General features: G+C 37.8%; 2 protein-coding genes across 4 annotated transcripts; one reads left to right on the top strand and one right to left on the bottom strand.

The window, feature by feature from the left end:
* Positions 1 to 31,321: 31,321 nt before the first annotated feature.
* Positions 31,322 to 97,772, top strand: Lin9 (lin-9 DREAM MuvB core complex component). 2 transcript variants are annotated; one of them, XM_027954739.2, is made up of 15 exons: positions 31,322 to 31,400; positions 37,072 to 37,104; positions 39,555 to 39,649; positions 41,887 to 41,991; positions 50,405 to 50,538; positions 51,880 to 52,005; positions 57,489 to 57,646; positions 67,778 to 67,911; positions 70,693 to 70,812; positions 71,093 to 71,194; positions 73,862 to 73,942; positions 91,614 to 91,739; positions 95,486 to 95,665; positions 95,818 to 95,915; positions 96,380 to 97,772. In XM_027954739.2, exons 1-15 carry the CDS (start codon positions 31,322 to 31,324, stop codon positions 96,483 to 96,485), a joined length of 1,677 nt encoding a protein of 558 aa, XP_027810540.1. In that variant the 3' UTR covers positions 96,486 to 97,772. The 2 variants fall into 2 exon arrangements, with proteins under 2 accessions (XP_027810540.1, XP_071475824.1); XM_071619723.1 differs by lacking the exon at positions 31,322 to 31,400 and adding an exon at positions 36,525 to 36,537.
* A 5,101-nt stretch (positions 97,773 to 102,873) lies between these two features.
* Mixl1 (Mix paired-like homeobox) lies at positions 102,874 to 104,986 on the bottom strand. 2 transcript variants are annotated; one of them, XM_027954728.2, is made up of 2 exons: positions 104,573 to 104,986; positions 102,874 to 103,179 (listed from the first exon to the last, which is right to left on the bottom strand). In XM_027954728.2, the coding sequence occupies exons 1-2, from the start codon at positions 104,984 to 104,986 to the stop codon at positions 102,874 to 102,876; spliced, it is 720 nt and encodes a 239-aa protein (XP_027810529.2). The 2 variants fall into 2 exon arrangements, with proteins under 2 accessions (XP_027810529.2, XP_027810528.2); XM_027954727.2 differs by having other exon boundaries at positions 104,549 to 104,986.
* Between the last annotated feature and the right edge of the window lie 23,920 nt (positions 104,987 to 128,906).

Raw genomic sequence — 128,906 nt, forward strand, 5'->3', positions numbered from 1 at the left:
CAATTGGGAGGTGGTGAAACTTTTAGGGGGTGAAGCCTAGTGGGAGGAAGTTAGGTCATTGGGGTATGCCCTTGAAGGGGATTATGGGACCCTGGCCCCTTTCTCTCTGACTTCTGCCTCTCTCTCTCTCTCTCTCTCTCTCTCTCTCTCTCTCTCTCTCTCTCTCTCTCTCTCTCTCTCTCTCTCTCTATGTTTCTTGGTCTCCATGAAGTGAACAGACCTCCACCACACACTTCTACCATGATGTACTGTGCCACCACCGACCCAAAGCAATAGGGCTAAGCTACTGTGGACTGAAATCTCTGAAACTATGACTCCAAATAAACCCTTTCTCCTTTTAAATTGATATTTTCTTAGGTATTTTATCACAGAAATAGACAGCTGGCTAACACACCCACTCTTTGGATCAGGGTGTCTCTGCTGACAGGTGGGGATGGATAAATTTTTTGGGGGGGTACCATGGATTGAACTCAGAGGCACTCAACTACTGAGCCACATCCCGAGCCCTATTTTGTATTTTATTTAGAGACAGGGTCTCACTGAATTGCTTAGTGCCTCGCTGTTGCTGAGGCTGGCTTTGAACTTGTGATCCTCCTGTCAACATCCGAGTTGCTGAGATTACAGGCATGTGCCACCATGCTGAGCCAATGGATAACTTTTTGCTGTGAGGAGTTGTCCTATTCATCAGGAGGTTGAACACCCTGATCTCTGCTCATTGGATGCCAATAGTACACCCCTCTACTTGGTGATAATCAAATCTGTCTCTGGATACAGCTGAACATCTCCTGAAGGAGCAAAATCACCCCCATCTGAGGGCCACTGCAATAGTTGTCTACAGCTGTGGGCAACATCTTAACTTCAACCTTGTGAGCCAGAATCATCCACCTAAATGGTTTTGGAAATCCTGACTCTCAAGAAAATAATATAATAAGACACTAAATTGTCAGGGTGATTTATTATGCAGCAATAAATTACCAATTCAATGAGTGTGTGAATTTTTAAGAGGAAGAATCCTACCTTCCTCCAGATTTTCAGGGGCATCTGGTCCTAAAAAGTTTAAGAATCCCATATCTAGGGATTCCAGCTAAGCTAAAAAATCTTTTGCACAGCATCTTTGAGTGTTAGTCAAACCAACACTATTGGAATATTTCCAATAATCCTACTTCATGTGGTCACTCAGTTTGTTGTGAAATAGAAAAATTTGATTTGTACTGAGCCAAAATCTGCTACTTGAACACCTATCTGTGTGGCAAATAACCTGGTGATTTTTACAAATTCCCTACCCAGCTCCCCAATCTCTATCAAAACCTAGCTTTTTACAGGCTGGAGATGTAGCTTATAGGTACAGGTAGATTGCTTGCCTGGCATGCATGAAACCCTGCACTGTAAGCAAAAAAAAAAAAATTCTAGCTTTTCTTTGCCCTGCTTTTTTATTTTAAACAGCCCTGTTAATTCCCTGTTAATTGAGTGAAATAATTCTCACCACTCTGAAAGTATCAGCTAGCAAAATGTAGTTCATGTTCTGCCCAGCACTTCTGGAATTAGAAGCATTAAATAAATCTGTTCTATGAGTGGTCTGCCCAGCACTTTTGGAACTAGGAGCATTAAACAAATATGGTCTATGAGTGGTCCTGGCTTTGTTCAAGGCTTTAGTCACAAGCAGTGCTTAGGTCATTGGGGGAACATCCTCAGAAGAGATTGTGGGATGTGGTTTGAGCTTTAATAGTGTGCTCTGACTTAAGTTCCTGCCATGATGTGCCACCTCGCCAGAGGTCCAAAGTATTGGTGCTGCCCAATCTTGGACTCATACCTCCAGAAATGTGAGCCAAATAATCTTCATTTTACTTCATAAATGTCTTGTGTCATATATTTTGTTATAGTGACAGAAAGCTGACTAATCACGTGGGCTGAAGAAATATTTAGGATTTCCTTCAATTTATTTAGAACTCCCACCAATTGTTACTCACCTGGACTTTTTCCCTAGAGGCACTTTCCATCTCTGTTAACATCCAGAAGATTTTTCCTTTGCTTCTTTGAAACAGATTCATCCCTATTCCTTCTAAAGACAGCTACTGATGGTCAATACTACTTTCCAGAAACAAAATACACACAAAAAACAAGATCATAAAGACATGGAGTTCACCTTTGCAAAATTCAACCAAGGAGGGTACTAGGATACTGACTGACTGAGAGCTTATGCAGTAGGAAGAGCTTATGTATGCTCTCTGGTTCAGGGTTATCAGCACAACCTGCTCTCATTAGCTAACCATACTCTCAGAACAGGGGAAGGAAAGTCATTGAAGTACTGTGAAAGGCTGGGGATGTAGTTCAGTGGGAGAGCACTCCCTAGCATGCACAAGGCCCTGGGTTCCATCCCCAGTACCACAAAATAGATAAAGTACTGCAAATAACTGTATTTTTTTCAAGAAAAACATTTTGAAACAACCTCATATATTACTACAATTCAGATTGCCTTATATAAGGGTATGCATTCATTCATTCTTCTTATTAGATAACAGAATAACAAAAGTATTTATTTCCTGAAAAACCATAAAAAGTAATATAATGATAAAATTTTCAGATGATTTCTACTGTCTGTGGTTATCCACAGGATGGGTATATATATAAATTCTAATTAGTTATACATGACAGTAGAATGCATTTTGATACATCATACATAAATGGAATATAACTTCTCATTCTTCTGGTTGCAGGATGGGTCTTCAACTAACAAAAGCAGTTGGTATGTTTATCTCTGTGTCCTTCTTTCAGACTGAGGTCCTAATAGGCAGGGCCTATGTCTTTGTATTCTTCCACCCTCTGTGTACAGTTTGTATACTACACAAGGATGCTAGCCACAGGGGTAAATATGGGCTGAAGTCTAGTCTGCTCTTTCTTATCAAGGCTTAGCCCTTGGGGTTGTGCCTGCCCTGAGGAGATATACTTTATCTATGTTATCTGATCTATAACTTTTCCTCTTTCCTTAACAGCAACAGTGCCCTTTGCTTTCTCATCTTAGCATTGTGGGAATCCCCCCCCCCAAAATGCTTCTATCAAAAGAGAAATGAAAAACAAAATGAATGGACACATTGTGTGTTTGTTTTTTTGGATGTTGTTGTTTTGTTTTTTTGGTAATGGGCATTTGACCCCTGAGCCACATCCCCAGCCCTATTTTGTATTTTATTTAGAAACAGAGTCTCACTGAGTTGCTTAGCACCTCACTTTGGTAATGCTGGCTTTGAACTCATGATCCTCCTGCCTCAGCCTCCCGAGCCGCTGGGATTATAGTTGTGCACCACTGTGCCTGGCCAATGCAATGCTTTTGATGAAGCTGAATAGGAAAGGCAGATTCTACTGTTTTCCAGGCCAACAATCATTCCTCTCCTTCTTGATCCTCCACACATTTTTTTTTCCTGATTTCTATTCCCACCCATCACAACTTAAAATCCTAAGGAGTTTAAGCTAATGGTTCTCAATCTTGGTTGCACATTAGAATCACCTGGGGAGATTATTTTAATTCCTATGCATAGTGTGTTGGTCAGTTTTCTGTTACTGTGGCAAAATGCCTGAGATAGTTTACTTATAAAAAGGAAAGGTTTACTTTGGCTCATGGTTTCAGAGGTTTTAGTCCATTATTTCTTGACCTTTTTGCTTACGGGCAAGGCAGAACATTATGGCAGGAATGCATGGTGAAATGGAGCTGCCCACCTTGTGGCAGCAGAGAAGTGAAGAGAGAGAGAGAAGGAGACAGGGTCCCAGTATCCCCTTCAAGGGCATCCCCCAAATGAAAACTTACTTCCTCCTATGGGCCCCACCTCTTCAAGCTTCCACTACCTCCCAATAGCACCACAGGCTGGTGACCAATCCTTCAACACATGAACCCTGGGGAAACACTAATCCAAACCTTAGCATCCAGAGCACCATGCACCCAATTAAAGTGGATGGTGAGGGGTAAACATTCAGGCATCAATGGTTTTCAGTGATTCCTCATACACCTGGCATCTGGTTGATAACCTGACATCATATCAGGTTAGTCATGGTGACCCCATTCCCCTTGCTAGTGCTTCCTGAGGATGAGGAAAGCACACAGCCCAGTGAAACTTGAGCAGAAGATTGCTGAAGGCTTTTGGAAAAGAGGTCCTCACTGATGGTCAGATAAGGGCATTCTGATGTTTGGATACCTAGACATACTGTAACCATCAGTCCGTGTGAGAGGTATTCTCCAAGGACAAGATGATGTGTGGGAAGGCAGGGTGAAAAGAGAGAAGGGGTTGACGATAACCTCCCCAAACTGCACATCACCAGCCTAAATCTGTCATGCCTGGGATTATCATTACCTGATACAAGATCATTCTTTATTGTTTTAAGTCATTCAACTGAGGGTTGTTATTTACAACAAAAGATACAACTGAGCCAGATTCAGTGGTGCACACCTGTAATCCCAGCAACTCAGGAGGCTGAGGAAGGAGGATTACAAGTTTGAGGTCAGTGAATTAAAGAAGCCCTAAGCAAGTTAGCAAGTCCCTGTCTCAAAATAAAAAATTAAAAGGGCTGGGTATGGGCTGGGTTGGTGGCTCAGTGGCAGAGCGCTTGCCTAGCATGTTTGAGACACTGGGTTTGATTTTCAGCACCACGTATCAATAAATAAAATAAAGGTCCATTGACAACTAAAAAAATATTTTTAAAAAAGGGGCTGGGGATGTGATTCAGTGGTTAAGTGCCCCTCAATTCAATCCCCAGTACTAAAAACAAAACAAAACAAAAATTTCCAAAATATAACTGATAAATAAATGAGTGTGTTGGGAGAGGGAAGAGACAGAGAGAGAGACGGAGAGGGAGATTTTCCCCCCAAAGAACAGCAACACGTAAGGAGCAAATGAAACAGACCATGAAGGGAAGAAAGGAGAAGAATAAAAAGCTGAGCACTAAACAGAAAATTCCATATAGACAATTTGAGTGAAAATTATGCTTTCGAAGAGGAATTAGAATGATACAGAAAGAAATTAGCCAAGTAACTTTGAGAACTTAAACATATTGACAATCAATAGTGATGTATTATGGTTTGTTTGCTCAATACAGAGGTCTAGGGGAAGGATTAAAATAAAGAACCAAGGCTGGGCATGGTGGCACATGCCTGTAATCCCAGCAGCTAGGGAGGCTGAGACAGGAGGATAGTGAGTTCAAAGCCAGCCTCAGCAAAAGCAAGGTGCTAAGCAACTCAGTGAGACCCTGTCTCTAAATAAAATACAAAATAGGGCTGGGGATGTGGCTTAGTGGTTGAGTGCCCCTGGGTTCAATTTGTGGTACCCCCTACCCAAAATTAAAGAACCAAGGTACCAGGGGAAACGAATTCTAGGACCAAGGGTGGGAGTCAATGAATGCACTAGTAGTTATTAAGTCCCTACTCTGTGTTTGCTCATTCAGGTGACACAATAAATCCAAGAATATTTAGAGCCAAAGTATAAGACTTGCTTTCCAAAGAAAACAAAAACAAAAAATTAAACAACTGGAGAGTGCTTTATGCTGCATGTAAGATGCATATCTTACATGGGCACAGTCATGCACACCTGTGATCCCAGCGGCTCCAGAGGCTGAGGCAGGAGGATCACAAGTTCAAAGCCAGCTTCAGCAATGTAGAGAGGCCCTAAGCAACTTAGCGAGACCCTGTCTCAAAATAAAAAATAAAAAGGGCTGGGAATGTGACTCAGTGGTTAAGTGTCCCTGGGCTCAATTCTTGGTTTTAAAAAAAAATGCATACAACAAGTGTTTGTTTGAATCAACTAGGGACAGAGGATTTATTTGACCATAGAAGGTATAGATTTAATGACATTATCGTAGGTAAATTCTCAAATGTTGTTCCCTGCAAGTTGCTACAGGTCAAATAATTCTTATTGTTGTGATTAAAAGGCAAGTCCAGGGCTGGGGTTGTGGCTCAACAGTACAGCACTCACCTAGCATGTGCAAGGCCCTGGGTTCAATCCTCAGCACCACATAAAAATAAATAAATAAAATAAATATATTGTGTCCAACTAAAAAATAAATATTAAAAAAGCAAGTCTATTATGGATGCAGTTAGAATTTGACATGTGACTAATTGTTTTTAATGTTGAAAAATGCAAAGTGTTTCATTCTAACAAAAATATATGGAAAAATCTTGAGAGTGACTAATAGAATCTTTGTGTGACTCATTTCAACATCAGTAATTTTTACATTTTTCAATTAATACATGGCAAAGCACAGAAGCTTAATGGAAAGAAAGACTTTGTAAAAACGTAGTGCCTGTGGTGTAGAGAATTTGGAGTTCTCAAAATTCCTCTGAGCATAGGAGAATACACTGCCATTGCTGCTCACCAGTTGTGTGACTCCAGAAAGTTCCTTAAACTGTTGGTACATTAGTAAGATAGGAATAATAACAGAACTTGTTTCAAAAGTTGTGAGGATTGATGGAGAAAAGTGCAAGTGTTAACTACTGACTAATACTAGTGGTAGGAATCTATAAATATTTACTACTATTATTATTTTAGTGACTAGCTTTAAAAAAAAATACCATAGGTTGGGTGGCTTACAATGGGCATTTATTTCTCCCACTTTTGAAAGCTGGGAAGCCCAAGATCAAGCCACCAGCAGATTCAGGAATCTAGTGAAGGCCCATTTCCTGGTTCATAGATGATACCTTCTCACCATTTTCACATGGTAGAAGGGGCAAAGCAGCTTTCTGGGGCCTCTTCTATAAGGGCACTAACTTCACTCAAGAGAGCTCTATCCCCATGACTTAATCACCTCCCTAAATACCATCATATTAGGGCTTCTGATTTCAACATATGAATTTTGAAGAGATGTAAACATTTATACCATAGCTATTATTATTATTATTATTATTATTATTATTATTATTATAAAAATGCAAAATAGCAATTACCACAGGAATGCAAAATAATCTAAGGCATAAAATCAAGTAGACAAGGAAGAAGAGGAAAATATAACTACCAATTGCCAACAAATAACAACCAAATAACCAAAGATAGCTACAATTAATATTATGTATATTTCTTTTCAGTCTTCTTTCTATATCAGATGTTTTGGCTATAAATTGACAGTGTACACATTTTTGCATTCCACTTTTCTGGAAGCAATTTCTTAAAATCTGCCAGTTTCAAACCAATCTACAGTTTGAGCTCTAAGTACAGTCTTCTTAGCTTTCTTTTTTCCAACACTTTTACTTTTGCGGAAATGCTCATGTTGTTTGTGACTCTGAAGTACTGGTCTGCTTCAGACATCCACACACTCTCTCCCCTGATCTGATTCTAGAGGAAAACAGAGACTAACCTGATTTTGCACTCACAGCTCCAAGCAGGTGCTTAGCTTTGTTCTGAATTAGATAATTTCTTTGTATTCATCTCTCTGTCACTATATATCTGTGTCTGTATGTTCCTATGTAAAATACTCAAGATAAACAACTTACAGGAGGAAGGGTTTATTTCAGCTCATAGTTTCAGAGGTTTGCTTTAGGCTTGGGGCAATGCAGTACATCATGGTGGGAGTACATATGGGGGAGATGTCACCTCATGGCAGCCAGGAAGCAAAGAAGAAGAGAATGAGACCAGCATCCTAATATCCCTTCCAGGGACCTGACTTCCTCCTACTAGGCTCCACCTCTTAAAGGTTCTATCACCTCCCAACAATGCTAACTAGGGGACCAAACCTTTAACATGTGGCCTTTGGGTGACACTTCCAAACCATAGTACTCTCTCCCCATTGTTGCTTATGCATACATGGCAAAGCAATCATGCTTAGATTAAGAGACTGACTTTCTGGGCTGGGGATGTGGCTCAAGTGGTAGCGTGCTCGCCTGGCATGCATGCGGCCCCGGTTCGATCCTCAGCACCACATACAAACAAAAATGTTGTGTCCGCCGAAAACTAAAAAATAAATATTAAAAAATTTCTCTCTCTCTCTCTCTCTCTCTCTCTCTCTCTCTCTTAAAAAAAAAAAAGACACTGACTTTAATACAATGTTGGCTCTTTTCCCCAAAGTTGGATGCTAAAAGGATATCCACTAGGAAGTACAAAGTTTGATTCAGCATCATAGGCCAGTGCTTACCAGTGATGTCATTTCATACCTCTTCCTGCCTCCTGCATGGACTCAATAAATCTTCATTCCCTCTGGAATAATTTCTTGGCTCCAGATACATTCCCACTCTACCCTGTACCCTTTGTATCTTGTGTTTATCATATTCACTTATTTGTCTCTTTCACTAGATGGAAAACTTCTAGTAGAAAAGGACTTTTGTATTCTCAGTGCTTTGTACATAGGAGATGCTTAATAAATGTTCCTTGAATGAAAATGGAGGTAGTCTTGGGAAAATTATTAAACTTAAAGGAGACCCTCATCATTATACGAAATACATGTATGAAGATGTGAATTTGGTGTCTACATACCTTATATAGAATCAGAGATATGATAAATTATGGTATAATGGTGTGTTAAGAATTGTAATGCAAAAATAAATAAATAAAATTTTTTAAAAAATTATTAAACTTTTCTGAGTTTCAATTCCTTCATCTATAAAATGCTGAAAATGCTGAGATAACAGATGTGAGTGAACTTAACATAAAATATACATTAACTTGTGAAATATAAGAACTTCTGTTATAGAATACCAGCATCACCTAAATTTAAAATTGCTATATTTTCCTTAGTCATATTTATTGATGGGGCAAAAGTATCAGGCAGTTATCTGAAAAAGCTGAGGCCATAAGAGGGGACCTATACACTGAATTGCATTTATAGTAGGTGTAAGTTAGACACTGTGTGAGATGCCTTAAATGTTTAACTTTTCTATTTTTGTTACAATTTAATAAAGTGGATTGAATTATAACTATCATTGAGCAAGTGGAAGCTAGGACATAGAGGTAAAGTGACTTGTCCACAGTAACTGTGGTAATCTGATATGTTGATGGCTCCAATTTCCAGGACAGAGACTTAAGAGGTCTGGTAATTTCTGCTTTTGCATTTTTGGAAGTCTGATCCACCACCTAAGAATCTGACTATCTTGTTGGAAAGGCTGAGGAGGAAAGGTTCTCAGCCTGAGAAGAAGGCGTATTCAGCTGTTGTTGGATGAAATATTCTATAGATATCTATTAAGTTCATTTGATTAATAACATTTTTTAGGTCCCAAGAGTCTCTACTGAGTTTATTCTGGATGATCTATCTATTGGTGAAAGAATTGTGTTGAAATTACCCAGGGTTGTTGCAGTGGAGTGTGTCTGAGGCTTTAATTTGAGAAGTGTGTCTTTTATGTAATTAGGTGCTCCAGAGTATAGGGCATAAATATTTACTATAGTTATATATTTTTGTTGAATTTTCCATTTACCCATATGAAAGGATCTTCTTTGTCTCTTCTGATAATTTTGGCTTGAATTCTGCTTTGTTGGGTATGAGAGTAGCTCTTTCTTCTTGTTTGGGGACTCCATAAGCATAGTATATAAATTTTCATTCTTTCATTTTTAACCTATGGCCGTCTTTGCCTAATAGGCAAAAATCTCTTGCAAAGAGCATATAGTTGGGTCTTGTTTTTTAATCCATTCTGCCAGCCTATGTCTTTTATGTGAGGAGTTGAGACCATTTATCAATGTTATCATAGAGACATGTTTATTAATTCCTACTATTTTGATTTATTTCTAATGTTTAATTTGATCCTGTTTCTAATTTATTTAGCTATTTTTCAAATGACAATTGTTCATTTGTGAGCTCTAGGGTTTTGTATTTTTTCTGTGGGAAGTATTTCTTTAAGTAAGTTCTGTAGTGCTGGTTTAGTAGTCTGATTATCTTTGAAAATTTTAATTTCTTATTTGATTTTGAAGGATAGCTTTGCCGGATATAGCAATCTTGGTTGAGTTTCTTTCAGGACATGGAACACATAATTCCAAGCCTACCTGGTTGTAGAGTTTGTGCTTAGAAATTAGAAATGATTCGATTACCTCTAAGTGTGACCTGACATTTTTCTCTTGAGGCTTTTAAAATTCTATCCTTATTCTGTATGTTAGGTATTTTAATTATGATGTGTTGTGAAGAGGTTCTTTTTTGATCTTGTCTATTTGGTGTTTTGAATGGGTCCTGTATTTGGATGTCCATCTCATTCTCAAAGTTTGGAGATTTTCTGTTATTATTTTTCTGAAGAGGTTATCTGTGCTATTAGCCTGCATCTCAGAACCCTCTTCAATTCCAGTGAGTCTTAAATTTGGTCTCTTAATGTTGTTCCAGAGTTCTTGTATATTCTGGTAATAGTTACTTATTTTCTTCTCTTTCGTACTATCTGAATTTTCAAGGCTGGCCACTTTTTCTTCCAGCTCTGAGATTTTATCTTCAGCATGGTCTACTTGATTACGGAGACTCTCAACTGAACATTTTATTTGATGTATTGTGGCTTTCATTTCCAAATTTCTGTTTGGTTCTTTTTCAATATCTCTATCTCTTTATTTAAATTCTTATTCATCTCTTGTACTGACTTCATTAATTCATTCAGTTGTTCTTCTGTGTTCTTTTGGAATTCACTGATCATTTTCATAATCAAACTTTAAAATTCCTTGTCTTTTTTTTTTTTTTTGGTACTAGGGATTTAAGTCAGAGGCACTTGGCCACTGAGCCACATCCCCAGGCCTATTTTGTATTTTATTTAGATACAGAGTCTCACTGAGTTGTTTAGCACCTCACTTTTGCTGAGGCTGGCTTTTGAACTCACGATCCTCCTATCTCAGCCTCCAGAGCCACTGGGATTACAGGCATGTGCCACCGTGCCCTGCTAAAATTCCTTATATTATATTTCATCCACTTCAGTATCTTTGGGGTCAGTTGCTGATGAATTATGAACTTTAGGAGGCATTGTTTTACTTTGTGTTTTTTTTTAATATTTCTTGTATTTGTGTTTTGGGTTTTATGGTTTTCTCTTCCACTCTTATGTGTGGGCCTTTTTAAGGTACAGTGTTCTCTTGCCAAAATGTCCTAGAGTGATCTAGATTGATACACCCTCCTAGGAGTGGTATTCAGAGGCTTTGTGTTAAGTCTCTCTGTTTTTACTGTAGGAGTTCACATCTGTGAGTGGGATTTGAGGATCCACCCCTCATCACTCCTACTTGGGGCCTGGTCACTAGTTTGGGTTTTTGTTTCTTTCATTCTTTGTATTAAAGCATAGCTGATGTTTGAATGTTGTTTGTATGTGGAGCAAGATGTACTGTCTTTTGATTAAGTTTAGTTCAGCAGCAGAATCTATACCCTGTGAATTTGTAGTGTCCCAGTAGGTTCTCAGCACCTCATAGAAAATGAAGAAACAAACAATAGCAACAACTCATGCAAACTATATACAGCATTAAAATAAATACCTGGTGCCCACTATGTTCTACAACACCAATTACCATAAAATAGGAATGTGAGGTCAGAAACTGTCAACAGCAAAAACAACAATAATCATGAACTAGATCTGGCATTAAAGCAAACAGCTTTAATTCAACTGTGTCATCCACAGCAGTAATAATTGAAACATGAATGGTGGTGGCAGGAATTATATAAACTAAATTGTTCTAAAATATGGTTAAAATATAGTTCATTAAGAGAAAAGAATATATTAGAGGAAGGTAATGAGAGTTTAGAATGTTCAGAATGTGAACAGAGAATGAAAAAGAGATGTAGCAAGTGATGGTTATAAAGAAGGAGGAGGTTGGGTTGGAGCTGTAGCTCAGTGGTAGAGCACTTTCCTGGCACGTGGGAGGTGCTGGGTTCAATCCTCAGGGCCATATAAAAATAAATAAATAAAATAAAGATATTGTGTCCATCTACAACTAAAAATATTTTTTTAAAAATCGGGCTGGGGTTATGGCTTAGCAGTAGAGCACTTGCCTAGCATGTGTGAGGCCCTGGGTTTGATTCCTCAGCACCACATAAAAATAGATAAATAAAATAAAGGTATTGTGTCCAACTATAACTAAAAAATAAAATATTTTTTTTAAAAAAAGGAGGAGGAGGGAAAAACTAAGTAAAGAGAGAAAGAGAACAACAGAATTTGGTTGTTAGCAGAAGAAAGAGAAATAGACAAAACAAAAAATAAACCCAAAACCTTAACCCTCCAACGACAAGGCAAGAAAAAATAACTATGTTTAAAAATGCTAAAAATGGGAAAAAATAACAAGTATGTATATGTCTATATATCCACAAACCAATCAGCACAGTAGGAACATTAAAGAGAGAGAAAGGGCTGGGGTTGTGGCTCAGAGGTAGAGCACTCACCTAGCATGTGCAAGGCCCTGGGTTCGATCCTCAGCACCACATAAAAACAAATAAAATAAAGATATTGTGTCCAACTACAAAAAAAAAAAAAAAAATGGGGGGGAAGAAAGAAATTCTTAGAGAATGACAGAAGAACTTTCTCCACTAAAGTGGTCAAAACAGTTGACAAGAATGAAGTCACTGGGGCTGGAGTTGTGGCTCAGTGACAGAGTGCCTGTCTCACACATGTGAGGCATTGGGTTTGATCCTCAACACTACATAAAAATAAATAAACAAAATAAATATATTGTGTCCATCTATAACTAAAAATTATTTTAAAAAATTAAGTCACTGCCTATGCCCAAGTGTCCTTCTTTCCATTTTTTCTTGGGCTATGGTGGGAGATGGAGGGAGAGAGAATATGTGTGCAAGGGCTAGGGATTGTTAACCCCTTCCTCCTTTTGTGTTGCTCACTGAGCTGCCAGTTGGAATGAAACTGGTTAAAGTAGTTCTCAGCTTCCCTTCTCACCAGTAAGATAGAATGGGAAGTACTGTTCACTGGAGTTTTGTTTGCATAGATCCAATTAATGCAACCCAGAGTAGGGTTGCTGCAGAGTCCTCTGAGGGAAGTAGATCTAATCAGGCCTTAAGGGCTTTGTTGGATGGTATCTGCTCTGGAGAGATTAGATCAACATACCTTTAGAGCCCTGCAATTGCCTTCCTCTTCCGGTAGTCTGGATTTCAAGAGCCTCCCAAAAATTCTACTCAAGAGGCAGGGGAGCCAACCCAACATACACTATGCTGCCACAAACACAGCCTTCCCAGGCTTAGTCCCTGAGTGTATTCACACCCTCCTGTTCAGCTTCCTGACCCTCTTCATCTGGTCATATGAGCTGCCACTCAAAGGGGAAGCAAGTTGCACTCCCCTTTGTTTTTCTGACTTGAATCACCTTCGGTATAATCTTCTTTATACCTGTTTCACTCATATTCTGCAAGCCACACCCAAATCCACTTGTTAGGTGCTTGCCAAAGCAATGTGGTGACTTTTACAATGATCTCATGGGCTTCTGAAGCAGCAAGCTATAGTGTGGTCTTCTCAAGATGGCTCCTGCCTCAGCTCTCTACTTTCTAGCTGAGAAATACAGAGTACTTCTCAAAAGTCAGTTCACTGTGCATCCTCTGGATTAGCTAAGTTCAGGCTGTATATCTGATTTACAGGTTGTTTCATACCAAATATGTCCACTGTGTTTCTCTCTCTATGTTATGCTTCCTCTCTATGGTGAACCAGCACTGCTACTATTAACATTGGAGTGTCCAGTTTGGACCCAGGTCCTTGGTGTCCCAAACAAAGAACTGAACGAGACACACAGACATAACAGCCAAAGTACAGACTTTATTTAAGGGGAAGGTGAAAGTTGTACTCTGTAAGATATAGCAGAGTGGGTGAGAGAGAGGTTCAAGGTCCTAGGTTCAAGGTCCTAATGTCTGGAAATTCTTTTCTTATATGCTGAGCCATTAGGCGTTCTCTTCCTATATGGACCTGATTGGAGATCTTATCTCATTTACTCCCATTGGTTACTTTATGATACCTGATTAGAATACTGTCCAATTTTTGTCCATTGGTTACTTTAGTATACTTAATTAGAATACTGTCCACATTACCCCCTTGATTATTTTAGAATACCACACCTGTGCCAGGAGTTGTCATGGGTGATAAGTCCTCAGTGATGGGAGTTGTCATGGTAATGGGACTTATTGTAAACAGGAACATAATGACTCGTCTTCCTGTCTTGTCCAATAGCATTTTTCTTGTCCCCTGCCTCCACCATCTTGACATCCCTGAACACTGCCAATGCCACAACTGATTTGTCTCCCAATGTACTCTTTCTTATTCTTTGTTCAATGTACCTGAATTTCTGAGTCTCTAAGACACTCTAACTGTCCAATCTTGAATTTTAGAGAAATCTCTCACTCACCTCATTAAAAAGCAGTACTCTTGCTGCTTGAATCCTGAGCCATGGAGCAACTGGAAATGCAGCCTTCTTCTAATCCACCATCTTCATATTCTTGTTTCCTTTGCTGTGATGAAGCCTTATAATTTGATGCCATCCCTTGATTAATTCTTGGTCTTATTTCCTGAACTTTAGGAGTCCTATTGAAGAAATCCTTGCTTTTGAAGTGCTGACCCTATGTTTTCTATTAGGAGTTGCAAAGTCTCTCGTCTAAATCCTAGGTCTTTTATCTATTTCTTTCTTTCTTTTTCTTTTTTGGGGATACTGGGGATTGAACTCAGGGGCACTTAGCCACTGAGCCACATCCCCATCCCTATTTTGTATTTTACTTAGAGACAGGGTCTCACTGAGTTGCTTAGCGTCTCACTTTACTGAGGCTGGCTTTGAACTCAGATCCTCTGCCTTAACCTCCTGAGCCACTGGGATTACAGGCATGTGCCACTGTGCTGAGCTTCTTTGATCTACTTCGAGTTGACTTTTATGCAGGGTAGGGAGAGGAACCTAGTTTCATTCTTCTACAAATGGATAACCAGTTTTCCCAGCACCCTTTGTTAAAAAGGCTCTTTTCTCTGATGTATGTTTTTTGGCACCTTTGTCAGAACCTGAATCTAACTATAGTGTTTAAGCTTGTTCCCCTTTCCTGTACTAAACACTCTCTAGCAGGAATTTTGTTGGTTTTGTACTGTGTCTAATTAAGCTAGAACTTCATTCCCTAGAATTCCTTTCCTTTATGTGGGAAATATTTGTCCACAGAGAAATTTGAATGAAATATGGAAGGTGGGAGGGAAACTGAATAGCTATTAGATTCAAATGAACACTAAAGGGTGCCAGGAACCCCTGAAGTTCACTCTCTCTGTCGCCCATGTACTGGCTCATATCCCTGGTGCGAGAGAGCCAATGGAGCATCAGCTCCCCGGCTCCTACCAAATCCCTTTCCTTGGTCTGACTCTCTCTCTCTCTCTCTCTCTCTCTCTCTGGTACCAGGAATTGAACTCAGGGGTACTCAACCACTGAGCCACATCCCCAGTCCTATTTTGTATTTTACTTAGAAACAGGGTCTCACTGAGTTGCTTAGAACCTGGCCATTGCTGAGGCTGGCTTTGAAATCACAATCCTCCTGTCTCAGCCCCTCAAGCTGCTGGGATTACAGGCCTATACTACCAAGCCCAGCCTTCCTTGGTCTCTTAATCCTAGGCCAGAAACAAGCTCCATGACAAAGGAGCTTTCTCTGCAGGTCAGAATTGAGTCTGAAGGCACTATGAGACAGACTGACATTGCAATTTGTCCTGACTCTACTCCACTCCACTTCTATCTCTTCTCATTTGCCAGCCATGCTGATCTTCATCAACTTCAGGCTCATGCTGGACCCAGAGGTAGCCAGTTTATGTAGACTCCTTCACCAGTTCCCCAATCACATTTTAATCCTAATAAAAAGCCTTATTCCACATCATCCATCATTCTTCTCTAGTTAAACTCTGACTGATACATAATTATAATGCTGTGGCACATGCCAGTAATCCAAGACAGGAGGCTGAAGCAGGAAGTCACAAGTTTGAGGCCAGCCCTAGCAATTTAATGAGACCGGGTCTCAAAATAATTTTTAAAAAGTTTGGGGATATAGCCAGTGGCAGAGTACCCCTGGGCTCAATCCCCAGTACAGGGAAAAAAAAAATATGTGCCTGTGGCAATGCTAACAATGTATGCAGCTAAAAAAGAAAAAAAATGCTAATTCTCTTATTCTTATGTATTTGTGTATGTAATAAGGTAGTTTTTTTTGTTTTATAGCAATGTTTTTATTTTAATGATGACAAGTTGAAAAGTGTTTATCATTTGATGATCAAATATATTGTAACGTAATTTTACTTATTTTTACTAGAAACATTGCCTAAAAGCCTCAGCTTCAAATGACAAAGGGACTCAGGTGGAAGATCATCATTGTTGCTAGATTGATGAACTGAGTGTTGATTGCTTACTTGCTAATTTGAAATGCAGGTGTGTCCACCTTTGGTACAATGAATAATGGATATGGTCAGTGTTTATTCATTGATGAATATAATCATCCAAAAGCAAATAGAAAAATATGGCAAATTTGGGGTAAGATAATCCCCCAAAATAAAATAATGTTTACTTGAAATGTCTTTTTTTTTTTTTACCTACTCACTAATCAAGTGTTTTTTTGTTATTTTTTTTTCAATATAAGTACTAAAGAGACAAAGGAAGGAAGACCAACATCAATGGGGCATGTTAGAAGATGAAATGTTTAAAATTTAATTGTTAACTTCTGTTTCCAGCAATGACAGAATAATTAGTATCATACATGCTCTCCTGCTGTTAGAAAACAGGGCAAAACATATAAAACAATTTTCATTGACATTGTACAACAAGCAATACAACAAGACTGTGATCCTTGAGAAGAGAAAGAAATGAAGTGAGCCCAAGAATCATCTAGGTTTTCTGCCTAGAGAAACTTCCTAGTCTGCTCTAATGCAAGAGGGAATATAGGCAGATTATGGTGGTTTCTCTAAGTTAAAGGACAAAGATTGGTTTAAGGAGGCTAAGGTAACTTTAATTTTCTTTCTTTCTTTTTTTTGTACTAGGGATTGAACCAAGGGGTGCCTTACCCCTGAGTTACATACCCAGTCCTTTTCATTTTTTTATTTTGAGATAAGATCCCACTAAATTGCATACAGTCTTGATAAATTGCTGATGCTGGCTTTGAACTTGCAGTCCTCCTGCCTCAGCCCCCCAAATTACTGGGATTACAGGCATGCACCACGGGGCCCAGCCAGGTTTAAAATTTGTAAAACAGAGTAACAGAGAGAAAGGAGCCCAGAGAAATAAGCCAAGAAAGAAAGACTCGAGGTCTTCTTGAGTCTTGTACTATAGAAATTAACTGTGTATATATAAAACATGAAATTCTACAAAGCCGGACTATAATATAACCAGGTAGTCAAGTTTTGAACAATGCCCAGAGCCCACACAGTGTTGGAAGATGTTTGAGTTCCAAATAATCCTCAGGTTCAGTAGAGATCCCACAAAGGCCACATCTGCAACCTGGGAAGGAGTAAAGCTAAAATATCCCTATAATAGTGGTTCTCAGCCAGGGATAATTTTAATCCCCAGGGAATACTTCACAATGTCTGGAGACACTTTTTATTAGCACAGCTGGGAAGGGACTACTGGTATCCAAAAGGTAGAAGCCAGAGGTGTTGCTAACCATCCTATAATGCACAGACAGCATGTACTTGGTCTGACTGTCCAACTCAACCACAGGCCCCTCTGCTGTAGCTGGAACAGAACAAAACGGCTGTAGTTCAACAATGCCTGGAAAAGCTATCAACAATTTCAATGAGCAACTCGTTATATTTCTGGCAGCAATGTGTATTCATATTAATAAAAATGAAAATAAAATTGGACTTGGGCCCCAAATGATAATAAAATTGGAACTGAATGAAAACATTGAGAAAGGGCTTTGAATCAAACCTAAAGTATTACTTTATTCAAAACAAAAAATAAGCTATTAGGCTAGGGTTGTAGCTAGCATGTGTGAGGCACTGGGTTTGAACCTCAGTGCTGCATAAAAATAAATAAATAAAATACAGGTATTTGTCCATCTACAGCTAAAAATATTTTTAATAAGCTATTATTTATAGTAGACAGCATACATTAAAATTATCTTTTCAGTTTGCTTACCAGGATTTGTTGTAGTTATCCACTAGGTCATCCAGGGGAACTTGAAGAAAATGACTCAACTGGAGTAAGAAGGCAACAAAGAGGGATTTAAAAGTTGATTTAGGAATACCCATGTGTTATAAAGGCTTGGCCACCAGCCTGTGGCATCATTTAAAGGTGGTGGAACCTTTAGGATTGGGGTCAAATATAAGGAAGTTAGGTCACAGAGGGTATGCCTTTAAAGAAATATTGAAATACTAGTCTTTTCCTCTTTCCCTTTTTGCCCCTTTACCACCATAAGGTGAACCATTTTCTCTGTCACATGCTCCCACCATGATGTACTATGCTGCCACAGACCCAAAAGCTAGAGGGCCAAGCCACCATAGACTGAAACCATGAGCCAAAAGAAACCTGTTCTCTTTATAAGTTCTTTATCTCAAGTATTTATCACAGCAGTGGAAACACTGAATAGTACATCATGAAATAGGGTCCCATAGAACACATCAATTGTTTAACATGAATTCATTACCATTCTCAATCTTGTAGTGACTCTTCATGGTATTTTGGGTGAACATGAAATTGATTATACTTGGTTTGTGAGGAAGAATATAATTTTAGATTCAGATCCCAGTGAGATGAAGAGCTATTGTTGTTAAGTGTTATAACAATAAAGGAAGAACTAGAAGAACCTCTGAGAGTTGTTTGTACAGATTGTACAGACATTTTCTGTCTTTTTCTATTGCTGGGGATTGAACCCAGGGTCTCACATGTGCTAGGCAAGCACTCTACCACTGAGCTACATCCACAGTGTTACTCTTCTTTTTAGATGATGGAACAACTTATTTGGATGAGTTTTGTTGAACATGAGAAAATATTTAGTAGGTGCAAGTGTGACTGAATGATTTTTATAAGTGCTGAAAACTTTTCTTGTTATGGTTTAGATATAAAGTGTCCCCCAAAACTCATGTGTGAAACAATACAAGAATGTTCAGAGGGAAATAATTCAATTATGAGAGTTATATGGATCAAATGGGTGGTAAATGAAGTAGAGAGGGTGTGGCTGGAGGAGCTAGCCCACTGGGGCATGCCTTTGGGGGTTTATATTTTGTCCCTGGTAAGTGGAGCTCTCTCTCCTTCCTGTTGCTATGTTCTGAGCTATTTTCCTCCACCACAATGTTCTATCTCACCTTGGACCCAGAGTTATGGAGTCAGCCAACCATGGACTCACCCTTTGAAACCATGAGCCAAAAATAAACTTTTCCTCCTCTAAATTGTTCTTATCAGTTCTTTTTGTCACAATGTCAAAAAGCTAACTAAAATGTGTCTGTATTAAACAGAATGATTTTTTAAAAATCAAATACCAGACTAGATATACTTTAGATCTAGGATTTGATTTTTTTTAAATTTAATATCTTCTGAAAGATTCAGGACTTTCATTTAACCTTTAACCTTTCCTACTATAGTAGCTCTAACCCCATGGACCACATGGGAGAGGTTATTCCAGCTCAGGGACCACAGAAATGACCACCGGGTACATCCACAGACACAGCAGATCTACTATAAGCTTGACTTTGATAAGGACTCCATTTATTATATTCTACTCTAAAGGGGATTTATGATGTCTTCTGGTCTGTAACTCTCAGTGTCAACTTAGATCTTGTGTTTTCATCAGCTTTTTCACTGCTGTGACTAAAAGAACCTGACCAGAACAATTGCAGAGGAGGAAAAGTTTATTTGAGGTCTCAGAGTTTCAGAGGTCTTAGTCCATAGAAGGCTGGTTCCATTCCTCAGGGCTGGAGGTGAAGCAAAACATCAAGGCAGAAGAGTATGGTAGAGGGAAGTGGCTCACATGATGATTATGAAGTAGAGAGAGAGGTCTCCACTTGCCAAATACAAATATATACCCCAAATGCATGCCCCAAAGGATCCACTTCCTCTAGCCACACCCACCTGCCTCCAGTTAATCCCATCAGGGAGTAATTAACTGATTAGATTAAGGTTATAACACAATCATTTTTCCTCCAAACCTTGTATTCTCTCACTCGTGAGCTTTTGGGGGACACTACTTAAACCATAACACTTTGCATTCAATAATTCTTGAAATATCTGGGTTTGTCACTTTCCTCATAAGTGCCTTTGGGGATTGACTGGGAATCATTATAATTATCACTTGTTGCAGTGTTAGAGTCCTTCTTCCTAGTCTGGCTAGGAATGGGTTCCAGATCTGAAAGTTGGCATAGGTCTTGGAATTAAGCAAGGGATCATGACTTTTTTCTGGGGGATTGTCCTCAATCTCCCACTCCTCTAATCTTGCCTTCTTTTGATTATAGAAAAACAACAGACTTATTAGCTGCTTCTATATCTTGCCTCTAGAAATACCATGTTCTATTAACCATTTCCATTTCCACATGTCCCACAGGTCAATTTCCATTGGCTATCCCTCAATCTTGTTGACTTCTATGGTAAAGACATAGCATACCCTCTACCTTCTCTTGTTGAGCACTGTCATCTTGCCTCTATTATATTCATCAGGGCATCTATCACACTTAGTGAGTCCAGCCTGTGACTGCCTCTCCTACCATCACCCTTGATCTGCAGAAAAGAGTCACCACTGAATTTCCCCTTAATGCTGCTATTCTTTTCACCAGCACAGGCCTGCTGGCTTTATGTCTTCTGGGCCTCCTCAAGGAACACACTCTTGAAGGGGAATCCTATTGTTTGTCAGAGAGCAGATTCTGCAGTTCTTCCAACACAGAGGAAAGATTAGCTCTTAACAGGAAGGGTTAAACACTTCTTTCACTTCTGAGTCTGCAGAGCCAAATCTTTGAGACCTCCCCACAGATGCTTCCTTTTCACGGGTCAGGGTCTATATCTTCTCCACCAGGATTCTGATATTAGCATAGGAAACCTACCTTGACTGCTTATTTAAATGTCTTTAGAGCTCGATGACAATAAGTATTAAGTCCTAAGTTTGCTCCTAAGCTGTGTCCATGCTTCGTGGAGGCACTACCAGTCTGCTTGTAAACTACCAAAGAGGCCATAGGCTCTCTGCTTAGTGTTTAGGTTGTTAATTCCTTTTTCCATTATTTCTATACAAGACATTAGTACAACTTATAATAACCAGCCAACTCCACTGTCCTTTTAAGTAGTTCCTTTCCTGTCTTGAATGCCTGAATCATCTCACCAGCAAAGATCTTCCTCTCCCCTAGAATTTTTCCCAGAACACCACCGTGACATCTTCAGCCACCTCATGGTAAGTATTCTCCAGGTCCCACATTTCACTGGGGATGGGATACACCTTGCCAGCCAGGTAAGGAGTTATCAGTCCCAAATTATCTGCTTTTCCAGACCACTCCTAATACCATGTGTTCCAGATCAGGTTCTTTGAGATGCAGGTACTAGGACAGAATCAAGTGTACAAAATATCTATTGGTTTTGGGAAACAATTTTGAAGAATAAAGAATGGAGAGAGCATGAGTATGTGGGCAGGGGTGGAGAGGAGCCTCAAATCAGAATGTTGGTCTGCAACCAGCAAGAGGAGAGAGAGAGGAAGGGAAGAAAGGACCATTGGCTGGGAGGAGCTTCAGACTACAGTGCAGCTCTGAGGAAATCCTGGCTAGGCTGATGGAAGGTTGTGTTAATTACACTTGAGTTACCTTCTGTGTTTACTTGCTGAAAGGACTTGTGACAGTTTTTACTCACATACCAAGGTTTTACCCACAAAGGATACAGTATGGTAGTAGCAGATACAATCAAGAGGCTGGAGATTTCAGATACAGGCTTTTTTTGGCCTCCCATTGCTAGGTCTCACAGGATGTGCTGTATTTCCACATCTTGAATCATCATGGGCATGCGTACCAGGACGTCCAGAGCTGACCATGGTTGGAGCTCTTAGAGTGAGCTGGTCATATAGACATCTTTCAACTCCATGACCAGCTTTAGTCATGGAAATTCTTTAAGTTCCAACAAAGAAACTACTTTTAAATGGTGCCGAAAGGATGCTACATGCAGCCTCTCAAACAATGCACAGACCAATATAGAATATAATTTGACATATTCCATAGTGGTTAGCCAAGGTTCACCATCATGCTCCAGGCAGCTCTGTGGATAAGCATGTAGCCAGTTCAGATCATGCCATGCAGGAGCTCAGAGCAAAGACCCTAGTTGGGTGAAAATGGCCTGGCTCCAGCATCAATGCCAAGCTCAGTTATTGGCTAGGAGCAGCCTGAGAGAGCATGGCATTAGTGTGAATGCTGTGGTAGATCTTAGTGGGCAGCAGTTAAAGGCTATCAGTTAACAGTACCCCTCACAGCTTGTTTTAATCAGCTTTTTTTGCCGCTGCAACTTAAAGACCTGACCAGAACAACTGTAGAGGAGGAAAGTTTATTTGAGGGCTCATGGTTTCAGAGGTCTTAGTCCGTAGAAGGGGCTGACTTCATTCCTCAGGGCTTGAGGTAAGGCAGAACACAATGGCGGGAGAGTGTGGTGGAGGGAAGCAGCTCACATCATGATCAGAAAGCAGAGAGAGATCTTCACTCTCCACCCCCATAGCTACACACCCCCCATTAACCACTTCCTCCAGCCACACCCCACCTGCCTCTATTTACCACTCAGTTAACCCCCCATCAGGGGGTTAATCCACTAATTAGGTTGAGACTCTCACAACCCAATCATTTTTCCTCTGAACCTTCTTGCATTGTCTCACACGTGAGCTTTTGAGAGACACCTCATATCTAAACCATAACACAGCTAGAGATAGGAGTGATGTACCTCCATGGCTACCAAAACCCACTTTACAACCAGGTTTTAAAAGTGCACCCCCTCATACTCTGTGTTTTCCCTGTTTCTCTCTATAGTCTTACTGAAAAAGGGAATTAGAGGCTGCTTTTGCTAAAAGTCCTGACTGTTCTCTTGGGCCTACAGATGCCCCATGGGTATAAAAACAGGATAAAAATTTAAAACAGGATAAAAATCTTAGCATCTCTGCCTTCATTTTTATCTGTCTTCTTTCTTACTTTAAACTTTGGGTCAGATTCCTACTCATCTCTGCATGTAATCATGTTAATCACTTGAGGAGTGTAATGCAAGGTTTATTAGCCTTAAATTTACCCAACCCATCTCTTCTCTCTTCAAAACCAAGGACACTGAAATGAGTAACTAAGATATTTTTAGGACTTGCAGAGAGTGACATTCATCTACCAGTTTTAACAATATCCTATTCCAGACCCCCTGGAGCAGCAACTAGAAGTCTTTAGTCATTGCCCTAAACCTGTAGTCACCTTGAATTCCAGAAACAGAGTGGTGCAGACAGATTGTTAGAGTCTGTAAACAAGTCTGGATGGCGCCTGGCAAAATGCCAGAGGGAGTGGTTTGTGAAGTAACGCCAGCGAGAGCCATTAAGTGTGGAGATTTCTTATTGGTTGACTGATGTATCTAGTTTATGCTAATTAAGATAAGCTGTGTGGAATGTATACATACCCCTCCTGTCCTACAATAAACGGCTCCCACTCCTGCTGTATCAATCTACACAAGTTGCTCGTCACCCCCCCACCCCCCACCCCCGTTATTTTGCTGCAGCCAGACTGAGGCAACAGATCACTATTAGATTGTGTCAGTGTGATCAAAGAACAACTTAAAGGTGGATAAATTTATTTGGGGCTCACGGTTTCAGAGGTCTTAGTCTGACTGAGACCATTGCTGACTCCGTAGTTCTGGGCCCAGGATGAGGCAGTACATCATGGAGAAAAAGCTAGTGGAGGGAAGCCACTCAGCTCATGGCAACAAGGAAGTTGGGGAGGGAAGGAGCCAGAGGGAAGATGCATCCCCCAGTGACCTATCTCCTCTAACCATACCCCACCTGCCTACAGTTACTACCCAGTCAGTTCATTCAATCTAGGATGGACTAATTAGGTCTAGCTCTCACAATCCAATCATTTCACCTCTGAATGTTCCTGCAGAAACACAGGAGTTTTGGGGGGACACCTCACATGAAAACCATAACAATCACCACATCATGAGATCATGCCCCTAAGCAGGAGCAGTTGTCCCATGACAGGAACTGAGGCTTGCCTCCCTAAGCAAGACTATTTCATGGGAACCAAATTGTTCCCCTACAGTGATAAGGACTTCTCTGAAGCCCCACCTGGCAGAACCAGAACAGATACAAAGATCAATCAGACCAGCGAGGCTCAGTGGCACACACCTGTAATCCCAGTGGCTCAGGAGGCTGAGGCAGAAGGATCATGACTTCAAAGACAGCCTGAGCAACTTAGGGAGGCCCTAAACAACTCAGCAAGACCCCATCTCTAAATAAAACATTAAAAAGCTGAGGATGTGGCTCAGTGATTTGGCACCTCTGGGTTCAATTCCTGGTACTCATCCCCCCACCCCCAATCAATCAGACCACAGTTTGACCAAGATTACTTAATTATGAATATCTTTAGCTCTCTGCCCCTATTCATTCTCTATGTAAACTTGAAGTGCATATTAGTGCCCTGAAGACAGGGTCAAGATGCTTGATTTCACCTCATCTTCCCAGTATGGCTGTAAAAATTCATGTTCCTTTCTTGCTTTTCCCCTTTACTTTTTCCATTTGGTTTTTGGGTGAGTGGCTGAACCTGATTTGTTAGGACCCTCTGGCCTAGGACTCTAGTAACATTACCTCTTGTCACACTTCATCTTAAATACCAAATTCCTGGAATAAAAACTATGCCTTTGTGCATGCCTCTCTGCCATTAATACTTCTTCTTACATTTCCTCTCCCTAACTTCAACTTATCCCCCAATTTATTTAAGAAATTCTGGACAGTGATTGAGAGTGTTTGTGTGTGGTGAGTATCTCTCTCTACTTTCCTTCCCATAGAATAATCTCTCATAACTTTTTTAAAAAAACATTTTTTTTAACACAATGCCTTTATTTTTATGTGGTGCTGAGGATCGAACCCGGGTCCCGCCCATGCTCAGGGAGCACTCTACTGCTGAGCCACAATCCCAGCCCTTTCTTATAACTTTTTATAGTTTGTTACAAAAGATATCTGGCAAAAGAGGTTACTGCTATTCCTTCAAGGAAGTGTTGTTCTTCCTCATCCTGGCTTCATTATGCAAATTGGAAACAAAGAGACTTCCATAAATAACCTGGTATATACCAGTAAATTTTGCCAAGAACAATGTCTTTAGAAGCAGTATCTTGGAAAAGAGCTAACAATATTTAGTCCCTTCTGGGTATAACTTAGGAAAGCAGGACATAAGATAGAGTGGTAGAGGGCTAGTGTTTATGTGCTGGGATGTGAGCCAAGTATTTTACATAAGTGATCTCATTTAATTCTCACTATAGCCCTAAGAGACAGGTTTAATAATCACCTCCTCCACTTTAACCAAATGGTCCATTCACCTGGATCTCAGGAGATACAGGTATTTTGATGACCCTCCTAGGACTCATTCTAAAAAAAGCAGGATCTGTTAGGAATTCAGTTTGCATCTTCTTGTAGCCACTTGGGTCCAACAGGAAAAGCAGTTTCTCTTTCTAGCATATTTGCAGACTAGTAAGATGTTTGGAAGAAAAGTCAGAGTGGAACGGATAGCAGTTTAATGTCAGTCTTTGTTTGCAGCAATCATTTTACATCTCCCAGTAGAGTGCCTCTTGGACTTATTTTCATTAAGTGACTTAGAAAGGGATCTGGTACAAAGTAACTACCAAAGATTTTAGATGGAGACAAATCCTAAAGTCTGTGCTATGGTTTGGATCTTGAATGTTCCTCAATGTCCCATGTGTTAAATGCATGGTTCCCATGGTGGTGCTATTGGGCAATGCTGAAACCTTTAAGAGGTGGGACCTAGTGGGAGGTTGTTAGGTCACTGGGGATGGATATGGCCTTGAAGGGGGTTGAAAGACCCCAGTCCCCTTTTCATTCTCTTGTTCCTGGCCATGAGATGAAGAGTAGTGTTCTGTCACCTGCTGCCTTACCACAGGCCCAAACCAATGGGGACAATGGACCATAGACTGGAACCTCCAAAATGTGAACCAAAGTAAACCTTTTTCTCTTTATAATTTGATTATGTATTTTTTATAGTGACAGAAAGCTGATTAACAATCTGAAAATAATATTTTTTGGCAACAGTTTTATTGAGATATAATTCACATACCATACAATTCATCAATTTAAAATTTAAAATTCAATGGTTTTAGTATATGTAAAGAGTTGTACAGGGGCTAGAGTTGTGACTCAGTGATAGAGTACTTGCCTAGCATGTGCGAAGCCCTGGGTTTGATCCTCAGCACCACATATAAATAAAGGTATTGGGTGCAACTACAACTAAAAAATAAACATTAAAAAAAAAAAAGAGTTGTTCAACCATTACCTCAGTTAGTTTTAGAATATTTTTATCACCCCAGAAAGAAACCCTGTGCCTTTTAGTAATCACTCCCCATACCCCACTTCAACCTTACCAGTCCTTGGCAACTGCTAATCCGCTTTCTGTTTTTATGGAATTGTCTATTCTGGACATTTCATATAAATGGAATCATACATTATGTGGTCTTTTGTGACAGGCTTCTTTTATTTAGCATGATGTTTACAAATTTCATTCACACTGTAACATTTATCAATACATTCTTGTTATGGCTGAATAATGTTCCATTGTACAGATATACCACCTTTTTTCAATGGTTGTTTTTATTATAAAAGTCATAAAAAATTTACTGTAGAAAAGTTATATATATACATATAAAGAAAATAAAAATCACCCAAATCCCACCTTCCTAGTTAACCACCATTAATATTGGGTATCTTATATTGTTTAGTCTATGCATATATATTTAGTAAATGTATATTTACTGTGTGATATTTGTATAATATGAATTTTTAAAATTGTGGTTGCTCTTGTTAGAATGTTGTTAGACTGTTGTTAGAATGTTGTTAGAATGTTGTTAGACAGTCATTTCTGAGATCTTTTAGTACCATCCCCAGTGTCCACAGGCACTGGGCATGGTGACAAACACCTATAATCCCAGTGATTTAGGAAACTAAGGCAGAAGGATCACAAGTTGGAGGCAAGCCTGGACAATTTAGTGAGACCCTGTCTCACAATAAAAAATTATGAAAGAGCTGGAGTTGTAGCTCAATAGCAGAGCACCCTTGGGTTCAATATCCAGTCCCCCCCACCCCCCAAAACAAATATACATATATATATATATATAATCTCCTAAAAAATTAATGTCATTATTGTGGGAGTGGATTAGTCAACAAGAAAGTGGGTTCCTGATAGAAGTGTGAATTCAGCCACTTCTCTCTCTCACATGCAACCTCTCTTTCCTTTCTTTTTTCTTTTGAATATATATATATTTTAGTTGTATGTGGACACAATGCCTTTATTTTTATTCATTTATTTTTATGTGGTACTGAGGATGGAACCCAGTGCCTCACCCGTGCTAGGGGAGCACTCTGCCACTGAGCCACAACCCCAGCCCCTCTCTTTCCTTTCTGACTTCTACCATAGGATGATACAGCACCAAAGCCCTTTCTAGATGTGAAACCTTCTATCTTGCAGTTTCTAGCCTCCAGAAACATAAAAAATAAAGCTGTTGTTTATAAATTACCCAGTCTCAGGCATTCTGATTTAGTAGTACAAAACAGACTAAAAGAGTGGTTAAAATAACATAAAATTCAACATTTAATTAATTAATTTAGGTACTGGAGATTGAACCCAGGGGTGCTTTACCACTGAGCTATATCCCAGTCCTTTTCATTTTTTATTTTGAGACAGGGTTGTGATGCATTGCTGAAGCTGGCCTTGAATTTGTGATCCTCTTGGCTCAGCCTTCCAAATCACAGGGACTACAGGCATAAGCCACTGTGTTTATCTTATTATCTAATTTTTTTTCACTCTATCTTCACGTTATAGCCTAGGTAGTACAGTGGGTTAATCAGCTTTCCATTACTATAACAATACCTGAGCCAGTTTTAAAAAGCAGATTATTGGGGGAAGGGCCTAAAAATATTGTTTTAATCAGCAACCCTGCTGTTATGTGTATGTAAAAACTACCTCAGAATAAAACCTAGTTTACCTTGGTCTAACAATACTCCAACCATCATGATATTCACAGAATTTCTGCTTCTCTCACACTCCTAGGCTCTTTCATGTTTGTTTCTATTTTATCATTCTTAGAGGGTTGATTTTTCATAACTCCAAATTGATGATGAAATGCAAGCTGCTAAAGGCCCTCAGGTGCTAGGACCAGTGTTTTCATCTTCTTAGCAGATCAGAATGTGTTAGAAGACACAGGAGGGGTTAAATTCATTGTGAAGGGTTACTTTGTCAAATTGAACTTCCACCCTCCTTGTTCCCCCTTCTATTGTTGCTGAAAGCTCCCTCTATGTCCAGGATGCCAATCCAAAAGGGAAAAGAAGGTTTATTGCTTTGCTAGCAAAGGAGAAACACAAGGAACTCCTGTCCCAGAGGCTGTGATCCTGCCCATCAGCAGGAAGAGGGGGCTTTAAAAAGGTGACTCAAAGACTGCATTTCATAAATTCTCTTGAAGCCAGATTTAAAATTAGGCAGTCAGTGTAGTTAGGTAAATCGGGTCTAATATCGAGTGAAATCTAAAATGGAGGCCATGTTGAGAATGAATTTCCGAAAAAGTTGAGCAACTCTTAAAATGTTAATGAAGTCCCAAGAAAAGCCCTAGGCCCAAAGTCCATCCCAAAGAAATGTTAATGAACAGCCCCAGCAGATTTGAAGATAGCCCATCCCAAAGAAGTGTTTTGTTTTGTTTTTAGAGAGAATTTTTTTTTAACATTTTTATTTTTCGGCAGACACAACATCTTTGTTTGTATGTGGTGCTGAGGATCGAACCCGGGCCGCACGCATGCCAGGCGAGCGCGCTACCATTTGAGCCACATCCCCAGCCCCCAAAGAAGTGTTAATGAAGTCCCTCCTGCCCAGATTACTTCTTTGGCCCACCTGTGTCCCACCCCTTGGGCCTTCCAACCTACATTCCATCACTGAAAGAACTATAAAAAGGGGAAACAACCACACTTCCACGGATTCCACCTCTTGGGTCCCCTTCTTCCTCCGGGAGAAGTCTTTTCTCTCTCTTTTTTTTTTTTTTAATATTTATTTTTTTTATAGTTGTAGTTGGACACAATACCTTTATTTTATTTATTTATATGTGGTGCTGAGGATTGAACCCAGGGCCTTGCATGTACAAGGGGAGTGCTCTACCACTGAGCCATAACCCCAGCCCAGGAGAAGTCTTTTCTGCTGTCCTTTAATAAACTTCTAATTTCTACTCTGACCTTGCCTCCGCGTGCTTCTCTGGTGTTATTCTTCAACATTGGGGAAGCAAGGACTCATCACCGGTCAACAGCGGTAACACTCTGTTGGAAGTTGTAATTCACTTGTTAATTTGGGAGATAGTCATTTCTGAGACCTTCTAGTACCATCCCCAAAGTCTGGATGACTTCATTCCTATGGTAGGTATGTGCTCCAGGACAGATAAATCTGTCTAAAACTGGGAAGAAAGGTAATTCTGTTTCCTCTGGGTTATGGACCAGAGTGAGATTAGGAAGGAGCAGGGACAGAAGAAGAGAAAAAAAGTCCCTTTTAAAAATAAATTGTAGTGGCAAAGCACTAAGGAATATATCCAAAGCATAAAGTGGACTATTGTTACACCATCCCAGTACTCAGTTATCCATGGCTTCACTAATGAGGAAAAAAGAGCTTGCTGAGTCACTCTTTTTTTCCCATACTTCCTTGTTTCTTTGAGAGGTGGATTGCATCCCCCACCAATGTGTCACATTCTACCCAGTGCCAGAGGTAGTAGTGGCTAACTGCTGCGTGCTAGTAGCTATTATAAGGTCTTTACATCTATCAACTCATTTAACCCTCTGCATTTTACAGATGAAAAGTTGAGGGACTCAGAATTAAGTCAAGAAGCAAACTTGTCTGAGATTATACAACTACAACTATCAGCCAGAATCCCAATCAGGCCTCCACACAACTTCTGAACTTCTTCAGCCAGTTGAAGAGACATCTCTCTGCTGTTCTTGGCTTGCCCCAAAAGACTTCCTCCTGCCTGGTTTCCAAACTCTCATCTTGTTCCCCTTCAATCCATTTCTCAAAAGTTTTATTCTAAAACAAATGGAAACACGCCAATCCCGTTATTTAAAATGTGACTTCGTCATTGCTACAATGCTCACAGCAAGTTCAATTTCTTAGCCTTGGCTGGCCTGTTTGTTCTGTTTTCATCTCAATGTATCATCTTTTTAACTTCTTTGATTTTCTGGAATTCATCATGTGGTTTTTTTCAATTCTTAACTGTCCTACCTCTTATTCCCCATAAATTCCTGGAGAAAAGGCTTGTTACTCAAAAACATTTGTTGAAGAAATTGTAAAAAAAAACAAAAAAACCCACAAACAGTGGTTTATTACTGGAAACTGTTACAAACAGGAATTTGTGAAATCTTTTGCTGGATTCTTTCAATAAAGGATCAATTCTCATCCAGTTTCCTCATTACATTTAGATCAAGTTACTTAATCACCATGTAGTGCCACTGTTAGTTTTATCCCCAGGAAGCCATCAGTGAGTCATTTTGTAGTTCTCTCCCAGTTCACTACACGGACCATTGTCAAAAGGATGCACAGGCTGAGCAGAACAGTTCTTAGCTGCCTGCCTAAATGACTAACTTCACGACCTCTCAAGGTCTCTCTTTCCGGGCTGCACGGGGAGCTCATTTTCCAATCTTCAGGAGCTAGAGTCCCCGGCTCACCAGAGGCCGCTGAGATCCTGAGTCCTGGACCCACACACTAGGTGGCTGCAGCAGCTAAGCTCGGGGCTGGGGGTGACCGAGGAGCCTGAGAAATGTGGGTCTGAGGAACCGAGAATACTTGACTTCATGGAAAGCTCCGCTGGCGTAACGTGATCAACAACCAAGGGCTCTTCTCCCGTGTCGGGGCCACAGGTGCCCCCTCCCTGCCTCACGCCTCGGCCCGCCGGGGCCTTACTCCCGTTCCCTTCTCGGAACAAACAGCCTGCAGTTCCCACAGCTGCAGCGCGAGCCGCGAAACGCGCGCCGGGAGCGAGCCCCGGAGAGGACAGGCGGGCGGGCGGCGCGGCCCGGGCGGGACTCAGAAGCTGGCGCTGCGCCCCCCGCGCTCGGGCGCCGGGCCTCTCCGCGCGGCCTCCCTCCTCCCACCCTCCGGCCCGGGGCGGGGGTGAGGGCGGAGGGCGAGGCGCGGCCACCCGGCGCACCCGCTTCCCGGGCAGGCGCAGGCGGAGCCGGGCCCGCCTCAGCCGGCCGCGGCGGGAGCAGCGCGGCGCGGCGCCGCGGGCAGCAAGCTCCGCATTCGAACCTCCCTCGCAAAGACAGTCTCCGCCCCACAATGCACCGCGGCGGGCAGCCTTTGAAAAAGCGGCGCGGCTCGTTCAAGATGGCGGAGCTCGACCAGTTGCCTGACGAGAGTGAGTAGCACCTCAAAGCACCCCCTTCTTCCCGCCGGCCGCCTGCCCCGCGGCTGTACCGGCTGGAATAGGCGGCCGTGCCCTCCGGCGGGTAGGTGGGCTGACTGCCAGCTCCACCGTGGTCCCCTAGTCCTCCTACTCCGGTGTTGCCGCCGCGTCGCCGCCTTTGTTATGGTGTCTGTGTGTTGGTTTCTGGGGTTGTGCGAGCGCCAGGGCCGGAAACCGAAAGCCCGGGAGTCCAGCCTGTGCCGGGCGGAGGCGGTGGCTGCTCCCCTGGCCGGACTCCGGCCCCCGGCGGAGGTAGGGAAAGAGCAGCCCCCGGACGCGGGGGCTGTCTTCGCCGCCTGCACCACTCGCCCGGCGCCGAGAGACGCCCGCCGGGGTTATGTAACTCGCCTGTCCGGGGGCCGGGAGAGGGCTTGGGCTGGGCAATGGGTGGTCACAGCCCCCTCTTCTTGTCCCAGCCTCTGATCTTGTCAGCTCCTGCTTCTACAGGCACTTGTGATCTTCACTGCTCCCCCCCCCCCCAATCTCGTCCACCCCTGGAAGTGTTTCCGTGTCAGAGGGTTGGCCCCTTCCCCTGGGACCACAGGTGGCTGTGGACCTTTCTGGAGATAATCCAGACTGGACACACAGTGTTCAAGGTAGCCCCCATCCCACAGACTTTCTTTTGTTAGGATTTGTCTTAAGAATCATGGGGGTGTCTTTACACATGGAGATGACCAGCACAGACCGCATACATATACAGTTCTCTGCCTGACACCCACTCCTGGGCATTGCCTCATTTATCCGTGCTTATTCCCCCCCCCACCGCCGCTTAAGACAGGGATACTCATATTTGTGTGGACTGGGCATCAAAGCTAGAATTGCTTTACCTGGTTATCATATATACATATATAGTTTAAGGATAATGAAACTAAAGTTTGTAATTTTCAGTATTGCATAAATTATACGGAAAGGCAGGTATTGCATTTGAGTTAGTTACAAAAATGGTCCTGAATCCCCACTCACTGAAGTTCGTGTATATGTATCACTTGGAGAGAGTTTTAGTATAACAAAAAGCTTACTCACTATTAAATCTATCTGCACACAAGGCAGACTTTAAAAATGAGAGCTCAAGATATTGCCAATGCTCATTATTTTGTGAGGACATATGTTCTTCATATGTTCTGAAGTTCAAAGTTTAGGTTGCCAAGCTGTGAAAAGTTTATATTCAAAGTGTTTGGGTTTTAAATGTGATCTAGACTAGCACTAAATCCCAAAAGAACTTTGTCAGTAATGGAAATGTTTTCTTTTGCAGTGCCTAGTAGGGTAGCCATTAGCCATATGTGGAACACTGTAAATGTGGCTACAGAGGAATGAAATTTTAAATTTTAATTAATCAATTTTAAATAGCTGGTGGCTACTGTATTGGACAGGGCACAACTGTAGACCATCCATGAATTTTATTGTTTCTTTTTTGGAGAATACAGTTGATTGTGATTTAGGTGGGCCTAATAATCATAGTGTGCTACCATATGAAAAACTTTTTCTTACTGTGGTTCTTTTTAAAGACTTGGAATTTATACAAGGTTCAAGTTCCAGCTACATTCTTAAACTGAATAACTTAATCATTTATATTACTTTGTGACATCCGTTGGTACATTGGTGTGTTGGGCAGGGACATGCATGTTTGTGTGGTATATGTCTTATTTAGTCAGACTATAGCTTTGTTGAAAGCTAGAATTGCTTTACCTGGTTATCATATATACATAAATACTTGACTTACATGGAACCAAATGTAGAGTAGTAGGCATTATTAATTAAAATGGACAGGATCTTGAAAAGGAAAAGTGATTTCAATTTAATACTGGAAATAGCAATTTTTTTTTTGGCCAAGTTTAGTCTAGGGAGCTAGCTAATATATTAATAGCCATTGTAACATTATCAATAATAAAAGCTATAATTAATAGAGTACTTACCTAGGAACCAGATGCTGTGCAAAATTTATTAATTTAATCTTCATTTGAATTGATGCAAGTATTGGAGGAAACTGAAGCTATCTTTAGCCCAGGTCTTTCCTTTGAGCTCCTCCTGTTCTTGATAATCTCTTATTGTTTCATATCTCTTGGATACTTCATAGGCCCCTTCAAACTTCACAGGTTCATAATCCCACCACAGGATATAGATAACTTTCTTTGGTTCTTGTCTTAATGAATGGTTCCACTTTGCATTTAGCTGGCAGAGCAGAAACCTAGAGTTTATCTTTGGCACTTTCCTCTCTTTAATTTCACATGTTTAAACCTATGCTAAGACTTGGAACTTTTTAAAAAACATATTTATTTTTTATTTGTAGTTGGACACAATACCTTTATTTTAATGTGGTGCTAAGGATTGAACCCAGTGCCTAGGCGAGTGCTCTACCACTGAGCCACCGCCCCAAGTCTTGGAACTTTTACGATCTAAATATCTCAGTTGTACCTGCTTCTTACCATCACCTAGTCCAAGTTGTCATCATCTCTTTTGTACACTAATTACTTCAGCTTTCCATTAATCTACTCCCTCCCCTCATATACAGGCCAGGGGGCATCCTTTCAAAATGTATGCATGCCATCCTGTTTAAAACCCATTTGTAGCTAGCTATGAGGCCGTTTGTGATATGGCTACTCCCTATCTCTCCAGCTTCACTATGTATCACCCTATCAATCTATCCCTTTGAGTTACATTGGACCTTTCTCATTCTCACCAGGCTGTCTTTTCTGCAGGGCCTTTGCACATGCTATTCTCAACTGGAATACTTTTTCTCCCCTCACTTCCTGTTAACTTCTATTTATCATTTAGATCCCATTTTGAACTTTAGTGAGTTATTTTTCCATCCTCCTGGATGAGGTTATGTTTTTAAATCTTTTCATACCACTGTGTAACTTCTTAGTGGCAGCTGTCACAGTTGCAGTTTCATGCTTGTTTATGTGATAATTCAGTTAGTAGCCTAACCAGATTAGAGCGGGTACTGTTTCTATTTTTCTTTATACTGCATTCCCAGTTCTACACATAACACCTGGCTTCCCCTCTGACCTTTTCTCTTATACTCTTTCCTTGTACAATAATTCTTTCCCCCAGCACCCCTCTCCTCTCATATTGTTTTTATATTCTAAGCTGTTTTTTCAGGGCTTTTCCCCTGTTTCTTCTGCCCATACATGCTTTGACTTCCTGTGCTCTAATAGCTAGCTCTTTTCAGATGTTACTACCTCAGAGAAGCCTTCCCTAACTACTCTATATAAGTAACTTCCCCCACGTAAACATCACCCTGTTTATTTCCTTAATAACAATTGCCACAAACTATAATTATTATTTATATACTTGTTTATTGTATGTCTCTTTCCACTAAAATATAAACTCCCTGAGAGCAGAAGCTTTGTCTGTCTTGTCCTTTGGGGTAACCTCAGTCACTAAAACAGTTGCTGTTGCTCAGTGGCAGAGCACTTGCTTAGCATGCATGAGGCCCTGGGTTTGATCCCCAGCACCCCAAACAATACAAAACAGTGCTATGGCAAACATTCAGTAAATATTGGTTGAATGAATATCCAGTTAGTGTAGGATTCTAAATCAGATTTACCTGCCTTTAAAATTCATGCTCTTTTTTTTTTTTTTTAGAGAGAGAGAGAGAGAGAGAGATAATTTTTTTTTAATATTTATTATTTAATTTTCGGCGGACACACATCTTTTTTTGTATGTGGTGCTAAGAATCGAACCCGGGCGCACGCATGGCAGGCAAGCCGCTACCGCTTGAGTCATATCCTCAGCCCTAAAATTCATGCTCTTAACTTAAAAAGATTTTATAAATTGATCAAAATAATATTAATAGTAACCACTATGAAAATTAGCCATGTGCTGAGTACACTTTTACGTATATATGTTTTTTTTGTTTTTTACTTTTATGTATATATGTTAACTCACTCATTTGCACATGAAGAAACAGCACAGAGAGGTTAAGTAATTTGGGGGAGGTAACATTGCTAAAGTGACAGAGCCAAGATTCAAACACAACTAGTGTCAACCTAGAACCTGTTATTTTGACCACTAGGCCATACTGCCTCTAAGAAAAGGTTAAAAAAGGTGGTAGGTCAGAATCTGTAAGATATGGTTCCTGTGTTCATGGAACAGAAATAGATATCCTTGTGGCTTATACTTCTTCCTTCAGATCCCTGTTCCAACATTTCCTTTCAGAACAGCTAATCATGAGCATTTCATATAAAAATAGTCTACCCTTCCCCTACTCCCACACTCACTGGCCCTTTTATCCTGCTGTACTTTTTTCCAGAGTGTTCACCATCACCTGTTGTGTATTTGTTTATCTCCCCTCGGTAGATATGTAAGTTTCAGAAGAACAGGACTGTTTTGCTTTCTGTGGTATCCCTGTTGTCCGGAGCAGAGACTGATGGGCAGTTAGCTCTCAATACATACTCATTGCATGAGTGAATGGTTACTACTTTTTTCTCAAATGAACTGTATTTCTCTTACTAGCTGCAATGATATGGGCACTGTCTACTTTGCTGCTTTTCAGTTGTGTTGTTTTGTTTGAAGTTTTTAGCAAGATTTTATAGCATTCTTCCCCAACTCTTCCTGTCCGTGACTTTACTACCTTTGGTCATTACACTTCAACACATTTTTCCCTATTGATTCTCCTGCACCCTTCATCCATAGATATTGTCCTTTATTCACACCAAAACCAAAAGCTCAGTTTCTCAAAGTGGGTTACCTCCTCTGAAAAGCTTTATTAATAGTATGGATTCTGCATTATGAGGAGCTTCCTGGTTATTCTAATATACCCTAAAGTTTGTTTTATCTAGTGAATCCCTTCAAGTTTATGCTAGCCCCTTTTGTGTGTTCTGCACTTCTTTTTTAAGTGTCATGCATACCTACATTCTAGACTTTCTAGGGACTTATGGCCTGCTATGACAGTCTCTGAAATCATTTCCATTTTGCTTTTCTACTCCATTACCTCATCTGATCTTTCCTGAATAAATGTCATTTCGGTTTCTCTTTTCTTTAGCATCAAAGTACACCGCCCTGCCCCTCAGCAGAGCTAGGGATTGAACCCGGGACCTTGTGCATTCTACCAACTGAGCGGTACCTCCAGCCCATCAAAGCATTTTGAGTTAAGATCCAAAATTACTTCTGTCCCTATTCTTCTTTTTCCCTCTTTCTACATTTTCCTGTCTGGGAATGGTTTCCAACTCTCACAGCTTTTAACAGGACTCCCAGATGTCTCTCCAATTTTTTCTTACCCTATTTGAGTTCTGGTTTATAGTTTGAATTGTATACTAGTTATTTCTTGGATAGATAGAACCCAGGGGTACTTTATCCTTAAACTTTATCCTCAGCCTCCCTCCTTGTTTTTTGTTTGTTTGTTTGGGTTTTGTTTTTTTGTTTGATTTGGTTTGGTTTTTTTGGAGACAGTGTCTCTCTAAGTTGCCAGGACTAGCCTTGAACTTGTGATCCTCCCAAGTAGCTTGGATTATTGGTGTGTGCACTATGTCTAGCCATCTACTTATTTCTAATTGCACATACCAGCATCATTTCAAACTCAACATTGCTCAAATGAAATGGATTACTTTTACCCTCAAATCATGTTCTTTTTCTCACTTTGATTTTTGAAATGATTATTAATTTGTTTTGTTTTTTATTGTAGGCTCTTCAGCAAAAGCCCTTGTCAGTTTAAAAGGTAAGAATTATATTGTTTTGGGGGATGTTTATAACCTAGAAATTTAATTAATAAAATTAATTTTGATATTATTTCTCTTTCCTTCTGTTATTATTTATTTTAGCTATTGATTTTTACTGATAACTTGAAATTCATAAACTTTTAGAACATATAAATTGTCCTGAATTATTAGAAATTAAGAAAAGTTTTTTTCTTAAAATTATTTTAAAAACTCCAAACTACACATTCTAGAAAGATCTTATATAAATTTAAAGCATTTATTAAACCTGTGCTGAGCTGTATGTTTGCATAATGGTTTATCTTTTCTTCTAAGTAATAATGCAAGTTCCCTGCAATAAAAGAAGAATAGTACTTTTCTCTTAATGAGAAAAAGCTAGATAACATTCCTTGATCTCATTATTTCTTTTGAATAGGTACAGTAAACTAGCCCTCTTAATATGGTTCATTTTAAATTTTATCTCTTGGTTAAGATTCTACTAGGTAAATAAATTGGGAACCAAGCTAAATATTCTCAAAATTCATTAGTCCTTTGTGTCTTTAAAGCTACTGTGTTGTGCTTTGTAGTGATTTATCAAATGAAGACCTGTTTGAGACAACTTATCTTCTAGAATACCTTGGTTGGTTTGCCTAAACAGATCAGTTCCATCACTCTTTTTTTTTTGGTTCTGGGGATTGAATCCAGGACCTCATCACGTACTCTGTCACGGAGCTATATCCCACACCCTCCACTTCTTTTCTTTTGTCCTTCTTAAAATATACATGTGGGGTTGAGTGCTCATGCCTGTAATCCCAGTGATTCAGGATACTGAGGCAAGAGGATCGCAAATTTCAAGGCCAGCCTCATGCAATTTAGTAAAACCCTGTCTCAAAAATAAAAAAGGGATGGGGGTATAGCTCAGGGTAGAGTGCCCTAGATTTAGTACCCAGTATCACTCACTCATGCACGCACACACACACACACACATACAAATATCTATCTATAGATAGATCAGTCAATCTAGGGGGTAGGATTATAGAGCAATGGTAGAAAACTTTCCTAGTGTGTGTGAGGCCCTGGATTCAATCCCTAGTATTGGCCTCCACCCTGCAAAATAAATAAATAGATAGATAGATAGATAGATAGATAGATAGATATCTGAAAAAGTATTCTGATCTTTTTCTCCCAATATTAAATCCATTTTTCTTTCTTTTCTTTTTTGGAGACAGGTCTCCCTATCTTGCTCAGACTAACTTTGAACCCCTGGGCTCAAAGTATCCTCCCAAGTAGCTGCAGCAATAGGTGTACACTACGTTTTATTTATTTTGTATGTGTGTATGTTTTTTTATTTATTTGTTCACAGTGCTGGGGATCAAACCTAGGGCCTCATACACACTAGGCAAGCACTGTACCACTGAGTCACACCCCTAGCCCTATTTCGTTTTTAAAAAAGAATCATACAGGGATTGGGGTTGTGGCTCAGCGGTGGAGTGCTAGCCTAGCACGCATGAGGCCCTGGGTTTGATCCTCAGCACCACATAAAAGTAAACAAGTGAAATGGAGACGTTGTGTCCAACTACAACTGAAATAAATAGATAAATATTAAAAAAAAAAAAAGAAGAAGAAGAATTATACAGGGGCTGGGGTTGTGGCCACCTAGCACGTGCGAGGCGCTGGGTTTGACCCTCAACACCACATAACAATAAATTTTAAAAAAGGCATTGTTTCCAACTACAACTAAAATAAATTTCTTTTAGAAATTACTGATGAGCAACTAGAAGAGACTAAAAATAATTATCCTATCTATACTCATCCCAGTTTTCTATGAATCTCTACATATTTAAATATACCTTTCTACAAAAATTAAACTCACTCCCTTTTATTTTTATAATATATTTAATCAATCACTTGTTTGAATTCTTCCTGGTTGTATACAACTCCATAGACCTTTTTTTAAATTAAGAAAAACAGAAACATCACATTAATTTTATTTTCATATATCAAGGGTTCCACATTTATTTATGTGTGGTACTGAGGATTGAAACCAGTACTTCACACATGCTAGGCAAGTGCTCTACCACTGAGCCACAAACCCAGCCCCAAGCGTTCCAAATATTGAAGCAAAAAAACGTGTGTCCTAAATTAGGAGTTAGAGTTAAAGGAAGAGATAGTTTTGGCAATTGAAGTGGAGGAATTATTAAAAAACAAAAAGAAAGGGGGAAAGATGGTATATGTTTCAGTATAGAAATTCAGTACTTTCAAGATGTATCACTTTATCAAATTATTAAGGGAATTGAACAAAAAAATATAGATAAGATTTTTTTATTCAAAATAAACTAAAATTATTACTACTGTATTTTTTCCACATGGGTGTATATTTCATATATATTGCTACCATTAAGTAGATAGTGCTCATGGTATGAAATCCTTTGAACTAAACTTAAATTTTATTAGTATTAATTATTCATTACAGAGGGAAGCTTATCTAACACATGGAATGAAAAGTACAGTTCTTTACAGAAAACCCCTGTTTGGAAAGGCAGAAATACAGGCCCTGCTGTGGAAATGGTAAGGAATGTGTTTTTCTTAGACTTTAATAATCATAGCTAACTTTTATTATTGTCATGTATAAATTCTTATAAGACAGGAAAAAATGTCCAAGGTTTTGTTATAACCACAAGAATTTGAGTCTTTAAGTAAAGGGTCATTGAACAGTATTTGACCTTAGATAAATTACCTGTAGTCAGTGATATCTGGTCATAATTAAGTATTTTAAAAAGAATTGTAGTGTATTTAAGTAGGAAAAAAACAAACAAACCCCCAGCAATAGCCAAAAGTCTTACTTTTTTTTTTTTTTATTTGTTCTACTTAGTTATACGTGACAGCAGAATGCATTTCATTCATCATACATAAATGGAGCGCAACATTTCAATTCTCTGGTTGTACACAGTGTAGACATACCATTTGTGCAATCATACGTGTACCTAGGGTATCATATCCATCTCATACCACCATCTTTCCCACCCTCATAGTTCCTCCTTCCCCTCCCTTCTTCCCATCCAAAGTTCCTCCATTCTTCCCATGCACCATTCTAATAGATCAGCATCCACTAATCAGAGAAAATATTTGGCCTTTAGTTTTTGGGAATGTGGGGGAAAAGGTACACTCATTCATTGCTGGTGGGACTGCAAATGGGTATAACCACTTTGGAAAGCAGTATGGAGATTCCTTAGAAAACTTGGAATGGAACCACCATTTAACCCAGGTATCCCACCCCTTGTCTATACTTAAAGGACTTAAAATCAGCATACTATAGTGACATAGCCACACCAATATTTATAGGAGCTGAATGCACAATAGTTAAACTGTGGAACCAACATAGATGCCCATCAATAGCTGAATGGATAAAGAAACTGTGCTGTAAATTGATGTGAACATACTTTATATACAGAGATACAAAAAATTGTGCTCTATATGTGTAATAAGAATTGTGGTGCATTCCACTGCTGTCGTGTATTTAAAAAAATTTAAAAATCAATTAAAAAAAGAAACTGCTATATATATACAGTGGAATATTACTCGGCATTAAAAGAGAATAAAATTTTGGCATTTGCTCATAAATGAATGGAGTTGGAGAATATTATGCTAAGCAAAAGTCTTACTTTTTAATAGATACACAAAAAGTTTCTTGTGACTCTCGTTCCTGCAGCAAGATATATAAATAAGTGTTAGGTATTAAAATCTTGTCAAGGATTAGTGCATTTGGAGGTGAAAAGTAGAAATGAGCATTAAATTTCATGACTAACAATTTTCAGATCTCTGTCTCTCGCCTGCCCAGTCAGGTAGCTAACAGGTTTTAGTGGTCAATCATCAAACAAGTCTAGAACTTGGATGGACAGCAGCAGTAGCCTGGGTAGTGGCCACAGTGTATGTAGGGAATTTTGTAGTTCCATCGCATCAGTTTCATCATTCTCTTCCTCCTCTCTGCTCATGGTCAGAGAAGGGGGATAGGGTAGAAGGAATTTAAATATGGGCTTTGAAGTGTAAAGACACAGTGGGTTTAATTTTAATTTGGTCTGTTGGTTACTGACCAAATTTTGTTAGCTCTGTGTACCCATTTCCCTTACAAATAGGCCTGAAAATCTTTCCTGAGTAGAAGGAAATCTTTTAGAAAAGGATGTGGGTCTTATTTCTGTTTTGTTTATTCATGAAACCTCTAAACCTAAGGTGAACTATAAATTTTGAAAAAAATATTACCCATTAGTGTATTATGTACTTTTGCTACTTAATTTTTTTTTTTAGTTTTAAAGAATGTTTTCAAGTATCTTGTTTTTTTCTTACAAATGGAAATTCAATTAATAATTTTGACAGCTGATCTAGTATAATATTATATACATTTAGGCATATTATTCTAGAGTCATTTAATGTGTTTGTTCCAGCCCAACTTTATGCAGCAGACATGTAATTCACCCAACTGGTATTAACCAATATAATTTGAACTGGAATTTCCAGAATTTATTTTCCTATCTTCATCATCTAAGGCTTCCAGACTATTAAGGAGCTTAGGTTTTAGTTTTAGTTTAATCAGAGAAGTATTGCATTTGTGAACACATTGCATAAATATATATTTTTGTTTTCTAAATCTAAGATTATGTGGCTTTATGTACTTTGTAATACTCATACTTAGTCCTTTCATTACTGTTGATAATCCAGAGTTAGCTGTGTTTTCCAAATATAGGATTATATTTTGGAACAAAAATGAGGAGTATTCTGCTTTTTCATTAAATAAAAAATTTATATCATAGCCTTTTAGAAATTCAAAACGAAGTCGACTCTTTTCTGATGAAGATGACAGACAAATAAATACAAAGTCACCTAAAAGAAACCAGAGGGTTGCAATGGTTCCACAGGTATGTGTATGCTAAAATTTTTTCATGTGAAAGGAAGTAAACAGTTGCTCAATGCAATAAAGTTGATATGTATTCTTTTATATTTGTGTAACAGTTTCATTTCTTTAATTCAGTACTGCTGCTCAGATCCTATTTTAGTGACCTAGAAAATTTTATGGGTTTTTTGGGTAACTTTAAACCAGTAGAAAGCCAGTTATCATTCTGTAACCATGAAGATAGTTGACATTAAACAAATTTGATTTGGCAGTATCAAATCAGTTTGGAATTTTGCATGGAAATAAGTGGGGAGAAAATGTTTATCACCAAGGGAAGTATTTTCTTTATCCAAAAGAAGAAAATATATAACATGAAATCATATTTCCTTTCCTTTTTTATTTTCATTTTTTGGAGGTGCTGGGGATCAAACCCAAAGCCTTAGACATTGTCAAGCACTGCACCACTGAACTACATCCAACCTCTCCTTTTATATTTTTTACATTTTTAAAAAACTCATTGGGCAGGTAAGAATCAAAGGAATGAAAATTGGACAAGAAAATATTAACTTTAAGAATAATGTAATTTTTCTCCTATCAAATTTATAACTTGATATAATTATTCCTATTTTTGTTCTTTTCAAAATATTTTTAGTTGTCAGTGGACCTTTATTTTATTTATTGATATATGGTGCTGAGAATGAAATTCAGTGCCTCACATATGCTAGGCAAGCGCTCTGCCACTAAGCCACAAACCCAGCCTTATAAAGTATTATAAAGCAAAAATTTTCAATACAATAATAGAAGTGGGTTTCTCATCAAATAAAGACATGCCCGGTAATATGCCCTACCCCCAAACTCTCAACTTTATGATAATTTTAAAAAGTAAAATATGTTCATCTTTTGTAGAATGAAAAAAATGCGTCTTAAACTTTTTTTTTTTTTTTTTTTAAGCATCAAGAAAATGTACAGAAACACCTGACATGCAATTTAAATTTTTTATTTCATTGAAAGTAAAATGTTGTGTTTCTTGGCTTGGTAGATGTTGAATATAAGGTCAAATGAATATAAGAAATAGCTAAATAACAATTCTGTTAGATTTTGGAAGAACTGTTACGGAAAGTCTGCATGATTCACACATACAGAAAACTTTGGTCTTTGTGACTCTGAAACAGCCCTGTCCAAGCTCTATCCACTGCCCTCTCTCCCAGGCACATCACTCCTTCTTGGACTGTTTCTAAAGTTTTTTCTAATTCTGCGCAATACAGAACAGTTATAACATAAGACAAACATGATGTGAGATTTCTTTATATGGGAAAGTTTTATATACTCCTGAGTTTTTCTTTACTAGTCTTTACACCTCTTAATTTTTTCTGTTTTCATTTATGTGATGTGGCTTATTCTCTCACCCTTCTAGTCCTATTCTCTAAATCTGATGCATTTTGACCATATGTTTGCTTGTTTTTGGGTGCTGGGGATTAAACCCAGGACCTTGCACTGCCAGGCAAGTGCTTTTCCTGTGAGCTACATCTGAGCTTCTCTGTGTGCTTATTTAAAGAACACCATCCAAAATTCAAGAATTATGAAAACCAACTTGTATTGAGTACTTACTAAGCATTTCATATGTATTACTTTAATCTTCAACAACCCCATGAGATAGATTACTATCCCATTACTCCTCATTTTGCATATGAAAAAGCAGACATACAGAAGTTAAATATCTTGCTCAAGATCAGAAATCTGGAAAGTGAAGGTTGATACTAACATGGTAGGCAGCCTATCTGCAGAGTCCTGCTTTTTTAAATGAACAGGTTTATTGAGGTATAAACACATATTAGATAATTCATCTACTTAAAAAAATATGCTTTCATGGTTCTTAACATGCACAGTCATCACCACAATTTTAGAATATTTTCATTACCTGCAGAAGAAACCTTGTACCAAGTAGTAGTCACTCCTCATTTTTCATTTATTGAATAAACCCTCAGAAGTATAGTTGCTACAAGGATATTTACATTTAAAATTTGGAAGATACTATCAAATAATTATCCATAAAACTTTAATAATTTATATTCCCATTAACAGTTTGAATTTATTTCCTCACACTCAACAGGAATGCCTTTAACATAATTTTATTATGTGTTACTGGATGTATGTAAATACATCCAACCAATATCCAACTTAAAAATGTGGGCCACTGATTCAATAGAAAGAAGTAGCATTTTTTGTGATAAGAATATTTGATGGTAATTTGGTTGTTATGCTAATCATCTCCTGACTTTCAAAATTTTTATTTTTACATTAAAATTTTAATTTTCCAAGTATGAGATCCTGAATTGGATTCTAAAACAGATTACTGTTAGTTTTAAAAAAAAAAAGGTGGAATTCAAATAAAATTCTTAATTTAAGACAGTTGTCATAGGAAATATGTAGTAGTATTTAACACATATAGTTTTTTAAAATGTAAATATTTTTCCAATTACACTTTAACATCATTTCCCTGATATTGTTCCATACATCATTTGTATCTTTTTTTTCCCTACTCAAAAGTTTTTGGGTTTTTTTGAGTCAGACACAATGGTGCACACCTGTAATCCCAGATATTCAGAGGCTGCCAGGAGTATCACAAGTTTAAGGCCAACCTCGGCAATTTAGGGAGACCTTGCTTCAAAATGAAAATAAAAAAGGCTGGGGATATTTCTCAGTAGACTGCCCTGGGTTCACAATCTAGTACCATGAAAAAAAAAATTTTTTTTTTCTCCTATCTGGCTACATTGATACATAGGCAAACAGAATTCAATATTTTGTTTCTTTTTACCAATGTATAATATTCATTCTTATGCAATACCATAATTTATTTACAAGTTCTCCCATTTGGGAGCATTTAAATGGTTTCTAAGTTTTCACTCCTAAAAACAATGCTGCAGTGAACATCCCAAGCATGTTTGTATAAATTTGCAAGTGTTTTTCTAGGACAGATGCCTAAAATGTGGAATTGCTGGATCATAGGGTATGCACATTTAAAGTTTTTAAAGTAGTGCCAAATTATGCTTTCTCCCAACAATATAGCAGAGTCCTTGTTTTCCCAGATGCTGGCCAACTCAGTATATAAAACATCCAGATTTTTTGTAATCTGATATGTAGAAATAAACTCTTTTCCCGCTAGCCCTAGGGAATCAACCCAGGGTCACTCTACCATTGAGCCACATGGTTGGCTTTTTATACTTTTTATTTTGAGATAGGGTCTCAGGAAATTGCCAATTCTGGCCTCAAACTTGCTATTCTCTTGCCTTAGTCAGGTGAGTAGCTGGGATTACACATGTGTGCCACTGTGCCTTGTTTTTGTTGGCATTTAATCTATAAGTGAGGTTGAGATACTTTTCAATGTTCAAAACTATTTCTTTAAATTGTTTCTTTCCTGTTTTTCTATTGGATTTTAGTTGTTTTCTTGCTAATTGATAAGACTTTAATATGTATTAAGAATATTAACCTTTCCCTGTTTATATTGGTTATAATTTTTTTTCTTTTGTAGTTTGGGTTTTGCTTTTGCTTCTATATTGTTCAACAAGCAGGATTTCAAAAAAAAAAATTAACTGTGCTTTTTATAAATTCTTGAGTTTGTCATGCTTGGAAAGGCCTAGGTCCCTAACCTAAAATTTATAGTCTGAGAATTCTTACATATTTCTTCTTACTTTATTTTTTTAAGATGTTTAAATCTTCAATATATTTGGAACTTATTTTGGATTAAGTAAGGAAGTTAAACTGCAGCCTATTTTTTCTCCCCAGGTTCTATTAGTTGGTCTGGTGATATTTAATATAATCCATCTTTTATATATTTATTTAAAATGCTTTCTTCATCACAGACTAAATTCCTAATATATATATATGTGGGGTTACTTCTAAACTTTCTATTTCTGTGTCTACTGAGTGTTTATATGTGCTAATGTCAAATTGTTTTAGCATGACTTTATGTTATCTTTTAATGTCTGAACAAGATATTATGTATGTTTTTTTTTTAGATTTTTTGCTGAGTATTCTTGGACATTTATTTTATGTATGTTTATTTTTTTAGATTTTTTGCCCAGTATTCTTGGACTTTTATTTTTTCACATGAACTTTAGAATCAACTTGAGTAGGAAAAAATTTATTGGGATTGCATAATATTATAAACTTATTTATAGGAAATACATATATGTAAAATGTAGACTACTTATTCAAGAACTGGTTGTGATTCCACTTATTTAAGTCCTTAATTGCTCTCAATAGTTAATTTTTTTTCCATTTCTTTGCATATTTCTTAGGTATATTTCTAGATACTTAATATTTTGTTCTTATCATTTTTACTATCAAAAACAGGATTTTTCTTATTTTTGCTTCATCCCCCTATTGGGAATTGAACCCAAAGGGTGCTGTACCACCAAGCTACATCCCTAGCCCTTTTTATTTTTTATTTTGAGACAGCGTCTCTAAGCGGCTGAGGCTGGCCTCGAACTTGCAATCTTCCTGTCACATCCTCCTGAATTGCTAGGATTAACAGGTGTGTGTACTCAGCTTTTCTTTTATTATCTAACTATTTCTCATTTATTTTTAGAAAAGACAGTGTTTTTTTTTTTATAGTGACTCTTTTTAAGATACTGATCTTTACATATCAACTTTGTATTCATCTACTTTATTTAATTTTCTTTTAATGGTTACAGTTTTTTTTTTTTTTTTTTTAATTAACTTTTCTGGGATAGTCATGTCACTTGAAAATAGTGGTAGTTATGTCTTCTTTCTGTTTTTTATTTCTCTTACCTATTTGGCCAATTCCTTCAAAATGGTGTTTAAAAATAGTAGTAATAGTTGATCTCTTGGTTATATTCCTCATTTAAATTAAAGTGATTTTAGTATTTTATTTTTTAGTACCAGGGATTGAACCCAGTGGTGTTTAACTACTAAGCCATATCCTTAGCCTTTTGTGTTTTTTATCTTCATATTTATTTATTTATTTTGGTGTAACAGGGATTGAACCAGGGTCACTTGGCCACTGAGCTACATCCCCAGCCTTATTTTGTATTTTAAAGACAAAGTCTCACTAAGTTGCTTAGCACCTTGCCATTGCAAGGCTGGCTTTGAACTTGTGATCCTCCTGTCTCAGCCTTCTGAACCACTGGGCTCATAGGCGTGTGCCACTGCGCCTTGCTGTATTTTTTATTTTGAGACAGGATTTCACTAAGTTGCTTAGGGCCTCACTAAGTTGATGAGGCTAGCTTTGAACTTGAAATCCTCCTGCATCAGCCTCCCTAATTCTAGTGTGTGTGCCACACGTGCCCAGCTGTTTTTAGTATTTTAACATTAAGAATGATACTGATTTCTTTTTTCCCCACTACTGGGGATCAAACCTAGGGCCTTAGCTTGCTAGGCAGGGGTTTTACTACTGCACTACATCTCCAACCCAGTACAGATTTTTGGATTGCAGTTTGGAAAAATGGGTTTTATCAAGTGTTTTAGTCTGTTTTCTCTTGCTATGACTGACTACTAACAAGTAATTATTTATAAAGAAAACTAGTTTATTTTGGCTCAAGGTTCTGGAGGTCTAAGAGTGTAAAGAGTGTAGTATTAGCATCTGCTCAGCATCTGATGAGGGCCTTCTTGGCTCTGCTGGATCATGGTATGGTATATCATATCACATGCCAAGACAGAGCAAGTGTGCCAGAGAGATCTTGCTTTTATAAAACAAAGCTACTCTTAACAAGCTATTAATCTGTGAGTGGATTAATCCATTCATATGTGTGGAGCCCTCATGACGTAACACCTCTTAAAGGTCCTCTCAAATACCATTAACATGTTACTTTGGAGATTAAGTTTCAACTCATGAAATTGAGTGGACACATTGAACCTATTACATCAAGTTATGAAAGGATCCATTTATTTTTATTTTGTTGTTCTGTCTAGTTCAAGGTTTGTTGATCTTTTCAAAGAATTTGTGGTTTCACTGATTTTTTTTTTTTTAATTTCTATTTATTTCTGCTTTAATCTTATTTCCTTCCTTCAGATTGCTTTGCATTTATTTTGCCTTCCTTTTTCTTGTTTCTTACAGTGGAAAGGTAGTGCTATGATTTGTTTTCCCACAGTTTCAAGTGTTGAAATATAATCCCTACTATGAGGTATGAAGATAATGGAAACTTAAATCTGACTATGGTGTTTAAATGCGGGGCCTTTGGGATGTGATTAGATAAGGTCATGGGGTGGAACTTCAATGATTGAATCCTGTTGGCTTTTTGGGGGGGGTGTTCCTTGGGATTAGACTCGGGGGTACTCAACCACTGAGCCACATCCCCAACCCTATTTTGTATTTTATTTAGAAACAGGGTCTCGCTGAGTTGCTTAGTGCCTTGCTTTTGCTGAGGCTGGCTTTGAACTCGTGATCCTCCTGTCTTAGCTTCCTGAGCTGCTGGGATTTATAGGCATGTGCCACCACACCTGGCTCCTGTTGGCTCTTATAAGAAGATGGAGAAAGATCAGACCAGTACTTAGACACACAATCCATAAGCTCCTTGACTTTTACCATGTAATGTCTTGCATTGTCTTGGGACTCTGTCCCCAGAAGGCCATCACTAAAATGTGGCCCCTTGACCTGGGACCTCCAGAACTGTAAGCTGAAATAAATTTCTTTATAACTTAACTACTCTATGGTACTATATTATTGGCAACAGAAAAGAGGTTAATGTTGGTAGTTTGAGATCTTTCTTTTTTTCTAATATAGATTAGACTAAAACTAAAGTTTATAGATTAAATTTTCCTTTAAGCACTACATTAGTTCTATCATAAAATTTTTGATGTGTTGTATATTTGTTTTTCATTCATTTCACCTATTTCCATTCTAGTGAGTCTGTTTTTTGTTTTTGTTTTTGTTATTTTTCGATACTGGGGATTGAACCCAGGGGTGCTTAACCATTGAGCTACATCCCCAGTCCTTTTCATATTTTGTTTTGAGACAGGGTCTCACTAAGTTGCTTAGGGCCTCGCTAAGTTGCTGAGGCTGGTTTTGAACTCATGATCCTCCTGCCTCAGCCTCCCAAGCTCTGGGATTACAGGCATGCAGCATTGTGCCCAGTCTATTAAGTTTGTTTTTAATGGGTATTATTCATGTCTTTAGCATCAGTGGAGGTGATTATGACTTTTCTTGTTTTGATTTATTAATAATGAAAATGCATTAATAATTTCCTAATATTGTATCATCCTTATATACTTATATGAATTCCACTAGGTTGTGTTGTATTCTTTTTATGTTCCAGTGGTAAAGTTTTGTTGTTTTCTTTTTTAAGTTTTCTTTTAGTTGTAGCTGGACACAATACCTTTATCCTATTTATTTTTATGTGGTGCTGAGGATTGAACCCAATGTCTCACACGTGCTAGGCAAGCGCTGTACCACTGAGCCACAGCCTCAGCCCCAAGTTTCTTTTTTTTTTTTTTACATATTTATTTTTTAGTTACAGGTGGACACAATATCTTTTTTTTATTTTTATGTGGTGCTGAGGATCGAACCCAGTGCCTCATGCATAGTAGGCAAGCACTCTACCTCTGAGCCACAACCCCAGCCCAAGTTTCTTTTTTTTTTTTAATATATTTTTTTTAAAGAGAGAGAGAAAATTTTTTAATATTTATTTTTTAGTTATCGGCGGACACAGCATCTTTGTTTGTATGTGGTCCTGAGGATCGAACCCGGGCTGCACGCATGCCAGGCGAGCGCGCCGCTTGAGCCACATCCCCAGCCCCCAAGTTTCTTTTTAATTAAACTGTTATTAAGGATTTTAAAAATCCATACTCGTGAGTGATATTTTCTGAAGTTTTCTTTTATTATACTTTGCAGCTTTTGTTATCATGCGGACTTAACACTAGTGAAGCTTTTTTCCCTTCTTCAGTAATCTAAAATATTCGGATGGCGTTAGAGTTCTCTGACTTGGTATAGAATTCATTTCTGGGCCCACTGCTTATTTGCATGCATCTGTGTATTCCCTCTTTCTGCCTTCTCAGCAGAATACCTTTATTATTTTTATTTTTTTGGTTGCTGGGAATTGAATCCAGGATCTCAAGTGTTCAGCCACTGAGCTACATACCCAGCCCAGCAGAGTTCCTCTTACTGAACTCTTCTGACCCATGACGGGTAGGAATATTTCATATGAATCTCTTCTTCCTGTGTACTTAAATTGATAATGTGTTGCAGTGTGAACATGATGGGGGCAAATATTTCACTTTCCTTGTGAGACTGTGTTGTGAGACTTGAGGCTTTAACTTTGTCAGAAATAATCATGTTTGTTTATTAAACAATAAATTCCATGTTAAGTGCTATAAAAATTTTTGAGTACTTAAATATAACTCACCTTTTTAAATCACTGTTTTAAATGTTTATTTTTACTTAATAGAGCTACAATTTATCTTTTTTTTTTTTAATCATATAGAAATTTACAGCAACAATGTCAACACCAGATAAGAAAGCTTCACAGAAGATTGGTTTTCGGTTACGGAACCTACTCAAGCTTCCCAAAGCACATAAATGGTGCATATATGAGTGGTTCTATTCAAATATAGATAAGTATGTATCATGACTTATATCATGAATATTACTTGAACTAGAAATTTTAAGTTTTTCAAATGTTATGAACTGCAACTTTTTTATAGTCTTATTTTGATTTTAGATCTTATTTTTCTTGAGTTCACTTTTCTTTTTCTCTCTTTTTTTTCTTTTCTTTTTATACATGGTCTTGTTATATTATCCAGACTAGTCTCAATTCCTTGGCTCAAATGATTCTGCCTCAGGCTCCCAAGTAGCTGGGACTACCAGTGTATGCCACCATACCCAGCAGTTGAATTCAGTTTTCTATTCCTCATTGCAGTTGGATTTATTTCTGTTTCCCATAGTTTTCTACCCTAGCCTTTTGGGGGAATTTTTTGTTAAAAATTAAATGAAAGTATAATTTCTGCATTATAGTTAACAAAGACTATAGAGATACCCTAAACAAAGCTCCTTTATTTGCAATGAATGAGATTTATTTTATAAATCTAGTGCTAGTGTAATAATATAGAAACTATTATTAATGGTAAAAATGCCTCAATAAGATGTTTTAGGAGGGTAACCTTTATATTTTAGGGATGATACTTAAGCATTTTAATTATACATAAATGTTTAAGTAGAAGAGATTTGTCTGAAATCCAGTTATTTGACAATAGAAGTTAATGAGGAAAAGTTCTGATTTCTAATCTATCCTTGTATGACTGTTATTGGTGCATATTGTGCTGGCTATTTATCTTTATTTTCCTTTTAGTTTCCAAACCATTACCTACTCTGAAGTTTGTGAATCTAATGGTTGTACATATTTGAGCACAAGGCACTATTGTATGAGACTGGATTCGTGGTTTCTCACACTGTGAATAGTATTTTATTTTTTTCACAGGTTTTCAGTAGGTTTAAGAAAGCTTTCAGGATGTCCTATTGTGACCTGAGTTCTTCTGGGATTCCCTAAAACTAATCTGATCCTCTGGCATCCTCCAGGCTTAGTCACAAAGAGTGATACTCTTGGGGCAAAAATGCTTTATAGCTGGCATTATTGTTTGTCTTTATCAGATATAATGCCAGGGCCAGGACAGCATCCCAAAATATATAGTCATATAGATGATTGAACAAAATCAGTTTCTTCTGGAATCTCACAGGCAACATTTCTTGAGTAATTTATATACAAACAATTGTTTCACAGTACCAAGGATTTAGTTTCAATATTTTGAATTTGTATCTGTTTTTTCTATAGATAGGGTCAATATGAAAGTTTAACATTTTTTGATTAGTATGGTGTGGAAAATTGGAATGCATATTTTGAATTTTGTGTCTTTTAAGAAAACAACATGCATTAACCAATAAAATACCATTTCTGTTTTACAGACCACTTTTTGAAGGTGATAATGACTTCTGTGTATGTCTAAAGGAATCTTTTCCTAATTTGAAAACAAGAAAATTAACAAGAGTAGAATGGGGAAAAATCAGGCGGCTTATGGGAAAACCACGGAGGTAAAAAAATATTATTTTTTAAAAATAAAAATAATAAATAGGTGATAGTATCATTATGACATTAATTATGTTTGTGTATGTGTGTGTTATTGGGGATTGACCCAGGAGTGCTCTACCATTGAGCTACATCCTTAGTCTTTTTATTTTTTTATTTTGAGGCAGGGTCTAAGTTGCTGAGGCTGAACTTGAACTTGCAGTTCTCCTTAGCCTTCCTAGTCACTGGAATAACGTGTGTGCACCACTGCACCTAGCCTTAGTTTTTTTTGTTTTTAATCTATAGATGACTAGTACCAAAATATAACTTTTCAAAATAATGGATTATATGTCATTATATTCTGTTAAACAACTTTAATGAAGGTCTTTTATATTTATCATCTTATGATTAAATGTACAATTTCATTTTTGTTCTAAACATGGGTTTAACATAATTTTACTGTTTTATATTACCTGTGTCCTCCTGTGTTCCAAAATATTTAAGAATGTCCTAAAAGTATTTAAGTAAGCTCTAAAATTATGTGTACATTGTTATTATCTTGTTTGAAACCCTTTGTCACTTCAAGAGGTTTCCTTCAATTACCTATTTTACTTTATGTAAAAACAGAAAAGAAATTAATCTATCTTTTTCAAAATTTCTCTTTGTGTGAAATGATGTTCCCTTTTCTAGTGTTATCCTACCTAGTAACACAGTAGAAACCTTATATTACTTTGTAGTGAAATTTTGAAATATGTTAGAAGCAGAATTAGATTATCAGTTCTATATCTGTCAGCTTAGTAAAAGCATGTGTAAGACTTTTTCATTTTTAAATGGTGGGAAAGTTTAAGGAAGGTCTAGAAAGTGACTTAGACAAATAGGAATGGAACTTAGTTTTAAAGATCTCCATAGATGAAATACAAGGAGAAATTTTAACTGAGGGGTTGGGGATTTAGCTTAATGATAAAACACTTTCTTAGCATGCACGAGTCCCTGGATTCAATCCCCAGCACCACAAAAAAAAAAAAAAAAAAAAGAATTTTTAATTGAACTTCTAATATTTATTTTATCCCTCTTTTATAAGGTAGTCTTGCTGATAATATTTTTAATATTTTCAACATTTATAAGAACAAAATTAAAATTTAGTTTGTTACTTGGTGTGTTTTATACTGAAAAATATATGATCTTTGATAATCACATTAGACTATTTGAGACTTTTTGTTGTGATTTTGCATGTTTTAGCATATTGAACTATACTATTTCTAATTATTGTCTACCAGATAGGATATCAGTTACTATTTATTTTCCTCTCTTAATTCTGTAGGTCTTTTTGAGTATATAATAGTTCTCTTATACTTATAGTCCTTTAATTCCATGAAAGTTAATTGAAAGTTGAAGTCTTTTCTTAACAAAAGTTTATACTTTTTCTTTCCCTACAGAAGTCAAAGTATAATACATATTATTCATACAATATACTTTTTTAAAAAAAAAAATTTTGTAGTTGTAGGTAGATAGCATGCCTTTATTTTATTTGTTTATTTTTATGTGGTGCTGAGGATCAAACCCAGTGCCTCACACATACTAGGCAAGCACTCTGCCACTGAGCTACAGTGCCAGCCCAGAGTATACTTTTTGAAATATTCTAATCTTAAAAATTGGTTTATAGTGAGAGAAGGGGAAAGGGTATGGGGATAGGAAAGATGGTGGAATGAGACAAACATCATTATCCTAGGTACATATATGACTGCACACATGGTGCAACTCTACACCATGTATGACCAGAGAAATGAAGTTGTGTTCCATTTGTGTTCAATGAATCGAAAAAATTTCTGCTGTCATCTATAACTGATTAGAACTAATAAAAATAAATTTTAAAAAATCATTTGGTAAAACTACACCGTTAGAAGATAGAAAGGAGCTGATACAGTGGCACATTGCCTATAATCCCAGGGACACTGGCAGGCTAAGGCAGGACCACCTTAGGGGAACTTACTGAGAACCTGTCTCAAAATAAAAAATAAAAAGAGCTGGGAATGTAGCTCAGTGGTAGAATGCCCCTGGGTTTGATCCCCAGTACCCACCCACCCTCCCCCCCCACACACAAAAAATCGAAAGGAAGAAACAAACAAGGTGTATCTGAACAAGTGGGAAGACACATGATCTTAGAAAAGAGGACACAACATCCTAAATTCTTCTGTAAATTATTCATTCCCAATGAAAGTATCATTAGCCTCTTTTTTGCTTTTAAGCTGATAACTCTAAAATCACATTTCAAAAGGGAAAATCAAATAGGGAAATTCTGAAAAAACAAACTAATGAAGAGAGAATTTATCAGATATTATTTGAAGTACTGGAATAATCACTAGGATTGAGATTGAAAATATAAGGGCTAGAATACAACATAGATTATTAAGTGACCATAATTAAAACAATGTGAGAGTGTACATAAATAGAATATGAATGAAGAATAAACAGTCCACACACAATCATGGAAGTCTAAAGAAATTTAATAAAACAGTTTCAGTGGTTACCTTTCAAGTACATGGAGAAGGAGAATGGATTATTATTTTGTTTGGTTTGATTTGGTTTGGTAAGTATGGATTGAATCCAGGTTTGTTTTACCACTGATTTATATCCCTAGCTCTATTTTATTTTTATTTTTCATTTTGAGACAGAGTCTCACTAAATTGAGGAGGCTGGCCTGAATTTGTAATCCTCCTGCCTTAGCTTCCCAACTAACTGGGATTACAGGTGTGTACCACCATGCCCAGCAGATTGTTTGTTTAATGGAGATCAAAACTACTGTGTAGAAATCTAGAGAAAAAACAAGGTGTGTCTCATGCCTTGTACCAGGAAGAACTTTTAAAAAGATCAAAGATTTAAATATTTTTTAAAATTTTTTTAGATGTTAATGGATTTTTATTTTATTCATTTATTTATATGTGGTGCTGAGAATTGAACCCAGTGCCTCACACATGCTAGGCAAGCACTCTACTACTGAGCCATAGCCCCAGCCCTAAATATTTTTTAAATGAAACAACAAAACGATTGGAGAAAACCAGCATATTGTGAATCTTGAATTGGAAAAGGTTTTTCTAATAGGCCCTGCAGCTGAGAGCCATAAGAAAATATCAATAAATCGACTTCCTAAAAATAACATTTTTCATGACCAAGAAACAACAAAAAGTCAAAAGATAGCAACAGAACTATCTATAATTGTTATTATAGACAGAGGGTTAACTCCCTAATTTGTAAAGAACTCCTATAAGTCTATAAAAAAAATCAAATAACTCATAGTAAAAAATGATTATAAACAGATAATTCATAAGAAAGGAAAAAATGGCTCTTCTAAATACGAAAAAATTTCAGTTTTTCTCAGGGAAAACTGAAAATCAGGGCTGAGATTGTGGCTCAGTGCCTAGCATGTGTGAGGCACTGGGGTTAATTCTCAGCACTGCAAATAAATAAATAAATAAAGGTCCATCAACAACAAAAAAGAAAAAGAAAAGTCAAAATCAAAGTGTGCTGGAGTACTGTTTTTTAATTCTCAGATTGACAAAGTTCATAAAGCTTTAACATGTTGGATTGGTGATACTATGTTGAAATAGTCATTTTTTTACATATTGCTGGTGAGAGATTAATTGTATATAATCTCTGGGGAGAAATTTGATAAAAATTGATCAAATTTATGAATTTTCATTCTCTTGAGCCTAATTCTTCTAAGAGGTCATATCACAGAAATACTTGCACACAGGTGAAATGACATGTGCAAAGGTATTTATTGCAATATTGTTTGTAGTAGCGAAGATTGGCAACAATCTAAGTGTCATAAATTTGGGAAAGATTAAAGTATACTACCTAAAATAGAAAATTCCGAAACCACATAACAAAACAAAAATGATGGGCTAAAAGTGTAGTTCAGTGGTAGAGTGCAGGCTTAGCATGCACAAAACCTTGTGTCTATACCTGGCAACAAAAACAAAAATGGAGGATCTCTTTGTGTATTGGTAATAGAGTAATTTGCTAAGATATATTAAGAAAGAAATACAGAATACATAACAGATCATATTGTAGCCATTGAGAGAAGTAAGGAAAGAACATAAGTTTTTTTTTTTTTTTTTTTTTGCTTGTGTATGCCTAAAATATCAATGAAAGGCATATAAGAAATATATAATGGTCCTCTGGGAAGTAAACTGGGTAATTGAGAAACATGGGTATTAAAGTTTTCAATACCTTTTGAAATCTTTTAAATTTGAAACCATGTAAATATGTTAAATATTCTGTTTACATAAAATTTGACTGGTGGACACATTTATTTAATATCCAGAATGTGTGAAGAACTCTTCAAAATTCATTAAAACTCAAATAGCCCAATTAGCAAATTGGCAAAGGGTTTGGATAGATTTTTTACTATAGGTATAAGGATATTGAATAAGCACACAGAATGATGTTCAACATCATTAATCCTTAATAAGATGCAAATTAAACTACAATGTTCAAAATTACAAGACTGAACATACCAAATATTGGTGAGGGAAACCACCAAGGGAAACTTAAAGTCTCTTACACTGATAGTGGTAGTGTAAAATAGTATCGCCATTTTGGAAAACAGTTTGGCTCTCCTAGATGGAGTAGAATGAAAGAATAGGTTTATACAAAACTCACACAGGGCTGGGGTCGTGGCTTAGTGATAGAGTGCTTGCCTAGCATGTATGAAGCACTGGGTTCAATTCTCAGCATTACATATAAATAAATGAATAAAATAAAAGTCCATCAACATCTAAAAAATTAAAAAATATTAAAAAACCTCATATACTAATGTTCACATCAACTTTAATAGCAAACTGGAAGCAGCCCAAATGTCCAACAAGTGAATAGATAAACAAATTATGAAATATACAGTATAATATTATCAATAAAAATAATATACTGTTGATATGTGCAACAACATGGAACTTGTGATCCTCGTGCCTCATTCTCCCAAATAGCTGGGATTACAGGTTTGTACATGCTAAATGATTTGATTCATCCTAGAATTTGAAAATGGAAATAAGATAGGCCCTAGAGTTAAAAGTGAATTCAGTATTCAGACTTAAAGGCATGAAGTATGATTAGTTATGAGTTCATATACTGGCAGATTTCATCTTTAAACCTATATTGCTATGCTCACTGGATCAGAGAGAAAATGTCATATTCTTCTGAATAGAATATTGAAATTGAACTTTATTCTTCAAAGGAGACCTAGGTTCCAGACATTTTTGTCAAAGGAGGGTGAACAAATCCTACTTTGTAGGAGGAATAATCTAGACGTACATGTAATCTTTGTCTTGCAACACCCTATTTCCTTTTTTTAATTAAAAGTAACTTACAGAGTAATAACTTCTACAATCCCATTTTTAAATCTAGCACTCAAAAGAAATGAGAAGAAAAAAGGGAAAAGTGAAATGGATGGTCAGACTTTTAAGTTTCTGTATAGGATAGTTATCAGTTTATATGATTTTTATAATTCTAGATGTTCTTCTGCATTTTTTGAGGAAGAGAGATCAGCATTAAAACAGAAACGGCAGAAAATAAGGCTCTTACAACAAAGGAAAGTTGCAGATGTTTCACAATTCAAAGATCTCCCAGATGAAATTCCTTTGCCCCTGGTTATTGGAACCAAAGTTACAGGTAAGTGAAGAAGACAAGCTTGTTACTATTGTGATTTGTCATTTTTAGCCAAGATAGTTTCTATTAGAGATTTAGAAAGATTTAGATTCTGCATTAATTTACTGTATGTTATTTTCTCTTCATGTATGAAATATATTTTTAAAGGGTTCAAATTAACATGTACTGCAGCATAAACTAAAAGCTATGAAGATAAAATTTTAAATTCATTAAAATAAGTACAGCTGTGAATTGTTAAAATTTTTGAAAAATTGCTCAGGACGCTGAAGTAGGAGAATTGCAAGTTTAAAGTCAGACTCAACAACTTAGTAAGACCCTGTCTCAAAATAAAAATAAAGGGCTGGTGGGTGAAGCCCATGGGTAGAGCACCACTGGCTTCAATTCCCAGTACCCTCACCCACACACACTTACACACTCATTAACTAATTTTTTAAAAAATATTTATTTTTGAGTTGTAGTTGGACACAATACCTTTATTTTATTTATTTATTTTTATGTGGTGCTGAAGATTGAACCCAGCGCTCAATTTTGTTCTGAACCTAAACCTACTCTAAAAATATATATATTTTAAAAAGTTAGTCAATAAATTAAAAGCATCAGATCACCATCTTTAACAAGATAAAGGGAAAAAAAAATAACAGTCCTATCAATAAATACCAGTCATTTGACAATATTAATACTCATTGATGTGTACTAGAAATGAACTTCCTTACCCTGATAAAGTTCGTATACAAAACTCTACTGACTGCTATATACTTATTTAGTGAAGTTTTTTAATGCTTTGCCATTAAGATTAGGAATGATGTAAGGATGTTCACCATTTCTACTCAACATTCTGTTGGAGTGCTGCAAGGCAAGATAGAGAGTTCAGAAATAGAGCCACACTCAACATGGGCAGTTGGTTTCATAATGGCACCAAAGCACTTCAGTGGAAGAACTAGATACCCATATGGAAATAAACTTAATCTAACATGGATCAGTGGGCTAAACGTAAAAGCTGAAGCTATAAAACTTCTAATATCTGTGTGATCTGGATGTAAGCAAAGATTTCTTGGTGTGGACAAAGAGTTACCAAAAAAGCAAAAGATGATTCAACTTGAAATTTTCTATGCATTAAATGGCACCATTAGGAAAATAAATAGGTGCCATTAGGAAAATAAATAGGAGGAAAAATGATTCCAGGACATCTCTGAGAAAGGATTTATACTAAAAAATATAAAGAACTTTATAAATTAGTAATAAAAAGACAATCTGATTTTAAAAAGTAGATCAAACGTTTGAATAGACATACATTCAACATTTCCCAAAGGAAGATCAGTGAATACATGAAAATGCAAATTGGCAAAGATATGGAGCTTTCATAATTCCTGAACATTTTTTGTGGGATTATAAAATGGTATACCACTTTGGAAAAAGCGTGACAGTTTTTTATAAAATTAAAATACCTGCCCTATGCTCCAGCAGTTCTCTTAGGCATTTACTTAACAGAAGTGAAAAACAACTGTCCACATAATAATCTGTAACAGAAAGTTCATACCATCTTTTAAGCACTCTTATCATTCTAATCTTATAGCCAAAACTTGGAATCATCCTATCATCAGGATACTGGATAAGCAAAATGTAATTTCTTAGAGTGGAGTACAACTCAGAGTAAAAAGAAATGAATTACTGACATTATATTGAGCAAAAAGCTAAACACTAAACAATGCTTATATTGTATGTTTCCATTTGTTCAAAATTAGAAAATGAACAAAACTAATTTATGGTGAAAAAAATCAGAAATGTGATTATTTCTGAAAAGGGACTTAACAGGGAAGAAGGAACCTTCTGAGGTGATTATCATTCTGAAACATGGTAAAGGTGTTTTTTTTCCATGGATATATTCAAAATAAAAAGAGCTGGGGAATATAGCTCATTGGTAGAGTGGTTCAGTCCCCCAGTACCACAAACAGTGACTGAACTTGAAAAAACAAAAACAAAAACAAAAAAACACAAGAGTTTTAAGGTACTCAAAGTGATGAAAAATTCAAATGATGGAGAAGTTTCAGAGAAGTGTCCAGATATGAAACTTTAGCCACATAATACAGGAAATTGTTTGGCCAAGTATCAATTACTCTGAATAGTTCTAGAACTCTCTGAAGCAGGAGAAGTCAAGTTGAAAAGATATTAGTCCCAAGTTTTCAGTTCTTTGAATATTTCAACAAAATTGATGCAGGTACATTAAAATAGGTCAGAAATTGTAATCTAGAGCTTATATATCCATATATATTCATAAATATATTCATACATACATATTCATATATATGGAATTTTTTTTCAAGTGCTCTAATCATTCACTCATTACTTTCTAAAAAAATTTTTTTAGTTGTTGATGGACTATTATTATTTATTTAAACACACGGTGCTGAGAACCAAACCTAGTGCCTCACATATGCTAGGAAAGCACTTTACTGCTGAGCTACAACCTCAATCCTCACCTATTACTTTTCTCAAAAGTATAGAACTCAGGCTGCTGATGGAGCTCAATGGAGAGCATTTGCCTGACATACACAAGACTGAATTTGATTCCCAGTACCACACACACACACAAGAAGAATAGAGCTCTAAAAACATTATTTATCTAGTATATTTATGAAGAATGAAAAAGGAAATTTTTAGAAAATGCTTCCAAAGCTCAAAGTGACCATAAATGGTGTATTTATTTTTATTTTTTAAATTTTTTCTTTTCTTTCCTATCTTTTACTTTTTATTCTCTTTAGATATACATGGCAATAGAGTATATTTTGACATATTTTACATACATGGGGTATAACATTCTTTTTTCTTTTTTATAAACTTAGGCTGTGCAATATATTTAGTCAAACCAAAAAACTTACACAACAACTTAAGTAGATTTGATAAGATTTCATTCAGCTTGAAATTTATATTCTAGATAGAATGGGAAACTGCCTTTAGCTTAAAACACAATTGAAAAGCAAAATGGTTCCTGTTACAACTTGTGGGAGAGTGGAGACCTGTGGAGAGCTGAGGCACTATAGTAGATTTAATGTTGCTAAGGCAGGTGCCAGCACATAGCCCAGAACAGAACTTAGCCCTAGTGCTGGCTTCTTTACTATGAAGGCAGTAAGGTCCTTGTTATAAAAGTTCAAACAAAATCCCAAAGTCCTAGAATCTTCCTGGAAGTGGCAGTGTACTGTAAGTTTATAGCATATACCAGTCTGGAAACTGCAATCACTTTGCTGTAGTCTTTTGAGTTTGGGCAGCATTTTTTAAAATTTTCCTTTTCCATTCTTCATAATCCTGTGTCAGATCTTTATCTTTCTGGGATGTATGTGGGATCTCTCTACTTTCTCTAGTTCCTTCTCTGGTGGTTTAACCACTGTTTTTTTTTTATTTTTTCTTTTTCTTCTGGGATGGACTAGATAAATATCCAGGTTCTCTGTTTGCATGCTGTAAGTAGTGCAGCAGTGGTGAAAAGTGGCCTGGATAAGTCAAGATCTACTTGTGTCTGGGGAAGACTGGACTCATAGCTCAGCACTTGAGGTTCAGTGAGGCTTAAGCGTGCTAAGTGCCCAATCAACCCCGACTCCATGGCACTATCCTTGGGGTATAACATTCTAATTAGGATCCCATTCTTTTGGTTGTACATGATATGGCCATCTTGACAATATGCTGCCTATCCAAGAACATGGGAGATTTTTACATCTTCTAAAGCCTTCTTCAATTTCTTTCTTTAGTGTTCTGTAGTTTTCATTGTAGAGATCTTTCACCTCTTTTGTTAGATTGATTCCCAGATATCTTTTTTATTAATAGTAGTAGTAGTAGTACTGGGGATTGAACCGAGGGGCGCTTAACAACTGAATCACATCTCCAGCCCTTTTTAATGTTTTATTTATAGACAGAGACTTACTGAGTTGCTTAGGGCTTCACTAAGTTAATGGGGCCTTCCTTAAACTCACAATATTCCTGCCTCAGCCTCCCAAGCCTCTGGTATTATAGATGTGTACCACCATGCCCAGCTCTATTTATTTCAGCTAACTTGATCACCAATGGCCAATGATTTAATCAATCATGCCCATGTGATGAAGCCTCCAATAAAATACCAAAAGGACAGAGTTGACCAATTGGAGGTTCCTGGAGAGAGGTGTACTGGAGAGGGTTTAGAAGGTGCAGCATACGCTTTCCCCCATACCTCACCTTTGCATCTCTTCATCTGTATACTTTATAATAGCCTTTATAATAAACCAGTAAACAAAGTTAATAGTTCCTTGAATTCTGTGAGCCACTTTAGCAAATAAATGGAACCCAAGCAGAGGTTGTAGGAACCTCAATTTATAGCTATGTGTGAGAAGTACAGGTGAAAGGATACTCAACTAGTGTCCACTGATGCAGCATTGCTTGCTTAGTGTGTTTGGGGAAAATCCCATACACGTCTGGTGTCAGAAGTGTTGGGAGAATATAGTAGGAGAAACAGAGTTTGATTTTCCTCTATATTATTGGAGTCAGAAACAGAAATATACATACTATATGATCTCACTCATATGTTGTTCTTATAGAATAAAGAGTAGAATGGTGGTTACTAGGGGCTGAGGTAGTTTAGTGGGTGAAGGAGATTGGAAAGATGTTGTCAAAATTGCAGTAAGATAGAAGGAATAAATTCAGGAGATGTATTGTACAATATGGTATCTATCGTTAACAATATATTTTTGAAAAATGCTAAGAGAATGGATAAAACCATTTTCTCACAAAAATGATTATATAAGATAATGCTAAATTTTGTCATTCCACAGTGTGTATATACTTAAAAATGTCATGTTGTATCCAGTAAATATATACAATCTTATTTGTCCATTTAAAAATGACAAATAAGGGGCTGGGGATGTGGCTCGAGCGGTAGTGCGCTCACCTGGCATTCGTGCTGCCCGGTTTCTATCCTCAGCACCACATACAAACAAAGATGTTGTGTCCGCCGAAAAACTAACATAAATATTTAAAAAAAAAAAATTATCTCTCTCTCTCGCTCTCTGTGTCTCTCTTTAAAAAAAAAAAATTACAAATAAGAAGCTAGTCCATAGTGGCACATGCCTATAATCCTAGCCACTTGAAAGGCTGAGACAGGAGGATTGCAAGTTTAAAGTCAGCCTCAGCAACTTATTGAGACCTAGTCTCAAAATAAAATATAAAAAGGACTGGGGATGTGGCTTAATGGTTAAGTGCTCCTGAGTTCAATTCCTGGTACCAAAAATTAAAATTAAAAATAAGAAAGGAGGGGTTGGGGATATAGCTCACTTGGTAGAGTGCCTGCCTTACATGCACAAGGCCCTGGGTTCAATCCCCAGCACCACAAAAAAGTGGGGGAGGGGGGACATAGACTTGACTACAATATATTATCTAAAATTTTAACTGATTCTTTGATCTGCTATCTCAAACCTACTGATGAACCCCTGTAGTAAAGTTTTCACTTTTTGTTTGTTAACTCTATAGTTTCCATTTAATTCTTTTTATAATCTCTTGAGGTTTCTTTTTTATTTTTTTAAGAGAGAGAGAGAGAGATTTTTTTTTTTAATGTTTATTTTTTAGTTTTTGGCAGACACAATATCTTTATTTGTATGTGATGCTGAGGATCGAACCCAGGCTGCACACATGCCAGTCAAGCGTGCTACCGCTTGAGCCACATCCCCATACCCATCTCTTGAGATTTCCTATCAAGTCATTATCATCATTTTTCCTTTTAATTCTTTGAACATATTTGTAACAGCTGCTTTTTTAAGTCTTTGCTAAATCTATCATATCTGTAAATTTCTGTTTACTTTTTTCCTGGGTAAGAGTCATGTTTTCCTATTTTTTTTACACATTTAGTAATTTTTGATTAAAAACTTACTGTAGCATTTCTGTATTCTAATTATTTTGTAGTGTAGTTGGGTTTGCTTTAGTGGCTTATCTACACAACTGCTGATGTCTCATTTCATTTATGCTTGACTTCATAGTAGTTACCCCTACATCTGCATAACTTAGTGGTCAGCCAATGATTTGGGCAGAGATTATGCTCAAATATCTTAGGCCTAAAAGGCCTCTGCTTGATCTGTGAGAAAGTCAGGGAATGTACACAGTTGCTGTCAGTTTTCAAGTTGTCCTTAGCTTTTACTTTTTGTGAGACTTGTCTTGGGTCTTGCCAGTCCATTTGAATAGCTTCCCTATTAATCAGGATGAGTAAAGAGCTTATTTTAGCCCTTTTATGGTTCTTTAGCCCTTTTATGGTTCTCTAGTTTCCAGGTTCTCCCTGTTAAATTTCTGGCTTGTCTACCACTCATTTCAACCAAGACCATATCTTGGGCTTCCAAAGCAGTAAGTTTTTCCAATCTTTCTTGAACAAGTTCACTTCTTTGTTTTTGGTACCAGGGATTGAACCCGGGGCTACTTAAACACTGAGCAACATCCCGGGCCCCCCCTTTTTTTTTATTATTTATTTTTTTAGTTGTAGTTGGACATAATACCTTTATTTTATTTATTTATTTTTATGTGATACTGAGGATTGAACCCAGGGTCTCACACACGTGTGAGGCGAGTACTCTGCCACTGAGCCACAACCCCAGCCCATCCCCAGCCCCTTTTATTTTTTATTTTGACATAAGGTCTCACTAAGTCTTTAGGGCCTCACTAAGTTGCTGCGGCTGACTGAACTTATGGTCCTCCTGCCTCAGCCTCATGAGCCACTGTGCATGCGCCACTGTGCCCAGCATCAAGTTCACCACTTTAATTTATTTGTTTGTTTGTTTGTTTTTAGTTTTAGGTGGACACAATGTCTTTATTTTATTTTTATGTGGTGCTGAGAATCGAACCCAGTGCTTCACACATGCTAGGCGAGCGCGCTACCCCTTGAGCCACATCCCCAGCCCAAGTTCACCACTTTTAATTGGCAGCCACAGGTTTTTACCCATTCATCCATATCAGGTCTGGTGCTTCTGACAACACTACTGTTTTTTGGCACCAGGGATTTGAACCCAGGGGCGCTTAACAACCAAGCTGCATCCCCAGCCAACCCCCTACCTTTTTAAAAAATTTTTTATTCTAAATTGTTATATATATATGAATGACAGCAGAATGCATTATAATTCATATTGCACATGTAGAGCACAATTTTTCATATCTCTGGTTGTATATAAAGTTTATTCACACTATTCGTGTCTTCATACCTGTACTTAAGGTAATGATGTCCATCTCATTCCACCATCTTTTTTACCCCCATATCCCCTCCTTTTCTCTCCCACCCCTTTTCCCTATCTATGGTTCCTCTGTTCCTTCCATTCACCGCCCCAAACCCCACTATGAATCAGCCTCCTTATATCAGAAAAAAACATTCGGCATTTGGTTTTTGGGGATTGGCTAACTTTGCTTAGCATTATATTCTCCATCTCCATCCATTTACCTGCAAATGCCATGATTTTATTCTCTTTTATTGCTGAGTAATATTCCATTGTGTATATATGCCACATTTTCTTTATCCATTCATCATTGAAGGGCATCTAGTTTGATTCCACAATTTAGCTATTGGGAATTGTGCTGCTATAAACATTAATGTGGCTGTGTCCCTGTATTATGCTATTTTTAAGACGTTTGGGTATAGACCGAGGAGTGGGATAGCTAGGTCAAATGGTGGTTCCATTCCCAGTTTCCGAGGACTCGCCATACTGCTTTCCATATTGGCTACACCAATTTGCAGTCCCACCGCAAATATTTTTTTATAGTTGTCAACAAACCTTTATTTTATTTATTTATATGCAGTGCTGAGAATTGAACCCAATGCCTCACACATGCTAGGCAGGCACTCTACCACTGAGCCACCACCCCAGCCCCCCTAGCCCTTTTTTGTATTTTATTTAGAGACAGGGTCTCCTGAGTTGCTTAGGGCCTCACTAATTTCTGAGGCTGAACTCATGATTGTCCTGCATCAGTCTCCCAAGTTGCTGGGATTACAGGCATGGGCCACCAGCTAACACAGTGCTTTTTGTGTGTGACCAGCCCTGCCCTAGTAAAACCATTTTCACCAACCATGTTGATAATGGTGGGGATATGAATAACCTCATGCAAAAAGCCCACTGACTCTTCCAGTCCTAACCTGAAACTCTAGCAGTTTTCAACAAAAAGCATTTCTTAGTTGTTTTATGCATTTGGTCTATTTCCAGTACCCTGGAATGGTTGTTTTTGATAATCTAGTCCAGGTTGTACTTGTCTTTTGCAGAGAATAATCACTCATGTTGTATTAACTATAAGTCCCTTTATATGTTTGTTTATTCAGCTTTATTACTCATATCTTCTATATCCCTAATTCTCTGTTCCTTTAATTGATCTGTCAGAAACTGAGAGTGATATTTTAGTCTCTTGTGATTATGTTTTTATCAGTTGATCCTTTTAATTTGAATACTTTGTTTTGATTATTTCTGTACTTTTTGGTCAGTATAAAATGCAAATTTTGCCCCGTTGAAAAACTTAAATGCTCTCTCTCTTTTTTCTTTCTTTCTTTTTTATTTTTTTAGTTGAGGTGGGGTCTCACTGTATTGCCCAGACTTGCCTCAAACTCACAGTCCTCCTGCCTTAGATTTCCAACTAACTGCAGTTACGGGCATGCCCCACTATACCCAAACTGTACTATAATTCTTAAAATTTTCATTCATGCTGGATATTTGTTTGGATTTTCCTGATGTTATTTCAGACTGGATTTTTTGTTGTTGTTACCAGGCATTGAGCCCAGGAGCACTTAACTACTGAACCACATCCTCAATCCTTTTTATATTTTATTTAGAGACAGGGTCTCGCTAAGTTGCTTAGGACCTTGCTAAATTGCTGAGGCTGGCTTTGAACTTGGAATTCTCCTGACTCTGTCTTCTGAGCTGCTGGGATTACAGGCATGTGCCACTGGGCCCAGCTTAAACTAGACTTTAATAGTGACAAGAGTTCATCCTTGTCAGCAGTCCCAAAAACCCCTAGGTTTGATGATTCACTAGAAACACTGGGGAGTGCCCAGCACATACTTGTATTCCTGGCTAAGATATTACAACAAAGGATACAAAGCAAAATTACCAAAGGTAAAAGGTGCATGGGGCAAAATCCAGAGGAAACCAGGTGCATGTTTCCAAGAGTCCTCTTCTAATATAGTCACATAGGACTTGCTTAATTCCTCCAGAAATAAATTGTCACAACACTTCTGAAGTGTGTGGACCAAGGAAGCTCATTAGAGTCAGTGTCCAGAGTTCTTACTGGGGGCTGGTCACATAAGCATCTTCTGCTTACTGCACTCTGAAATTCTACATTCTCGGAAGGAAAGCAGACATTCAGCATAAATCACATTATTTGAACAAGTAATCTAGTCATAGTAAACCACCCTTGTTAATTAAGGAGCAGTGGGAATACTCCAAAAATCTGGGTTTCCAGTTGCTAGCCAAGGGCCAGCCTTGCAGGCAGGTCTTTCTAAAAATAGCAGTCTCTGTCTGGCCTGTTGTATTGATTGTTTTTTGTGCAGCATTCTTGTTGTCAGTTGTCATTGTTTTCTTCCTCTTTCTTTTCTCCTCCTTCTCCCCAACCCCTTTACTTGTTTGTTTTTATTGTGCAGCACTGGGGATTGAATCCAGGGCCTTGTATGTAGGCTAGGCAACTGTTACATACCCAGCCCTTTATATTATCTTGATACAGGGTCTTGCTAAGTTGCCCAGGCCTGCATCAAACTTGCCAGCCTCCTGCCTCAGCCACCTAAATTACAGGCACATGCCATCACACCCAACCATTCTTTTTTTTTTTTTTTGTAGTTGTTGTTGAACTACTCCTTGTGTTTTGCTCATGAGTGTAATGGCTAAAATTCTTTTGTTGGTTTTTTAGGGATTTAAACTCCAAATGATTTTTAAATATTTTCCCCTTAGTTTGGTAGCTGTATGATTTCGTTGATTTATCATATTAAGGCGCATCATAGTTTTGTTTCAAAAAAGTTACTGTTGTTTCTCTAAACTTAAAAGTTCATATTTATGTTGAAACCAGTAGACAATGACACTGTACTTTATGGCTTAAATTACATGCTTGGAAGTTTTATATTTGAAAATTCTTTGTATCTCTCAAACATGATAATGCCTTTGTTTCTTTTCTCAGCACGATTACGTGGTGTTCATGATGGTCTGTTCACTGGACAAATAGATGCTGTGGATACTCTTAATGCTACTTATAGAGTAACTTTTGATAGGACAGGGCTTGGGACTCATACCATCCCTGACTATGAAGTCCTTGTGAGTAGTATTTTATAAAATATTTATGTTTTATGTTTATTAAGCCTGTTGGATATCATTTCTTTTTTAAAAAATATTTAATTTTTAGTTGTAGTTAGACACAATATCTTTATTTATTTATTTTTATGTGGTGTTGGGAGTCAAACCCAGGGCCTCATCTGAGCTAGAGGAGCGTTCTACCACTGAGCTATAACCCCAGCCCCTTGGATAGTATTTCTTAGAAACTATTTTATGATGGAATAAAAATTCAGTTTGTAGAGGTTTCAGTTTGTAGAGGAAGAGATCCTTAGGGCTTCTGAACCCTGTCTGCTAGACCCATGAAGCAGAACTATATTGAAAGTCTTTTTTTTTTTTTTTTTCCCAAGAAGCTAGGATCCCTTTGTACTTTAACCACACAATATTTTAAGTTAATAGAATTAATCACACCTAAGTTATCTTTGGGAAGAAGCTATACATAGTCATTCCTGCTGTTAGAGTAAGTTACAGTTTTCTTGCAGAATGCTTTTGAAAGTATGAAATGACATGTTGCACTCAGATTTGTTCTCCTATTCTATCCTCATAGTTATGCGGGATGGGTCATAATTACTATCACTTTTTGAATAATGAAACTGAGACATTATTCATTAAGTAATTTATTCAAGACTCTAGATTGATTTCCTATTAGGTTGGGACTAGAATACAGGTGTTTTAAATTTCTGGTATGTTCCATAAAACAACTGGACCATTATTTCACACTTACTCATTCCCACCACCCCCTTACCTGCTCCCAGTGTTTGGGATTGAACCCAGGGCACTTTACCACTAAGATACATCCTCATCCCTTTTTATTCTTTATTTTAAAATATTTACTTGTTTATTTAGTACTAAGGATTAAACCTAAGGGTGCTTTACCACTGAGCTACATCCCCAGTCCTTTTTATTTTATTTATTTATCTAGTTAATATTTATTTTTTAGTTGCAGATGGACACAATATCTTTATTTATTTTTATGTGGTGCTGACGTTTGAACCTAGGCCCTCGAACGTGCTAGGTGAGTGCTCTACTGCTGCGCCACAACCTCAGTCCCCCTTTTTATTTTTTGAGACAGGTCTCACTAAGTTTCTGAGGCTGGCATCAAACTTGCAGTCCACTGGCCTCAGCCTCCCAAGTACAGGATTATAGTCATGTGCCATGGAACCTGGTTGTTTTATTCTTTATTTTGAGACAGGGTCTTGCTAAATTGCAGAGGTGGTCCTCACACTTGTAATTTTTCTGCCTTAGCCTCCCAAATCGCTGGGGTTATAGGCATGTGCCATCACACTTGGCTCATGATCATTCCTGATTTAGCAGTGTCGTGGAAATTACCCACCATCTTTGTGTGTGGTGCTAATCATCAAACCCAAGATTTTATATATATTAAGTATGCAATCTACCAGCCCTACACAGCTTTCTAATAAATTAAGATAATTTTAAGATCTAAGATAACTGCAGTTTGGGACAAGTTTTTGAAAATAAACAATGTGCTGGGTGTGGTGACACATCCCAGTGGCTCAGAAGGATTGCAAGTTCAAAGCCAGTTTTTAGACTTTTTCAAAACAAAAAATAAAAAGGGCTGAGGATACAGCTCAAGTGGTAGAGCACCCCTATGTTCAATTCCTAGTACTGGAAAAAAAAATGAACTTCTTTTAATGAAATGGTTTTCCTCTAAGCATAATGAAAGTTAAGCTGTTTGCTTTTAGCTTCCCTTTTTTCATTTCTTTACTATAAACTTGATTTTTATGGATTATGAGCTTGTAATTATTTTAAAAAAACCCTCTTTATTTCCTTAATGCAAAAATAGAAAAATCTTCGTTTTCTAATAGATATTTTTTAAAAACTGTGACCCCTTTTTACTGTGAGCATTTCCTTATCAAATATCCTTTTTAGAGAGAAACTACAGAGGAGAAAGAAAATTTGGACTAAATAGAACAAAATACATCACCCTTAAGTTTTTGCATTAAAGGATGAAATCTTCAGAACTCCCTTTTGAAAAAGGAGAATTGTTTTCCTGTTTAACTGAGATCATCCAAAACTTGCTCCCTAGCTAAATAAAAATTGACTTTACACATCTATAATCCTAATGGCTCAGGAGGCTGAGACAGGAGGATCAAAAGTTCAAAGCCAGCCTCAGCAACTCAGTAAGGCTCTAATAAGCAACTTAGTGAGATCGTGTCTCAAAATAAAAAAATTAAAAATAGGTGGGAGCTGGACACGGTGACACAGGCCTGTAATGCCAGTGGCTTGGGAGACTGAGACAGAAGGATCAAAAGTTCAAAGCCAGCCTCAGCAAAAAAGCGAAGCACTAAGCAACTCAGTGAGACCCTGTCTCTAAATAAAATACAAAATAGGGTTGGGGATGTGGCTCAGTGGTTGAGTGTCTCTAGGTTAAATCCCTGGTACCCCCCCAAAAAAAGACTTTAATAATAGTAGAATATGTTCAGATCATCTAAATGTAGATAACCAAAGAACACTTAAATGTTAATCATTAATTCTCTAAAATGTTTTGATCCTTTGACTGTTTTCTTCTAATTGTCTTTTGTGGGTTCAGCCTTTTGGCAGTGGTAGTACTTTCATTCTCCAACTTAAGTTCTAGCCTTTGATATTTGTAGAATAATATATTCTATGATAGTCATTGAATATGCCTTGTACACTGTCATAAATCCTGGACTCCAAGTAAATATCTCAAGCTGAAATGTAGTGTTTATAAATCTTAAATGATTGGTAAATTTCACTAAATATTGTGGATTATTCTCTTTCTCAAAGAGTAATGAGCCTCATGAGACAATGCCAATTGCTGCCTTTGGACAAAAACAGCGGCCTTCTCGATTTTTTATGACTCCACCACGGTTACATTATACTCCTCCTCTCCAGTCACCAATTACGGTCAGTAATATTTTAGAAATGCCATCAGCAATTTAATTATTAGAATGAGTATGTACTATGCTATTATGAAGTACACATTTATTACAATAACTTCAGGTGTTACCCATATTATTTTGAGTCATCAAATATTAAACAAAATAAGTAGTGCCAACTCTGAATATTTTCCTTCTTAATGGATTTTAATATAATATTAGTTATAATAGTGATTAATTTCACTTTATCTATAAAATATTTTCTTTTGAACAGTCAATGATTAAATGATTCCTTTCTATCCTGATAGGATAATGATCCTTTATTAGGACAGTCACCTTGGAGAAGCAAAATTTCTGGCTCTGACACTGAAACATTAGGTGGTTTTCCAGTAGAATTCCTTATCCAAGTGGTAAGAATTGCTCTGAATATCTTAATCTTTGTTTAAAAACTCAATTATCTTTTGTATTATTCATGGTTGAAGTTTTCTTAGGTAACATTTTTTATCACTGTGTAGATTTGAAGGACCCTGTAATTTCCAACAAAACTTGGAAATAAAAGCTATAACAGCCAAAAAGACTTGATCTTCCTTGTTGACTTCTGTGACTAGAAACAACTAATCACTTGTTGCAAATTTAGGAATTAGACACTAAATAATCTAAACCTAAACCAAGGATGGTAGTGCTACCTGAAATCTCAGTGGCTCAGGAGGATCAAAAGTTGGAGGCCAGCTGCAACAATTTAGGAAGACCCTATCTCAAAATAAAAAATAAAATGAGATAGAATTGTAGCTCACTGGGAGAGTGCCCCTGAGTTCAATCCCCAATCCCCAGTATAGGAAAAAAAAAAAGAAGAAGTAGAGCCAGGCGAAGTGGCGCACACCTATAATCCTAGCTGCTCAGGAGGCTGAGATAGGAGGATGGAGGATTCAAAGCTAGCCTAGCAAAAATGAGGCACTAAGCAACTCCATGAGACCCTGTATCTAAATAAAATACAAAATAGCGTTGGAGATGTGGCTCAGTGGTTGAGTGTCCCTGAGTTCAATCCCCAGTACCAAAAAAAAAAAAAAAAGTAGTAGTAAAGTATTATATGGAACAATCTGCCTGAATAGCCTAACTCTTTGTAATGAGCTACTAAGTTTGAAAATATGATTAGATTATGTAAAACATAGTCCACTACTGTTTTAGTTTTGAAAATGAAAACAACTGGCCTGAGATCGATGCAGTCTTTATTAATAAAGATATTTATAACATAATCCATTAAAATATTCACAATGTTTACCTTTTGCAGTTGATATTATTTTGAAGAAAAAGCCTTGTCATTTGAGTACATGTAATATTCAGTATTAATATATATTGTTCATTGTCCTTGTAGTATAAAATTGCTTATGCCTTTTGGCTTCCAAAGGTAGATAAAATATATAAGAATAGACAAGATTTATCCCTTACACAGGTGGAACACTTACTGTTTTTTTGAGAGATTTCCAGAGAGAACCTTAAACAAAGGGAGCCACAAGCTAAATACCATTATAGTATATCTAAAGTATACTATATTTTTATTTATGTTTATATGTTTGAATTTTTTTAGTTTAATAGGTTTTATTTTTCTAAAGCCCTTTTAGGTTTACAGCAAAATTGAGGGGAAGATACAGATATTTCCGATAGTCTGTGCCCTACACATGCATAGTCTCTCCCCATTATCAGCACAGTCTACCAGGGAGGCACGTTTGTTAGAGTTGATGAACCTAGGTTGAGATATCATTTACACACAAAGATTACAATTTACATTAGGGTTCACTCTTGGTATTGAACATTTTAAGGGTTTGGGACAGTGTATCAGCCATTAAGTTTCTGCCATATCTTTTTGTAGCTTGATAGCTCATTTCCTTTTAGCACTGATTAATATTCAACCATATGAATATGTCACCATTTGTGTATTCATTCACCTAAGTGAAAAACTTCTTGATTGCTTCCAAGTTTTGGCAGTTATGAATTGGGGTTCTGCCATAAATATCTGTGTGTAGGGTTTGGTGTAGGTATAAGTTTTTATCTCTTTTTGTACCTCATAAACTGGATTTAGAGGCTTGGTTAGATTTTTTTCCCTTTGATTGTTTTATTTGTTTTTATGTGACAACTGTACTTTTATAGGTGTTTTTTTTGTGTTCTTCTGATAGAGGCCCATAATGTAAACTTTTTTTTTTTTAAGTTGTACACAACACCTTTATTTTGTTTATTTATTTTTATGTGGTGCTGAGGATCGAACCCAGGGTCTCGAACATGCTAGGCGAGCGCTCTACCACTGAGCCACAACCCCAGCCCCTATAAACTCTCTTATTTTAAAAAAAAATATTTTTAGTTATAGATAGACATAATATATTTTATTTATTTGTTTGTTTGTTTGTTTTTTAATGTGGTGCTGAGGATTGAACCCAGTGCCTCACACGTGCTAGGCAAGCTCTCTACCACTGAGCCACAACTCCAGCCCTAAACACTCTTATTTTTAAATTAGATGCCATTGGTTATCAATGCCTAGATTTATTTGTTCATTGGGATTGCAAAATGGTGTTCTTTTCATTCTATCATTGTTTCTTTGCTTATTAGCCATACTCCTATAAAGAAAAATTTTCCCCCAGCACCACAAAAAAAGTAAAGGAAAGAAAATTTTTCCAGTTTCTTTGTGGTATAGTTTATATAGGAAAGGCAAGATAAATGGTCAATGCTTTATATTTGCTTCCCAGTTTACAAAATAATGAGTTTGATTACTAACTTTCTCTAACAATTGTTAATTTTTTAAAATTATCATTGTGAACATTTGCACTTCAGTTCTTTCCAGTTATTTTTCTTATTGTTCCACAAATCATCCTACTTTGAGTTGCTTCTTCAGGTCGATTCTTTAGTAAACGTCCTAGTTATAGTGGATTTTAAAATAATATTTTGTCACCTTATCAAATATATAAAATAAAATGCTTTGCTACATTTATATTGAAATACTAAAATTTCCTGCTAAAATATCTTAGTGAAAAATTAAAAATTTTATGTCTAAGTGCATCTATTTATTCCAAAACATTTTTTCTTTATAGACGAAATTATCAAAAATTCTCATGATTAAAAAGGAACATATCAAGAAATTAAGAGAAATGAATACAGAAGCAGAAAAACTGGTAAGGATTTACCTTTTTTTTTTTTTTTTTGTCCTTTTGCTTTTCTGCTTTTAAAATGGCAAGGCCTTCTATATTTAATGATTTTAAAATATGGAAGAGGGCTGGGGATGTGGCTCAAGCGGTAGCGCGCTCGCCTGGCATGCGGGTGGCCCAGGTTCGATCCTCAGCACCACATACAAACAAAGATGTTGTGTCCGCCGAAAAACTAGAAAATAAATATTAAAAAATTCTCTCTCTCTCTCTTAAAAAAAATATGGAAGAAAACTTTGCAATATATTTTATTTTAAAATCATTTACTATTACTATCTCTTGTATATTACATATATGCTAATAAATTAGCAGTGCAATACAATGTATTATCATAGGCTCCATTATACCATTGACTCTACAGTTGAATAGGATTAATAGGTATACTAGGTTCTTTGGCAGTTTGCATGAGTATAGAATCCCTAGGACTAAAGAAGTTTTAATATCAGAGGTTATAAAGTGTTGCAGAATAAGTGAAATCAGGAAATATATGTATCATCCTAATAGAGTTTATTTCTTGATAGAGTTTATTTCCTATTTTAATCTAACAAGCCAAATATTGAGTCAGTTTTATTCATAAGAAAGAATTGGAGGGTTTTTGTTGTTGTCATTTTGGTTTTTTGTAGTTTTGTTTTGTTTAATATAGAAAATATTCATTAAGGTAGTCTTTATGGCCAGGCATGGTGGTGCACATTTGTAATCCCAGCTACTCAGGAGACTGAAGTAGGAGAATTGCAAATTCTCCCTATGAGCAACATAGGGAAACCCTGTCTCCAAATAAGATTTTAAAAAGGTTGGGCATGCAGCTTAGTGCTTGCCTAGCTTGTGCAAGGTCCTGGGTTCAAGCCTCAGTACTGCCAAAAAAAAAATCTTTAAATAGTAATGAAATTCACATCTCAAACATACCACTATCTCTGATTGATTGAAAATGGCTAAATAGAAGTGTAAAATTAAGGGAGTGTTCAGGGAGCAAAGTGCTATAACTGATTATCTGTCATGAGTATAGGAGTGAGGAATAGAAGCACTACTCTCTCTAAAGGAATGTTATAAAGGGTTAGGTGTACAGGTAGATCTCCAACTAAAAAAACAATCTTCTAGAATTATAGAATTTTTAATCTGAAAATGATTAAATATCTAATTCCTTTACATTTTATGGCATTAGAAACTAAAGACCAAAGATATCAGGTGAATTTTCAGTCCAGGATCATACTGTTGTATGTGCTTTCCTACTGGATTCTAATTCTTATTTTGATTTCTATCCGTTCTGTCTGTACCCTTTATGCTTTTTCCAGTACTTGGGATTGAACCCATGGCTGCTCTACCATTGGACTACATTCCCAAGCCCTTTTTGATTTTTTGATTTTTATTTTGAGATAGGGTCTCACTCACTTGCCCAAGCTGACCTTGAATTTGCTCTCTTCCTGCCTCAGCCTTCCAAATAGATGGGATTACAGGTGTGCACCACCACACTCAGCATCCCTTTATGCTTTTTCAGGGTTCTCCCCACTTCTATGTTTCTTCTGCTCTCTTAAATCATCTCTCCTGTCCTTATGTATAACAAATTATTTCCATTTAATATTACTAGCTAAGACTTTTTCCTGTGTCTGAGCCAAGGCAATTCTCTTGCCTCAGCCTCTGAGTTGCTAGGATAACAGGCATGCACCACCGTGCCTGGCTTGTTGTGTAGTTTTTAAAATTATTTTCTAACAAGAATGGAATTATGTCATTATATATTGTATCATCTTTTTAAATGATTGTATTGTACCATAATTTAAGCAATTTCCTATTAGTAGATATTTGGATTATTTCCATTGTGTTACTAAAATAGTGCTGTAGTAAATATCCTTATTCATATAGCTTTGTACATTTATTTGTTTCTAACTGTACGATTAAAATTTTTAATTAACACATAAAAATTGTACATATTTATGGAGTACCATGTAACCTTTCAATATATGTATCCATTGTGTAATATTCAGATCAGGGTAAGCATATTTGTCTCCTCAAACATTTATCACTTCTTTGTAGTGAAAATATTCAAAGTTCGAGGGCAAATTCTTATAATGGCTAGGTTACAGTGTATGAAGCTGTTAAAGATTTAATGAAACTTCTAGTTTAAGATGGTAGGCTGAACATATTTGGTTTTTCCCTGTCCTTTACAATTCCACACAAAATATAAAATTTTAAAAAGAAATAGAAAAAGTAGATGCATCTGCTTAACAATGTGAGATTTTATAATGTTAGGTAAAACAGAAATCATGACTACAAGGAGGACGCATATTGGAACCCTAAAGAGAATGTAGGCCCAGAGTTGGCAAATAAGAAATACAGGAGTGAGATGCAGTATTTTTAAAGGGAATTAATTCAAGGTCTGTTTTCTCATTCTTTTTATTCATCTCAGTGACAGAATTCATTTATGACATTTACTCTAGTTCAAAGGAGAAAAAGGGACAGATAGTTCCTTAGGAATTTGAACATAACTATTTGGGAAAAGTCAAGGTTTCTTTTTCTGTTTTTGTTAATGGTAGACTTGGTAATCTGAATTAACCTTCCTACTGAGAACAACTATTTCCTCTCTAAAAAAACTACTTAAATAACCTAGTGCCTTGATGACACTAGGGCATTAACAAGGCATTAAGGAATTATAGCTTTTAGATCTAGGAGAAGAAGGAAATTCAAAAGGGAGATCCCAGTGTTTAGGATTGCTTTTTTATTGGGGGCTTCTGCAAGTTCTGAAAAAGATAGTTGAGAAGCTTAGTAGCATTCTTAATAAGTTTGTAGAAGTAAGTGGGGAGAACAACATTTGAGTCCAGAAACTAAGGTTGAAGGAAATTGGCAACTCACCCATGCTCTGGATTGGGATTCCAAAACTTAACAATGATATTACAAAACAAAAGAATTAAGCTACTTTCATTCATGAATGTAGGGTGCAAGAATCCTAAACAAAATATTAGCAAATGGAATTGTTAGTATATTCAGAAGGCATATCATCAGAGCAGAATAGGGTTTATTCCAGTGATTTTCACATTCAGAAATAAATTAAGTAGAGTTAGGACCATAGAAGATGATGATAGTCTCCACAAATTATTAAAAAAAAAAAAAAAAGGCTTAGGGATATTGCTCAGTGGTAAAGCGATTGCCTAGCATATAAGACTGTGGATTTAATCCCTAGCAGCAAGCACACACACAAAAAGCTCAGAAGCTCTTCCACTAAATTTGTAACAAAATTTAATATAAATACAGTAAGTATTTCCAATGGGATAGTAGACACAAAGAATATACAACTAATAGCAAAATGGCAAGCCATGTAATGTTAAAATTGTGCTGCAGTTAATTAAGATGTCTAATGGCTTCCAAAGAAAATGTGAAACTTTTATTACCAACAAAAGAACAGACAACAATTTTTTATTGGTTCTTTTTAGATAAACATGATAGTATAGACAACAGTTTTTAGAGGATCTCCACTTTTCTTAAATCACAAATCTTCTACTCATTTATGTCAATGTCTGTATCACAGTACAAAACACCCAAGCACTTAATAAAAATTCCAACTGGTCATTGGTAATAAAATATTATGTATACAATTAGGTTGGTAATAAAATATTATGTATACAATTAGGTTTTCAGATAACAAGTGGAAAAATGTACCAGAAATTTTTTTTTCTTATCAAGACATGATGATTTAGGGCTGGGGATATGGCTCAAGCGGTAGCACGCTCGCCTGACATGCATGCGGCCTGGGTTCGAATCCTCAGCACCCATACAAACAAAGATGTTGTGTCTGCCGAAAACTAAAAAATAAATATTAAAAAAAAAAAAAAGACATGATGATTTTTTTTTTAAGAGAGAGAGAGAATTTTTAAATATTTATTTATTTTTCTTTTAGTTTTCGGCGGACAGGACATCTTTGTTTGTATGTGGTGCTGAGGATCGAACCTGGGCCGCACCCATGCCAGGCGAGCGCGCTACCGCTTGAGCCATATCCCCAGCCCAAGACATGATGATTTAAATATAAACTCAAGGGCTAGAAGTAACTCAGTGGGTCCTGGGTTTGATCCCAGCACCAAAAATGAATGAATGAATGTTTCTATTTATTGATGAAACCTTACAGAGTTTCTAAAAAGAAAAATAATTATATATTTTATATAAACCCATATTATTTATCCTATTTTGATTATTACTTGCAAATTGGAATTTTATGAGGAAAAAATTGGAATTTTACCTTTTACACATTATACAAATTATCCAGTAGAAGGAAGATTCCTAGGTGTTGTAGTAGAATATTTTATTTTCAATATCTCCAGGACTATTATTTAAATGGACCTTCAGAAATCTTCCAGAATTATGGATTACAAATTATCTTGGTTTAAATATTGTTTATTCCTTTTTGGGGAGGGTTGCCGGGATTGAATTTGGGGGGCAGTCAACCACTGAGCCACATCCCCAGCCCTATTTTGTATTTTATTTAGAGACAGGGCCTACTGAGTTGCTTAGCACCTCACTTTTGCTAAGGCTGGTTTTGAACTTGCAATCCTCCTGCTTCAGCCTCCAAAGCTGCTGGGATTACAGGCATGCGCCACTTTATCCTTATCTGTTTATACCTTATAATATCTTTTTCCTTTACTTTTCAATGAAGCCTCAAGTAAAAAGCACTGAACTAACAAAACACCAGCATTAAAAACTTAGTTTTTGCACTAAGAAATAATTTTATCTGTCCTATCTCTACCTCACCTCCATCCTAACGAATAGTTAATTTTATTTTAAGTTTTCAAATTTAATTTTTAAATCGACAGCCACTCTATGTCCAGCTTTTACTAAAATGACCTAAATGTTCACTGTTTTTCACCTCTAAGTATTAGACATATTACTTAGTTGTTTTTTTTTTTTTTTTTTGGTGCTGAGGATTGAACCCAGGGTTTTGTGCATGCGCGGCAAGCATTCTACCAACTTAGCTAACTTAGCTATATTCCTACCCATTCCTTTAGCTTTTATGAAAAAAAGAAAATTGATCTGGTAAAGTCTTAATTTTTTTCATGCATCCAAAGCAAACGAAAGCTGAAGTAGTCAAAACATAATGTTCAAACTTTTTATTTGTAAAGTGATTGTGGGGGGAATGACTTTAGATTATATTAAAATTCACTTTGTATATATATATAAGAACAAATTTCTGTATACCTGACAAATTTATCAAGTCAGAGTTAAAGTTGGTCTAATTATATAAGAAAGTTAAGTCAGTGGAAGTTAGACTAAGCTTATTAATTTCAGCATCACTTTTCTGTTTTAGATTTTTCAGTTATGCTTTAAATATGTTAAAATGATATAGAGCATCACATGTGAACTATCAGTGCATAACAGTTTTATTAGTTTCTGATTGCTTTACCATTATATAAAAATGGATATTGAGGGTTGGAATTGTAGCTCAGTGCCTAGCATGTGTGAGGCACTGGGTTTGATTCTCAAGTTCAGGGCCAGCTTAGCAACAAAGCCAGACCCTCCACAACTTAGCAAGATTCTTTCTCAAAATAAAAAGCAGGGCTGAAGATTTGGCTCAGTAGTAGAGCACTTGCCTGGTACCTCAAAGGAAGAAAGGAAGATGATAATAATAATTTAAAAAGAAAAAGAAGACTGGGGAGATAGCTCAGTGGTAAAGCACTGTTATGTTCCATCCCAGTACAAATAAATAAATATCAGAAACATCATACTTAATAATAAATTGTTAATTAAAATTTTCTCTTTCATATTGGGAATGAAATAAGGATACCCACTATCAAAGTAGTTCCTATTCAACAATTTACTTGAGGTTCTAACAGTATGCTCAGGGTTCTAGCCAGTATGATAACACAAGAAAAAGAAGTGAGAATTGTAAAGACTGAAAAGGAAGAAATACACCATCTTTGTTGAGACAGGGTTTCCCTACATTTCCCAGGCTGACCTGAGCTTGTGCCACTGCAACCAATATAAACTGTCATTTTTGTTTGTTTGTTTTGATACTGAACCCAGGGGCTGGGGTTGTGGCTCAGAGGGGGAGCAGTCACCTGACATGTGTGAGGCACTGGGTTCGATCCTCAGCACCACATAAAAGTAAAATAAAGATACCGTGTCCACCTATAACTAAAAAATAAATATTAAAAAAAAAAAAAAAAAAAAAGATGTGCTGGGCATGATGGCACACACCTATAATCCCAAAGGCTCGGGAGGCCGAGGCAGGAGGATCTCGGAGTTTAAAGCCAACCTCAGCAATTTAGCGATGCGCTAAGCAACTCAGTGAGACCCTGTCTCTAATAAAATACAAAAAACTGGGCTAGGAATGTGGCTCAGTGGTCAAGTACTCCTGAGTTCAATCCCTGGTACCAAAAAAAAAAAAGTGAGGATTATCTCATTGTGGTATTTCTCTGGTAAATAAGTTATCTTTTAACATTTTTTTTGGTACATCTGAGTATCTTCTTTTGTAAAAAATGTCTGTTTCTCTCTCCTGTTTTCTATTGGGCTGCATATCTTTACCTGATTAATTTATAGTTCTTTATATAGTCTGGATGCAAGTTCTTTGTTAGCTATATATGTTTTAAACATTTCCTTCCATTCTCTGCCTTGTCTTCTATTATCCTATAATTTTCTTTTGAGGAACAAAGGTTCTTCATTGTGTGTGTATGTGTGGTGCTGAGGTCTGAACCCAGTGCCTTGCACATGCTAGGCAAGTGCTCTATATCCTCAGTCCAAAAGTTCTTAATTTTAATGTAGTTTAAGAGTCTTTCCTTTATGGTTATTCTTTTAATATTCTATTTACTTTAAAAAGATGTTATTCTAAAGTCATAGCCATAACCTTCTATAGTCTCATTCAGAAAATTTCTCTGATTAAAAAAAGAAAAAGAAAAAGAAAATTTCTCTGATTGCTAGAGATGTTGGACATTTTTTCATATACTTGTTGACCCTTTGTATTTCTTCTGTGTCTGTTCTTTGTATTTCTTCTGTGTCTGTTCTTTTGTGTTTCTTCTGTGTCCTTTGCCCATTTATTGAGTAGGTTGTGTTTTGGTGTCAAGTTTTTTCGAGTTTTTTATATATCCTGGAGATTAATTCTCTAAGGTGTAGGTGGCAATGATTTTCTCCCATTGTGTATTCTCTGTATTCACATTCTTGATTGTTTCCTTTGCTGCAAAACAGCTTTTTAGTTTGATTCCATCCCATTTATTGATTCTTGAATTTACTTATTGCACTTTAGGAATCTTGTTGAGAAATGGGTTCCTAAGCTGACATGATGAGAGAGTTGGGCCTGCTCTTTCACAGATTTATATTAACTGATGGAAGCCAGGAACAAAAGAATTTATACTTGTATGATTGTACTTTGTGGAAGGTTAAAAAGTAAAATTAATAAATGTTTGATGTAAGGGTAATGATTACTTTAGAGAAAAATTATTGTAAGGTAATATTTTAGGGCTTCTAGGGTGCTGGCAATGTTCATTTGTTATTTTCCTCAACTTGAAGTATAGATGATGAGCTTGTTTGAAATATACGATTAGATCATGTATGTGTGCTTACACACACCTGTGAAACCATTACTACAAACTCAATTACAAACATTCTGTCTCCTTCCACCCTCAAGAGTTCTCCATGCCCTTTATAATCCATCTCTTCCTCCAGGCAATCACTGATCTGGTTCCTGTCATTATGGATTAATTTGTATGTTTTAGAATTTTATATAACTGGATCTATACAGTAAGAACTTTTTATGCTTGATTTCTTTTACTTACTATAACAATTTTGAGATTCAGCCACTTGGTTACATGTTTCATAATTCACACAACATAGTTCCTTTTTTTTTTTTTTTTCAGTGTTGGAGATAAAACTGAGGGCCTTTCACATGCTACGCAAATACTCCACAACTGAGCTACATTCCTAGCCCCTGAGCTCCTTTCTTTTTATTGTTAAATAGTATCACATTGTACAGATGTAGTATAACTTGTTTCTCTTCACTTGTTTGTAGACATTTGCATTGTTTACAGTTTTTAGCTGTTATAATTAAGTTGCTATGAACAGTCATGTATGGACATGTGTTTTCACAAAAGTTGTGTATTTAGGGGCCCGGGTTGTGGCTCAATGGTAGAGTACTTACCTAGCATGCATGAGGCACTGGGTTTGATCCCCAGAACCACATAAAAATAAATAAAATAAAGTTTTTGTGTCTATCTACAACTAAAAAAAAAAAAAAAAAAGTTTTTATAAAGTTGTATATTTAACTTTTAAGAACTGTCATTTTTTTTTTTTTTTTTTACAAAGGTGTTTAGTGTGTGGTAGATAATTCATTGAATTTTACATTTAGTTTTTGCATTTTTGTCCATGTGTTAGGCTTTTCAATTAAAATAATACTATAACACTAAACTTTCCATAGTGAAAGTATATTTGAGAGATCTCATCCTAGCATTTAGGGAGCCCACAGATTGACAGGTACCCCTTCCTCACTTTAAAGCACAACCTGACAGTTGACATATCCTATTAAAGTAGTCCCCCCACTCTTATCCATGGGGAATATGTTCTAAAATTCCCAGTGGATGCTTGAAACCTGATGGAATTAAACTATGTATATACTATTTTTCATATACACAAATGCATATAACATTTTAAAATTTTTTTTAGTTGTACATAACAATACCTTTATTTTATTTATTTATTTATGTATTTATGTGGAGCTGAGTATCGAACCCAGTGCCTCATACATACAAGCACTCTACCACTGACCCCAGCCCTGCATATGGCATTTTATTTACAACTTAACACAGTAAGAGATTAACAATAGTCACTAACAATAAAATAGAACAATTGTAATGGTATCCTGTAATAAAAGTTATGTGAATGTGGTGTGTGTGTGTGTGTGTGTGTGTGTGTGTGTCTGTCTGTCTGAAAATATCTTATTGTACCATATTCACCCTTCTTGTGATGACGTGACATGATACAATGCCTATATAATGAGATGAAGTGAGGTAAATGATATAGGTGTAATGTCGTGCTGTGTAAGGGTCTTGAACCCAAGCACTACAATATTGCAACAATCTAATTACCAACATGGTTACCACGTGACTAATGAATCCAGCAATATGGAGTGGAATAGCATAAGATTTTATCATGCTGCTGAGAAAAAGTATACAATTTAAAATTCAAATTGTTTATTTCTGTTATTTTTCCATCTGATATTTTCAAAAGGTGATTAACTTCAGGTAACTGAAGTCTCAGAAAGTGAGCCCACAGATAAAGGGAAACTACTGTATATACATAGTTACATTTGCCTCTCACAGGGCCTAGAGAAGGTAAAACACCAGGGAAACACAGAGAAGCTACTACCCATTTCTTTATTAAATATGAACAAATAACCAAAGAGTACTGGCCAGACATGGAAATAAGTAGCATGAAAGAAAAAGCAGGATAACCAACTTTTAAACTTTAATTCAGGCAGCAGAAGATAAAATTTTGAAAACAAATATTCTTGAACTAGAGCGATAGTGGTAAAAAGACACAAAGTTTCAGTTACAATGAATAAATTCTGGAGATCTGTTGTACAACATGATAAATATAGTTAGTAATAATATATATTTAAAAACTGGGGGCTAGGGCTGGGTCTCAGTGGTAGAGCGCTTGCCTAGCACGTGTGAGGCGCTGGGTTCGATCCTCAGTACAACATAAAAAAATAAAGTAAACAAAGATATTGTGTCCAACTACAACTCACTCTCTCTCTCTCTCTCTCTCTCTCTCTCTCTCTCTCTCTCTATATATATATATATATATATATATATATATATTTTTTTTTTTTTTTTTTTTTTTTAATAAATAAGTAAAAGCTGCTGGGCTGGGGTTGTAGCTCAGTGGTAGAGTACTTGCTTAGCATATGTGAGACACTGGGTTCCATCCTCAGCACCACATAAAAATAAATAACTAAAGGGGAAAGAACTATTGAAAGTATAAATCTTAAATGTTCTCATCACAAAAATATGTCAGTGATGGATATGTTCATCAGTTTGATTTAATCATCTCAAAGTGTATACATAGATCAAAGCATAAAACATCATACACCATAGATACAATTTTTATTTGTTATATTCCTTAATAAAACTGGGGAGAAATTATATACTTGAAGATTCAAGAAAATATTGTGATAGTGGTCCCGGTGGCACATGTCTGTAACCCCAGCAGTTCCAGAGACTGAGGCAGGAGGATTGAGAGTTCAAATCCAGCCTCAGCAATTTAGTGAGGCCCTAAGCAACCTAGTGAAACCCCATCTCTAAATAAGAACATAAAAACTGCTGGGGATGTGGCTTAGTAGTTAAGTGCCCCTGAGTTTTCTGGTACAATATAAAAAAATATATATATTTTTATATATATATTTATATACATATATAAATAAATATATATATATATATATATATATATATATTGTGTTCTTAAGTAGGAGGCTATTAAAAGAAACAAAGAGCCAAAGAGTTCATGGATTTAAAGAAACTAAACATTATATAAAATTCAGAAGTCATAGAAAATTAATAAATTTGCCTACATTAAAAAGGAAAAATTTCCTCAGGATGAGAATCACAATGTAAGTAAAGTCAAAAGGGAACAACTTGAAGGAAATTTGCAGTTTTTATTACAAGGGACTAATTTCCCCAGTGTACAAAATGCTCCCTTGGTGCAGTAAGATGAAAACAATGAGCAAAAGGTGTGAATAGACAGTCTATAGAAAACAAACAAATAAAAACCAATGACTCTTGAATATATGGCTGGCAAAAATAAAAAACTTTAGCCAGGTGTGGTGGTACAGCTGCCTGGGAGAATTGTGAGTATAAAGCCAGCCTCAGCAAAGCTCTAAGCAACTTTGAGACCCTATCTCAAAAATACAGAGTGCTGGTTATGTGGCTCAGTGGTTAAGAACCCCTGGGTTCAATCCCTGGTACCAAAAAGTTTAAAAATAAATAAATAACTTTAATAAAACGCTATGTTGGTGAGGATGTAAGGAAATAGGAATTCTTACATGTAAATTAGTACATCTTTATGAAGAGTGCTTTGGCAGTATCTATCAAAATTAAAAATCGACAAGACTTTTGATTTAGCAGTTGTAATATGTTTATATAGTGTGACACCATGTAACTTGAAACAATCAGGGAAGCTTCTTATAAAATACCTGTTATAAGAATAACTCTTAAGGAATATTGTCAAATGAGAAAAACAAAATGCTAAGCATGTTTATGGTGAGTTCTTACGTATTTGGAGAAAAGAATGGCAAAAGCCAGTGGTAGGTAGTACAGGCTAAGACAGAAAGATCAAAAGTTTGAGGCCAGCCTCAGCAACTTAGCTAGACCCTGTCTCAAAATAAAAAGGGCTATGGGGGGCCGGGGTTGTGGCTCAGTGGTGGAGTACTTGCCTGGTACGTATGAGGCACTGGGTTCAATTCTCAGCACCACATATAAATAAGTAAATAAAATAAAATAAAGGTCCATTAACAACTAATGAAAATATTTTTTTTTAAGTGGGGGTGGTGCTATGGGTTGTGGTGATGGTGTAGCTTAGTGATAAAGTTCCCCTGGGTTAAATCCCTAGTACCACCAAAAAATAAAAGGCAGAGTCAAGGGAGGAAAAAAAATACATATCTTTTTCCTTTTGTATAAATACACTATCTCTGGAAAAATGCTAAAGAAACTGGTAATATTGACTGCTTCCATTTTCTTTCTTTCTTTTTTTTTTGGTACAAAGGATTGAACTCAGGGGCACTTAACCACTGAGCCACATCCATAGCCCCTTTTTTGTATTTTATCTAGAGACAGGGTCTCACTGAGTTGCTTAGGGCCTTGCTAAATTGCTGAGGCTGACCTTTTTTTTTTTTTTAATATTTTTTATTAGTTGTTGATGAACCTTTATTTTATTTATATGTGGTGCTGAGAATCGAACCCAGTGCCTCACACATGCTAGGCAAGTGGTATACCACTGAGCCACAACCCCAGCCCTGAGGCTGGTTTTGAACTCACAATCCTCCTGCCTCAGCTTCCCAAGCTGCTGGGATTACAGGTGTGCGCCACCACTCCCAGCAATCGGCTGCTTCTAAAGAGAAGAAAATGAATTATGAGAGGGGTGGGTTTTGGGGAAACTTAACTTTTGAATTTTATTTTATTTATTTTTATAAAATATTTTATTAGTTCTTGGTGGACCTTTATTTAGGTGGTTTTTTTTTTTTTTTTTTCCAGTTGTAGTTGAACCACATACCTTTATTTTTATTTACTTTTTTTGGTGCTGAGGATCGAACCCAGGTCCTCACACCACGTTAAGCGAGCACTCTACTGATGAGCCACAACCCCAATCCCCCTTTATTTAGTTTTATGTGGTGCTAAGAATCAAATCCAGTGCCTCACACATCTTAGGCAAGCATTGTACACTGAGCCACAACCTCAGCCCACCTTTTGAATTTTAAACCATGCAAATGTATTTTCTATTCTGAAATAATTTGGGGTGGGTGGTAACCAGGGATTGAATCCAGGGATGCTTAATCACTGAGCCACATCATCAGCCCTTTTTAGACAGGACCTCGCTGAGTTACTTAGGGGCTTGCTAAGTTGCTGAGGCTGGCTTTGAACTCAAGATCCTTCTGCCTCAGCCTCCTGAGCTACTGGGATTACAGGTGTATGCCACCACACCAGACTTAAAATAATTATTTTTAATTATTTTAAGAAAAGAAAAAGAATGAGAAAAAAAGAAAAAGTTGAACTGTCCCAGAACATAAAGTTGAAAACCAGAAATATAAAATATGAGAGAAAAATTGAGGAACACAGAGAGTCAATCTAAAAGGTCCATTCAACCAATAGGATATGCAGAAATGGAGCAGAGAAAATGGAAGTGAGTTACTAAAATAATGATAGAAGAAAATTTCCCAAAGCTGAAGAAGAAAAAAATTACCTAACCCTGTTTATTCTTTTTTTTAATACATTTTTTTTTTAGTTGTAGTTGGACATGATATCTTTATTTTATTTATTTATTTATTTATTTTTATATGGTGCTGAGGATCAAACCCAGGGCCTCCCCTGTGCTAGGCGACTGCTCTTACCACTGAGCCACAACCCCGCCAATTATTCTTTTTTTTTTTGGCAGGGGCAGGGGGATCGTTACCAGGGGTTGAACTCAGGGGCACTCCACTGCTGAGCCACATTTCTAGCCCTGTTTTGTATTTTATTTAGAGACAGGGTCTTATTGAGTTGCTTAGCACCTCACTTTTGCTGAGGCTGGCTTTGAACTTGTGAGCCTCCTGCCTCAGCTTCCCGAGCTGCTAATTCTTGATCAGTATCTTTCCTACCTTAATCCTAGTCTTACCCTGTAAAACAGGATATAGCAGACTAACTAGGTTTTAGAGAGTAAGACTTCTTTCTGTGTGGTAACTATTAAAATGTGTGAAGACAGCTTACACCTCTCCATCTTCTGTTCCTTTTCAAACAAAATATTCTGTTCCTTCCATCAGTTTTCTAAATGTTTTAAGTGAAGCATTGGTGAGTGTGCTTGGAAGTGAGCAGACTCGAACACTGTATGTAGGAATGTAAGTTAATGAAGAAGGCAGCATGGCCATATTAAGTCAAATTGTACTTCTGGAGTATCATTCTCAAAAAGTAATCACATATAGAGCTGGGTTTATGGCTCTGTGGTAGAGCACTTGCCTAGCATATGTAAGGCACTGGGTTCGATTCTCAGTACCACAAATAAATTAATTAATTAACTAAAGGTTCATTGACAATATATTTTTAAAAAGTAATCACATATAGGTATAAAATGTGCATACCAAAGATGTTCATTGAAGCATTGTTTGTAATAGCAAACAATTGCAAATGGTTTAAATGGCTATCCATAGAGAACTAACCTTATTAAATCCACATTCTTACACAATGAACTGATAAATCTATTATATCCTTCTTGTACCCTCAAAACATTTCTTTATAAAATGTCTACCTTATAAGCCATGAAAGAAAATCATTCATTACTTTGTGGTCATACCTTGTTTTGTGGTTCATATGTTTCACCTGATTCATGTAATCTTAATTCAATATCATATTTTTGCCTTTTTAAAAATTAACTTTGGCCAGGTGCAGTGGCACATGCCTGTAATCCCAACAGTTTGGGAGATTGAGACAGGAGGATTGCTAGTTCAAAGCCAGCCTCAGCAAAAAAGGAGGCGCTAAGCAACTCAATGAGACCCTGTCTCTAAATAAAATACAAAATAGGGTTGGTTGGGGAAGTGGCTCAGTGGTCAAGTGTCCCTGAGTTCAATCCCTGGTACCAAAAATAAACAAATAAATAAACTTTGATTGTATGTATAAAATCTGAATGTATTCTTCTAAAAATTACCATCTTATTGAGTTTGATGTGTTTTCTTTTTTTCTTTTCATTTTTTTAATGTATTAAGTACAGAACATATACGATTGGAGATTTGGGGGGGTAAACTTTTTAAAAATAAATGTCATACTAGACAACATTCTGCTTTTCATTCTACTATATGAGTAAATATAAATCTTTTTAATCTTAGTATTAAAATATCCTTATGTTAGCAATCTGATAGGTGAAAATAAATAATAGGTCATTTTATTTTGCAATTCTAAGGTACTAGTGGAATTAAACATCTATTAAAAAGTGGTTAATATGTTAATTGGCCATTTATATCTTTTTAACTTTGTTTCTGATGTTGTAGGACAGAAAGTTTTAACTTTGATGTTGTCAGATATCAGTCTTCCCACTTTTCTGTTCTTTGGTTTTTGTACCTTGTTTAAAAAAGCTTCTGGGGGGCTTGGGGATGTGGCTCAAGTGGTAGCGCGCTCGCCTGGCATGCGTGTGGCCCGGGTTCGATCCTCAGCACCACATACAAAGATGTTGTGTCCGCCGATAATTAAAAAATAAATATTAAAAAATTAAAAAAAAAAAAAAAAAGCTTCTGGGAGCTGGGTGGTAGCTCAGTGGTTAGAGCACTTGCCTAGCATGTATGAGGCACTGGGTTTGATCCTCAGCACCACATAAAACTAAATTAATTAAGTAAAGGCATGCTGTCCATCTATAACTACAATAAAAAGTTTTTAAAGGTATAAAAGAGGATGAGAAATTAATTTTAAAAATGGCTTCTCCAGCTCTTGTTTGTGAAAATCCTCCTAAATCTTGTAATACGTTCATAATTTTTTATATTTAGACTTTCAGTTTATCCTAAAATTAGTTTTGTGAATGACATGAGATAGATATCTTTTTCCCAGATCACTAGTTTTCCCAATTTATTAAGTTCATCCTCTTCAATTAATTTGAAAGGCCAACTTTGTACTAAATTTCCATACATATATATACACATAAGCATAAGCAAGTGCAAGCCAAACCAAGCATAAGTAAGCCAAGCATACAACACACATATGTGAATTCAGGATATATTAAGGACTAGCCACAATTCTTTAACATTTATATATTTGTTGCCCATGACAATATTATGTTGATTTGATACAAGAACAAGTAAATGGTGGCATTTACCCTTCTCTTTCAAAATTGGTTTGATCATACTTGTACATTTTTTGTATATTAATGTTTCATAATTTGGGTGTTTAAAAAGCTAAAAAGTTGAGAAATTTTTCATCATTGAGGATATTTAAGAAGATAGGCTGAAGACTTTGAGAACAGTATCATAAAAGGGAACTCCAAAAGTATTTTGAGATGTTGGAGATATAGCCAGATGATGGGCTAATATGTGTTTTTAGTTTTAGAATTTGTGATTCATTAGTCACATCACTCTGTTTTCTAACATCTTAGCCCTCTCCTAACTTTGTACATTTTGATGTCTATATGAAAAACTTCTTTGTTTATTTATTTTGGTACTTAGAATTGAACCCAGGGGTGCTTAAACACTGAGCCACATCCCCAGCCCTTTTTTATATTTTATTTTGAGACAAAGTCTTGCTAAATTGCTTAGGTCCTTGCCAAGTTGCTGAGGCTAGCTTTGAACTTGCAGTCCTCCTGCCTCAGCCTCCGGAGTCGCTGGTATTAAAGGCACGTGCCACCACATGCACCACCAGCTGTGTCTTTATTTAAGTTATTCTTTAAAATGTTGAACACAAAAGCTAAGGATAAAAGCTTTTGACACTCTATGCAGGTTGATACTGGGCCACTAATGATTTTTATATTTTATTAACTAGCTTGAGTCTGCCAAAGTATATACTTATCCTCAAGATGAGACTTGATCACCAGGCATGGTGGCACACACACCTGTAATCCCAGTGACTCAGAAGGCTAAGGCAGGAGGATCACAAGTTCAAAGCCAATCTCAGAAACTTAGCAAGACCCTGTCTCAAAATTAAAAAGGTTGGGAATGTATAGTTCAGTGGTTGAGTACTCCTGGTTTCAATTCCCAGTACTGCAAAAAATAATGATATTCATGTTTATGGAATACTGATGTGATCTTTTGACACATTTATATTGTATAATGATCATATCAGAGTAATTAACATAAGAAGGCGGGGGAAAAGGAATATTGTTGCTTCCTCAGAACATGATGAGTTGCTTTCTCAAAAATCCTGAAGAGGTTCCTGAAGGTTAGCTTTGATTAGAGAGGTCTCATTGCCATCATGTATCGCTAGAATGGAATGGAGAGTGATTTATTGGAAGTATTGTGAAGAGGGTAAAGGAATTGGCATTAAAGTACATTAAGTACATGTTCTTAGGAAGCAAACATAAAATGATGGTAATAATTTTTTTTAAAAAAAATATGTATTGGGGGCTAAGATTGTGGCTAAGTGGTAGAGCGCTTGCCTGGCGTGTGTCAAGCACTGGGTTTGATTCTCAGCGCCACATATAAATTAATAAATAAATAAAAATAAAGGTCCATCAACAACTAAAAGATATTTTTTAAAAAATGTATGTATTGGGCTGGGGTTGTAGCTCAGCAGTGGAGCGCTCGCCTAGCGCGTGTGAGGCGCTAGGTTCAATCCCCAGCACCACATATAAATAAATAAAAGTATTGTGTCCAACACAACTAAAATGTATGTGTGTGTTAAGTATTTTCTATATATGGGAGACATGGTGTTGGCACATTATCTCATTTAATCTTTGCAATAACCCCTTTAGATAGGAATTTTTATTATTTTCATTTTACAGATGAGGAAACTGAGGCAAAGGAAGATTAGGAACTTGCTTAAAGACCCAGCTAGTAGCTGATAAAGAGTTGGAATGTGAAAATATATCTGATTCTAGCACCCATGCCCTTAACCATTATGCTGTATTGGACTGATTTCAGGTAGAATTAATTGAATTTAAACAACTAGAACACTTCATAGGAATTCATGCAGTTTTTTAATAACTTCATATTTTGAAAAAGTTGAAAACTAAAGATTATACATGCACATTCATCAATTAACATTTTGCTCCATTTAATTTCTCGGTATAAATATGAAATCTCTTCTTTCATAAAGTAAATGTCAGACATCATGACACACCTAAAGAACAAGGACAAGGACCTTAATAACCATACCATTATCAAACTTAAGAACTATAACTTTGAGTACAGACAAGTTTGTTAAGCTTTAGTTTGTTTTAGATACATCAAATATTTTGGGTAATTTGAAACTGAATTACTAAATAAAAACCTTGCCAAGATCTAATTTTTTTTTCTCCTCAGAAATCTTATTCCATGCCCATCGGCATTGAATTTCAGCGGAGATATGCAACAATTGTTCTAGAGCTTGAACAGCTGAACAAGGACCTAAACAAAGTTTTGCATAAAGTTCAACAGTACTGCTATGAGGTAGGTGATTTGTGTGAATTTCCCTTCACTTTTTTGTTTAAAGCTTAATACTCTTACCTTCACAATTTAGAAAGTCCAAACTAAGTCAATATCTTTATAAGACCCTTTAGCAGAACCATAATTGGTATAGATTTTTACTCTTGACTTCAGTGTTGAAGAGTGCTTTGTACACAGTAAGCTATCAATTTGTAGTTACCGAATTACAAACATTAACAGCTCTCAAAAAAAATTTTTGTTCCAGAAAGAAAATAATTATCCTTAATTCCAAAGACCATGTTATGTTTGGTTTATTTCCTCTTAGTTTTTTGTTTGTTGGTTGGTTTGAGTTCGTGTGATTTTTTTTTTTTTTTTTTTTTTGGTACCACTACCTGCTTTTTTCCAGAAAGTTATGATCATGCTGTGTATACAATTTTATTTCCTCCTCCTTTAAACTTTGTTAGTACTATGAGTTCTTAAACTTCAGATATATAGAGCAAATGGTTTTTTTGTATTTATCATTCATATATGATTTTATTTAGAAGGGTGTTTCAACAGTTTGATTGGAAGCTTTTACTAAAGGAAATTATTGAGATGTGCTTAGAATACTCCTGCATTTGCATTCTTTGAAATTGTTTTTCCAGTAAAGTCACCACTGTGAGATTCTGAAATGGTTGGCTTTTTATTCTAATAAACTCATAGATAAGTCCCAAAATTTTTCCAGAAGGTAGTATTATCTATCCATTTGGATTGAACTGAGAGAATGAACTGTGGTCACCTATAACTAAACTCTTGGTAGAGTTCAATCATTTCTTTAGCCACTCATTTATTTTTATTTTCCTGATTGTTGTCCATCATGTGCATAATAATATGTATTGTTCTAGTAAATAGATTTTTTTTTCCCCTGGACTAGTAACTATCCACAAGAAGTATAGACCAGGGCTGGGATTGTAGCTCAGTGGTAGAGTGCTTGCCTCGCATGCATGAGGCCCTGGGTTTGATCCTCAGCACCACATAAAAATAAACAAGTAAAAATAAAGATACTGTGTCCATCTACAACTAAAAACTTTAAAAATAAAAAATAAATTAAAAAAAAAAAAAGAAGTATAGACCAAACAGTTTAAGATAATATATAGCAAAGCTAATGACACATGCAGAAATAGATTGATCATCATATCTTTTTATAGTATCCAAGTTCATTGATGGTGATAGGCTCTTGTGAAAGTACAATATCAATATTAAAATAAGAACATATTACAGAAAATACTATGAGTAAGCAGTTCTAAACCTAAATATATGTGAACACATATGTACAAAAAGACATATAGTAGAGTGATCATAGCATCACTGTTCATTATCACTAAAAATATGGAACTACCCAAATACCCATCAATAAATGTGGTGTAATTATACAATGGAGTACTACCTAGCAATAAGAATGAATGAACACAACTGTAACATAGTTCCATGGATGAATCTCACAAATACAGTATTGAACAAATAAGGTTGGGCAAAAAAGAATAGATAATTGATGATATCACTTTTTTTTTTTTTATTTTGCTGTACTAAGGATTGAACCCAGGGAGCTTTAAACCAGAGCTACATCCCCAATCCGGGTCTCACAAAGTTACTAAGGCTGGCTTCGAACTTATAATCTTCCTATCTCAGCCTCCTGAGTTGCTGGGATTACAGGCATGAGTCACCACCTGTCTCATAGCTTATTTTATTTATATAATATAGGTGTATATGTGTCTGTGTCTGCAGAGAGATCCTAGGAGCAATGATACCCTTAATAGTAAAGAACACACCTAACGCCCAGACCTTAGTCTAATACTGTCCTCCAATAAAAGGTAGTAGGGATCTTTGAAAAAGACGCTGGCTCTAGGCCTAGGGCAGAGAAAGTGGAAGATTAGCCTGGATCTGCTTATTAAACCTGGTAAGTAAAATGTACCCCCAGAATCATGGTGATATATTAAACAAAGCCAGCTTGACAGAGTTCCTGCTGGCCAAAGCTGAGACACTTTGATAGTCTGAGCTTTAAAATAAGCAAATACAATAAGAGTTTATAATCTATAAACGTTTTTTAAAAATCCATTAACCCATACAGAATTAACTAACTCATTAATTTTCAAGGGAAAGTTATTTATAATAAAATGCCAGCTAATGTAGAAGAAATAATAAGATTAAGAAAAATGCCATTTGGGGTAGGGCATGGTGGCATAGGCCTATAATCCCAGTGGGTCAAGAGGCTCAGGCAGGAGAATTAGGAGTTCAAAGCCAACCTCAGCAATTTAGCAGGGCCCTCAGCAACTTAGCAAGACCTTGTCTCAAAATAAAATAAAAAAGCCTGGGAATGTGGCTTAGTGGTTAAGCGCCTGTGGGTTCAGTCCCTTATAGAGAAAGAAATAAAGTGGGGGTGGGAGAGGAAGGGAGAAAGGGGTGAAGGGGGAAAGAAGAAAAGAAAAAGGAAAATACTATTTAAGCTGGGGGCATAGATCAGTGATAGAGCACTTACCTAGCATGTAAGACCTACTACCAAGAAAGAAAGAGGGGGCGGGGGAGTGGGAAGGAGAGAGGAGGAAGGAAGGGAGAGAGAAAGGAAAAGAAAAGACAAAGACCATTTGGCAGCCATCATAATAATAATTAAACAGACAAGAATGGTGAATGAGTGCTAAAACTGGTAGGTAAGTTCAATGACAAATAGCTTTACATAGCCTCAAAGTATCTCTTCACAAACACTTATTAGTTAATTACAAAGGGGAAGTTCTTTTCTGTGGGGAAATCTGGCAGACACTTAACAGTGGTCAAAGATGCCATCGCCAGTAAGGTGCTTTCTAATAATGATACAAAGAGAAGAATTCGGCATCATCCTTTGATACTTCTGCTAAAAATGTATAACTTTAGTCTAATCACGAAGAAACAGACAAGCCCACATTGGGGGATATTACAGAAAATAATTAATTGACTGGTGCACTTCAAAAATATCTAGGTTGTGAACAACTGAGGAACTAGTCTAACAAAAAGAAACATGACATTCAAGTGTATTATGAGGAGAAAAGTAGCTGCACATAGAGCATTGTCTGGATAATTAATGAAACTTGAATATGGACTTTGGATCAGAAAATGGTATTATATCAATGTTAAATTTCCTGATAGTAATCATCGCATTCTGTATGTAAGAGAATATCTTTGTACTATATTTAGGGGTAAAGAAGTACAATGTTTATAGCATATTTTCAAATGGTTAGGAAGGAAAATAATATATACAAACAGAGTGAAAAAGCAAATGGCAAATAATTTGTTTTTGGTTTTGGTTTCGTTACTGGGAATTGTACCCAGAGGTCCTTTGCCACTGAAGTATTACAGTCCTTTTCATTTTTTATTTTGAGAAGTAATCTCAAAAGTTGCTTAGACTGGTCTCTAACTTGTAATCCTCCTGCCTCAGCCTCCCAAGTCACTAGGATTATAGGCTACAAAAGGCAAATCAATTGGAGTAAAACAATCAATAAGTAAATTTGGGCTAGGACTTATCAAGAGTTTTCTTTTTATTTAACTTAGAAGTTTTAAAATTATATCAAAATTATAAGATATGAAAAACGCAAAACACATTAGGGGAAAAAAAACACTGTTGGAGGAAAAAGCCTCCAAAGATAAGATTGAACATTGCCTTAATTATAAATGTTAGTTTTGTGAAAAATCCAAATCTGAAACACAGAGAAATAATAATGGCCTCATTATTTATATTGCGTGTTTCAATTCTCTATATTTAGCTTGCTCCAGACCAGGGACTCCAGCCTGCAGATCAGCCAACAGATATGAGGAGAAGGTGTGAGGAAGAAGCACAGGAGATTGTTCGGCATGCAAATTCCTCAACAGGACAACCCTGTGTTGAAAATGAAAATCTGACAGACTTGATCTCCAGACTTACAGCTATTTTATTACAAATTAAGGTAAATTTCAGAGAAAATGATTTTTTTAATTTTGACACTAAGCAAACTTTGCTAATTTGTTGCTAAGAAATCACAATTTATAAATTATATCAAATATTTTATGTCTATTTTGAGCTACAATTCAATTAAATTTTCAAATTTTTTCCCTTTAGTGTCTAGCAGAGGGAGGAGACCTGAATTCTTTTGAATTCAAATCACTTACAGATTCGTTAAATGATATCAAGAGTACAATAGATGCTTCTAATATCAGGTAATTCATTACATACTCTAATCATTTTTATGTTAAATTCATAGTGATTTTCAGAACAAATTTTAAGAATTTTGCATATTGTGAAGTATGCATTTACATTTTTATCCTTTGGATGTATTTTAAAGAACTTTCCAGTTATATCCATACTGTTGACAGAATAGAAATTTCGCATGGATTTTCTATGTAAGGAATTGGGAGACATATATTTAGTTTGGGTTTAGGTGAAGGTCAACTTAGAAGTAGACCTTCCCCAGTCAAGAAGAGGTTTGTCCTGCTGCTCATTTGCTTCTTTACCCCATAGCTTTTCAATGTCACTGAAGTAGAATTATGGCTAAAGCATAAGAAGAGATGTGAAGTTGTTATCTTAGCTATTTTCTAACTAATATTCAGCTCTTCCTTTTTTAAAAATTGTTTTTTGTAATTTTGTGAAATGAAATCTTTAACCATGTTTCTTCTTTCTTTAGTTGCTTTCAGAATAATGTAGAAATCCATGTTGCACATATTCAGAGTGGCTTGAGCCAGATGGGAAACTTACATGCCTTTGCAGCAAACAACACCAACAGAGACTGAGGATTTAAATATTCCAACTGCATAGGACATTGTTTTTGAGAAGTTCTTTTCCTTTATATAGGCTTCCAACACCAAATAACCTAACTGCTGGAAAACAAGGGAAATTTTAATCTCCAAATAAGTCATTTTAATATACTGTACTGCTTCTTAAACCAGCATTGCTGACCAGCATATATTTATTTTTCTTTTATTATTCAAATGCAGTAGCATTGCTTGTGTTACGTATGTTTATTAGCAAGTATTTTTAAACTGAAAATATCTGAACATAATATAGTTTCATGGAAGACTATGTTCACCATTTTTTAAAATATGCATGAATTCAACCCAGCACATGCAGACAACTACTGCAATGGAGAACATGAAGAAACATGGTCTTTTTGTATGTAATGGTGGCAATGTGGAAATTCCATCTGGAAAATTACCACTCTAGTGGATTTAGTTGATCACCGTCTTGGTCTTCAAAAGATAACATCGGAAGGTGTGGGAAGTCCTAGTTTTCAGGAAGCCACTGGAATATAGATGGAAAATATGGACTTTACAAGTATATGTGATACATACTTGCAATGTGACATGGTTCTATAAATCATTTTATAATAATAAATATTTAATTTATCATAATTTATAAAAGAATCTTTTGTTGTTTGTCTGTTGAAAGAAAATGAAGGAGCAGGAAAAAAACATTACTGCAAAATGCTAAATTTCAACAAGTGGATTTGGCGTGTCTTTCCCGTCAATTCAGGGCAAAAAGTGCTGTTGTTATGAAATTTATTAAAAGAGAAAAAAAGACTGATAACACACTATTTTCATATTTTTGTTTATTTTGCACAGCTTTTAAACCAGATTACTGGTTAAAAATCCAACAGTACACAATTTATAAAGTAAAAATATTTTATAAAGAAAACAAAATCATCAGTGTTGTGAAGTACAGAAGAAAGGTTTGGTTTGGGTTGATTGTTTTGTTTGTTTTTTGTTTTTCTTTTTTAAGGAAAACCCTGCCTAAAATGTTAACTTTGTAAAAAGTATGTATTTTAATTTTTCTTTGTTTTAATATAGAATATTATAAAGTCAAAATATAATAAATTGTTTTCAAATTTGGAGTTTAAGACATAGCTGTAGATGTGGTTTTGATTCTTTTAGATGGTCTCATAAGATGAGACTTTTTATATGTTAATGTACAATAAAATTGAAGATTATTTTCCATTTGAAATTTTTGTATAGTTTAAAAATGCTTCTGTATTCTTTGTTGGTATTGTGCCATTGCAAAACTTTAGTGCAGAGTTTATATTTAGCTAAACTGTTATGTTAATTAAGAAATGCATAAATCTTTTATTCTTAATATTTGTAATTCTAAATAAATTGATCTATGAAAATTAATATTATCTACATTCTCATTCAATACAAATTGATAGGTATTCCCTCTATTTTAAAACCTTGAAGAATTAAGTTTGTAGGGGAAACAATACAGCATAATTATCAAGACTTTACTTGTTTATTTGTCTTATTCAGTCCTAGGGCTTGAACCCAAGGGTACTCTACCACTGAGCCACAACCCCAACTCTTTATTTTTTGAAAAAGGGTCTCGCTAAATTGCCCAAACATTGATTAGAACTTGGGATCATCTTATTTCAGTCTCCCCAGTAGCTGGGATTACAGGCGAGCACCACTGTACCCTGCTCCATTCCCAGCTTTTTCTTCTTTTGAAAAGGGATCTTGCTAATACTGTCCATGGTGTCTCCTGGGCTCAAGCAATGTTCCTGTCTTAGCCTCCTGCGTAGCTGGGTCTAGAGACACTTGCCACTGTGCCTGGCTCTACCAAGCCACTTTGAAGTAGGCTACATCTAGTATTATTTTAGGGAGGGATTTTTTCCATCTGTGAGTAAATCACTGTGGAAATATTAAGCAAATAAATTACTGGCCTAGTATAGACCTAGTCAAAGTTGATTCAATGTTTTCTGCCTAGAATTGGGAAGTATTTTTTATATTTTTCTTTTATATTCTTTAAGGTTCACTTGTCACTTAATAATAATTCATTTTACACATATTTAAGCACCATTTGTCTTTCAATGTTGAAAATAGAGACTGTGTCTAGTAATATAGTTGAATTGTATTTTTGTTTAGGAAAGAAGAAATAGATACAACTCAAAGCAGTCATTTTGAGTCAACTATACACTGATTTGAATAATGCTGTCCCCACTTAACACCTTTATGGAGTCCATAGAAAGCTATCAAAAGTCAGATTGGGCAAACAAGCAAGCACATACAGGGTTTTTACTTAAATAGATGTGGTTCTGAATTACATTAAGCTAGTTCCTAAAGTCATATTCCCTTGTTACCATTAGGAATCTACAAAGAGATTTACCTTTTAATAAGTTTTCTCTCTCAAAACTATTCTCCACCTTTATCACCACCATTACTCACAGCCCACTGCCATCATCACTCTTTGGATATCTTAAGATGTAGAACAGGTCATGTTATTCCCTTTCTATAAACATCTTTAAAGTCAGAACTTTAAAGACAAATTCAGAACTCATAAAACTGACAAAGCAGCAAGGCACAATGGTGCATACCTGTAATCTTAGTGGCTTGGGAGGCCAAGGCAGGAGGATTGCAAGTTTAAAGGCAGACTCAGCGAGGCCCTAAGCAACTTAGACCCTGTCTCAAAATAAAATATAAAACCAGCTGGGGATGTGGCTTATTAGTTAAGTGCCTCTGAGTTTAATCCCCAATATTAAAAAAAAAAAAAAAAAAAAACTAAGCCACACATGATCTTGCCTCCCAGACCTATTTCTCTGTCCTGTCCTTTGCATATGCATGGCTTCTGTTCTGTGTCCTCAGTTGCTCCTGATCATCCTGCAGAGCTTTCCTTAAGCATCACTTTCTCAAGGAAGCTTTCCTTGACCCCAATAAGCATCTGTCATAGAGTCTCCAGATTGCATACCTCTCCTTCCAGCATTTGTAATATTTGCAGTTTTCTATTTCCTGGAGTGGTCTTTTGTCTCCATCCTGGCCTCTTTGCTCCATGACAAGAAGGGACTATTTCTCTGAGGGTTTTCTTTTTTCCCCACTATTTTATTTCCAGCTCCTGAAAAAGTGTCTGTTTTGTTTTTTTTTTTTTTAATTTATTTATTTCTTAGTTTTTGTTGGTTATTTTACACTTATGAGGTGCTGAGGATCAAACCCAGTGCCTCCTGCATGCTAGGCAAGCACTCTACTGAGCCACAACCCCAGACCCCAAAAAAGTGTCTGTTTGTAAGCACCAAATATTTGCATAATGAACAAACAAGTGTCCAAAGAGCTCTAAGCAACATTATTTTTATTAGAGTAAGAGAATGTTTTTTTGATTACTTTGAAAGATGAGACAATATCAACTTGCATATAGAAATTATGATTTGAGGTGTTTTTAAATCTATCACCTATTAGTCCTAACTAATGGTTAGGAAGGTATTATATGGTAAAAGCTAAACGGTGGGTTGAATTAATCCTAGGTTTGAGTCCTGGCCATTGATATTCACAAGCCCTTGTGATTGCGAACCACTACTTAAATTGAGTTTCTTGTTCTTTAAAATGGGAAGAATAGTCCCTATATTAGACATTATGTATGAGTATTAAATATATAACGCTAGCAACACATTTAGCAGTTAGAGCCCCTGAGAGATGTGCAGACTACTTATGTTCTTAGAGGATCCATGATTTTAAATATTTGTAGATTTTTTTTCCTAATTGCTCATTTAAGTAAACAATATAATATTCACAAGGTAATACAATTAATAAGTTACAAGTTTTATTTTTTTTTTAATATTTATTTTTTAGGTGTAGTTGGACACAACACAATGCCTTTATTTTTATGTGGTGTTGAGGATCAAACCTGGGTCCGTCCATGCTAGGCAAGCGCCACAATCCCAGCCCACAAGTTTTATTTTTGAATGAGATTCTTAGTGGATCATAAGCTTAAAGTGTTTTATGAGATATCTTTCAGTCTTGTGAATGTATTGGTACCATCTCTTTTGACCATGACACAGGTTTAAATAAGATGCTCTGTGACTGTGAGACCTCCCAGCCCTGCCAGGGTAGGCCCTGAGCATGCTACATGGCACAAAGTAAGTACTTATACAATCTAATATTTATTACCTCACTTTTTGTTTCAGTTTTCAAAAGGTTCAGAAGTCCCTTTTGCTACTAAGCCTGAACTTCCTTGGTTTCTTCTCCTGACACATATACCCCAGTACTGGGGATTGAACCCAGGGGTGCTCTACCACTGAGTTACATCCCTGGTCCTGATTTTTTATTTTGAGACAGGGTCTTGCTGAGTTGGTGAAGCTGCTGGGTTTACAAGTGTATGCCACTCTACATAGCTCCTTGGATTTTTGTTTTGTTTTGTTGTTTTGCAGTGCTGGTTCTCAAACCCAGGGCCTCACTCATGCTAGGGAAGCACTTTACCAGTGAACCATATCCCCATCCCCTCCTTGTTTTTTTTTTTTGTTGTTGTTGTTGTTGTTGTTGTTGTTGTTGTTATTTGTGGGGGTGGGTAACCAGGGATTGAACTCAGGGGCACTCAACCAATTTGCTACTCTGAAAATTACAAACAACTTGAACATCCCTGAAAGGGCAATCTAAGACATTGAGAGTTCAAGTAAGCTCAGGCTCACAATAAAGACATGATGTTCTGACCCCTTGCCATGGTTTTCCAGGAGCTGCCTTCTACAAAGCAAATTTACAGAGAAACCTTACCTGTCGTCACATCATAGACACTTTGTCCATAAGGAGTCTGAAACCTCAAAATCTCAATACAATATTTTTATTGCTCTTGGGCTAACTTAGAAACTCATTTACATACACTAAAAATTATAAATTGGAAAAGAAATCTCCCTAAGCCAAAATATTCCTAAATATTACTAAACTTGAAACAAGCAAAAATATACTTTTTTTTTTAAACCAGATTAAAATTTCTCAACATAGTAGCCTATGATAACAATTAGTGGCTATATTTGCAGAAACTTATTCTTTAGAAATGTTTTTCATGGCAATTTTAATATGTATTGAGCAATTGTTCAGAAAGTCTAAGAGCTATCTATCTAAAGGACAGAGTTCATTTAAATAGAAATTCCATTGGGACATTTGTGAAAAGCATTTAATAATCCACTGAAGTTGCATAGGCAATACAATAACAAGTGCTAAGGGTAATGTTGGAGCGATCACAAAAATAGGTACAAAAATCAGATTCCAGTGTCAGGTTTCTGAAAGGGTAGGTCTCAAATATTTTGAAATAGAAAGGTATTAGTCCAAAATCAAAAGAAATGACTGACACAGAGGCACACATTACAGATAACCTGAAGAAGGTTTGCATAGCTGTCCTGTAGGCTAACTATGACATCAGTTATCAAAGAGAGTGAAAAGACTTAATAATCTGATAGCAGTTGGAGGTTCCTTCATATTTCTAAAAAGAGTTATATATTTTACCTAAGTGAGAAGCTAGAGGCCCTTGAAATAATCTGGATGTGGAGTCATTAATGATTGGATATGAAGACAACAGGCCAAATGAAAACAAAAGAGGTGATTAGGGAGATTTTGGTCAAAGGACACAAAATTTCATTTAGGAAGAACTAGTTCAATGGATCTATTATAGGGTTAGACATGTAGCTTAGTGGTAGAGCATTTGTTTAGCATGGGCAACACCCATGTTCCATCCCCAGTATCAAAAAAATCTATTGTATATCATGATTATAGTTAATATATTGTGTTCTTGAAAACTTCTAAGAGTAGATTTTAAGTGTTTTCACTCCAAAATGTTAAGGATGTGCGGTAACACATGTTAAATAGCTTATTTGGCCATTCCACAACATATACATATATCAAAACATCATTGTATGCCATAAATACAATTTTTACATAGCAATTTAAAAAATAAAATACTCATTTTTTTAAAAGTAATAAATCTTGGTGATAGGATGAGGATAGAGGAGATGGGTTAGAGTGAGCTTAAGGTTATAAGCCTTGGAAAAGGACCATGAGAAGGTGGCAGCTGTCAGGGTCAAGGGGAAATTGAGGCAAGCTGAGGGGTTCTGGTAAATAAAATGATTTCTAAACAACCAGTCCAAAAAATAACAATAGCCCTGGCAAGAAGGCATAGGTTTTCAGACCAAATTGAATGTGCAGACTTGGAGATACACAGGTACACATGAGTGCCAGAATTCCTGGGTGGGGAGGTAAGTAGCTATAGAGAAAGAAGAGCAGGCCATGTGTGAAGATTCATTGAAGGTTCTGGTCAAAATCATCAAGGTTAACAAGGACATTTTCCTAACCTGGAAGTCAGACAAAACGGTTTTCTGGAGTGGATCTGTCAGTCATGAGTCTTATCTGTCTGAGTTTATCCTTAATTTTTCCAGAATCCTCAAAAATTACCAAAGGCAGAAAAGATGTGTTCCTCCCATGAGTCCAGCTTTGAACCAATGTCTTCAGAGAGAGGAGAAAAGGTTTCAAAATTCTGACCTTGGGAGCTAGAGTCAGAGATGCCCCCTCCAGCCCTGCTGGCATCAGGCAGACAGTTCACATCTACCTCAAGAGGCAGCTGGGGCTTCAAACATTTCGTTTCAGTCCCAGGAGCAGAGTGGTGGAGGAAAAGCTCTGGCCTCCCTGAAGGTTGAAAGGATTTCCCACTCTGTCGCCGTGACTTGGCACGTCTGTTCTGGAACCATACCTGGAAGATGGAAGGAAAAAAAAAATGGCTTTGGGTTGGAGTTCTTGTGCATAGTTCATAGAAGTTCCAGTTTAACATCCTTGTCTCCCTGCTCCAGAGCTTTATGGTTTTCAGAAAGCACTTGATCTGATGGTTAGAAGTTCAGAGCAACTGGTTTTGTCTGCCTTGTCATTCCCCAGTGCTAAACTGGAATTATGCCTGGTTCTATCTATGCTTTTTATAGGGACATTTGCAATGGAAAAGGGAGCCAAAGAAATAGAGGCACTTAAAATTCTTAGGAAAAAATGTTACTACACTTAAAAAGATGATCAGCATTCAAATTACTTAGAATCAGCTTTTGAAAGTCTGACTCCTTTTTCAATAACATCAATATTTTGCTCAGTAGACTTCACCTCAATGCATACATTTTTTCTGCTATTTCCCAAGAATACCGAAGCCTCCCTGCCAACTGTTGAAACTGACAATTGTATAGCAGCCAGAGGTACAGATTAAAAAAAAAAAAAAATCCACATTCTTTTTTTTAAATATTTTTAAGAGAGAGAGAGAATTTTTTAATATTTATTTTTCAGTTTTCGGTGGACACACATCTTTATTTAATATGTGATGCTGAGTATCAAACCCAGCGCCCCGCGCATGCCAGGCAAGCACGTTACCGCTTGAGCCACATCCCCAGCCCAAGTCCACACTCTTCAAGGGTTAAATAAGACTCATACTTAAAGTTGCACTTGGACAGACCAACAAGTTACAGACTAATAAACAAACAGGCAGGCTTCTCCTACCAACTCCAGGATTCTGATCAAAATATTTTAAGACAATAAACATTTTACACTCGATTTTTGAAACTGACAAGAAGTTCCAAATGTTTCAGGCTTTGTCCCAAAATGCTACATCCTTTTGAACCCAAATCCCAGACCAATACCTGCCAACAAAGTGGGCAACTTGGTGAGCCATTCCTACACTCTCTCAACTACCATTTTGAGTTCCGACTCAAAGCCAGAGGGAGACTCCACTGCACTTCCCTCATCTGTGCCTTCCTGGATAAGGAAAAAAAATGTAAAATTATTTCCATATCACTTTCCTGCTGAGAATTTAATTTCTGACCTTTTCTAGGGACCTGCTAGCCTCCTGGGCCCTAATTATACTTAACACGAGATATGTCATTGCGTGCATGTCTAAATTATTTCATTTAAGCCTTACAATCACCTTACGCAACACGCACTGATATTATCCCTATACTGCAGTCTAGAACGCTGAAGCTCAAAAGAAAGCAACTTGCTCAATGTCCCCCCAAGTAAGTGGTCACCGGTGTGTGGCCCACGGAGCCCAAGAATCTTGGTTTTGACTCCCTGCTCTTTCACACAGGGAGCACCTGTGAATGTGGCGGGCAGCTCACCTGGATCCTCGACTCCGGTAGCTGGGTGTGCGCTGCCAGGCGCTCCCGCAGGTGGATGTCGGGGTACATAGTCTGGCGGAAGACGCGCTCCAGCAGCTGCAGCTGCTCCTGGCTGAACGACGTGCGCTTGCGGCGCTGCGACGCCGACTGGGCGGCCGCGCCTTTGGGGGGCGCAGGTGAGCCTAGGCCGGCGGGTGGCTGCGCGGCGGGTCCAGGGCCCCTGCCCAGAAAGCCCGCGAAGGGCGCCGGAGCGCGGCTCTCCGGGCCGGGACCGGGGCCAGCCGGGGGCGCGGGGAGCAGGGCAGCGGCGGGACTTGGCAGAGGCAGGAGCGCCCCGCCGGCGTGAGCGGACCGGTACGCGGGGAACGCGGCGCCCTCCGGCAACTGTAGCTGCTGGGAGTCTGCTGCGGCCATCGCTCCGGGACCCCAGTGCGCCTCCCGGGACCCCAGTGCGCCTCCAGTTATACCGGCCCACGGGCCGAGGGAGGGGGCCGGCGGTAGCGGAGCCATCAAAGAGTTGGGCGCGGGGAGGCCCGTGTCTCTTCGGGGTGCGGGCCCGCCCCCAGCCCCGCCAGACGCCGGTGGGAATAATCGCTTCCGTTGAGCCTGGGACGGAGGGAGGGAGGCGTGAACTTGGGCCGGGAGCCCCCGCGGCCCCCTCCGCCGCCCATCCTCCAACTCCCTGCCACCGCAATCAACATCTTAAGACCCTGAGGCGAGCTTTGCTCCGGGAGGGGCTGTCCAGAGAGCAGAGGCCAAACGCAGTCAGAACCTCCTGCTCTGAATCAGATCGGCCCCTCAGAGCGACCGAGGGCCCAGCTCGGACTCACATGGCCAGGCTTTGAGCCTTGCCTGCTGTCTCCCCTGTCATCATCAAAGATATTTATTTACCTCCTCCCCCTGCTATGTGCTAGACCCTATACCAGGTTGGTCAAACAGCCCAGCCCCTGTCCTAACACATCCTGAATCCGAGGAGGGTAGGAGAGAAAAGATAAAGGGACCTCAAAGAGGGGCAGGATACTCATCCTGAAAAGGGGGGTCTTAGCCTCCTACCTGGAATATCCGCATGGCCTGCCAATAAGGAGTCTGAGCAGGGTTGACAATACAACCCCATTTAGCGCGTCCCCTTCCCCCGACCCCCACCTCTCCACCCCCCCAGCCCCCAGCCCGCCTGCAGACAGGCCTAGCTGCAGGAGTAGATAAAAGGCACTCCATGAAGTTTTTGTTCTTCTGAAGTAACTATTCTTTGCTTTATCCTTTAGGACTCATTTAAGGCTCCCATTTTATCCTGATTAGTACTTTGGTTATGGTTTATGTTTCTTTCCCCCCTCTTTCATTCATTCAGATCTATTGAGTGTTATACCCTCAAATGAATGTCTCTTGAATTGGATGTCACTGAATTGCTTTATAGAAAGATAAATCCGTGGCCTGAATGTCATCGTGGTGCAAGCCCTCGGGAGAGGAGCACCGAGGCCCAGGTCCTCAGGCTTCCAGCACCTGAGTGCTGCTTCCACCAGGAGGGTTCACTCATTGTCGCTGACTCAAAGCGGGCTCTTTACTGTCTCTATTCTAAAAGGATAATAGAAATCTCAAAAGAGCTTGGCTGTTTTCATTCTGAGCGGACACTGCAGGGGTCAAAGCAGAATGTTTTTCGGGAGCTCCTGCAAAGAGGAGCTCTAGGCTTAAATCTTGTCCAGTTGGGATAGGGGTGGGGCGGTCAGAGATTGCGTCTAAGACTCCCCTTCCAGCCCTTAAGATCCTCTTAGGCAGCCTGACCATGCTCCTTCCCTGCATGTCCGTCTACCACCAGATTCCCACTCTCTCTCCTTTTCCTCCCAGTTCCCTTCCTCTATTATATCAGGCCCAGAATGTATAGGATGAGAGGTCAGACTTTTTAATTTTCTATGCTCATTTAGTCTTTAATCCATTATCTCAAAAAAAAAAAATGTATGAATGTCACTATGCTATGCTTTATGTGTGTTCTTGTGAAGTAGGCATTCTCATCCCAAATTTACAAATCAGGAAATACACCAGAATCCAGGCAGAGGCCCAAAGAACCCAGAACCCAGAGTACTAGGCTGACCTCCAGACTTGACTCCTGTGGTCACACTGAGCTTCCCAGTCACCCTTAGGAGGAGGGTGAAGCCCTGGCCCCTTTTCAGTCTTGAAGGTTGTTGTCTTTCAGGAACATGGAGCTCATTCGTTTCCTGGTCCAGGCTGCAGTGTTGGATGCATTACTGTAGCTACAGGGACAGGGAAGTCAACCCCAGGAGAACACCAGAGGCTTGCTGGTTGCTGGCTGCCAGTGGAAGCTTAACAGCTAGTGATAGTCTGGGTAACCCAGACACTCTGCCCAGGGGTCATAGGAATTCTTCAGCCTATTTTGTGGAAATTCCCCTGGGTCCTTCATTCAAGCATCATTCCTCTGCCACCATCTGCTCACTTGGCTCACTTGCTGAGGGAACCCCTACCCTACCTATTTTGTAAAAAGCCAGGGAAATGAACCTGGGGAGATGAGTGGAGTGCCTGCTCATTCCTGCAAGCTCCTGGGGTTTAATGAAGCTATCCAAACGTGCAATGTAGTCTTTCCTTGTCTTTTAAACTAAGTAAGAAATTTCATCTTTCAATTTGCAGTTTGATAATTCTCCATACTGTCTAAGCAGGCATTAGTTTCTTATGACTGTTTTCCCAAGGGGTTGTGTGCCAGTGGAAGCTTACTTAACAAGAATAAAATTTCAGTCTCCCATTTTTTTCTCTTTTTTCTCTAAATTAATTTCTTATTGAGTATGTTTGCATATGCCTAAAAATAACCTATATAGTGGAAACTCAGGGTTGGCATGGGGAGTGAGTGGTTGGAGAGACTTGTATACTTCAATACTGATTTATTGCTATTTTTTTTAATCATGTGCTTTTATTATTGTTGTCAATACTTTTTTTGTTTTGTTTTTGTTTAAATAGGTATTAGGGATTTAATCCAGGAGTGCTCTACCACTGTAGCTACATCACCAGCCCTTTTATTTATTTGTTTGTTTATTTATTTATTTATTCATTTATTTATTTATTTTAGTTGTAGTTGGACACAATACATTTATTTTATATTTATTTTTATGTGGTGCTGAGGATCGAACCCAACACCTAGCACATGCTAGGTGAGCGCTCTACCATTGAGCCACAACCCCAGCCCCTCACAGCCCCTTTTTATCTTTTTTTTGAGACAGGGTCTTGCTAAATTGCTGACCTTGAACTTGCAATCCTGCCTCAAACTCCAGAGTAACCAGGTTTTGCAGGTGTGCACCACCATAACTGGCTTATAAATACATTTTAAAATCTTTGGGGGTTTTTTTTTGTTTTGTTTTGTTTTGGTTTGGTTTGATTTGTTTTGGTTTTTGGTTTTTTTAAAGCCTAAATGCAATGTGGTATTCTGTAAAAATACCAGAAAAGAAAAAAGAACACTAATGAGAAAGGGGGAGAAATTTGACTTTAAAAAAAATGTATTATACAAAATCGAAGCAGAAAAGGCAGTGTGATATACCTGGAAAGAGATAACACATCACTCTGGGAATGGATTTCCCAAGTTGCTTGGAATTTTCATTGACTAGGGTTGGGGAGATGGAACCACTATAGAGTCTACAAAAGACTAATATGCAATTTACTTGAAATATAAATACCTTCTCCTCTTTTGTTTGAGTAGTTTTCATAAAATACATGTTCTAAATTCTTTACTCATTTACCCTGCTGCAAACATAAAATGAATACTTGGTAATTCTTTTATACCCTTTTCCCCAACCAGAAAAAAAAAAATGGAAAGAGCCCACTCCTTGGCAATAACTTTAAAAAGTTATTATTGTAGGTTACTTTCCAAAATTAGATAATCTGTGAAATTTAAGGCTTCATAAAGTATTTTGTTCTTCAGAAACATGTCAGTTTGCTAGTTTCAGATTACCAACTGAAGTTCAAAGTTAGCTGAAGACAGCAATCACTGAGATTAGGATCTGGAGTCCCCCTCTCTAACACTGGGGCTAGTTTACCACTTGATTTGCTGAGCAGTTTTGGCAATTATTCATATTTGGTCTGTCAGTAACATCTGTTGAAATGGACACAGTGAAATAGAAGATAATGGGGGAGGGCCAATAAATACAAATAAGAAAGGCACCATTATGTGGATCCAGGTCCACTTTAGAGCAGCCCAGTTTAGAAAGGATGGGGCTACTCAGGGTGACTGTCCCCATTCTTCATCCTCAGCATTTCCCATCAAGTTCCTGTTATCAACACCCAAATATCACAGTGGTCTGCCTCTCCTCCCCATGTGCTAAGTACTCTCTTCCCCAGCTCTTTGTTGTTCAAGTCCATCCCTCTCATCCTGCCTAAGACCTGGCAGAGGAGCCCTGGGGGTTTATTAAAGGGAAAACCAGGAAAAAGCAGCCAAGGCTCTACTTCCACCCTGAGATCCACAGGGCTGTTTGCCTCTTTGATCCTGGCCCCGCTTTGATTTCCTGTCCTCTTGCTGCCCAGGCCTCTTCAGTTTCTGAAGTTTATTTTGGAGCTAGTGGTTTGAAGAGACCAAAAGACAGCACCCTCCCAAAGGTATTAATGCGCCAGGAAAGTGATAAAAGGTTAAGAAGGCTTTTTGTATTGGTTAAGCAGCACCTTATAAATTCAAATAGCAAACACAAAATAGATTTTGAACTCATGTTGAGTTTTTAAAAAGAACAATTATTTTTATTCTTCCAATTATTTGTACTCAAAGACTCACTCCTCTGTGTGAGTCTTTCATGACCACACTCCCCATTGCTAACCCATAAGTTTGCAAAGAATGTTTCAACCTCAGAGAAAGGAAACAACTAATTCTCCAAGCTTATGGGAAATGAAGCTCTGAAATGACTGAATATATGATTCTCAACATTTGACTGACATTTCTTTCTGCAAAATGCCTTTTGAGCACTGAAAATGGGACTATTGGCTACTGTGACTACCTGAATTGTTTTTCTTTCCCTTTTTTTTTTTCCTTCAGTACTGGGGCTTGAACCCAGGGACACTCTACTGCTGAGTTACATCCCCAGTCCTTTTTATTATTTTTTTAAAATTTTAAGACAGTGTCTTGCTAAGTTGCTGAGGATGTCCTTGAATCTTCCTGCCTCAGCCTTTGGAGTAGCTGGGATTACAGGTGTGCACCACTGCACCTGGCACTATCAATGGAACTATCAATTTTATTTCATTTCAATTGATTTAAAGTCAAATCACCATATGCAGCTAGTGATTCTCATATTTACCAGTAAAGATTTATGCCATCATCTAGGAAATCATTTTTCTTTGCTAACTTTTTATGTGTATGTATAGATGTGTCTAGTTGGTGCAACAATCATATACTACATTTGAATTCTAGATTTCCATTTTTATTGTTTAAACAGAATTCCAGGTCATGGAAATGGCCACCTTATTTTATCCCAGTCTCATATAGATTTGACTGAATAATGTGTTAAGTATTACCGTTGTGTTCATAAGTGGTCTTTCTTCAAAAGTGGCAGTTTGGAAGCAGCCTAAGGTGATCTGTAAAAATGACTCATTATTGTCTTGACACAGAAAACCCCACGAAATCATGCAAATCAAGAGGCTGAGGGCTGGGGATGTGGCTCAAGCGGTAGCGCGCTCGCCTGGCATGCGTGCGGCCCGGGTTCGATTCTCAGCACCACATACAAACAAAGATGTTGTGTCTGCCAAAAACTAAAAAATAAATATTAAAATTCTCTCTCTCTCCCTCTCTCACTATCTCTTTAAAAAAAAAAAAAAAGAGGCTGAAATCTTTCATGGGTGTTCACTTTAAGAACACCCATGAAACTGCCAAGGCCATCACACGTATATCTGAAAGATGTCACTTTACAATGTGGAGTTGGCCGGTGTGCCCAGGCCAAGCATTGGAGCTGGACCCAGGATTTATGGCCTAAAAAGAGTGCTGAATTTTTGCTACACATGTTTATGCTTAAAATATGCAGAGGGTAGCTGGGCACAGTGGTGCATACCCATAATCCCAGAGGCTCCTGGAGGCTAAGGCAGGGGAATCTTGAGTTCACAGTCAGACTCAGCCAAAGTGAGGTGCTAAGCAACTCAGTGAGACCCTGTCTCTAAATAAAATACAAAATAGGGCTGGGGATGTGGCTCAGTGGTCAAGTGCCCCGAGTTTTCAATCCTGTGTGTTTTCAATACACACACACAAAAAAAAAAAAAAAAAAAAGAAGAAGGAAGGAAGGATGGAAGGAAAGAAAGAAAGGCTGAACTTCAGGTGTAGACGTAGATTCTCTGGCCATTAAGCACATCCAGAACAAAACACCCAAATGCATCACCACAGAGAGTTCTTGATCCAATTAACCTGTACATGAGCTCCCCAGCCACATTGAGGCAATCCTTACTGAAAAAGAACAAATTGTTCCTAACCCAGAAGAGAAGGTTATACAGAAGAAAAAGATATCCCAGAAGAAACTGAAGAAACAGAAAGTTTTGCCACAGGAATAAATTCAGCATAAAATAAATGCCAATAAAAATGTTTTTAAAGGTGGCAATTTGAAATCACTTACTTGTTAAAGTTTTCTGTAGCTACAAGTTTAATGTTGTTGCTTGAAGTAAACCTCCTTTAGTTTGTGTGTTTTTTGTTTGTTTGGTTGTTTGTTTGAAGTGCTGGGGATGGAAGCCATGGCTTCCTGCATGATAAGCAAGTGCTCCACCTGAGCTACACACCCAGCCCTTTTATTTAGTTGCAATCATTCTGTTTTCTTCTAATAGTAGAGTAGACCTATGGAACTCTGACTCTCCATGGCATGTGACTTGGTGTTGAATTAATATATATCATGTATCCTATGCAAAGTCATTCTAGACAGGGACAAGTAAAGAGAGAGAGGCTCAGGAGAACATGAAACTTGTGAATACCTGTCTTTTCTGTTCTCACATAGTTTATTAATGTGTTAGCAGATACCTAGAGTAACTTAAGATCAGTCTGAACTCGGCCTCAGCCTACATGTATTGGATGTGTATTTCCAAAGTACTGTTTTTCAGTGGGTTGCCTATATTATCAGGAGAACATCCAAGCAGGTGAAATAGCACCCTAAGTTAATCTAATCACTTTGGTACATGAAGGATATAAGAAGATACTTTCAAATGGATCCTAAACATTGATTGTTTTTGGTGCTGGGAGCAAATCCAGGGCCTTCTTTATGCTGAGCTAAACACCCAGCCCTAAAGATTTGCCATTAAATTTTTCTTTAATGCAGTGCTAGGGATTGAACCCAGGATATAATGCATGCTAAATAAATGCTCTACCACTGAACCATGCTCCCAGCCCCTAGTCCATTTTAGTGTGTGCTAGAAAGGGGCGTATGTATGTATGTATTTATTATTGCAGTACTGGGGATCAAACCCAGGGCCTTGAACATGCCAGGCAAGTGCTCTACCTCTGGGCTGCATCCCCAGCCAGGGAGAGGTGGTTTTGAATAAACAGTTCTATTCTCTCAGTCAGCTGGGCCATTTAGTTTTCACACTTGAACTCTCTCTTCTTATTTAGATGGAGGAGAAAATAACTCCTCTCCTTCTTTCTGATGGAAATTATCTACTCTGTTCAGCCAACTGCATGGCCCCAGGCGGCAGCGGGTCAGGAGAATTCTGTTCACAGCCTGGTTGCTTGGATGAGTGGTTGTCCTGCTTTGAAGCCTGTCTAGGTCAGCTGACTTACGGCCCATGGGGATCTCAGACCCAGACTCAGCTCATTCCCATATAGTACTCAAATATGCTTTCACTTGAGGTTTATCACTTTACAAAGAGTGCCACAGAGAACCCTGTAACTTGGTTGCTTACTCTAAGATTATTTAAACTTATTAACACTGAGACTCTGGTATCTATGTACCATTTCCCACTAAAAGGAGAAAAAATGCTCCTTTGAAAAGTGGCTCATTCTAAGCTTAGGAGAACAAATACATAAGCTGGGAATATTTAGGCCATTGCAAACTACTGAGGTAGCAAATGCGCTCAAGAAATAATTTGAAGAGGCTCCCCCTGGCCAAACATAGCATTATGTAAGCATTAATAAGAATAATAAGGGGGTAACAACAAATCCCACCGCTATGCACAACTGTAAGGCACCAATTAAAAAAGGAGTGTGGAAAAAAGTTATTCCACTTTTTCTTAGAATCTAGTAATACCAATTAAAACTTTGAAGCTATTTTAAAATAAATAAATAAAGCAGAAGTCAAAAGCCAAAAAGAAGAAGAAGGAGGAGGGGCTTGGGGTATAGCTTAACAGTGTGAACCAAGGTACAAATGCAGAGCATGTGAGGACAGAGAACCAGAGTCAGTAGGTGAGGCCTTGCCTTGTTCAGGACCTGAACTTTACCCCTGACTTGAAGCAGGGGGCAGGGACCCTGATAGCCAAGGACCCTGGAGGATGATGTAGTCCACATAGAGAAGGAAAAGCCAGTTTCTTTCTCTGCTTCGGACCATTTTCTCCTTTTGCACACAATCTTCTACACTGGGGGTCACAGGTCCTGCTTCTCCCACATTGTCCTGTGCCTGTTTCTGGGGGCTCTGGTTTGAGTTCTGGAATGTCTCTAGGAATTTTATGTGTTGATTTCCGTAAAATGGGGAGGAGCTAGAATCATGCCAGCTCCCATAGCAAGAAGACCCACAGCAGAGGATCAGCTTAGAACTGATCACTCACAAATCTGGTGTAGAGACTTGCCCAGTGACAGTCCAGACAGCCACCCAAAGTGAGGTGGAGGAAGCCTACCACACTGCCCTATTCCTGCTTCGAACACAGTGGAAACATCCCTCCAGCAGCCAGGGCAGGGAAGGCTACACAGGCTGGGTCCCACCTTGGGGCCCCTGCAGTGGAGTCTACCCTGGAGGGCCACTCCTGCCCCTTGCTCACTTGGTTCTGGGCTCCTAGGCTGGAGACATGGAGTGGGGCAAGAGAGTATCTCTATGTAGAGTACTGAGCTCAAGGGTCCACCCTAGGAGCTTTTGTAGGCCTAATAGTGGATTTACCAAGCACTTCCTTGCCTGGAGGTCCCTGGGTGGCCCTTGGAGGCAAGGGATTCTGAAAAGCCTCTCTGCATGTGATTTCATGGATGTGACCAGTAGGGTGAAAAGTGAGGTGAGTGTGGCTCAGTGGCAGAGGGCTTACCTAGCATGCACAGAGCCCTATGTTGGATCCCCAGCACTGCAAAAACAACAAGAAGTGGACTCAGGAGGCTTAAGGTAGTGGGGATCATACCAGGGCCTGGGCCACCTGCTCCCCCTTTAGGCTATCCCTCTTCCCCCCTAAAACCCCACTAGTCTACTCCCTGCTCCTCTTGTAGGCTAATGTGCTGCCTCCTCCTGATACTCGTCACAAATCTCACTCACCCTGCAAGACCAGGTTCAAGTCCTGCTTCCCCTAGAAACCTAGGTCTCTCTACCTGAAACTGCCCACCTCACAGTTCCTTAGCTAATTACATGTTGTTCTCTAGTCTTCTCATGTTAGTCCTGTTTTCTGTAATATCTTCTCTCATTATAGAATTACTGTATTGTGTACATTATAGAATAAAATATAAACCACAGAATAAAGATCCACATACATAGCTATCTAGAGGCAGCCACTATTATCAAGCCTTTCATGTAAGGCTTTTCTGTGACTTCATATATTTTTTTCATGTTTAGTTTTTGTATAATTTTGTTTCTCTAACAATATTACAATTTATTGATGGGCATAAGTGTTTAATATTACTGTATATTTGCCTATTTTCTGTGACTATAACAGAATATCTGAGACTGAGATATTCTATTTATTAGAATTATTCTGTTTATTCTGTTCCAGAGGCTGGGAAGTCTAACAGCCTGGCACTGACAAGGACTTCATGTTACTTCAGCTCATAGTGGACAGCAGAAGGCAAATGGACACAAACAAGAGAGGTGGTCTCATAACACCCCACTCCCTCATGGTAAACTAATTCAGTCTTGAAATAACTACATTAATTGCCAGGCACAGTGGCTCATACCAGTAATCCCCGCAGCTCAGAAGGGTGAGGCAGGAGGATTGCGAGTTCAAAGCCAGCCTCAGCAAAAAGGGAGGCAGTAAGCAACTCAGTGAAACCCTATCTCTAAATAAAATGCAAAATAGGGCTGGGGATGTGGCTCAGTGGTCAAGTACCCCTGAGTTCAATCTCTGGTACAAGAACTGCATTAATTCTTTTTAATGGCTTAGTCACTTTCAAAGTAGCACCTCTCAACACTTATACTGGGGACCAAATTTCAACATGAGTTTCAGAGGGGACAAACCATATTCAAACCATAGCAAATTATGCCCCTCATGTGCCTGGGATACTATAAATATCTGTAATAGCTTCTCAATATTTATTTGATCAAATAACTGAAAGAAATCTCTGAACTCATAACCCAATATCAGTGTATACACACGTTGGTAAGGGGAAAGGAACTAAATTGGAACCAGGCTTTCATACTTTATTTACATGCTTTTAAAATATTTGTACTTTTTATAATGATTATGTCTTAAATGCTTATAATCTTCTGTGAGTTCTAAATTTGAAAGGACTCAGGATACAGCAGGGAAATTACCTGAATGCACTAGTTCTGAGAAGACCTTGGCATTACCAGGGCCAATCCTGCTTTGGTATCATCTGACTGACTTTGAGGGTGGGAGAACAACAAAGTTAAGTAAATGAACTCCAAGAGAGCCCCAAGGGAGTTCTCTTTGAGCTGGAGTCTTTGGGACAGCCTTTGTCTTGACCCAAAGGTATTCTTGAAGTCATTAGCTCAGGAAAGGCTTAGCAACCTGAACAGCATCTGCTACCTAGAGCATCTAGGAGGAGAATTAGGGTTTGTGGGGGAACTCTGGGTTGAAGACAGGGCACATTTATTCCTTAGGACTTCATGAGGTACTTTGAGTTGAGAGCTGAGGGGTCGAGTTAGCCAGGCCTAGGGAAGGAGGGACTGGCTGAGGTTGTTTGGGATAATGTACTTCAGACTCTAAAGGGCCTCTCCCCTATTATAGAGCCACAGCTTTCCCATACTAACTATGCCTGGGTGTCTTCTGCAGTCTGGAGCCATCCTCACCCTGGTGACTCCGCTTCCACCCACATAGTCATCATAGTTCCTGACTTGAGCTAGATGGATAGCTTGGGGTTCTGTCCCACATAGAAGTATGGGTATATCACACAACTGCAACCCCAATAATTTGTAGGCTGAGGCAGGAGGATAACAAAGTTCAAGGCCAGCCTGGGCAACTTAGTGAGACCCTGTCTCAAAATAAAAAATAAAAAGGACTAGGCATGTAATTCAGTGGTAAAAGGTATCCCTGGATTCAATCCCCAGTACCATTAAAAAAAAAAAAAAAAAGTGGGTATGCAAATATTTGAAAGTTGCCCTGACTGATCTTAAGGTCTTCTGCAGGGCACTGTCAGCCATTCCTCATTCCCATCCTTACTGGTCTCGTGTGACTGTCCAGTTTCTCAAGGAGACTGTTAGAAACAGAGCCTGATATAGTCACCACACGCCCAACACCAGCCCAGAATCTGGTACATAAGAAAGACTCAGTGATGGGGATCTGGGGTTGTGGATCAGTGGTAGAGCACTTGCGTAGCATGTGGGAAGCACCACATATAAATAAATGAATAAAATAAAGGCCCATCAATATCTAAAAAAATTTTTTTAATAAAACTCAGTGAATATTTCATGAAAGAATAAACATGGAGGGGTTCAGGGTGTCTCTGTTGCTAGTCCACAAAATGATCTGCAGCAGCTCCCCCTCTCTCTAGGTCAAATAACTGAATATTCCAATCCCATGAATGATGGAGAGTCTTTAATTTGTTTTTATTTTAGTCCCTTATCAGTTGTCAGTCCTCAGACAAGTCCCTTAACCTCTCAGAGCTGTACAAAATGTACCTTGTACCTGAGAGGATCCAAGACACTTTTTAAACTGGTTAGCTCCACCCAAGCCATTGCTGACATGTACATGGTCCTGAACCTGTTAGAAAATGTTGTGTCTTTTGGGTCCTTCTTTCATGAGTGTTGGTGCTGATGCACTTGAGACTACAGATTGAGTGGGGTGGAGGGACCTACACAATCACATGGGATCTACTCATAGCTTTGTCTGCTGTCCCTGGCCTCCACCTGGCCAGCCCCCTGGCAGGCAACAGCATGGCTGGCCCCTGGCCCCGTCTGTCACATCTCACTGAGCTGCTTTGCAAAGTCAGTGTTTTTTCAGGTGTGCTCCTCTTGTCTCCCATCTGGTCTGTGAGCTCCTGGTGGGCAGTGAGCTCCTGGGGCCAGCTCCAAAGGTGGCTGCTGATGCGTGGTTGTATGAGGAGCTGGGACCTTGAACTCCTGAGGGTGCCAAGGTCAGGAAAGTGCCCACCTATGGTGCTGAAGTACAAGGGGATGTAGGAGGGTGTCCATCCAACAATTGTCTGATTCCTTATCTCTTTCTGGAAGACTCAGTGGGGTTCTTTTTCGCCCCTGCAAGTTTCTGTCAACTGATTTATCTCAAAAGGAACTAAGTACCCAGCTGAAGATTTGCAGCTCTTCAGCTGGGGCTACTGACAGCTTTTCCCAGAGCCTCAGTTTTGCCAACAGCGAAATGGGGAAAGGGGAACGTGATACCTGCCCACTACCTTCTTCATGGGGCTTCTTGAGTAATTGAAACTTTTCACCACACGTTAAAAGGCTCAGATGAAAGGCAATAATGGGATGAAAGGCTCTTGGAGCCATATTAAGTTTCTCCCAGGTTTTTGAAGCCTTGGCAGAGTGGCTGGAGGAAGTGGTTCTCCAGCTAACAGGTAGTTGTGAAGCCACCTGGAGGGTGATGCAGAGGGGAATTAGCATGCCAATCAGCCACACCTAGGGCGTGAGGGCTGTGGGAAACTGAAAAGGGAACCCTTGTTAGGAATGAAATTTGTCATTTCCCTGAGGAGGGGAGACTGGGACAACATGCTGAGGAAACAGAGCCCAAGGGATGGAGGCCAGAAAGGCATCCCTGTTAACCTTGGACAAGGCCCTCACCCTCTCTGAACCTTGGTTTCTAGATGTTTGAAAGAAGACTGAGTACAGCAGTTCCAGAACCTGGCTGCACATCATAATCTCCTGGGGATGACCTTCCTTCCTTTCTCTCTTTCTCCCCCCCCCACCCCCTTCTTTCTTTTTTCTGGTGCTGGGAATGAAACATGTTCAGCATGCACTGTACCACCAACTTATAGACCGAGCCCCAGAACTCAATTCTTAATTTATTTCCAACCAATTGTACATTGGGAAGTAAAGTATGACAGAACTGAAAATCTATATATACAATCTTTTTTAAAAATATTTTTTTTAGTTGTAGATGAACATAACATCTTTATTTATTTATTTAAATATGGTGCTGAGGATCAAACCCAGTGCCTCACACATGCTAGACAAGCATTCTAACACTGAGCCATAAACCCAGCCCCCATGTACAATCTTTATACTACTTTTCAGCTAGGTTTTAATTCTCCCTTGACCAATTATTTTTTAAAAATTAGGGTTGCAAATAGATAATCTCATAAAACTATTTTGTGTTTCCAATCTCTTCTTTCCTCCAGGCTCTCTTTGGTGGAAACCTGAAAGCCAGCAGAGGGAAGACAGGAGGAGTGACAGGGATTGTCCACAAACTCTCAAATTATAAGAAGGGGTTTTTGAAGCCTAAAAGCTGGCCTCTGTCCCCCTCTCTGCCTCAGAAAGTCCAAGTTACTCTTCTCCCTGCCCAGAACAGACTTGGATGAACCCTGGACCCAGGATGGGTCTTTAGACCTACCCCCCACCCCCCACCCTCTCCCCAAGGAACTTGGGTACAGAGAAGAAACCCACAGTGCTAGGGCCAAGGACACACAGAGGCTACTACAGAAAGGATCCCACCCTGTCCTATGCATCATGCAGGAGCATCCTGTTCAGAGGGGGTACTTAGGCCATCTGCCCTATATAGCTCAAGAAAGTGAAAAAAAGCCAGTGCTGTATTTAGAGTTGCAGAGGCTAAGGGGACAGACAGAGATGACCAAATGCCTGGTAGGTGTTTCATTTGTACTAAATTCTTCAGCACCTGGCCATTCCTGCTCCCCTTTCCCCCAGTGTTCTAGGGTTCCCTTACAAATGTCTGGGGTTTTATAGAGGGCCTGAGTCATGCCCTGGTTGTACATTACACAAAGCCTGGCAGTCAGAAAGTGGCCTTCAACAGCCCAGGCAGTCCCCTCATTTCCACTTCTCTGTTAGGAGATACAGCCATATTTTTTATCTGACAGCTAATAAAAACCCTAAATACATTGGGAATTTTTTCCTACCGATGTTTTTTTGTTGTTGTTCTTTTTAGTTATATATGACAGTAGGGTGTATTTTGACACATCATACATAAATGGAGTAGAACTTCCCATTTTTGTGGTTGTACATGATGCTACCCAATATTTTCATAGACTCTGACCAGCATCGTACTTCACATAGACCTCAGTTACAAACCTGCTTATGAGACTTAGCACACATATACATCCACTTAGAAATGAATGGCAACTCAGCATAATCATATAGTAGCCCTCTCCCACCTACTGATAGGAGGAAGCAGTGGCTCTACCAAGCCAGGCATTGTCCTGCCCACAGGGCCTCTACTAATTCCCCAACAATCCATGCTGCCTCTACCATTTCTCCCATTTGACAGGTTGGGAAACTGAGGCTCTCAGAATTTAATGACAAGCTCAAGATTCCATAGCATATAAGCTATATATAAGTGGTGGGGATGGATCTGCCCACACCTCCAAACCTCCACTCAGTTCTTAACAGAAACTTGTGCACACCAGCACCCCAGTGGGAACCAGGGGCAAGCCAAAGCGACCTGCCTTAGAGCTCCCCTGCCTCCTGGCAGTTGTTTAGGATCATTGAGAAATCAAGCCATTCTCCCTACAGGAATCCCAAAGAGATTGAGTCTTGAGACAACAAAAAAATCTGGGAACAAAGCAAACAGATATTCCCTGACTCTACTGTACCCTGACATCTGGTTAATGTGCCCTCCTTCTTGCCATCTCTCAGCACCCCTAAAGGAGAACCCCATCACCATTTTAGAGTGGATAATTGTGGTATTGAGCATATCCACAATAATGTGCAATCATCACCTCTATTGATTCCCAAATAACTCTACCGCCACTAAAAGAGACCCCACAGCAGTTACTCCCCATTCCTCTCAGTTTGTGGCAACCACAGTTTGTGAGTTCTGTCTCTATAAATTTGCCTGTTCTGAATATTTCAAAGAATGCCATCATACAAGATGAGACCTTTCAGGCCTGACTTCTTTCACTTAGTATAATGTTTTTAAGATGTATTCAATGTTGTGGTATGTATCAGTACAGTATTCATTTTTAATGTTGAATAATATTCCAAGGTATGAATATCACCAGTTAACCTATTTTACAGATGAGTATACTGATGCTTTGGGGCTGGGACCAGATAACTTACCCAAAGCTTGGTTATCCCATCTACTTAGTGGCTAAGGCTGGGCTTGAGCCCAGCTCTGCCTCCTCACCACAACAGTCCTCTCATATGCCCTCACTTCCTTCTCTCAACTGTGGTACATAGCTATCGAGTCTCCAGGCATTCCTGGTGTGGTGTATGCAAACCTTTGGCTTCCTAAAGACCAGGACCATGACCAATACTTCTTTCCTCCTTCCCTTGGCAACTGGACACTGAAGAGGTACACAGGAAATACATGTTAGTTGGTACCTTGACCTCTCTACATCTGATTCAATTATAAACCAGCACAAGCAGAAGATTGGTTAGGTGAATTAGGGTACATCAATAAGATAGAATGCTATGCAATCATTTTAAATAGTGCTGTAAGCGGGGTGTGGTGGTGCATGCCTGTACTCCCAACCACTCAGGAGGCCAAGGCAGAGAATTGAAAGTTTGAGGCCAGCCTGGGCAACTTAGTGAAAACCTGTCTCAAAATAAAAAATAAAAAGAGCCAGAGATATAGCTGAGTAGTAGAGCACCCCTGGGTTTAATCCCCAATATCACGAAAAAGAAGGAGGAAAAAGACACTGTGAAGTAGCAGGCATTAATTACCATGGTATTATGGTGTGTCTGAAACATCCCCTGAAAGCTCATGTGTTGAAGTCAATGCAACAATGTCCAGAGGTGGGGCTTATAGGGAGTGATTGGATCATGAGGGCTCTAACCTTGTAAGTAGATTAATCCATCTGATGGATTAATAATTTGAACAGACTACTAAGTGGTAACTGTAGGCAGGTGGGGCATGGTTGGAAAATGTAGGTCACTGGGGCATGACCCTGAGGCCTATATCTTGCCTTCGCCCCTCTCTGCTTCCCAGCTGCCATGAGCTGAGCAGTTTTCCTCGGCCATGCCCTTCCACCATGATGTTTTACTTGGAGCCAGTCACACATAGACTGAATCCTCTGAAACTGTGAGCAAAAATAAATTTTTCCTCTTTTAAATATTTATGTCAAGTATTTAGGTCACAGCCATGAAGAACTGACACACAGGAGAAAAAGATACCTTCTCTGAGAGAAACAAAATATCCATTAAAACAATATGGGAAACAGCATTTTTCTTGAAGTAAAAAGATACACATATACATATTCACAGAAAAAAACTCTGAAGGGGTATCTTCCAAAATTTTAATTGTGTTTATTTTTATTTATTTAGGAGTACTGGAAATTGAACCCAGATGCACTCTTTCACTGAGCTACACCCCAGCCTTTTTATTTTTTATTTTGAGATAGTCTCACCAAATTGCTCCGGTTGGACTTGAACTTGAGATTATCCTGCCTCAGTCTCCTGAGACAATGGAATTATAGGCATGCACTTTGAGTTTATTTTAGAAGATGAGATTATAGGTTGTACTCACTAATCAGATGTGGGTAAAAATATTCTTTTTTTTTTTTTTTACATTTGAATCAAATGGAGTATAATTTCTAATTTTTCCAAGTGTACAGGTTGCAGAATCACATTGGTTATACAGCCACATTTATACATACAGCAATACTAGTGTCTACTTTATTCTGCTGCCTTTCCTATCCTTCCCCTCCCTTCCCCTCCCATCACCTCTCTCTTCCCAATCTAATGTTACACATTTCTTTTTTTTTTCCCCTCACATCATCATACATGTATTTTGCATAACGATGAGGGTCTCCTTCCATCTTCCGTGCAATTCCCCTTCTCCCTCCCATTCCCTCCCACCTCTCTTCCCTATTTAGTGGTAGTCTTCTTCTCATGCTCTTTCTCCCTACCCCGGGTAAAAATATTCTAAATAAACATTATTTTTTAAATCAGTCAATCACTGTGGTTCAATCCCTGATACTAAAATACAAAACAAACAAAAAAAATTAGTCAATCAGATCAATTTGCCCTACAAAAATAAACTACTCAGAGTCCCTTGATGCTCCATCTCCACTCTTCAAGGAAGGCCTTTTAGTGGTTTTCAAAGCTCTTACTGGGGCCTTGAGAATGTATCTAGGACCAGGAGGATCCATCCTTCTCTGATGGCAGACCAAGCTGATGTAGCATCCAGGTGGGGAATGAGGCGGGAGGAGGGACAGATATCCTGAGCAGATCTGTGGGTGAGCTGGGCACATGGGACTTTGGGTCAAGGATGGGCCGTTCCATCATCTGGTGGTGACTCAGACCAATCCTCAGCTCCTCAGATTTCTTATCCATATAGGATGGGCACTGTCTTCTAGGCTCCTTCCAACTCTGACTCAAACCCTGACCTAGCTAGCACTGGGAGAAGACATAGCTACTGACAAAGATTCTTTGCTTGGCCAAACTTTACTTAGGCTTCTGAAACTTCTCCTACGCCCATCTGTGTTCTTCCTTGTAAAATCCACTTTTAGCAAAGAACACTGCTAAGTCATCCATCCTTGATGTCTGAACACCCTTGACATCTGATGCAGTTCCTCATCCCTCCCATCCCTCGGGTAATGTCTGATTGCCCTGGACTGTCTTTAGCTAGAAACCTCTTAAGTCAGTTTAGTCAGAATCCCCCTTTCCCCTGTTTCTTCTTGGTCATTTTCCATCCATTGATCCCTTCCCTGTTCCTTAGTTATAAATTCCCATTTAAAAAAATAAAAAATAAAATAATAAAATAAATTCCCACTTGCCCCTGCTGTTTGGAGTTGAGCCCTCTCTTTCTCCCCAACAGCAAGGCTCTATACCTAACATGATGTTCCTGAAAACAAATGTCCTTACAATCTTTCACAAGTGTCAATAAAAAATAGTTTTTTTTTTTATTACCCAGCACAACCACTTTCTGGGGTGTGGCTCCCTGCCTATCCCAGGTGTGCCTGATAGTCTCCTGCATGGGTGAGTTCTACATGCCTGTTTGCTGTGTCCCGCCCCCCAAGGTTCAGAGTGCCTCTTCCCTGGTTCAGCAAACTGGCCTACATTAACACAAAGGACATCCAGACCCAGCAAAAAGAACTAATAGCTTTAAATGTACCATTATGGAAAGAGGATCCTCAAGATACTGTGAAATGGGAAAGGCAAATTGCCAAACAGGATGTATACTAAAAGCCCATTTGTGTTGGGTGTGGTCACTCATACCTGTAATCCCAGGGACTCTGGAAGATGAGGTAGGAGGATCATAAGTCCAAGGCCAGCCTCTGCAATTTAGCTGCATTCTGTCTCAAAAAATAAAAAGGGCTCAGGATGTAGTACTGGGTTCAATCTACAGTAACAAAATAATAATAATGAAAAAAATTTTAAAGCCCATTTGTGGGGCTCAAGTTGTGGCTCAGTGGTAGAGCACTTGCCTCACATGTGTGAGACACTGGGTTTGATTCTAAGCACCACATATAAATAAATGAATAAAATAAAGGTCCATCAACATCTAAAAAATATATTTTTAAAAATCCAATTTGTATGTTTTTGAAAGGCTGTATGCTGTCTATACATGTTTATATTTGCATATGCATAGAAAAGCTTTCAGGGAAAGATGCATAAAAACTCTTACTTCTGGGACAGGGGACTAGGGAACTACAGTGGAGGACTTGAATTTTACTTTCCAGTCTTATACATTTCCTTGGGTGGTATGTGAGTTTTTTAAACCCCAACTATGTGTTATTTTAGGGTTAATTAAGAAGTGAATACATTAGAAAGAAGTTAATTAAAAATAAAAGGTATTCTTTCATTCATTAATAACAATAATATTTATATGCTTATATTAATTATTCTATTATAGTAGTGGAATATACATTTTACATTTCTCAGAATATCATATATTGAGTATATAGTTAGTATTAAGGATTAATAAATAAAATTCATAAGGGATCAAAATAAGAAAATGTTGCCTCAGGCCACAGTCTGACTCTTGCCTGCTGGTCCCGTTCTCTGCGACTCTGTCTACTCCACACCTTCATGCAACAGTGAGCAGAGCCCTGCTTTCCAGACAGTTTTAAAAACATTGCTTTTACATCTTTAAAGAATACTTTTTAAAAGTTTTTTTTTTGTAATTAATAAAGGCAATTTTGGGGAGTTGCACAGAAGATGGAAGGAGAACCTCATTATTATACAGAATACATATATGATGTTGTAATGAGAAAAAGAAAAAAAAGTGTGTCACATTAGATTGGATAGAGAGAAAGGATGGGAGAGGAGGGGGGACTAAGGAGGATAGGAAGGGCAGCAGAATAGAATTGACAATATGATTGATGTATGTACATTCCATGTATGTATTATATGTCAAAATTCATTCTGCTGTCATGTATGACTAAAAAAAATAAAGAAAGAATTAAGAAAAAAATAAAATAAAGGCAATTTTAACAAAAACATTAAATCTCCCAAAATCCCATTCCTTAGAGAAAACTATGTATTGAATTGTCAGAGAATTTCCTTCAAGTGTGTTTTTTTCCTGTGTAAGTGCATAATAAACAGACATTTGTAAAGGGGTCTAATTAGGATTACATTGTATACAAAGTTCAGGCTTTGATTGTTTTACTGAATATTATATCATTAGCATTTTACTTGCCAATAAATATCCCTTGAAAACATTATTATTATTATTATTATTATTATTATTATTATTATTATTATTATTCTGAGGATTGAAGTCAGGTCCTTGAAGATGCAAAGCAAGCAGTCTACCAACTGAGCTATATCCCCAGCCCTGAAAATATTATTTGTAAAGACACTGCAGCATTCTCTCTGTCACACAGACATATGAAAGCATTCTACTCCTGTTGAGTGTTTAGGTTGTTTTAGGATCATAATCTTTCCTTTTACTATTGCACACGATGCTGCAGTGAACCCGAGGATGGCATTTGTGAATAATGGCAGGGTAGGCAGGGCCCTTGGTGGAGAGGGGGAGGAACTAACAGAAAAGTGGGGGATGTTGCAGCCGCAACTATTGGAGAGGCTGAGGCAGGAAAATCCCTTGAGCCAGAAGTTTGAGGCCAGCTTGGGCAACAGAGAGAGACTCTATGTTATTAAAAAAGAAGAAAAAAAATGTTGTCTTTAAAAAAAAGTGAATAGATGTAGCCTGGCACACAGGCCTGTACCTTAGGGGAGGGCATGGCAGGTCTGCACTTTTGGTGCTTAATATAAAGTCCTTTATAATTGAGGCTTTATTTGATTATCACCTTCATATCTTCCTCAGCTGGAATCCTGCAGTCTGACACCTGGGAAACCAACACCCTTGGCCCAGCTCTGGGGCTTGCACACCACATTTTCCTGGGTGTCAGAACTTCCTGCTGTTTGAAGATATGCAGTGAGAGAGGAAAGCTTCTGACTTTAGTCACTGCCTCACCTGGCTGCCCTGACCCCAGCATTCCCAAGGGGCAGAGGCATTCCTGTTTTGCTCAGCCCTGGAGACAGAAGAATTTGGTCGCTGATGGATGGGGCAGGAACCCTAGATGTCTGGCAATGCATGGATCCATCATCCACCATCCCAGGTCTGGCTGGCAGTCATGGAGACAAAAACATAGTCTGTAATGATCTGAGCTGAGAACATGAATTTTACAAATAAGCACAATGCATTTGTACATGGTTTTAACTTACATTAAAACGTCTAGAACTGGGGCTGGGGATGTGGCTCAAGCGGTAGCGCGCTTGCCTGGCATGCGTGCGGCCCTGGTTCGATCCTCAGCACTGCATACAAACAAAGACAAGACGTTGTGTCCGCCAAGAACTAAAAAATAAATGTTAAAATTCTCTCTCCCTCTCTAAGCCAGGAGCAGTGGCATATGCCTGTAATCCCAGTGGCTCAGGAATCTGAAACAGGAGGCTTATAAGTTCGAGACCACCTCAGCAACTTAGTGAGGCCCTTGGCAATTTAATGAAACCCTATCTTAAAATAAATAAAAAGGGGCTAGGGATGGAGCTTACATTAACATTAACACAGGACCTTTGTCCCTGCGTTAAATCCCCAATACAAATAATAATAATAATTATCATCATCATCATTATTATTATTCCAGGAAAGTATCTACTATTATAAACTGATTTTTTTTTTTTTTGTAAGGGTTGTTCAAAATTCACAAGATCATGTCACTAGACTGGGAATGTAGTTCAGTGGTAGAAGACTGGCCTAGCATGCATGAAGTCCAAATTTGATTCTCAGCACCAAATTAAGTAAATAATAATAATAATAATAATAAATCCAAAAGCAAGAAGCAAAGATCACCTCACCTACAGAGACACTGCTCACCACTGTCTTCATCGTAGCAATGTTTTCAGGGTGGTCCCATAGAAAGAGGCTCAAGCATCTTCATTATTGTGGTAGGAGTCATGCTTATCACATTCTCTGTATTTACCCTTTATATTTCAATTAAGACATTTCCAAATTCACTATGTAGATATGTTGTTTGACCTATGAATTTCCTCCACATAGTAAAAATGAAACTAAAAATAATAGACAAAGAGACTTTATGTCTAAAAGGGCTAAGATCCATGGCACCCAGATCTCAAAGTACACTGAGCAGAAACCACTCCACAGCCCCAGTACCTGGAATATGTAGAAGGCACCCAAATATTTGTGAAATGAATAACTTCATGAGGACAATCTTTTGGGGACATTAACACCAGCCCCTTGCTCTGTCCTGTGCATATAGTAAGTGACCAATAAATATTTCTTAAAAGAATATTTGAGGGCTGGGGTTGTAGCTCAGTGGCAGAGCACTTGCCTCGCATGTGTAAGGCACTGGGTTCAATCCTTAGCACCACATAAAAATAAACAAATAAAATAAAGGCATTCTGTTCATCTACAGCTATAAAAAAATTTAAAAAAAAGAATATTTGAAAATGGTTGTGCTTTTGACAGGAAAAGTCAGCTGCAAAAAATTATGCTTAAGATAAAGCTGCTCTTTGGAAATTGGAAGAGCATTTGAGGGGTTGGTGCAGTTAATTCAATTCAAGAAATAGTCTTGGGGGCTGGGGTTATAGCTCAGCGGTTGAACACTTGCCTAGCATGTGTGAGGCCCTGGGTTCAATCCTTAGCACCATAAAAATAAATAAATAAAATAAAGATATTAAAAAAAAAAAGAAATAGTCTTGAGAGGGAAATGAAGGCAAGGAAGAAATGTTTCTGTATTTTTCTTATTTGTTCAGTATCTACCATGTGTCAGGCTCTAGGAAACAGAGCTGCCGTGGTAGTAAAAGACTTGGAAAAAATATGATTTAGAAAAACACAGTAAAGTACATAATAGAAATATTTTAAAAATCAGCCATTATCCCATCAATCCCAGACTATCCTCAGTGACATTTAAAATATAATGCATGTAATACTGAGCACAGTGGGCCACACCATTGATCCCAGTGACTCTTGAGGCTGAGGCAGGAAGATTGTAAGTTCAAGGCCAGCCTCAGCAACTAAGGGAGGCCCTAAACAATTTAATGAAATCCTGTCTCAAAAAATAAAAGGGCTGGGGATATAATTCAGTGGTAGAGCACTTGCCTAGCACAAGTGAGGCACTGAGTTTGATCCCCAGAACCGCATTAAAAAAAAAATTAAACAAAATAAAGGTATTGTGTCCATTTGCAACTAAAAATATTTTAAAAAATGTGCACTGGTATTTTAAAAAAATCTTATTAAGGTATAGTCACTCTTCTTGTGATGATGTGAGATGATACAATGCCTATGTGACAAGATGAAGTGAGATGAATGACATAGGTAGCATCATGAGGTCACTTTAAGCTACTATGTAAGTGTTGCTTGGACCTAAGCACTGATATATGGTGATAATCGATTTGATGAGACGGCTACTAAGTGATCAACAGTGAGTGATTCATATCCTAGGCAGGATGAAGTGGGATGGCAAGCAATTTAAAACTCTTGAATTGTTTATTTTTAGACTCTTCCACTTAATATTTTCAAACTGTTATTGACCATGGGCAACTGAAACCACAAAGAGTGAAATTCTGGATTAGGGGGAATAATGTATAAGATCAGAAAATTCAAACAATACAGAAACATAAAAAAATGAAAGGTTAAACTGCCCTCATCTATCTCATATATTTCTATTTAAAAATATCTATATTAATGTTTTAATCCAAAAGAATCATACTATAAACACAGTCTTGTGCCTTGCTTTTGTAACACTAATATATTTTTGAGATCTTTCCATATTGGAGCATTATTATTAACAGCCATTAGAATTGCACTGACGGATGTGCCATAATGTATGTCACTTTTCTCTTACTAATAGGCAGGCAACAGTGTTTCTATTTTGCGTTTATCTTTTTTTTTTTTTTTTTTGTACTGGAAATTGAACCCAGGGGTACTCTACCATGGAGTTATGTTCCCAACGCTTTTTATTCATATTTTGTGACTAAGTTGCTCAGGGCCTTGCTAAGTTGCTGAGGCTATCCTCGAAATTGTGATCCTCCTTTCTCTGTCTCCTGAGTCACTGGGATTACAGGCCTGTGTGCCTACACATTGGCACATTTTGGGGAGCTCTCTGTATCCCTTGCCAAGAGACTGGATGTAAATCTTGTCCTGCTTTGGCCAGCTCCAGGCATAGAGGGGTGGGGGATGGGGGTTTTGTTTCTCAAACAGCGACCTCCTCTGGGCTGGGACAGAAAAGCATCCCATTAGGAAATAATGGCATTCATATGTTCATATGACCTGTGTTAATAAAAACTGGTGGTAGAATTCTACAAGATTCTTTTTCTTTATATTTTTCTATGTTAATGGCCTCCTATGGACCAAGAAATGGGCCTTCACCAGTCATCAAATTGACTTTTAGCCTTCAGAACTGTGAAAAATAAATTTCTGTTATTTATAAGCCACACAGTAAGAGAAGTGGCCAGATAACAATATAAATTGATAGATTCAAATCTACTTATCATTTGACATGGGC

The sequence above is a fragment of the Marmota flaviventris genome, chromosome 12 (genome assembly GCF_047511675.1).
Source record: "Marmota flaviventris isolate mMarFla1 chromosome 12, mMarFla1.hap1, whole genome shotgun sequence".
Classification (NCBI taxonomy): Eukaryota; Metazoa; Chordata; class Mammalia; order Rodentia; family Sciuridae; genus Marmota; species Marmota flaviventris.

Coding starts and splice junctions, on each gene's coding strand:
- Lin9 (XM_027954739.2), top strand. CDS start 31,322: ATGCACCGCGGCGGGCAGCCTTTGAAAAAGCGGCGCGGCTCGTTCAAG. Junction 71,195..73,861: donor TAGAATTCCTTATCCAAGTG/GTAAGAATTGCT, acceptor TTTTCTTTATAG/ACGAAATTATCAAAAATTCT. Junction 73,943..91,613: donor ATACAGAAGCAGAAAAACTG/GTAAGGATTTAC, acceptor TTTTCTCCTCAG/AAATCTTATTCCATGCCCAT.
- Mixl1 (XM_027954727.2), bottom strand. CDS start 104,986: ATGGCCGCAGCAGACTCCCAGCAGCTACAGTTGCCGGAGGGCGCCGCG. Junction 103,180..104,548: donor GCTGCCCGCCACATTCACAG/GTGCTCCCTGTG, acceptor TCCATCTTCCAG/GTATGGTTCCAGAACAGACG.